Source organism: Sorex fumeus, unplaced genomic scaffold (genome assembly GCF_029834395.1).
Source record: "Sorex fumeus unplaced genomic scaffold, SorFum_2.1 ptg000018l, whole genome shotgun sequence".
Taxonomy (NCBI): domain Eukaryota; kingdom Metazoa; phylum Chordata; class Mammalia; order Eulipotyphla; family Soricidae; genus Sorex; species Sorex fumeus.
The window spans coordinates 5951508-6095686 of record NW_026606075.1 but is presented as its reverse complement, the minus strand read 5'-3'; the positions used below and the strand labels follow the sequence as shown (position 1 = coordinate 6095686).

General features: G+C 45.8%; 2 protein-coding genes and 1 non-coding gene across 3 annotated transcripts in view; 2 read left to right on the top strand and 1 right to left on the bottom strand.

Annotated features, from left to right (window-relative positions):
* LOC130021641 (ribosomal biogenesis factor-like) overlaps positions 1–323 on the top strand; it is a 348-nt gene extending 25 nt beyond the window's left edge. The window contains exon 1 of the mRNA XM_056112408.1: positions 1–323. This exon is cut by the window's left edge and continues 25 nt beyond it. Coding sequence (XP_055968383.1) covers positions 1–323 — 323 coding nt within the window.
* A 41288-nt stretch (positions 324–41611) lies between these two features.
* ELL2 (elongation factor for RNA polymerase II 2) lies at positions 41612–129463 on the bottom strand. Its single transcript, XM_056112505.1, has 12 exons — positions 129173–129463; positions 106237–106284; positions 78558–78679; positions 72713–72876; positions 63782–64041; positions 59182–59306; positions 58927–59014; positions 55630–56188; positions 52270–52336; positions 47773–47944; positions 44637–44681; positions 41612–44502 (listed from the first exon to the last, which is right to left on the bottom strand). Exons 1-12 carry the CDS (start codon positions 129443–129445, stop codon positions 44386–44388), a joined length of 2040 nt encoding a protein of 679 aa, XP_055968480.1. The 5' UTR covers positions 129446–129463; the 3' UTR covers positions 41612–44385.
* Positions 111697–111832, top strand: LOC130021857 (small nucleolar RNA SNORA72). Its single transcript, XR_008792209.1, has one exon. It is a non-coding gene; the product is annotated as a small nucleolar RNA SNORA72 (small nucleolar RNA).
* Positions 129464–144179: the final 14716 nt, after the last annotated feature.

Here is a 144179-nt window from a genome sequence, read left to right as displayed (position 1 = left end):
AGAAGCCCAGGAATGTGCTCCACATAGCCACCCAAAACACTCTGAAGTGGAAAACAGAGCAAAAACCAGTCCCCACTCATCTCAACAAGATAAATATCGTGAACGATGGAGAGGTGAACAGAATGAATAAAGCTTTTGGAGACATACAGAAGGAGCTTGCCCATTTCCCAAAAGGCCTTTCCCTGGAGCCTCTGCAGAAACCACTGATTGCTCAGCAGTGTCATGAAAATGAACCAGTTACTGTTGATGAAGCTGCAAAAGTAACGGCCAGTTGTAAAACAGCACGGACGATGCAGCAAATTCCCCCCAGGACCAATACGTGAAATGTCTCATACACATAAAAGGAGTAAAACTTGGGATCTGGCGATGTGGCTTGGGGGTATCCTAACATGGGTGAGTCCCCAGCTGGGTTCCATGGGGTTGCCACAATTGCCAAATGTGACCCTCGGAACCGCATGTGTGACCTCTGGACCCACGGTAACAGCAATAACAACCGCCAGTGAGACTTTATTCCTCAACATTCCAAAGACTCTGAGTCCTTCGCCGAGGTGGCAGCCGGCTGGACCCTCTCTGGAGGCTCTAGGGAAGGACCTAGCCCAGGCCCCTTGGCCTTTGGCTTCACTTTTTGGTTGTGTTTTGTGGCCACTCCCAGCAGTGCTACCCTGGGTGTCCTGTGCTTGGGGCTTGCTCCCGGATGCTCCACGAACCATGTGGTGCCGGGGCCCCCATGTGGCCTTCCCAGTCGAAGCACATTCCCTACTCCCCCCGCCCCCCCCCCCCCCGAGTTCTTTCCCTAGCCCCTGATTATTCTGGGGTTCCCAAGAGGTGCTCAGGAGCCCTGGGGCCACTCCAGGTTATTGAGGCTTCACTGCAAGGGCCCCAGTCCTGGGGCTGCTTGGGCCAGCAAGTGTTGGATGTCCAGTGGTGCTGGGAAACTCAGGGCTGCACCCCACAAGGCTGGGGTGCACGTGTGATGCTTGTGCTGCATGTGTCTGACCCCTGAACGGTCCTCAGTGACTGACCCGAGCTCAGCTTCTTGCTTAACTTTCTTTTTTTCCCTTTTTGGGTCACACCTGTCAATGCACAGTGACTCCTGGCTCTGCCCTCAGGAATTACTCCTGGCCATGCCGGGGACCATATGGGATGCTGGGAATAGAACCCGGGTCGGCCACGTGCAAGGCAAACGCCCTACCCACTTGTGCTATCGCTCCAGCCCCTCCTTGCTTAACTTTTTATTTTTAAACTTTAAATTTTTCATTAAAAAAATTACATGGCCACACCCAGCAGCATTCAGAGCTTAGTCCTGGCTCTGTGCTCAGGGGTCACTCCCGGCGGGACGCAGGGCAGCTCTGAGGTGCCTGGGATGGAACTCGACCAGCCGCGTGCAAGGCTGTGTCTTGCCCCGTTCTCTCTCTGGGCCCTAGACTTTTAATTTTCCCTGTCCTTTCCTTCATTGTCCATCCAGCTTTTCATTTATTCTTTATTAGCTCTTGCATTCTTTGCTTTCTCTGTTACCAGGCAAGAATCAATTAGTATGTGCCCCGCACAGGCAAGGGAGAGCTACTATTATCCCCCGGCATCTTGTGTGTACGATAAGGACAGCAGGTCCCTGAACTATTGTAATTATCACCTCAGACACTAGCCCGGGTCCACCATGGGCCTGTAAGTCAGGTGTGTGGGTTTACAAACTCCCACCCGGCAGGCTGGAGGCATCTCTAAAGGAAAGAGCTCCGTTTTCAGGTTCGGATCAGGGATAGACACCTGAAGTTTACAGAAGCAGCCACTTGGATTTGCTGTGACTTACAGACTTCGGAGAACTAGACCTGCACTTTGTTCTGCATTTGGGCCACACCCAGCCATGCTCAGGGCTTACTCCTGGCTCTTCGCTCAGGGGTCACCCCTGAGGGGACCATATGGGATGCGGGGAATCGAACCTGGGTCACTGTGATGTAGGCAGGTAGGCAGGTAGACAGGGAAAGGGCCTCGGCAACAAAACTTAGGTCAACAAAACTTGTTTCCTCCCTTCTTGGGAGGAAAATTCTAAGGCTGATCCACCCTGTGGATATGGAAAACAGAGGTCTGTTAAGACCTTCAGCAGTGGGCCCTGAGTAGGTTGGACCCTTCCCCATGAAGTTCCTCAAACCCTCAGACCTCTCCCTTAATTTGATTAAAATGTGATCCGGCCCTGAAAAAACGCCAGAACTTCCGGATCAAGAACCTATAAAAGCCACCTTGAAGAAAGGAAGGGCATGCTGCCCGAGCCCATGTACTGCTTTTGCCTACGTGGTCGAACATACGTGTCGGCCGCCGCATCTCCCCTCTTGAGGAGGTGTTTACTTTCATGCTTTCACGTCTAATGCTGGGATGTGGGATGTGTTTAGGGGATCTTTCTGTCCTTGGAGAAGTCTGTGTTCTCTCTTGAGTCTCTCTCTCTCTCTCTCTCTCTCTCTCTCTCTCTCTCTCTCTCTCTCTCTCATTTTCTTCCCCTCCACACTTTCAAAAACCCTCCAAATAAAATCTGCTTTACTTCACTGCTTGTTTACTCCTGAAATTCCTTTCTGCCCTGGGTCCTAGGTGGCAGAGGCAGATCGAGAGACAATGATCTTCTTTCTCTCCTCCCGACTCATGTGAGCCACCCGTGGGGACATCAGCTGCATGTAAGACAAGCACCTGGCCTGCTGTGAGGACACAGCTCAGTGAGTGACACAGGCATGACCCTGTGCTCCCCGTGCTCTGGGCCCTGCCCCAGCTTTCTGGGTGAGGTGCAGCTCCCAACCCTCCTGCACCCGTTCCCTCTGTGGCTGCAGATGCTCAACTGGACAGGACTCTGAGCTGGCGGCCTCTGGGCCTGAGGGCTGGTGCTTCTGCAAGTGGGCCAGGGGCCCTAGGACCGGCAGGACCAAGACGCAGGTCCCTGGAGAGCTTCGCCTGGGAGTTGGTCTTCTACTTACTGTCCTTTTTAGTTGGAATCAATCATTCCCGCCATCGACCAGGCACATCTCTTTGATTCCACTGTTCTTCCTGCATTAACATATGCCTCAGAGACCTGGGCCCTACGCAAACAGGAGGAGAACGCTATTCGGGTCTCCCAAAGAGGAATTGAAAGAGCTATGCTTGGAATATCACGTTTCACTCAAATGAGAGAACGAATCCGGAGTTCCGACATCCGTCGACGATCAAGAATCAGGGATGCTGTCTCATTTGCCAAGGTGTCGAAAATCAGATGGGCTGGTCACGTAATGAGATTTAAAGACGACCGCTGGACTAGAGCTGTTACTGATTGGATTCCACGGGATGTCAAGAGACCGCGTGGCCGCCCACCTACCAGATGGTCAGACTTCTTCCTGAAGATCATGAACGATCGGTTTGAGGCCCTTCATGTTCCCGGAGCGAACAGATGCCATTGGGCTACACTAGCACACGACAGGGACAAATGGAGACGTTACTGGCGCCCGCTCGAGCAAATCGACGACTAACGGGAAGTTAAGTGATTAAGTGATTAAGTGACCGACCAGGAAGTTTGCCACAATTCCATGGCTAAGCATGGAAGGTATGGGAAACAGAAACTGTGGACGATGTGGAAAACGCGGCCGTTTCCTCCAAACCAGCTGGGAAGCAGCTGTGGAAGGCAGAAGGAAATGTGGATTCTCAAGTGAGCAAGAAATCACCCAGGCTCGAGGAGCCTCTCCCTAAGGTTGAAAGCGAATCCTGATCCCGGAGTAACTGATGGGGAATGTTGGCCCTGGAGAAAGGAGCGGGCTGGGAATCCCCTTTCCCCTCACAGCACAGGAAGGCAGCTGCTTTGCTCAGGCAACAGGAGCTCAAAGCTGCAACAACACTCAGGAGGGAAAGAACAAGAAAGAAAGCCCCAAATGGAAAGCATGACTTTTTGTTTGTTTTGTTTTGGGACCACGCCCTGCGTTGCTCAGGACTTACCCCTGGCTCTGACCTCAGGGATCACTCCTGGCAGGTTCAGGGAACCATATGGGATGTCAGGGATCGAACCTGGGCGAACTGTGTGCAGGGCAGGCACCCCACCTGCTTCCCTATTGCTCTGCCCCCCCCACCCCCAAAGGGATACCCTTGTAAAGTGCAAGTGTTGGAGCTAACAGCTTTAGGATTTAAAATCCACGCCATAGTGAGATCCAGAGGGAGGTAAGGAAACACCTTGGCAATTAAAAGAGGATTAAGAGTAGCCAGAGGGAGAGTACAGGGGTGAATTGTATTCAAAATAAGTTGTATTCAAAATTGTAGCCTTGCTCCTGATCAACCTGGGGTTGGATCCCCAACACTGCATGTGAGTGATCCCCGTGCACATCTGAGTATGCCCTCCCACCACAGAAACAAGAACAAGAAACCATACAAAGAACCATGCCAAAATATTAGTATTAAAATAAAATAATTGAAATAAAATTGAAGACCTCCAGGACCAGCCACCACCATGCTGAGACCACTCTCCGCACACATGAAGGTACTGGCAGAGGGACAAAGCCATGCGGGTTCCGGGGCCGAGACCTCCAAGCCTACTCGGATTGGAGTCGAGCATCTTCCACCCAGATCCTCCAAATTCCAGTAGGCGGGGGGGGGGGGGGGGGGGGGGTGTCACACCCACCACCTGGCCCCCTGGCGCCGTGTAATCCCATCAGCAGCCAAGACTCAGAGACTATAAAATCCAGATCCCGCGGCCGCTCGCCATCTTATCAGAACTTGTTTTTTATGACATCTTATTATCTCATTCCTACTTTGGACAAACTTGCAGGCTATCGAATGTAGCCTGCCCACAGGGCAGAGTCTGGCAAACTCCCCGTGGCGTACCCAATATGCCAAATACCAGTAACAATGATGGGTCTCATTCTCCTAAAGAGCCGTGAATATAATCTCAGGGCTAGGATGAAAGAGACGTTACTGGGGCCTGCTCGAGGCAATTGACGAATAACAGGATGATGAAATTAAAAAAAAAATGAAATAACACACAGTGTTAGAGAAATGGAAGTTCCCATTGAAGGGTGGCTCAGACAAGCTTCAGGGAAGCTACCCAGAAAGGGGCAGGAATGGATAGATCGGTTTGAAAAACAAATGAGGGGCCGGAGCAATAATACAGTGGTTAGGGCGTTTGCCTTGCACGCGGCCAACCGGGTTCGATTCCCAGCATCCCATATGGTCCCCTGAGCACCGCCAGGAGGAATTCCTGAGTGCAGAGCCAGGAGTAACCCCTGAGCGTCACTGGGTGTGACCCAAAAACCAAAAAGAAACAAAAAAAAGCTCAGCTGTAAGGAGAAGTTGAAATCCTAATGTCTTGATTGTGAGAGTTGCTCCTATAAAGAGGAAAACCGGGAAACGAGAAGAGGAAAACTTGAGGAAATGATGGAGAGAACTTTGGAAATTCTCAGGCTGAGGGACCTGGGGAGTATGACTCTGGGAAATGAGGAAAGCCCTCACGGTGGACAGTATTAGAGCAAGTGAGTCATAGCAAAGGGGAAAATCGCGGAGATCCAGAGACAGATGCCGCCTGGGGCAGGGAGCACTCGGAGGTAGCAGGCAGGGAGCACCACACGCCCTACTTGTTCCTCCCTACATCAGGGTTAGGCCCGGGCGTGAGAAACTGGTGAGGGATGCATGGAAGAACAGCGCCCTAGAGAGCCCAAACTCTTTGCCCGGTGCTCATCAGCGCTGTCCTGTGCTTGATGGTTCAGTGGCGGGGAGCTCCCGCTGGGGTCAGATTAGGAGTAGGCCATCCGCACCCACGCTGACACAGGTGACTGCATCTCTGGAGTCACTGAGTTTCGTGCAAAGAACGTCTCTCGGGCCTCCCCTGGCTCTCAGACACACCCACCCCTTCTCCGAAAAGCGGGCGAGGCTGCTTGGTTCAAAGCTGTTCCTTGCCCAGAGCGGCCCGGGTTTGACTTCTCCAGATGCAGCCCCAGCTCCCAGCCAGGCGTGCCTGCTGCGGGGGACAGCGGGACTGTCCCACCGTGCTCCCCAGCGCTAGCTGTATCCCGCACGAAGGCCCCTGGACCAGCAGGTGGTACTGCACCCCCCACTCGCTGCATCCCGCACTAGCGCCCCTGGACCAGCAGGTGATACTGCACCCCCCACTCGCTGCATCCCGCACGAGCGCCCCTGGACCAGCAGGTGGTACTGCACCCCCCACTCGCTGCATCCCGCACGAGCGCCCCTGGACCAGCAGGTGGTTCTGCACCCCCCACTCGCTGCATCCCGCACGAGCGCCCCTGGACCAGCAGGTGATACTGCACCCCCCACTCGCTGCATCCCGCACGAGGGCCCCTGGACCAGCAGGTGGTACTGCACCCCCCACTCGCTGCATCCCGCACGAGCGCCCCTGGACCAGCAGGTGATACTGCACCCCCCACTCGCTGCATCCCGCACGAGCGCCCCTGGACCAGCAGGTGGTACTGCACCCCCCACTCGCTGCATCCCGCACGAGCGCCCCTGGACCAGCAGGTGGTACTGCACCCCCCACTCGCTGCATCCCGCACGAGCGCCCCTGGACCAGCAGGTGATACTGCACCCCCCACTCGCTGCATCCCGCACGAGCGCCCCTGGACCAGCAGGTGGTACTGCACCCCCCACTCGCTGCATCCCGCACTAGCGCCCCGGGGTCAGCAGGTGGCGCTGCAACCGCGCGGACGAAGCACACCTGTCCTCGCGCCGCAGAGACCCAAGTCTGGTTGCAGGCACCGGGGAAGCGGGTCTTTGCAGCTGGGGCCCTGCACAAGCAAGCGATGACACAATGGTGTGACGAGGGTCTTTGTCTCGGAAGTGAGCCACGGCTGGCGTCAGCAGGCGATCCGGGTTGCTCACCACCGGTTCTGGGCATTCACAGGCAGAAGTTCCTTGGGAAATCACCCAGGGCTCCGTGACTCAGAGTCTGAACCTGGAGTCTGTCACACACGGCCCCCAACTTTGATCAAGGCTTTGGGGTCATCGGTTGTGTTTGGACTCGTGGACGTTGGTTTCAGAGGCTTTGAGTTTGTTTAAAGTCGGTCTGGGGTGGATCTGAAGCTGGAGCTGGGTCGCCCTGAGCTGCCAGAGGAGGACAGCTTGGGGACACTTGGCAAAGTCTGTCGGATGCCAAGCCCCGGAGGGGGAGAAGGTGAGGCAGGACCAGGTGTGGCTGTGGACAGCAGCCCCCAGGAGGTGGCCCCGGAGCTCTGGGTCCCATCCCAGAGTGGAGACTTGATGGTTCCACTTGATGTTTCCACCACTCTCCAAGGGGGAGAAGGTAAGGCAGGACCAGGTGTGGCTGGGGACAGCAGCCCCCAGGAGGTGGCCCCGGAGCTCTGGGTCCCATCCCAGAGTGGAGACAACTGGAATTGATCTTTTTGGAGGATCAGAGTGTTAACACAAAAGGTGGGGTTAGAAGAGCAGAGAGTTGCAAAGGGTTTGAGCCAGTCCACAAGAGAGCGTTGAGTAATACCCTGGATTTGCATCATTCTAAAGCAGCTGCAGAGAAGAATTAACTTGCGGGAGGGGCCGGGGGGTGGGCCGGAATCCTTTTCATCTGCAGAAGGCAAGGCCCAGACTGCCTGGGCTTGAGCCACTTCCGGGAGTTTCCCAGATCTGGCCGAGGAGACCCTGCCACATGCCCCTCTTCACTGTCGCATCTCTGCCCGCTAACAGAAGGGATGCGGAATCCCTGGATAGTTTTCCTACTGACACTCAATCCCCTTTTTTACCTTGTGAACCCAAATTCTCATTGTCCCCTAAAGCTGTTTCTGCAGAAAAAGTTTTCAGAAGATACACCAGGTTAATTTCTTTTTCTTTTTGAGTCACACCCGGTGATGCACAGGGTTTACTCCTGGCTTTGCACTCAAGAATTACTCCTGGAGGTGCTCGGGGGACCACATGGGATGCTGAAAGTCAAACCTGGGTCGGCCGCATGCAAGTCAAACACCCTACCCGCTGTGCTATGGCTCCAGCCCCCCACCAGGTTAATTTTTGATCTGTTTTGTTTTTAAGCCACACCCTACAATTCTCAGGGCTTACTGTGGACCCTGTGCTCAGGGACCATATGGGGTGCTGGGGTTTGAACCTGGGTTGGCAGCATGCAAGGCAAATGCCTTATCTGCTGTACTATCTCTGGGCCCCCAGGTTGAAATGTTTTTATATTTAAATTTATGAAATGTATATAAATATATGAAATGAATATATGAAATGGGCTGGAGTGATAGCACAGCGGTAGGGCGTTTGCCTTGCACGCAGCCAACATGGCCGACCCGAGTTCGAATCCTCCGCCCCTCTCGGAGAGCCCAGCAAGCTACCGAGAGTATCTTGCCCGCACGGCAGAGCCTGGTAAGCTCCCCGTGATGTATTCGATATGCCAAACACAGTAACAACAAAGTCTCCAATGGAGACGTTACTGGGCCCGCTCGAGCAAATCGATGATCAACAGGAGGGCCTTTACTTACTTTACTTTATATGAAATGTATTTATATTATATATGTTGAGAGTGTGGTGATAATGTGTGCCTGTGTTTATGTGTGTGTGTGTGTGTGTGTGTGTATGTGAGTGTCTGTGTGTGTTTTAAAGAGGAGTCCCAGGGGGCTGGAGGGATAGCACAGCAGGTAGGGCATTTGCCTTGCACAAGGCTGACCCGGGTTCAATTCACAGCGTCCCGTATGGTCTCCTGAGCACCACCAGGAATAATTCCTGAGTGCATGAGCCAGGAGTAATCCTTGTGCAATGTCAGGTATGACCCAAAAAGAAAAAAAAAAAGAGGGAGAGGAGAGAGAGACAGAGAGAGAGAGAGAGAGAGAGAGAGAGAGAGAGAGAGAGAGAGAGAGAGTCTCGGGACCAAAGACATTAGGGACATTAGGAGACAAAGGCCTTTTTGTTTGTTTTAGGTTTTGGACCACACCCGATGATGCTCAGAACTTACTCCTGGCTCTGCTGCAGGAATCACTCCTGGTGGTGCTCAGGGGACATATGGAATGACCAGGATTGAATCTGAGTCGTTGGCACGCAAGGCAAGCGCCCTACCCGCTGTACGATGACTCCAGCCAGAGGAAGGCCTTCCCTGAGCTCCCTTTTCCTTCCAGGCCTCCGCAGGGAATGGCAGAGGGGCAGGTCTCTGGGGAGGGGGCTGTGAGCTCTCCTCCCCTCTGGTGATTCTTGCTTTAATGGTGGGACTTCAGGGGAGGAATGGAACATGCAAGCCTGAACTCCGTTCAGAGGAATGGATATGGAAATTTCAGAAGACAGCAAACAAAACTCCGCCCCCGTGCCCAGACACTGAGAACTAAGCCCAGCAGAGCTTGGTCCTACTAAGGCCGCTCCGCCCTTCCCTCAGGCACCCCATGATGCTTGTCTGCGCAATAGGTTCCTGTAGGTGGATGCAATGCTGTGTGTGACTCTGGGATGTGTGTTCTGTTCTTCCTCATCTAGAGGAACACCGTGGGTGAGGAGATGGAAAGGCCTCGGCTGACCCAGATTAGCTCGTGAGTGTCCGGTGAGAGAAGGGCCCCATGCCGACACTCGCTTTGTCCAGGAGAAGAACCATGCTGGGGTCTGCGTGTTCAACCCCAGCCGTTGGTGGGCTAGGAAAGGTGAAGATACAATTCTGAGGACTGCAGAGGGTTAGAAATGAATCTTCTAGGGCTGGAGAGATGATTCAGAGGGTAGAGCACTTGCCTTGCATGCAACTGACCCAGGTTCAATCCCCAGCACCCCATCTGGACCATGGAGTCCCACCAGGAGTGACCCTTGAGCACAGAGCCAGGAGGAAGCCCTGAGTACAGCCAGGTGTGGCCTAAAAAAATGCCAAAACAAAAGAAAAAACAAACAAAAATGAATCTTTGGGGGGTTTTGGATGGTAGTGGCTGGGGGTGGGGCGGGGGTGGGTTGTGCCATCCTTGGCAGTGCTCCGGGGTTACTCCTGGCTTTGCACTCAGGAATCCCTCCTGTTGGTGCTCAGGATGCTAGGAATCAAACCCAGGTCAGCCGTGCGCACGGCCAACTTCCTATCACTCGGGCCCCTCAAACGAAATGCACCTTCTGAGGCTGTACCGGGTCTGAGTTGCCTCTTGGTCTGTCAGCTTCCAATTCGGGCCTGGTGGTGTCTGCCCATCAGCTTTGTGAGGGAAGCAAAAAAAAAAAACCAGGCTGGCATCTGACTCATTCAATGGTCAAAGCTGAGGTGGGACCAAGGGCCACCCAATTGTCAGCGGAGCGTCCTTTCCGGGAGACCATGTCTGAGGACTCTGGGCCCAAGGAACGTGCAGGCACAGCCAAGAGACAGGCCAGAGAGTTGCTCAATGTTTTCAGTTAGCAGCGTGGGTTCTGTGTCATCTGAGAGGCGCTAGCTGTGCCAGCCAGCCGGGCTCTGCTCACGCACCCCCTTCCCTTCCTGATGATTGTTTGCATTGTGGAGATTTCCTGTCTGTATTTTCAGTGTCTAATTTTCCGTGGTTGCTCAAGTCTCTTGTGTCCGTGTTCTACTGACTCACCCAGATGCCCCGCAGAACGGACGGGGGACGCTGAGCGGAAAGCCAGCCACGTGGAAAGGCCAGGCTGGTCCCAGAGCTTGCTTGGGGTTTCTGCTGATGGTTCAGGACGAGTTCTGCAGAGAGTGTAACTTCCAGGACTGCCGTGTCATTAGTTACCTGCCTTCATGCTGAGTCAGAGAAAATGGAGCTATTCCGGGGAGGCTGGGGTGGGGGGCGGGGGCAGACGGCCCTCCCCTCGGCCCCCGCCCTGCGGCCAGCCAGCTGCAGTTCCCAACCCTGAGCCACCCGCCAGGGCTTGGTGGCAAAACAGCTGACTCATGGTTCTGCTTCTTCCCTGTAATTACCCATTTTATCACCTCATCTGACATCGAAAGGGTGTTGGTTGGAAATGAAATACAATTAGGAATAAGCTCTTAGAAACAGAAGAAATATGTATGTGTGCTAAAAACAACCTTTTTTACACCTGAAGACTTTGGAATATAATATTAAGACTTCCTTAATCTCAGCTTTGGAGCTGAGATTAAGGAAGAGCCGGAGGGCTGTGTCCCCGGCCCTGTGAGCCCAGCAGGGAGATGTCCCAAGGCCTGGACACCCTGCCAGCAGCCCCAGGCTCGGGTCACGGCTCTCTCACGCCTCCCACTGGCCTCTCCAATGTCACCTTCCCTGAGGGCTCATGTGTGTGTCTCAGGGCTGTCTTCTCAAGCTGAGGAGAGGCACAAAATGCCTGGTCCTCATCATCCCAGGTCTGTGATTGGGTCTGTCCTGGGCTCTGCTGTCTGTCCATTTGTCCTGGGCTCTGCTGTCTGTTCATCTGTCCTGGACTCTGCTGTCTGTCCATTTGTCCTGGGATCTGCTGTCTGTTCATCTGTCCTGGACTCTGCTGTCTGTCTGTCCTGGGCTCTGCTCTCTGTCCATCTGTCCTGGGTTCTGTGATTGGGTCTGTCCTGGGCTCTGCTGTCTGTCCGTCTGTCCTGGGCTCTGTTGTCTGTCTGTCTGTCCTGGACTCTGCTGTCTGTCCATCTGTCCTGTTCTCTGCTGTCTGTCCATCTGTCCTGTTCTCTGCTGTCTGTCTATCTCTCCTGGGCTCTGTGATTGGGTCTGTCCTGAGCTCTGTTATCTGTCTGTCTGTCCTGGCTCTGCTGTCTGTCTGTCTGTCCTGGGCTCTGCTGTCTGTCCATCTGTCCTATTCTCTGCTGTCTGTCCATCACTCCTGGGCTCTGTGATTGGGTCTGTCCTGAGCTCTGTTGTCTGTCTGTCTGTCCTGGCTCTGCTGTCTGTCTGTCTGTCTGTCTGTCCTGGACTCTGCTGTCTGTCCATCTGTCCTGTTCTCTGCTGTCTGTCTATCTCTCCTGGGCTCTGTGATTGGGTCTGTCCTGAGCTCTGTTATCTGTCTGTCTGTCCTGGCTCTGCTGTCTGTCTGTCTGTCCTGGGCTCTGCTGTCTGTCCATCTGTCTTGTTCTCTGCTGTCTGTCCATCACTCCTGGGCTCTGTGATTGGGTCTGTCCTGAGCTCTGTTGTCTGTCTGTCTGTCCTGGCTCTGCTGTCTGTCTGTCTGTCTGTCTGCCTGTCACTCCTGCTCCAGCCTGCTGGTGATTCTAGAGCCCCCTCCCTCCCGGGGCTGCCTCTCCCCTGGCTGGCGCTGTTCAGTCTGAGCCCCGCTCTCTCCTGCAGAGTCTGAGCAAAGACCAAGGCCCGCAGTCTGAGCCCGCGCCCGCTGTGCCCGCCGTGCCCACCCCAGAAGGCGCCCCTGCAGGCTGACCTGCTCTGTATTCCCTGGCAGAGCTCGCACCCGGGAGTGCACTGGGAACAGTTGCAGCCTGGCCCAGCTGGGTGCGCAGCCTTGCTTGCTGGGGACAGAGTGGATGCAGGGGTCCCCAGCAGACCCATGGTCCTCCTGCCTGTGCGCCAACAGCCGTAGGCTTGGTTCTGACGGGGCCACCCCAGTCACAGCCCGCTCCTCTGCCAGACCCTGAGTTCCCTCTTGGAGCACTGGAGAAGCGCTCAGCTCACTGGCCTCTCTGGGTCCTGCCCAGCTTGGGGCGGCACTGTGCCAGCAGCCCACAGCCGCTCGTGTGCTTTGTCCGGCTTAAACCATCTCACCGTGGGCTGGAGTCACAGCACAGCAGGCAGGACTCTTGCTTTGCAAGTGGTGGGTCCGGGTTCAACCCCCAGCATCCCATCGGGTCCCCAGAACCCAAAACTAAAAACAACAGCAACAAAAAATTCTCACTGCAAATCAAACCCTGAAGTCTGCATATATGTTCTTTCTCTCAACCCCAATGCTTCACTTAATATAAATTAACAATCTTTTATTTTGGAGGGGTTCACCCAGTGGTTTTCAAGGGTTACTCCTGTCTTTGTGCTTAAGCGTTACTCCTGGTGGTGCTGGTGGGGATCATATGGGGTACCGAGAACTAAACCTGGGTCCACCATGCACAAGGCAGGTGCCCTGCCCACTGGTCTCTCTCTCCTACAGTGTTGGGGGCTCCTCACAAGTAGTGCTCAGGACTCACTCTTGGCTCTGCACTCAGGGATCACTCTGGTGGGCTCAGAGGACCCTATGGGCTGCTGGGGATTGAAACAAAGGCAGCTGCAAGCCTGGCAATTTCCTTATCCACTATCTTTTTGCTTGGGGGTGATGACTGGACGTGCCCATAGCTTCTTTCTGGCTCTGTTCTCATAAGGAAACTCTGGCAGGTTCTGAAACAACCTATGTAGTACCAGGAATCAAACCTGGTGCCGGCAGGTGCAAGGCAAGTGACTTAACCCCAAACACCCAAGGTCTTAACTAGAAAACTCATCATTTTCTACTTTGCATCTTGGATCATTGGGGTCATGAACATGTTATTTGGAAGACGTGAGAGATGGGAATCCTGGTGCTGTTTTAAACCATCTGCATTTTACTGCTTACCCATTCTGAGGGCCGAGAGAAGATTCACCACTGAAGTGAGGAATCAGCCTCTGTCACTGACCTGTAGAGGTGGCACATCCCTGTAGGTGACTGGGTTCACTCATGGTGGGATGGTTCTGTCCAGCCAGAGGTGTCATCACAAGACTCAGTTTCCCAGCACAAGTGAGCTCTCAAGTCTAGCCATTCAGATGGGGTAAAAACCCATCGTAGGGCAGCAGGAGGCAGGAACAAGGACCACGGGGTCCCCACAAACTGGGCGCATTGGAGGTTCTCCCCCTTTCCCCACTGATCGGGACTCAAAATAAAGACGAGGGGGCTAGACCCACAGAACCACAGAAATGTAAGTGCATTTGCCTTCCCGGTTGGATTCCCGACATCCCATATGGTCCCTGATCCCACCAGGAGTGATCCCTGGGCACAGAGACAGGAGGAAGGTGGGTCTGGCCTAAAAACAACAACAACAAAACCAAAAATAAATAAATAAATAAAAAGACAAGCCAGAGCCACAATGCGAACTGCCCCTCAGCTGACAGCCGAGGGAACTGGAAGGATTCCCGCGGTCCTCCCTCCTTGGATGGCTACCGTCCTAAATAGGGTCCAACTGCTTGCCAGTGGCCTTGGCAACCCTCTCTGGGCAGGGCAGCAAGGGTGGGGTCCCTGGCCAGAAGGTAGGACCCAGGCTGGGGTCCGCTCGGGCGTGGGGGTAGCATTCCTGCCTAAGCAGGCGCAGAGAGGGAAGAGAGCATCCCAGGAGAACTCGAGTGGGGAGACTGCAGCATATAGTGCAGCCCCTTGTCGCTCAGAGAGCCGGGAAGTTGGTGTCGGACCCACACACATTCATTTTCTGGCTGGCAGGCTGGAGGCAAACAGACAGCTCATTAGGAAAATAACCGAAGAGCTAAATATAATGGAGGAAGCGGGCAGCCGAGCCCAGACAGATGAGCATGGCAGTGCCCGGCCCGGGAGATCAGAGGCCAAGTCAAACCCAGGCGTCTGCCTCTCAAAGGTCAGCCGTGCGGGCTTTGTGGAGCAGGAAGGGAAGGGAGTTTCAAAGGGCCTTTGTGGAGCATACACAGCTCTCGCCCCTGAGATTCAGATCAGGAAAGCCACGGAAAAGCGGGGGTCTGAACGCCCAGAGCTGGGCAGCCCGTCCCGTCCCCACCCTTCCAGAACAGTCCGTCCTGCCCCCGAGAGCTCCCTTCATAACACAGAAAACAAAGCAGCTGGGACTGGGTGACTTGGTTTTTTTTTTTTTTTTTTTTTTAATAAAACCCAAGACTACAACCTAGTGGTTTTTTTTTTTTTTTTGGCTTTTTATTTGTTTATTTGTTTTTGGATCATTGGATCACACCCAGCGGATGCGCAGGGGTTACTCCTGGCTCTGCACTCATGAGTTACTCCTGGCGGTGCTTGGGGGACCATATGGGATGCTGGGAATCAAACCCGGGTTGGCTGTGTGCAAGGCAAATGCCCTACCTGCTCCAGCCACACCCCACCCCCCTTCCCCTCACCGTAGTGTTTTTTGATTATCTGTAATTCAAGAGATGACCTAGGACCCAGATGACAAAAATAATCAAAACACCATTATTTGTATCATAGGCCATTCTGCTTAGTGGTTAATGTAACACGCTATCACACAGATAATATGCACAAGGCATGTATATTATGTCAATATGTTTACAATAGGTTGGGAAGAAGCTTGTCACCAGGTGAAATACAGGGGTTGGGGGAATTGCTCAGAGATCAGAGGCTTATAAAAGTCACATACAGGAACCTGGATTTGAAGCTGGACCAACATCATTGGCAGATTTGGGGTGGGGGGTGGAGGTGGACGTCCCCCACCATCACCCAGCTTGACCCTGCACTGTCGTCTTGGGTCACCGGTGCTGCAGCGACAGCCCTGGGTCCCTGGCTGTGTTGGGAGACCCTTCCTCTAAAAGCGTTGCGGAAATTCTCACTGAGAGCTGGCAGAAACCAGATGGCACAGTCTGAAGAGTGCCAGGTCTCCGTTTTATTACAAAGGCAGAGCCAGCGAGCTCCCGCTCCAAGCACTGGGCCCGGGACAAAGGGGAGAGCTGTTTTCTAGACTGACTGATGGAGGATGGGCCTTTGCAGGCAGCTGGAGGGAGAGCGCAGAGAGTTTCAAGCATGTCATCTGCAAAAGAAAGGGCGAGACCACGTCAAGGACAGGAGCTCACAGAGCACATTCCCAGGTTAGCAAGGTTATGAGGCAAGATTATGACCAGCTTGAGGACATCCCAACGCACGGCATGCTAATGGACTGTGGGCACGCGCAGTGGCTGCCCCCTTTCTCTGGAAACAGGGGCAGGGGTCTGTTTCCTCATCCAGAGATGGAGACATAGCTGAGATTCCCATTGGTTTCTGGCCTCCAATATCCTCTGCTGGGTCTTCCTTCTCAATCTCTATTTCCATTTCTTTCTTTTGCTTACAATGACCAATGCTGCATGCTGGTCCTTTACTATCCTCATTGAGTGCTAGAAAGAGGCCTGAGGAAATTCTCCCTCATGTAGAAGTTTTAGGAATTGTGCCCATCTTTCTTTAACTCTCTCTTTAAATATATATATATATATATTTAAAACTGAGTCACCATGAGACACACTGTTACAAAGCTGTTCATAATCGGGTTTCAGTCATACAATGATCCAACTCTCATCCTTCCACTAGTGTCCATTTCCCACCACCAATGACCCCAGTTTCCTTCCCACCACCCCCCTTTTTTCCAGCCTGCCTCTATGGCTCTATCGCTTCCTCTGTCTGTCTGTCTGTCTCTCCTTCAAGGCACCATGGTCTGAAACACAGATACTGAGAGGTTACCGTCTTTGTTCCTTTACCCGTTTTCATCATGCAGTTCCTGTCCAGAGTGATGCTTTCCAACAAAGATATCCAATATCTTTTGTCATACTAGTTCCTTCTCTATGCCAATGTGTCAGTCTTTTTTAAGCGTTCAATCAGCACAGTTCTTATTTGGTTTTGCTAACTTCCATTTTTGTGTTTGGTCTTGTTTGGTTTTGGTTCTCTTTTTGTTTTTGTGTTGTAGGTGGGCGACTCTGAGCCTCCCTCAGGGGTGCTGGGGTCTATTCTTGGCTCTGTGCTCAGGTGTGATCACTGGAGGTGTTGGGGAGAACATATGTGATGTGATTCGGGGGCTGCAAACCAAAGTTGGTGGGAAGTGAGAGCAGCCCCTCCAGCCCTGTTCTTCCTCTCTGGCCTGCCTAATGCAGCATCTCCTAACGCCCTGGAAACAGAACGCTGTGTGAGATGAACATAGATTTCCTCAGAGAGCTCAGCCTAGATCCCTCCTCTGGCCAAGGCCCCATTCTCCCCTGAAGCTCATGAACTGGGCCTTAGCGTGCTCTGAGATTCGGCTTCTCTAAGTGCGGACTGATGTGTTATGGACCTGGAATAAAATAAGGACTATAAAAGTACTACTGGAATGTAAATCGTCTGTCATTATTCGTCAACTTTCCATTTATTACAAGGCAAAAGACGGTGGCAGTCATTCCCTTGGTATGCTTCCCTTTTTATTCCTCATTCATTTTTACATGTTTTCCTTCTATTTTGGTCCATGATTCCCTTCATATTGTGCAAGTTTAAAATGATGTCACAATTGAGTCACAATTCTGAGTCAGTCACTGAGAATATGAATCAGCTGAAATGAAAGGAAGAAGCATCTCAAATCCAGTAGAGACAGGCCCAAGGGAGTCATCCTCTGTCGAAGACAAAGAACCTCAGTTTACTGTCAAGTTTGAAATGAAACCCTAAAGTCAGAGTAATAAGCCAGGCTTCTAGGGCAAAGAACTGGGGGACTCAATAGGCAATAAAGTCAGAGGAATTTCAAATAGCTGCAGAGGGCAATTTTGAACCTGCAGGCCTAGTAACCTATAATCATCCTTGAAGACAAGAATATCATAATTTCAGCAAGCTGGATAAAGGAGGCCAACCAGTGAATCAAGCCTATAGTTACGCAGTGGCTAGCCTTGCAGTTCCAACAGCCTGCTGACAATGAGTTCTCTTTCTCTCCGCCCTTTCATTGACGGTTCTTGACCCAGGAGTGTTGAGTTGTGCTAAATCAAATTCCTTAAGCGTTGGTCATCATCACCTGCATGCCTCCTTTATGATTGATGTTACAAACCAGCAGTTCAGGTTCATCTTGAAAACCCCAAGGGCAGGGAGTCTTAATCTTGGATTTTGAGCCATCATCTGCTTTGGAAGTTGGGGCTGTCAGGACACCACCTCTCAAAATGATGCTCTTTGAAGTCTGAGACAGGAGATGTGGGGTGCTCAGAAAAGCAGTGATATATAAAAGCAGAGTTATCAAACACATTTCTTTCTTGGTTTTGGGTCCACACCCAACAGTGCTCAGGGCTCACTCCTGTCTCTTCTCAGAGATCACTCCTGGTGGGACTTGGGGACCCAATGTGGTCCTGGGGTCGGCTGCGTGTAAGGCAAATGCCTTAACCCTGGTTCTCGCTCTGGTTTCTTGAACACACTCTGAGATGAACATAAGCACAGATGCTTCTAGATGATTGAGTTATTGAGACCTGGACCTCGTTTAATGAGTGGTGGAGTTAGTCAATATTATAGTTTCCAAATAGGTCATAGTGGGTGAAGACTAATAATATTTTAAGTGGTTGATGATAACAGTGGCCAGTGATAGTCCAGGCAGTGTGTGGCCTTTCTTCATAATTGAAGGAAATTATTCAGTGAAAGTGAAGAAGTATGTCTTCATCCAATGTAGAGACCCCCAGAATTCTGTTCTGGGGTGTCTGTAGGCCCAGGCTAAGTTCCCCATGCTCAGAAGATCATGTGTGGGCCCCCGGCTGAAGCCCAGCTTTCCCGGCTTCTGGCCTCGAAGACTTCTGATCGTGGCAAGAGTGGTGAATCTCTTTGGGAACGGGAGTCTCCCTAAACTTGTTTTCACATTTCCCAAGGGCCCCCAATATTCCCTCCAGCAGGCAGTCATTGGATTTTAGATACTTGTCACATTAAACTTGGACTCATTCACCTGGATTGATGCCTTCCAGTCCCCTGAGTGGTCTGTGTGCAAGGGGGACTTTAGGCTGTGATGAGAGAGAGAGAGAGATGAGGGGGAGAGAGAGGGAGAGAGAGAGAGAGAGAGAGAGAGGGAGAGAGAGAATGAGACAGAGACAGAGACAGAGACAGAGAGACAGACTGAGACAGAGAGGTGAGGGGAAGAGAGAATGAGAGAGACAGAGAGACTGAGACAGAGGTGAGGGAGAGAAAGAGAGAGAGAGGGAGAGAGAGAGACAGAGACAGAGACAGAGAGACAGAGACTGGGACAGAGAGGTGAGGGGGGAGAGAGAGAGAGAGAGGAGAGAGAGACGTGAGGGGGAGGAACTGCAAGATATTGGAGCTCAGGCGTGAAAGTAGGTTCAGTCCGGCATTTCTCAACTTCCTGTGTAGCCCCAGGCAGTCTGGACATTGCCACAGGGTCCTGCCACTGACTTCAGAAGGGAGCACACTTGCAACCCCTTTTCTAGCGCGAGTCATGACGTCTTTGAGGAGAAATGAAAACAAGAGCTGCCATTTCCTCATGTGGGGAACCGGTTGGACTTCAGGAGCTTTAGACGAAGGATGTGCTGCTGCTCCCAGTTTGGCAACATTCATGTAGAATGGGCACTCATGATGCAAAGGGCTCACTAGACTGTCCAAATCCTGTTCATCTTTTCTGTCAACAGATTTGATTTTTGATTAAATTTTGTGTTTCTGGCATCGTGATTCACAGGACCATTAATTTCATGCACGCAGTGTTCCCACCCCACGCCCTCACCGGAACATCCACTCTCTCCACCCTTGTCTCAGAGCCGATCTTCCAGCCCTCGTTATCCCATCCCCCCACCCCACCTTGGTAAGGCTCAGTTCTGTAGACCAGTTTTAAGGTTGGGGCTAGTTTTGTTTGTTTGAGCATCATTTTTACAGATGGTGTTGCAATATTTTCTTTGAAAGTGTTAAACTTTTGGGGCCAGAGTGGAAGTACAGTGGGCAGAGTGTTTACCTTGTGCTCATCCGACCCAGGTTCAATCCCCAGCATCCCATATGGTCCCCTGAGCACCATCAGGAGTAATTCCTGAGTGCAAAGCCAGGAGTAACCCATGAGAATCAGCAGGTGTGACCCAAAAGGCCAAAAATATAGTGTTAAACTTTGGCAGTAAATGATATTGGCATCAGCTGCATTTTATATACTTAATCACTTAACTTCCCGTTAGTTGTTGATTTGCTCGAGCGGGCGCCAGTAACGTCTCCGTTTGTCCCTGCCGCGTGCTAGTGTAGCCCAATGGCATCTGTTCGCTCTGGGATCATGAAGAGCCTCAAACCGATCGTTCATGATCTTCACGAAGAAGTCTGACCATCTGGTAGGTGGGCAGCCACGTGGTCTTTTGACATCCCGTGGAATCCAGTCAGTAACAGCTCTAGTTCAGCGGTCGTCTTTAAATCTCATTACGTGACCAGCCCATCTGATTTTTGACACCTTGGCAAATGAGACAGCGTCCCTGATTCTTGATCGTCGACGGATGTCAGAACTCCGGATTCCTTCTCTCATTTGAGTGAAACGTGATATTCCAAGCATAGCTCTTTCTATTCTTCTTTGGGAGACCTGAATAGTGTTCTCATCTTGTTTGCGTAGGGCCCAGGTCTCTGAGGCATATGTTAATGCAGGAAGAACAGTGGAATCAAAGAGATGTGCCCGGAGCTGGAGGTTCTTCGTCCTCTTAGCTATTTCTTCGACTTTCTTGAAGGCGTTCCAAGTCGCTCTCTTCCTCCTGCGCAGCTCGGGTGCCAGGTCATTTGTCATGTTGACCTCTCGACCTAGGTACACATAGCTGTTGCATTCGGAGATGGTCGTTCTGTTGAGAGCGAATGGGGCATCAGGAACGAGGCTGTTTCTCATAAACATTGTCTTCGTAAGATTCAGCTGTAGTCCTACCTTTCCACACTCACGGTCAAAGTCGGCCAGCATTTGTGCCGCTTGGCTGATGTTTGGTGTTATTAAAACAATGTCATCAGCAAAGCAGATGTGGTGTAATTTTATATACATGTATTCTTATATATGTATATTTATACATTTGTTGCATATGTATGATTATGTATCTATATGGAGTTGCATAGGCTGGTATTATAACTTAATATGTAGTAAAGAGACATCATTTTTAGAAAGAAAAGGATAGAACCAGAGGGATAGTAGAAAGTAGGGCACTTGCCTTGCAAGCAGCATGCAGGTTTGACCCACGACGTACCCTATGGTTCTCCATGCACTGTGCTCTGCACAGACTCCTGAGTGCAGAGCCAGAGTGAGCCCTGAGCACTCCTGAGTGTGACCCCCAACCCCCCTCAAATGTTTTAAATTTCTATGAAGTGAAGCATTGGGGAGTGCACTGAGAGAGAGAGAGAGAGAGAGAGAGAGAGCGAGAGAGAGAGTATTTATAGACCTAAGAATTTGGTTTGCACTGAGAATTTGTTGTTGTTGTTTTGTTTTAGTTTGGGGGCCAAAAACAAAAAATAAAATAAAACAAAATAAAATTAAATTAAGACAAAACATAAAACAAAATAAAATAAATTAGTAAAGGATATTATTAAAGGATAACATCTAAGTTCTCAGGTTTCTCTCAGCTACACACACTGGATTTCCATATGCTTTAATAAGAGCTGTTAGAAACCGAATGAGGAAACTTCTCTGAATACAGAAGGGGAAATTCAAATTGCATGAGAGGTTTAGGCTGTGTGGAAATGTGGTCACATCCAGAGAACAATGCATCTACCTTTGCTTTAGAAAAGAACCATGTTTCTGAAATGCTCTGCCTGGGTTTAGGCAGAAAGGGTGAGGGCGGGGCTTTGGGGTCTGGGAAATGGGCTGGTGGGCTGTGCAGGGGCCCTGTTGGGGAGCATCTGCACCCCAGAGCTAGGGGAAACTGTCCTGGTCGATCTTTCTGTTACTTACATGCTTTGTTCCATGTGAATCTTCCAGAACAGTCTGTGCCCCATAAAATTTCTTTAAAGAAAAGTGAAGCACTTAGTGTAAGACATTCTATGTATGTCAGATTATAAGTCAGTCTCTGTGTGTAGTATGGGATGCTGGTCCCAGAGTCTGCGCACTCCTCACAGTGCCACAGCAACTTTTGCCCAATTTCCCCTTACCTTTCGATAAACTTGATCACTTGATATCCCGTTACTCATTGATTTGCTTGAGTGGGCACCAGTAACGTCTCCGTTCATCCCTGTCACGTGCTAGTGTAGCCCAATGGCGTCTGCTTGCTCCAGGAACTTGAAGAGCCTCAAACTGATCATTCAGGGTCTTGACAGAGAAGTCTGACCATCTGTAGGTAGGGGGCCACACGATCTTTTGACGTCCAGTGGAATCCAGTCAGTAATGGCTCTAGTCCAGTGGTCATCTCCAAATAGATTTTGATAAACACTATTTTTAAAAGTCATTTTAAAAATTTTCACTTTGTTTGCTCATTAGGTTTTTTTTTTTTAAACCTTCTTATTGGGGCATAGAGATATACAATGGGTAGGGTGCTTACCCTGAAGCTAACCCTAGTTTTATCCCTGGTGGGCTGGAGCGATAGCACAGCGGTAGGGCGTTCGCCTTGCACGCGGCCAACATGGCCGACCCGAGTTCGATTCCTCCGCCCCTCTCGGAGAGCCCGGCAAGCTACCGAGAGTATCTCGCCCGCACAGCAGAGCCTGGCAAGCTCCCTGTGACGTATTTGATATGCCAGACACAGTAACAACAAAGTCTCCAATGGAGACGTTACTGGGCCCGCTCGAGCAAATCGACGATCAACGGGAGGGCCTTTACCTTTACCTTTTACCCGTTATATCTATCCTCAGTACCACCAGGAGTGATCCCTGAGCACAGAGTCAGGAGTAAGACCTGAGCACTACCAGTATTTCCCCCCAAATCAAAGACACCAAACCAAAACAAAACCAATTTCTGGATATGAATGAAATCATAATGTTTGTCTTTAATTCCTCTGACTTATTTTATGAAGCATGCTTCTAGGTCCAGTCATCTTGTTAAAAAGGGCAGGGCTTTATCTCCTTTAATAGCTGAACAGCGTTCCATTGTACATAGATCTGTCACATCTTTATCTAGGCATCAAATTAAAAAACAAAGACGTCTGCTGCGAAATATGAATCCATTTCCATCCTGTTTTTCCAGCACCTTTGGTTGAAGACGCTTCCCTTTCTCAACTTTATGTTCCCAGCTTATTCGTCAAAACCTAACTGTCCATTAATCTAAAGGTTTTTCTCTGGGTCCTCAGTTTACTTAAGTCCTTAGTTTCATTGGCGAGTCTTTCTTTATTTCAGTGCCACACTATTTTGATTACTATACCTTTACAGTGTAATTTAAAGTCAGAAAATGCAATATCTCCCGACTTATTTTTTTCGGATAGCTTTGGGTATTTGGGGAGTTTTATGATTGCATACAAATTTTAGTAATGTTTATTCTAAGTCCTTGAATAATGTAATTGGAATTTTGATGAGAGTTGCATTCAACTTGTGTAATATTCAAGGTCATAAGGTCATTTTGACAATGTTGATTCTTCTAATCCACGATTGTGGAATATTTTCCATTTCCTGTCTGCTTCTATTTTTATAAGTGACATAATTTTCACAGTAGTGGTATTTAACATCTTTTGTTAAATTGATTACTAGGCACTTGATGTTTGACACTATTTTGAATGCAATAGTCATTTTTATCTTTTTCTCTTCTAGTTCGTTGTTTGCTAATGTTAACAACCAATCTTTGTCTATTGATTTTGAAGTCTGCTACTTTGCTGTATTGATTAATTGTTCCTAGGAGTTTTTTAGTGGAATCTTTAGTGTCTTTATGTAAATTAGAATGTTATCTGCAAATAGTGATAATTTTATTTCTTCATTAATTTACTATTTTTGCTTAATTGGTAGGGGGAAGACTTCTAAAACTGTATTGAGTAATAGTGTAGAAAGTGGATATCCTCACCTTGTGCCTGAAATCAGGGTTAAGACTCAAGTGTTCCACCACCGAGTCTGAGTTCGCTGTAAATGGCCACGACAGTCTTGACAAAGATTGTTCGCGGGCTTTTTTTCCTTATCATGAATAGATGTTGAATTTCATCAATTTTTTTCTCTGTATTTATTGATATGATGTTTTTTTCCTTTTTGTCTTTTGAACCCTACCCTCCAGAATTTAGGGATTACTTCTGGCTCTGTGTTCAGGGATTACTTCTGGTGGTGCTTGGAGTACCATATATAGTACTGGGGATCAAACCTGGGTTGGTGGCATGAAGGTAAGTGTTCTATCCACTGTACTATCTCTTGGATCTGATCATGTAATTTCTAGCTTTCCTTTTGTTGATATGTCATATTACCTTAATTTATCTGCATATATCAAACCATCTTTATATCACTGGAATAAATTACATTGGATTTAGGTGGATGATTCTTTTTATATATTTCTGGATTGGTTTGCTAAGATTTTGTTGAAGATTTTTGTGTCAATGTTTATCAGGGGTATTATATGTAACTCTAAATTACAGAGGAGCTAAAAATTCAAAATTTTAACTAGAGCGTCAGTACTGTAGTTTGGAGGTGTCACATGGTTGCAAATGTGGCTATGTACTCTAGAAACTTCAGAATATTTAACTGGGGGCTGGAGTGATAGGACAGCGGGTAGGGCGTTTGCTTTGAATGTGGCTGACCAGGGTTTGATTCCCAGCATCCCATCTGGTCCCCCAAGCACCGCCAGGAGTAATTCCTGATGCATGAGCCAGGAGTAACCCCTGTCCATTTTCGGGTGTGACCCAAAAAGCAAAAAGAAAAAAAAGAGAATGAATATTTAACTGGGCAGCGAACTTACGTGGTGGCGTCGTCGTGGCAGTAGGAGCACACCAAATCAGATGGAGAGATGGAGAAGTCACATAGAAGCCAACTAAGCTCAGTCAACAGCAACATTAACACAGAAGGTTCAACTTGCAACGACAGCTTTGTAAATTTACAGACAAGTACTCGATGTCCCCGTAGTGAGATCAAACAATTTTCACAAATTTTTTTTTACTGAAGTATTTTTTTTGATAATTGTATTAGCCAATTTAGTTGGAACAAGCTATATAAAATAAATTATTGTGGGCCTGCTAAGGGGGAAGGCTTGAGGCGGGGGTAGTTGGTACAAGGGGGACCATAGTGGCGGGAAGGTCACACTGATGGTGGATTGATGTTGGAATATTGAAGGCCTATAACAGATACATCGTAAGCCAGTTTGTAAACCACAGCGCTAAAATAAAGAAAGGAAATGTTAGCTTGAGGAAGAGTCGCAGCATGCAGTTTTCCTGGAACTCATGTCCAGCGTGACCGTAGTGGGGTCCCTATTCCCTGGGGGATTTGTTCTGGGCTTTTCTCTGGAGAAGCAGCCTCCTTCCTGGGGCCTGGGCGTTGGCACTGCAGGGCTGCAGGAGGATCAACCGTGACCTTTAACAGAAGGCCTGGCCTCACTCTCCAGGAGACTCTGACCTATTTTCTCTTCCCGTGTCTAATGTGGCACCTCCAGGGAAAACACGGGCAAGTTCCCAAGCCAGCCAGCAGCTGACCTGAGCAGTTCAGGGGGAAATGGCCTTGTTGGGTGGAGGCAGTCAGGACACACTGGCCCGCCCAGGCTCCCGTCCACCAGGGCAGTGCGGCCAAAGGTGTGGGGGGCGGGGGGCGGGCTCAACTGTCTGAGGGAAGGGGAAGGGATGAAGAAGCCATGCTCCGGGGAAGGCCGTTTCAAATACCGAATGCTCGAATGCTGCGCTTAACTTGCAGCATGATCTCATTTGAATCTTTCTAATTTATTATTTTTTTTCTGGAGCGATAGCACAGCGGGTAGGGCGTTCGCCTTACAAGCGGCCAACGTGGCCGACCCGAGTTCGATTCCTCCGCCCCTCTCGGAGAGCCCGGCAAGCTACCGAGAGTATTCGATATGCCAGACACAGTAACAACAAAGTCTCCAATGGAGACGTTACTGGGCCCGCTCGAGCAAATCGACGATCAACGGGAGGGCCTTTACCTTTACCTTACCTATTTTTTTTCTGGTTTGGGGACCACACCTGGCCTTGCTCAGGAGTTCTTCTTGGCTCTGTATTCAGGACTTACTCCTGGCGGTGCTTGAGGAACAATATGGATGCTGGGGTTCCAACCCGATTGAGGCTGCAAGGCAAGTGTCCTCTCCACTGTACTATCTCTCCTGCCCTACATTTGATTCTTTTTAAGAGATACGTCTGTTCAGTTGAGCAATGATACAGGGCTGATTCAACTGCTGGAGTAACCTCAGCACTTCCACAGTACTGGACAGTTAGAGAACTGAAGAAACCATCTACAATTTTATTTGCACCACCGTATAAATGCAGTCTCTGTTTTTATAGTCATTCGCGGCCGCGCGACATCTTATTATGACATCTTATTATCTCATTCCTACTTTGGACAACCTGGCAGGCTACCGAATGTAGCCTGCCCACACGGCAGAGTCTGGCAAACTCCCCGTGGCGTACCCAATATGCCAAATACCAGTAACAATGATGGGCCTCATTCTCCTAAAGAGCCTTGAATATAATCTCCGGGCTAGGATGAAGGAGACGTTACTGGGGCCTGCTCGAGGCAATCGACGATTAACAGGATGATTTGTGATTTGTGATTTGTGATAAATGCATAGTGCTCATTTCTGTGGCCCAAATGTTAAGGCTGGCTGTCCCTCCCGTGATCTGTGTGGCTGGGACAATCTGTCTCTGCTTCATGTGGCTCCGTGTTCAAGGCAGGAGCGGCCAGAGCCCTAGTCCCTGCAGGGAAGCTCAGGCTCAGGGGTCAGGTATGGACACTGCCTGCCCTCGACAGATGAGCTGCTCGTCTGCAGCAGGGTGGGCACAAGGAGAGGCTGGGGGCTTAGACTGGATGTCCAGGGCTCTCAGTACCTCTAGAGTTCCCAGTGGGTCTTTCCCAGGAGGGTGGAGGGGAGATAGGGGAGAGCATTTTTTTAAAGATTAAGCACTGTAGCACTGTCCTCCCATTGTTCATTGATTTGTTCAAGCAGGCCTAGTAACATCTCCATTGTGGTTACTGTGTTTGGCATATCGAATATGTCATGGGTAGCTTGCCAGGCTTTGCCGTGTGGACAAGATACTCTTGGTAATTTGCTGGGCTCTCTGAGGGGGCGGAGGAATCGAACCCGGGTCACCCGGGTTGATTGCATGTAAAGCAAACGCACTACCCACTGTGCTATCACTCCAGCCCCCCCAAATTAAAATAATTTAAATTATATAATTACAATTAAATTAAAATAATTGTATAAATAACATCCCCTCTCGGAGAGCTCGGCAAGCCACCGAGAGTATCTCGCCTGCACGGCAGAGCCTGGCAAGCTCCCCGTGACATATTCGATATGCCAAACACAGTAACAACAAAGTCTCCAATGGAGACGTTACTGGGCCTGCTTGAGCAAATCGATGATCAACGGGAGGGCCTTTTAATTAATTTAATTTAATAAATAACATGAGGCACATTAAGCCAGGATTAGCTGCATACAAGGCAAATAAATGCCTTATCCTCTGTGTTGTATCTTCAGCTTTTATTTTTGTATCTTTAACAGCATCTATTCAAGAAACTATCTGAATGAACCTGAGAAGCAAAATGCTCATCATCCTGAAACCTATTAACTCAAGTTAGAAGAAACAAATTGCGACTATCATCGAACCAAAAGGTGGTCATGTAAACTTGTCTCCTGCCATGAAGCCTACAAAGTGGACACGTTAATTGCATGGATTTGAAGGGGGCTCCCTAGTGGAGCTCAGGGTCTTGGGGTCAAGCTCAGCTCTGGGAGCCTGAGGGTGCGGTGCTCAGCCAGGGAGTCTGCTCTGGGCCACAGTGATGGGGCCACCATGATCCACTTGGGGTGCAGTGCCAGGGTCACATACATCCAAGGCACTGCAGCCTCAGAGCTGTCTCTGCCCACTGCCCTCCAAACGTAGATGCTTTGACATGAAAAATCCACCTACAGTGAAACTGGGAAATAGCCCAAATTTCAAATTGTATTTTCTGCTAAACGTGGTGAAATCAGCCTGAGTCAAGGGAGGCGGTAGAGTGGTAAGCCACACCTTCCGGGTTCTGGTTAGATTCAGATTCTCTAAGAAACGACAGGCTTGAGAGAGAGCGGGGTGGGGACACGGTGCCTGCTGGGCAGGTAAGCCTAGACACCACACACAGCCCCAGCACTGCGAGGGGTCACTCCTGAACAGAGAGCTGGGGACAGTCTCTGAGCACTGCTGGTTGTGGTCCAAAAGCCAAAGTCATGTAATATATTATATGTGTGTATGTATATATTTATGTTGAACAATGTAATAGTCTATAAAATGAAAGGGGAATAAACTTTTCCTTTTGTCCATTCAAAACATGGAGCCACGGTTACCATCAAAAGCTGCAGAATGTGTGTGTGTGTGTGTGTGTGTGTGTGTATACACACACACTGGAGACCTGCTGTGGATAGCGATAGCACAGCAGGTAGGGTATTTGCCTTGCATGCAACTGACCCGGGTTCAGTACCTCCGGCCCTCTTGGAGAGCCCAGCAAGCTACTGAGAGTATCGCGCCTGCACGGCAAAGCCTGGCAAGCTCCCCGTGGCATATTCGATATGCCAAAAACAGTAACAAGTCTCACAATGGAGACGTTACTGGTGCCCACTTGAGCAAATCGATAAACAATGGGAGGACGGTGCTACAGTGCTACACACACACACACACACACACACACACACACACATATATATATATATAGCTATATATAATTATATGTAATTTTAAAATAGCCCAGGCATGCTCTTTTTCTCAGAGCAATGACAGAGGGTAGATGGGGTCCAGAATAAGCCAGAAGGAGAAATCCTTCGGAGGTCTGAGCTACAATGGAGAAGAGAGATGGAAGGAAAGTACTGGGTTTGAGATGAGAGGAGCGCCGTGTGACTACTCGATCTCCCATTTGACCCAGCTATAGCACTCCTGGGAATATATCCCAGAGAGGCCAAAAAGTATAGTCGAAGAGACATCTGCAATTGTTTGTTCATTGCAGCACTCTTTACAATAGCCAGAATCTAGAAAAAACCTGAGTGCCCGAGAACAGATGACTGGTTAAAGAAACTTTGGTACATCTACACAATGGAGTACTATGCAGCTGTTAGAAAAGATGAAGTCATGAAATTTACATACAAGTGGTACTACATGGAAAGTATCATGTTAAGCGAAATGAGTCAGAAAGAGCGGGATAGACACAGAAAGATTGCATTCATCTGGGGAACATAAAGCAACAAAACGGGAGACTAACACCCAGGAAGGGCTCAGATTAGTACCAGGAATTTTGCTCCATGACTTGAAGACCAGCCACACGTGCTAGGTGAGAAGGAAGCTCAGATAGAGAAGAGAGCACCAAATAAAGGGTGTTGTGAGGACCCTCCCAGGGTGGGAGAAGCATGCTAAAAGTAGTCTATAGACCAAACATGATTGCCACTCAATGCCTCTCTGGCAAAACACAGTACCCAAAAGAAGAGAGAGAGAACAGGGGGGAATGCCCTGCCACAGCGGCAGGGTGGGACGGGGGGGGGGGGGGATGGGGGGTGGGAGGGATGCTAGGACCCGTGGTGGGGGAGGATGGGCACTGGTGGAGGGATGGGTACTTGATCATTGTATAACTGAAATCCAAGCACAAAAATTTATAAGTCTATAAGTGTACTTCATGGTGTTTCACTAATAAAAAAAATGATAAAAAATAAATAATAAAAACAAAAAAAATAAATATGTACAAATATGTAAATACTTTTATTAAAAAAAGAAGCTGAAGATGAAGATAAAGAAGCAAACAAGAGATTGGAGAAAGGGAGTATCCGCATAATCTTTGGGTGATGATTCACTCCGAAGGTCAGTGCTTATAGTAAATATGGGTTAGAAGGCCAGTGGTTAATCAGAGCTGATTCATTCTAAGGCCCTAGCTGCTCACGCCAAGGTCTCACCATCATCATGTGTGAGCAGGCCAGGTGAGAGCTCCATGGCTTCAGGGCAAAGTCTATGTTTTGATATCGACTCTGGCGTAGCAATAACATCAAAATCAAATTTAAAAAAAGAGTAGAAAAGAAACTAGAACTCAACAGCAGAAAAAAATAATACCCTCACCAAGAATTATTCCAGTAGCACTGTAGCACTGTCCTCCCGTTGTTCATCAATTTGCTCGAGTGGGCACCAGTAGCGTCTCCATTGTGAGACTTGTTTTAACTGTTTTTGGCATATTGAATATGCCATAGGGAGCTTGCCAGGCTCTGCCATGCGGGCGGGATACTCTCGGTAGTTTGCTGGGCTCTCTGAGAGGGACAGAGAAATCGAACCCAGGTCAGCCTTTTGCAAGGCAGATGCCCTACCCGCTGTGCTATAGCTCCAGCCCAATTATTCCAGTAAATTAAAGAATTTCATATACATATTTTTATACTCTGAAAGAAAAATTAGGTAAAGGTAAAGGTAAAGGCCCTCCCGTTGATCGTCGATTTGCTCGAGCGGGCCCAGTAACGTCTCCATTGGAGACTTTGTTGTTACTGTGTCTGGCATATCGAATACTCTCGGTAGCTTGCCGGGCTCTCCGAGAGGGGCGGAGGAATCGAACTCGGGTCGGCCATGTTGGCCGCGTGCAAGGCGAACGTCCTACCCGCTGTGCTATAGCTCCAGCCCAATTATTCCAGTAAATTAAAGAATTTCATATACATATTTTTATACTCTGAAAGAAAAATTAAGGAACACACAAAGAGTTGGTTAAAATCATTTTAAAATGAAACAAAAAATATTAAAAATAAAAAAATGAAATAAAAAATATCAGAGAAGGATAACCATAAGAAGACAAAACTAAGATGAAATAGGCTGAAGACATTAAAAACCATCTAGAAACAAAAATCACCTTGGAACAGATGTTACTGAAAACATATTGAGTGAGGTAGAGGTAGACTCAAGAAATGAAATCATATTCACCCCGCCAGTGCTCAGGGGTTACTCCTGGCCCTGAACTCAGGAATTACTCCTGGCTGGGGATGGAGGTCCATGGTGCAAGGCAGATACTCTATCTGTTGTACGACTGCTCCAGCCCCCAGTACTCACAGAATTAAAAAACACACACACACACAAATAAATGAAACAAAGCAGAGAGACGATAACAGCTTTAAATAGCCAGAGTTAGTCAGTACATGAGGGTGTTGTTCATGACACAAAGAACAAAATAATTAGCATAGGAATAAAGTTGCAGAAAACACAAAGAAAACTCCACTGGCATTTTCCTTACCATCCAAAGCTGCACACACACACACACACACACACACACACACACACACATATGCATATATACATGCATATACTATTCTGCAGATGGAGAAAGTTTGCAGAGAAGAAAAAAAAATTTGCTAATAGAATAATCAACACAAAGATACCGTAGTAAGTCAAGGACAGGGTCTGGGGGTCTGCAGGCAGCTAAGGCACATTTTTGGCAGGAGGAGAGAACAGGACAGGTGAAACTCAGGTTCCCTGGCAGGTATTCAGTATTCAGAGAGAAGTGGACAAGAAAATCTGTTTAACTACCAGATGCATCAAAATAAAATCCCAGGAAAGAGGAAAGTTAAATGTCAAAGGATTAAATAGGTAGGGTCTTGGGTCCATTTAAATATGGAATTAAACAAAATGCACACAAAAGTCTTAAGAGCAGAAAGTAACACTTGTATCATCTTAACGTTCCACAATGCAATGGTTCCTTATTGTCAGTAGGGACACGTTCATAACCTGGTGCCACAGTTGCCACCAAAAACTGCTGAATTCAAGCAAGATTTCCTTGCTCACTTTTCAAACTGATATTTGATACAAAATCCCTTTTCAGTTTTGTTTTGATTGTTTTTTTGGGTCACACCAGCATTGCTCAGGGGTTACTACTGGTTCTGCACTCAGGAATTACTCCTGGCTGTGCTTGGGGGACCATACGGGATGCTGGGGGATTGAACACCCGTTGGCCATGTGCAAGGCAAACGCCCTACCCACTATTCTATAGCTCCGACCCCTACAAAATTCTTTCGACTTGTCCATGATCCCTGAACCTCTTCTGAATTAGTCTTCATATTTTATGCTTTTCTCATGCTTCAAGATTTGGTGAGGCGGGCCGGGAGGATTGTACAGAGGGGAGGGTGTTTGCCTCGCACGCGGCAGACCTGAGTTCAGTTTCCAGCATCATCCCCCCATCCTTCCCCCACCAACACCACCAGGAGTCATTCCTGAGCGCAGAGCCGGGAGTAATCCCTGAGCATTGCCTGGTGTGACCTCTGCACCCCACTGCCACAAAAAGCAAACAAACAAAAAAACAATAAAACAATTTGGTGAGGCAAGGTGAAGTGTAGGTTGACAGCAGAAGAGGATTAAATTATTATACTATTCAGTACTTTTTCCTTTAAAAATAATTTTAAAATTAAAAAAAAAAGGTTGGGCCACACTTAGCTGTGCTCAGGGCTTACTCCTGGTAATCTCAGGGCACTATATGGGCTGGCAGAGATTAAACCCAGGTTGGCCACAAGCAAGGCAAGCTACCTTACCAGCTGTTTACAAGCACCTTACCGGCTGGTCCCTACTATTTAGTTTTTATCAAAGGATTCATGTGGCTTTTGTTGGTAATTTTAGTTCTTCACTATCAGCCATCATGCACATTTCAGTCAGGACGGGTTCTGTTACGACACTGTGATGGAACTGAGAGAATACCATGCAGTTGGTCACTGTCACTGTCACTATCCTCCCGTTGTTCATCGAGTTTGCTCGAGCGGGCGCCAGTAACGTCTCACAACAAATTGTGAGACTTGTTGTTACTGCTTTTGGCACATTCAATACGTCACGGGTAGCTTGCCAGGCTTTGCCGTGCAGACGAGATACTCTTGGTAGCTTGCCGGGCTCTCCGAGAGGGGCGCATTGGTAAAAAGGATAAGGTAAGTCATAGGGACTGAGTTGGAATGGGGTTCATGCAATGTGTTTTTGTAAAAGTTTAAGTTCACTTGTATAGTTTGATGGGATTTTAACAAAAGAATAAACTGTGCAAATACATAGTAGGTAAGTAAAAACAGGGCCATCTTTTTATTCGACTATTGCTTTATTGTTTATTTTACTTTATACTACTTTAAAACATGACAGAGACTTTTGTTTTTACAACAGACTCAGAAAATCAAGCTTTCCTTTGTCGTCAGACGCCAGAACCGAAGGGAAGGCAGTGAGGAACCTTGGGTCCAGGGCTTGGGGAGAGGGACGGGAATTTTATCTTCTGTGTAGAGTCAAACTTGGGGCCCAAGAGGTGGTACAGAGGGCAGGGCGTTTGCCTCACAGGTGGTCATCTCAGTCTAATCACCGTACTCCTAGTACCATGCGTGATCCCCCAGCCCCACCAGGAGTGATCTCTGAGCGCAGGACCAGGTGTGGCCCCTGAGCACAGAGCCAGGAGTAACCTTTGAGCATTGCCTGGTGTGCCCCACCCCCCCCAAAAAAGAAATGCTCAGCCTGGGCAAAGCAGCAATTGAGACGGTAAGCGCCACCAAAGGACAGAAGTGGTTTTTTTTTTCTTTTTGGGTCACACCCGGCAATGCACAGGGTTTATTCCTTGCTTGGTACTCCTGGCAGTGCTCGGGGGACCATATGGGATGGTGGGAATTGAACCTGGGTCGACCGAGTGTAAGGCAAATGCCCTATCTGCTGTGCTATCACCCCAGCCCTTGGAATTGATTTTTGTTCATGAGAGACTGTTTGGGAGGTCAAAGGGCACTGAGCAGCACCGAAGTTTCTCTTACCTTGGGCCTTCCCAGCATCCTCTTCCAGAACATTCTCCTATTGACCCTTCCAGCCTCAGCCTCAGCCTCAGTGGCACAGCCACGCCTCTTGCCACCACATCATTCATTCTTGTCGCTGTCCTTTTGCTCCGCAACATTGAATCAACTGGATTTGTGTCACCGCCTGTGCTTTTCCTCTTTCCTCCGAGCTGTGTCCAGTCTCTGAGCTCAAAGGACAGTCGCTCTCTCATCCTGGCTTGTCGGGTGACTGCACCGACAGACCTAACGGGGTCTGACACAGGGCTGGCCCCGCTGGGTCGAAGTCGGGAGAAAACAGATGCTCTCTGCCTCGGAAAGCAGATGCCAGCCCCCAAGGCAGGGTTGCGGAGCAGATACCCAGAAACCCAGGTGTGCTCCCTGTGGGTTTGGCTCCCCTCCAGGGCTTGAAGTCCAAGAGTGAGCTGAAGGGGAACATCCAAAGGTTTGTCATAGAGCTGGGTCTGTGTTTCCCCCATCACTGGTCAGGGCGAGTGGCTTCAAAATGACCATTTCATTCAGAGGCGTTTCAGTTTTTAAATTATTATTATTGTTGTTGTTGTCGTTGTTGTTTTGGGGTGACAATGGATTGTGTTCAGGGTTTACTCCTGGCTCTGTGCTCAGGGATCACTCCTGGCAGTGCTCTGGAGACCATCTGGAGTGCTGGGGGTTGAACCCCAAGTGGCCACGTGCAAGGTAAGTGCCCACTGCCTAGCACTACTCTCACTCTCTCTCTCTCTCTCTCTGTCTCTTCTTTTTGGGTCTCACCCGGTGATGCACAGGGTTTACTCCTGGCTTTGCACTCAGGAATTACCCCTGGCGATGCTCAGGGGACCATATGGGATTCTGGGAATCACCAGTCAGCCGCATGCAAGGCGAAAGTCCTAGCCTCAGTGCTATTGCTCCAGTCCCTTCTCTTATCTTTTTTTCTTTGTTATTATTCTTTTAATTCTGGGGCCATAGACCAATATCCATTTACCTCAGCTGCTGTGATGGTAAACAAAGTGATTTTCCAAGTTTGAAGAACAGGAGGGCTGGGATCCGACGGGGTTGCAACAACCTCCTCCCCTCCCCGCGCCCTGGTGCAGAACTGAGGCTGGGCTCAGGGTGACGATCTGGGATCTGGCTGTGCTCACAGGCAGCGGCCCCAAGGCCTCCTCATGCTGGCAGGGCTGGGTGTGGGCTTCTTGGCAGGTCTTTTAGTTAGGTGCTTCTAAGTTGCTAATTCCTGCCCAGGAGGTGTGGGGAGTCAGTCCTATGGGAAGGCCAAAGGAGGGACCACCCTGTCCTGCCACCCTCAGAGATGGAACAGCTCCCCAAGTTCCAAACAGACCGCCCTTGGCTGGAGGAAGCTGCCCGGGATTTCAGAGGTGCTGGCAAAGACTTGCCTCCCTGCCCCCCACTCCACCCTCGCCTGCTGCGCCAACCCTGTGGGGGGCTAAATGTTGGGAGGAGGGGCGGGTGGCGAGAAGCTCTCCTTGGTTCCAGCCTGAAGCAAGTCTCTGCTGGAACTGTGGAGACACTTGATATTCAGCACGTCTCCGGGCTTTTGGCTCTTACACAAGACAGGACTTTGTGACTGAAATGAGACCTGTGTTAAAGTGACCCAGTGGTCACCTCCCCTCACAGGGCCTGTGCCAGAGGAATGCAGAGGCACGGCAGGGCAGGGATGACCTCCTCAAGGGCAGAGAGATGGCCCCCAAAGTGGGTGTGCAGGAGCCCCGAGGACAAAGGCCCCCACCCAAGACCTTGGGTCCCACTGGACCATTTCTAGTAAATCCTCCTATTGGGCCTTTAGAGATAGGACAGCGGTGACAGCAGTGACAGCGGTACGCTCCTGGCATGCAGCTGGGAGCCAGTGACCCAGGTACCACATACAGTGTGGTGAGTCTCACCAGGGGTCAGTCCAGAGCTAGGAGAAGACTCTGGACATCTCTGCTGTGACCTAAGTCCCCAAATTAAAAAATCCTCCTGTAACCCTCTTATGTAGGTATTGTCCTAATTTATCACAGAGGAGAGAAGGAAGTTACACAGATTCAGGCAATTGCCCTGGGTCGTGAGTTGGTTCACCCCAGCTCTGGAGGTGGGAAGCTTCCGTGTTCTGGTCTTAGCTCTCTGTACCACAAGGCAGCTTTGATTTTCACTCCTGAAATTTCACGTCCTGCTTGTAGAGACCTACTTTAGAAGCACCTGCAAGCCAAGTGCTCTTTAACCGTGGCCAGATAAAGTGTTAAGAGGGAGGAGATATGTTCATTGCAACACTATTCATAATAGCCCCAATCTGGAAACAACCCAAGCATCCAAGATCCAGGACTAGATCAAGAAACTTTGGTGGACTACACACACAGCGGAATACTTCCCTGCTGGAAAAAATGGAGTTGCACAATTTGGTATCCTGTGGATGGATCTGGAGAGTGTCAAGCTGACAGAAGTCAGCCTGGGGGAGAGGGACCGAATAATCTCTCTCATGGATGGGATATAAGGAAGCAGAGCAGGGCAATAGAAGACCAAGAGCAATAGAATACAAAACTGGTCTACAGAATTGGGATTGCTGCAGCGGGGACGGGGTGGGGGGGGGGGAGGGCAGGAGGGGGTGGGGGGAGGGGGGAGGTAGAGATGTTGAGGCTGGCGGAAGTGAGGGAGACAGTGGGTTAGTGGTGGAAGGAAATGAACACTGGTGACAGGAATGGGGCTGGAACATCATACTCAGGAAACCCTACCATTGGCAGTATTGTGAAACTGGAAATCATGGTGACTAAAAGAATTTAAAAATACACACACATGGGCCGGAGTGATAGGACAGTTGGGAGGGCGTTTGCCTTGCATGCGGCCAGGTTCAATTCCCAGCATCCCATCTGGTCTGCCAAGCACCACCGGGAGTAATTCCTGAGTGCTAGGTGTGACCTTTTTAGGTGTGACCTAAAAAGAAAAAAAATACACACACATGTGCATACACGTACACACACAAACACACACACACATCCAAGAGAAGGTAGGAACGACAGTACTTGTCGAGTCCAGAGTATGAATTGAGAGATGAGAGAAGCAGGTGTTGGAGGAATTTGGCAGTGTGGCCCATCTGCGGGGGCAAGAGAGAAGCCAGGACGCGGAAGGGGTTGGAGGTGTCTTTGCGGCTGGTCCCCAGGGTCCCCTTATATCTTCTCTCAGCTGTAGCATTCAATAGCTCAGGTGGCTGTGAGAGCCCCAAGACCCTCTTGGTAATCCTCCGGCAAGTCTGACTTAAAGGTACTCTTGTGCTTGAGAAGGAAAAGGCCACAGGGGTGAGGGATAGTTAAATCCATGACAGCAGAGTCTCCCCCACCTGCCACCACCCGCCCAAAGCAGCTTAGCTGAGGTGATTGTCTACCCCTTCCAGTGACTAGACGGCAGGACACACTTAGGGCTGAGACCAGAAGACTTTAAAAACAAAGCAAGCAAACTTTCCCTACGAAGATAACTGGAAACAGGCGTTAGTCGAGCAGTCAAAGGCGAGACTGGAGTCTGAAACCAAGCCCTCAGCACTCGGTCTAACACACTCAGAGCTGCGCGTCGCACTCTGTCTAACGCACTGCTAGCCAAGAGGACACAGATGCTGAGGTGGCACTTGGAAAGACTCAGAGGAGACTTATTGCACGGAGCAACCAAGAGCAGAGCCTTTAAGATGATCTGAGTTGTGAATCTATTGTTCAATCAATCAGTTTCTGTGCAAAAATCCATAGGAACCAGGTCAGCTGCAAGCTCTGACTGACAGCTTCCTCGTTAGGTCCATGGAGAAGTCTGAAGGAAAGAATAGGACAGGAGCAGGAGCACACTCTGAGGAAGTGTTGCAGGGCTCATCAGCTCCCTCTGAGTTGGCACTGTCATTCAAGGTGGGCCACTGAACTGTAGAGCTTTCTCTGCTCAGCTTATACGAGACAGACCGGGACCCCCAGCGGGATTTCTTGGGGGACACTGAGGCCTGACACAGGGCTAGGGATGTGGGAGAAGTGAGGCACTGGTTTGGCACTTGTTTGGCACTTGACTACTTCCTGTTCCTGGTGTCATTTTTCAGTCGTGAGTGCTGGGGTCTCTGCCCCAGGAAGAGTGTGCAAGTGCCCACGAGCTGGCCCTGAGACCCCTTCACTTTCTCAGCTCTGGAAGGTGGGTGGCAGCTGCTAAGCTCAGTTATTACTGGTGCCCCGAAGTCCTTCACTGACTCACCCAATGCCTACCTAGAAGTGCCAACATACAATAAATGTCAGGACAAGCACACTTTGAATTTAAAGACATGTCAAGTCGAAGATGCTTTAAGATGGGACAGGAAATGCAGCTTTATCTTCTAGAATCCTGTTCTCCATGCTTGAGAAGCAGAAGAGAAGCGATTGAAGACTCAGGTAGGAGAGGAAATGAGAATCACTTCTAAAATGAAACCAGAACCTGTCAGTTACGAGAAGTAATAGAAGGAACTTTGAAAACCATTTCATTTGACATTCCAAACCCATTAGGGGCCATTTAGATGTTTGCATCCCAGGTGACTAGAGCCCCTGAGTGCCGGGGTTGCAGGAGATGCTTCTTACTGAAGATGCCCTGTTAGCTCATCGTGGCAAATGGGACAGTCAAGTCAGTCTGCCACTGGCCACTTGTTCCTGAATCACAAGTTTGGGAAGACAAAGTGGCCCCATGCAGCGACCTGACCGGGCCAGCAGCCTCCATCTGGAACGCAAAGCTCCCTCATAGGTTAAATCCGAGAGCCTGTCACGTTCAGTCTGCTGATAAATGCATTTTGAGCCCCTGTGGCATAGCAGGCACAAGGCTAAGTACTGGGGATCCCGTACTCTCCTGGAGCCTATTTATCAACCAATGGGCTGTCATTATAACTGAGATACGTTACCCAGGAAAATTGGAAGATGGAGAACATGTGCCCGGTTGCCCCACGGTTATCTGGACTCGGGGGAGCTTTCGGAAAAACAGTTTAAGTGGTGGAGGAGCTAAGTGAGGGACAGTGTGAAGGTGCAGCTGTGGGGGCGGGGGTGGGGTGGGGGGTAGGGCTGTGACTCTGATCAAGACCCAGGGACTGGGGCTGGAGTGATAGCACAGTGGGTAGGGCATTTGCCTTGCACACAGCCAACCCAGGTTCAATTCCCAGCGTTTCATACGGTCCCTCCAGCACTGCCAGGAGTAATTCCTGAGTGCATGAGCCAGGAGTAACCCCTGTGCATCGGCTGGGTGTGACACAAAAAGAGGAAAAAAAAAAGACTCAGGGACAGGAGAAGCAGGGGTAGACCTGTGTGAACGGAGGAGGGAACGGGAGCATAGGAGGTAGCCTGAGCAGGCAAACCACGCTACCTCCCACATCCGAGGCACTCTGTGAGCCTGCTGAAACCCAGCGATAAAGAAGCAGCCTGCCACTTCTCTAGCTCTAGGTATTGTTCTTGATGTTTGTGACGGGGTCGAACCTGGATCCTCACACTTGTGTCCTAACCACTGAGCCGCATCCCTGGTCCCTAGAGGCCCCCAACTATAAAACTCAAACATGGTGGCCAGTGTTGTGGGTTCTACGTTTCACAGCCCTGCTCGTGGAGTTTTCGCCATCCATGTGGCACGAGTGGGCATAGCGTGCCCTGTATTTGTTACAGTAGGACAAACCAACCTGGCCGGCCAGTCAAAAATGACGCATCTCTACTGTCATACCCAGTCAAGCCATCTGACTCCAAATGAAGCAATCATAAAATATCAGAGCCACCCACTGCCCCTGCTGGCCTCCAGGTCCAACTCCAGAAAGGTAAAACCAGTGAGACAGGTTAAGTGCAGGTCTAGTATTCAATGACACAAACCCAAACACCCCACCTTGAAACCCTAAACCTCTGTCTGCCTTTGCTCCGTTTTCAATCAGTCCAGATAGACTCACTGTCACTTGGAAAACAAGGTTTCAACCAGTTCTCACTGCATTCAACAAATCCTCTGTAGCTGAGAAGAGAGCTATTTCCATGGCACCTCTAAGTGCTCTACAAACAAGAACTGAAACCTCCCCATGACCCTACTTCTTATTTTTCACTTTAGAGCAGATGGAAGAAGTTAAAAAACGAGGACAAGGGCAGACGTCGGGTGGGGGAAAGGTACAAAGATAACGCAGGGACCTCATTTGTCCCTGAGGCTCCTTGTAACCCTGACCAGTCACTGCTGTGTCTGAAAGTTTAGCACCAAAGCTGAATGCACGTGTTTCTTCCCTCCTTTATTGGTCCTTCAGAAAATCTACAGATACAGAGGTCAAGGACCCGGCTAAAAGACAGCCCTTGTGTCAAATTCCAACATGGGGCTCTCTGGAGCCAGTGTTTGTTTCCATGTTAGCCTTGTACTATGAGAAAGGGAGTCGAAGACTGTCTCCTGCTCTTTTTCTGCCTGCACAATTTCAATAACCCTCAAATAGCCCTCTATTGACAGCACATTCAAGGGGCTGGAGCGATAGCGATAGTGGGTAGGGCGTTTGCCTTGAATGCAGCCAACCCGGGTTCAATTCCTGGCATCCCATATGGTCCCCTGAGCACCACCAGGAGTGATTCCTGAGTTCAAAGCCAGGAGTAACCCCTATGCATTGCCAGGTGTGACCCCAAAAAGCTAATAAAAAGACAGCACATTCAAAAATAGACACACGATGGCCTTTCATTGAAAAGTTTCTTTGGGCAGGGGCAGGGGGGCACAGTACTGTGGGTAAGGTGCTTGCCTTGCATGTATGCGCCCTGGGTTTGATCCTTGGCACCCCATATGTTCCTGATCCCTGAGTGCAGGGCCAGAAGTAAGTCAGAGCACTGTCAGGTACGACACCAAAACCAAAAGAAGAGACAGTTGGTTCCCCCTCAAGTTGATTCCTTTTGACAGAATAACTCACTGAAAATCGTGCATCAGCTCTTAACCAGCCTCTACCTGCTAGCCTCCTTTGGATCAAAAGGGCTTGTTTAGTCTCTCTGTGCTGTGCGGTTTCTGGAATGATGACTCTGCAGACATTGGTTCTGGCTCCTTAGGGACACCACAGACAAGGGCAGTGCAGACATGGATGCTGACAGAGGCTGCCCGGCTGCTCTGGGGCCACCATGGTTGGCCATGTGACAGACAAATCTCAGTTTACTCGCCTATAAAATGGGGATAAAGTGACTGTGGGGAAGAAAAATGAGACCATGGAGCCACAAAGAAACCCTTAATACCTGTGATGGCAACCACTGCATGTAATCAGACGGGGTCCTGCAGCCGGGACCCTGTTCCTCCGGTCCCCCCATTCCCCACAGGGCCCCCTACCTCCCCACTTCTGCAGAGCTATCTGGATCCCAGGTGAACACATAACACCGGGACATCGGGAGCCCTTTTATTATGAAATGAGAGAAAGGGAAAAAAAAGCACCAGAACTGCAAAGTTAACATTTTTATTGAACTGAAATTGGGGTAGAACAGGGGTTACCACAGCTTCTGAGCTCAGTAACAAGTGACAAATCCCTGTGACATTTTACTTTCAAGAGTCCTGACATGGTTTGGGCAAACAACTAGGAAACAGTGTACGTGTATATATTTTTCCTTTTTTTTTTTAACACTTAAAAATATTTTGAAATGAGCCTCACCGCTTCACTCAGTTTTCAGGTTACAAAGAACATTGATAACGTCTTCTGTTGTCTTCATTTAGTAGTGTCAGTTAATATTCTTTCCCAAAAGGTTCCTCGCAAAGTGCTGGCTATAATTTCCCCCCATCCGATCCACATTAAGAGAAGGATTTAGTAACAATTAGGCAAGTAATAAACTGTAAGAACTTGAAAGGTAGTAAAGGCATACACCAAGCATCCGTGACTCATCACTCACGCTGCTAGAAAGACAATGAACTGGTTCAAGAGTCTTAGCTAAGCTCCAGAAGTACTGGGGGCACGAGTGGAAGGGGTGAGGCAGGGGAGGGGCATCAGAGCTGAGAGTGTGTAGCAGCTAAGCCTCACCTGGACATCTTGCTTCCGACATGCAAGCATGGAGCGGTCTTAAAAAATCAGGCGAAATACTTTAAGGGAAAAGAAGACACCTAGGAAGGGTAAAAATCAATCCGAGATGAAGGAAAATTAATACTGAATTTCTGTAAGGCAGGAAAGCAATGGTACAGACAGTACATGTCAATTGCCTTGTGAAAGAGCAAACATCTAATGATACAGAGAGATGAAAGTTAACCCCTCTAAAGAATTCCAAGGGAAATAAATGTATGACAAGAGGTGAGATCCCCACACTGGAAAACAAACACATCAAGTTAAGGTTTTAAATCCGCCGCTTATTCAACCTGGAGCTAACTGAAGGGAATCAGTAAAAATCTTCAGAGTGCTTCAAACCATTTGATGAAATAGTTTTCTTAAAAGGACACAGCTCATGATTTCATCTTGACAATACTATTTTCCACTCTCAAAAACAAAACAAAGAACTAAACTAAATTATCCACAAGAGTAAACGAAACTTATGTGGCTGTTCATTCCTGAAGCAAACATTTCAGAGAATCTAAAAATCTTCCAGTAGGAGATAAAGAATAATTATAAATATTTAAGAGACTCATGCCCATCTTCAAAAGGGATATAGCCTTGGGTAATAGCAGATTCAGAGATCAGGAATTTCATACGTGTAACTGATCGGTAGTGTTTGCAAGGCTCTGTTTGATACACACAGCAAACAGCTAAGTTAAGGCTTTTCTAGGTAGGTGCTCATGTCCATGGGCGTGCAACGCTGAATTCTCATAAGCATCTCCGGCTTCCATTATTACCCGATTTGTAAACAAGAAGATGTGCTGATGCATGTGGGTAGGACCCCCAAAGACTAATGGTCAACTGGAAGGTTTGCTTGTAAATAAGTTTTGAAAGAAGAGTTGGCAGTGTGCTGAGTGGGAGGGAGCCTCATGTCACATAGTGGGGACAGATAAATTGTATGTGCTGGCAGAGATGGGTTTAACAAGAAGAGAAAAGAAGAGGAAAGAAAAGGCCTATAGCTGAACTTCAGTTTGATTTTGAGGTTTAGAAAATTCAAGATTTAGTACTTGTACTTGTTCTTGCACTTAGCTGCGCTGCAAGTCACCTAGAGGATATTCCAGAAAATGAAGAGATATAGGAACAGACCCTGTGTGTCTAATCTGTATGAAGCAACGTCCAAGCACCATGCTTTGGAGAAACAATGCTCACAGCAAAGAGCAGTGCGGAATCTTTGACAAGAAGGCCAAGACAGACAGAGAAATCCTTTGGGAGATTGTATCATGGTAAAGGTGCTCCCTAACCTATCCCAAATGAAGTTTCCTTTCTGAAGTGTATTTTTTTCAACTGCAAGTACGAAATCAATGAAGATTTAGCAATGATTGTACCAATTTAGAGGTAAAGGAAGAGTACCAGGGATCTCAAAATGCTGTTAAGAAATAAAATTCCCTCGGAGGGCCAAGCTACAAAGAAATTAAATTTCCACAGTAATGTTAGAGCATTATAGTACACAGGGTTTAGTTTCTGTCTTTGTGCAGCTTATATACTTCCGTATATTTTTACCATGATTTTATCTTTCCAGTCATTATTTTAGAACTCCAAATTTAAAAAGGTTCATCTATGTGTTCTTTCTGTTCTCTACATACCCACGTTTTCTGGTTTATAGTGATACACAATAAAGGTATTTATTTATTTTTGGATGCTGGAGACAAACATCTTTATTAAAGATACTACCAAAATTTTGGCAAACATTTCAGAACAGATTTGTAAACATAATGCTTCCCTTTTTAGTTGGCAGCACTTTGGGAAAAAACAACACGGTGAGACAACACAACTTGAATCAACATCAGCTCAAAATCTGCACAATTGTGACCACATAACTTATGTTCCCACATGATAAAACAAGTGATAGTTGAAATCAACATCAACAGATAAACTCCAGGAAATGAAAAGTTTGTGCTGTTTGATGAATCACAGTATGTTATTGTTAAATATATCCGTTCTTTTCTTACAGTCCTGGCACCCAGGATGAAAAAAAAAAATCTTTAAATATACATTTAATGTAGGTAATAGCTTCTTTGCATATCTCTCTTCAAAAAATACTTTATAGCAGTATATAAATAGGTTAACCTACACGTTTAATTTTATAATTTTGCCCCAAAACTATAGATCTGTTTCATTTTTCAGAACATCAGTTTCACCCAACATGAATAAAGTTGACAAACTGTTGAAATGGAAATGCTTTTTGTCTTCCACAATAGAAGTAGCGATTGGACAGAGACAATTGACAACAACAACAACACAACCTACAGTAACACTCGTCAGTTGTTTAACCTGAGCGTTTGGCCTACTGAGAGTAGCAGCTTGTTTTCCGTCACACACACTCACACCAACACCGCCTCCACACACACACAGGTCGGGGCCACGGTGTGTGCCCACTGCCAGAATCGAGTGGGAAGCAGTGTCACTAATGATCAACCACACTATGTACATGACTAGCAAACACCTTAAGGCAACCATTGCAGTGGGGGGTTAACCTGCAGGCTGGACTCACCATCCGAGATCAAGTCAGGCTGTAGAGATTCTGGTGCGTGGCCTCCACACACAAGCACACACACATTTCTATTTTTTAACCCTCCAAAACAATGTTTTCATTTTTTTTTTGTATTTTGTGCAAATTTCTAAATATTCTACCATTTAAGGCAAAGAGTTCGCATTAAGAAAGGTCAGAAAAAGGCTTATGTTTATCCAAAAGCATTTCACCTTGCACGTTACTGGTTTTTTTTTGTTTTGTTTTTTTTTTAAACACACATTGACTTTGAAGTGTGGACATTGGATCCCCAACATCTTAAAAAAAATCACTTTATGACAAACACAGTTTTTAAAGAAAAAAAGGTGATCTGAACTCTAGACACTGGATCCCCAATATCTAAAGAGAAATGATTTCTATAGACAAACACAAGTTGGGTGTGGGGAGGAGAGGATGGGAAGGACCAGAAAAAGCAGCTTCAAAAATACAAGGAAGCAAAGTAAAATGGAAAAAAGAAAAAGAAAGTAACTCAAGTTCACTAATACTGAAACTTTTAACAGGCAAAGTTTCACTTTTTAGAATCTTAGAGCAACTCATTTGGAATTCTAAATAAATAAGCATAAGTTCATTCACATCTTCTGGGCTCTAGTGTCGAGTCTCCGCTTGCTGCTGGTCAAATTCTCCTATGAGTCTCTTGATGTGAGCCAGCTTGTTATGAAGATACTCGCATCTGTATTTTTCTTCATGGTAATTGGGACTCGACTGCAGATTGAAAGCAAAAAATGAAGTAACAAGGAATTAGATGACAGTATTTATAACACTTCCCGGTTGCAGTCTAAAAAAAAAAAAAAGTCAAAAACAACCCCCACAAAACCACGAGAACTGAAGCCACTGACCTGCCTGATCTTCTGATACTCCTGTAAAACTTCTTCATGGATGTTCTGTAACATAAAAAGCAGAGGTCAGGGTTACTTTTATTCTGGCAATATAAACCACCGACACCAGCAGCAACGGAATGGGAAATACTGACTGCAGGAAGGTTAATTGGTCGAGTCTTTAAGGAAGGCGATTTGGCAGCTGCTATCAAAATAGAAACTGTCAAACAGACTCCGCTTTTAGACATTTCTTGTGGATTTGTCATGCCCGAGGGAGATGAACAGGTTACTCACTGCAGCACTGCTGTTTGCTTTCAATGGAGGCTCTTTACTGAGCGTCAGGTTTGCTCCCAACCCCTAACCCCCGCCCCAACCCAGTGGTTAGTAGATTAAAACAGCATCCTCCCCCCACCCCCCACCCTTTAATGTTATAGCAAAGTTGAATGGTTTGCATGGGCTAAGGAGGTTATTCATGGCCGAGCATGTGCTTTACCTAGGGGTAAAACCCTAGGTTGGGTCCTGGCCCAACCACTTCCCACCACAAGGTATATGAAAAGTGAATGAAAGCAAAATATCAATAAATCTAAACAAAGGAGCACTATGGGTCCATTAGAAAGGCAGGAGCTAGGTGGAGTATTTTATGAATGACATAAAAATTCTCTGAGATGCCTAATATTGTTTAGTCTTTAAAAAAGCAAAGTATATAGCAAACGGTAACAATAATGGGTCTCATTCCCCTGACCCTGGAAGAGCCTCCAATACGGCAGCATTGGGAAAGACAAGTAAGGAGAGGCTGCTAAAATCTCAAGGCTGGGACGAATGCAGACATTACTGGCACCTGCTTGAGTAAATCAATGAACAATGGGATGCCAGTGATACAGTGATAGTGATTTATATAACCTGTTGTCATTTGTTTAAAAGGGGAAAATACAATGCTACTATATTTTAATAATTCATACTTCTAAGATACACATCTCTTATTTTAGTGAAATCAGACAATAACTTAACTTACTAAAATAGGCTGTCATGTCAATTGATGATGTCTTAGACTCAAACATGAAATACATTTATGTTAATTTGGCTGTGTCTACATATCTCACACAAACAGCTGCATGCACACAGAACCTTTCATTTATTTTAATTTGTTTATTCATTTATTATTGAATCACCATGAGATACAGTTACAAAGCTGTGTCATAAATGGGTTTCAGCCATACAATGTCCAACACCCTTCTCTTTACCAATGTACACTTTTTCCATCACTAATGTCCCCAGAATCCCTCCTAACACCCACTCTACCCACCCCCAGCCTGTCTCTGTGGCAAGCACTTTTCTTTCTCTCTCTTGCTTTCTTTCTTTCCTTTTGGGCATTATGGTTCGCATACAGGTACTGAAAATTTATCAGCACACAAACCTTTAAAGGAATATACTGGAAATCAGTGCTGAGTGTCTCCAGGAAGGGAAACTGGGTGGTTGCAGGAGACAACAAGTCCCTTCACGCCCTCCTGCAACCCAATACACTTTGAACTTAAATGCACAACTCCAAAGCACCTCATTTTCTGGAATGGAATCTTGAGACCAATTATATAACTCTGCCCAAGGTGGCACTGGCACTGAATGGCAGAGCTGGGAATCAAACCCAGGCAATCTGGACCCTGGGCCTCCTCTTAGCCACTAAGCAATCCTTGGCATTATAGTTCAGGCATTATAGTTTGTTTGTGGTAGCGAGGTGGCCACTCCTGGTGGTGCTTGAGGGCTATTCCTGGCAGTGCTCTGGGGACCACGCAGTGACGAGGGTTTGAACCTGGGGCTCATGCATGCAAAGCATGTGCTCCAGCCCTTTGGGCCATCTGTAGGCCCTGGAATTACATTTAATTTAAACAGAAGCATGGAACACCAGTCAATTACTTAGCACTGTAGCACTGTCTTCCCGTTGTTCATCGATTTGTTCGAGCAGGCCCAGTAACGTTTCCATCGTGAGACTTGTTGTTACTGTGTTTGGCATATCGAATACTTCACAGGTAGCTTGCCAGGCATGCTGTGTGGGCAAGATACTCTCGGTAGCTTGCCAGGCTCTCCGAGAGGGGCGGAGGAATCGAACCTGGCTCGGCCAGGCCGGCTGTGTGCAAGGCAAATGCCCTACCGCTGTGCTATCTCTCCAGCCCTTCAATTACTATGTAGAAAAAAACTAAACCCAAATCACAAGCTCACTGACTTTCTATACGACCAACATCAACTTTTTCTAGTCATCTTCCACATCTCTGGGCAACTCATTTAAATGATGAAGATCCACAAATAGAGGAGAAAGTGACCCGACGGCCAGAGCTCTGGGCTGTCTACCCTACTGTGGGGAAACCTATCCATTTTCAACGAGGTTCCTATCAGATGGAACAAGAGTGGCGGGCCGAGAAGGTGCCTACCAGTGAGGCCATGAAGGATCAATGCTAACAACTCAAGTCCAGTGAGGCAGCCAGTGACATTTCTCAATTACATCAGCATCCCCATTTAAAGCAGAAAAGCAAGAAAGTTATGAGTGTCAGTCTCTGGAATAGCTGGAATTACTTTCCTCATATATCTGACAGATGCAGGAGAGGTCCCTTTCTATTTAAGATAACCTACAGTTTCCTTATCCTATTCCTAACTGAGCTGTTAAAAATAACTTTCAAGTCTATACCATGAATTGCATTCTCTACACATAGTGTGCTAAGTAAAAACAGTCATTTTCTTCTATTGGCAGAAATATGTTCATTGTGCCATGGTGTTTACTTATGCTAAGATCTGTTTCAAGAATTTTTCTGGTTTTACTTTCCCAGTTACCATTTTTGTTCATTCGGGGGCCACACCTGGCAGTGCTCAGGGCTAACTTCTGGCTCTGCACTCGGGGATCACTCCTAGTAGGGTTCGGGGGAACATACAGGATACTGGGGATGGAGCTCTGGTTGGCCGTGTGCAAGGCAAGTGCCCTAACCATTGTGCCTGTCTCTCTGCTACCCCTACTCCGCCCACCGCTCATTCCTCTTTACTGAAGTGCAGAAGCAGCTGCAGAAGCTGCCAAAGGACAGGCTGCAGAGTCCACTGAGATGTCCGAGGACAGCTGGGGGTGGAGACAGACAGGAGTGCAAGCTAGAGGCAGAGTCCTTGCTGCAGGATCGCTCACCTGATACTCTTTGGAACCAGGAGACAGGCGCTTCCGCTGCGCGTCCAGCTTGATGAATCTCCTGGCCACCGTCTCCATTCTGGCGTGCAGCGCCCGGTACTCATCGTACTCTGCGTTGAAGTCATCCTTGTAATTCTGCCTTTGCTCATAGGAGACGATGGCGATGTATTTTCTGGTAAGAAAGAAAAAGAGGAGAGAGGTAAATGAGTGAGAGTGACAGAAAAGAAGCTGAGCGGAAAGGCTGGGAGGTTTCCCCCAGGTGCTGGGGATATTCTCCGGGTGGGACAGGTGCTGCTCTGCACCCTCCAGCGAAGACCCTGAAGGAGAGTGGCGAGGCCCAGCATGGAAAGTGTGACTCTGTGCCAAGGAAATGGCGCAGACGGGCCCCTGGGGCTGCTCTCTGGCCCAACGAACCACTACCCGGTGGAGGCAGGGGCTGATCCCCTTGTCACTGGGATGGCACCAAACAGGTAGCATCTAGGGACAGGTGCGGCCTTTGTGCCACTTGTGCCCACTGCCAGTCAAGAGCCCGGCTCGTCTGTCAGCTTCTCCTCCACATTCCCAACTGACAAATGTAGAAAGTAACATGGGGCACATTTCTCAGGACACCAGGGAGGAGAGGAGCAAGGGGTGTGCTCCTCAGCTTCAGTCAAAGGCTTCAGCATCATAGAAAGCCAGTGCTGGGGTTGGGCGGGCCTTCCCCCTCCCCTCCCCTCCCCTCCCCTTCCCTTCCCTTCCCTTTGCTGGGGTTGGCTTTGCCATCACTTGCCTTTCCTTTCTTTCCCTTCCCTCCCTCTCCCCCCCTTTCTCCTTCCCTTCTTCCCTCCCCCCACCTCCCTCCCTCCCTCCCTCCCTCCGTCTTAGGCCAGGTACCATGTGTCTTGTACTTTCTATCTGTGACAGTTACTGCCTCTCCACAAGGACCCTGTGCCACTTCTAGACTCTCTGGCCTTCCGCCCCCCACCTGGAATCACTTTCTTTTCTCCAGGGTGCGAACCCCTCCATATAAGGACTTTTCTCTGGTCCTTAAACAGAAACAGCATTGTTTTTAATGTTAAAGCAAAGTCACTATTGTTTGGCTGTGACTCAGGGAGCAGGAGTCGCACTAGTCTGTCCTGAATCTCTGTACTCGGAGTTCCCACTCTGGAACACCAGGTTCTTGGAATGAACATGGAGACTTCAAAGCGTTTCTAGCAGGTGGAAGGAGATTTCAGGGGAAGCTTGGGGAAAACTTGAGTTTGTTCTTCTCCAAAGTGGTAGGGAGTAAGGAGGGGAAGAGAAAGCTCGAAAGATCTTTAGAGAATCTTAGCGTTAAAATGGAACAGGGTAGGTGCCTGGCGTTAGAAATGGGAGGAAAGTCATGCAGCAAACCACTGTCCTGTCCTTATTAGCATTCTGTTTCAGGCTGAGCATGACTGTGGAGGTTTCGTAGCCCAAGTGACACGGATAGCTAGGAACTGACTGTCATCCTAGTCATGAACCCTCCCCCAGACAGTCACCCCTAACAGGGACCCACAGGCAGAAGGTTCCTGGGGATCAGTACAGAAAAGCAAATCTCAGGTTCAATTTGTTATAGAGATACTGATCCCATTTTCTCCACACCAGAGGCCACATCTTGATACTTTACTACTCCTTAATTTCCTTAGGGGAAAACACCAAACTGGCCTGTAATTCTGTGGCTAATATAGAGGATTAGTTACATAGGCATTTTTGTTATTATTGTTTTTTGTTTTTTTTTTGGGGGGGGCACACCCAGTAGTGCTAAGTGCTTATTCCTGGCTCTCTGCTCAGGATCACTCCTGGTGGGGCTCATGGGCTCCTAGGGATAGGACCAGTTTGGCCATGTGCAAGACAAGTGTCTGACCCACTATACTATCGCTTGGGCCTCTACACTGGCATTTTAATTAAGGGGCATTTCTCTATTTGAAACAAAAAATTTGGACACAAACAAGAATCTCAGAACCGAGCAGCTTGCTGCAGAGATGCCTCCGGACTTTAAGCCAGGCCTACTTCACCTGGGTGCCTCAGACGGGGGTAGGTGCCATCCCTCCACCTGACCCCTAAGAATCCTGGCGGTCTCCAACTTCCAGAACCCAATGAGAAGTACAGGTACCTGGGCTCAGCGATGGCAAACTCCAGGCCTCAAGGGATAAGGAATGGGCTGGTCCTTCTCATCCCCCCTCTCCCCATGGGACCCTGGGGGTCATGCTTACAAACTGTCTCTGGCTGCTAGTTAAGTTCCTTAATGGCCATGAACCAGAGACACACAAAAGAACCTCGGAACCGAGCAGCTCGCTGCAGAGATTTCTCCAGACCCTAATTATCTAAAATTTTAGAATTCCAGGCACGCGCAGCTGCTCCTGAGGAGACGTGACATCTTATGCTATTCATAACAAGCAATACAGAAGAGTATGGGGGAGACTGTCTGCCAGAGAGGCAGGGGGAGGGGTGGGATGAGGTGAGGGGGATACTGAGGACACTGATGGTGGAAGATGTGCATGGGTGGAGGGATGGGTATATCACTGAATGTCTATCAGCGTATCACTGAAACTCAAACATGGAAGCTTTATAACCGCATCTCATGGTGATTCAATAAAAAAATTAAAAAAAATTTTCTGGTCCTACAGTTGGTTCCTCATGTAGTTATGGAATAAAATTTTAAAGCTTGGACAATTCACAACCACAAATAGCATGAGTATTCTTATATAGAAATTAGGTGAAGTATAAATTATTCAGAGGCTGATGATTAAGGTCTTGCAGTGTATCTTGTTTTTCATCTGGAGGCTGGGAAAAAAAGTTTAAGGTCTGCATTTTGAGAAGGTGAGTGTTCTGTTTGCTGTTTCTCACCATTGTTTAGGAAAGAGCTGCACTTAGACTTCATTCTTGGTACAAATAAATTGCCTTTACTTAAACTAATCACACAGGCTATGTACTTTTGTGACTTTTTTTTTAAGGCAGAAAAACAAAAGCAAACACAATATAAAGTGTACCCACAGAAATTCACCTAGGGAGAATCAACACTTAGATCAGTTAAGTTGTCGAACAGCTGTGGCTGGAGCGACAGTACAGTGGATAAGGCATTTGTGGCTGACCGGGTTTCGATTCCCAGCATCCCATATGGTCCTCCGAGCACCACCAGCAGTAATTCCTGAGTGCAGAGTCAGGAGTAACCCCTGAGCATCACCAGGTGTGACCCAAAAAGCAAAAAAATAAAAAAATTTAAAAAAAAATTTAAAAAAATTGTCAAAAAGCTTTGAAATGTAGAATCAGCTGATTAAGCAGACAGAAGCTGGCACTGCCCAAATGCCTTGGGGGGTGGTGAGCAGGGCAAGATCCTGTCCTGCATTTGAGTCACAGCTCTGTCACAGAATGAGGATGTCACCATCGGCGTAGGAGGGCTCAGCTCCCAGAACTGCTCTAGCGAAGGGGTTTCCTGCTGGTGGGTGGTCCCGTCCTAAGGGGGATGCAGGCGCCCTCTGACCTCTGCCTTGCCATTCCTGGGGAGAGCGGCTGGCCTTGTGAAGCTCCCTCAGCGCCAGAACCCCAGTTTTGTATGCCCCTTGAATTATGGGAGGTGGGTAACCAGGCCGCCCCCCAGCCAGTAGTTGCCACGGTGCCACTCTGCCAAAGGAACACACGTTTAGGACACCAAGTTCTCTACTTGGGAAGGGACCGCTTTCTGGGACAGGGATGCCTCAACAGTCTGGTTGAACTTCGTCCCATCAGTGCTGCCAGGAAGGGAAGGAGGTTCACACCTGACCCTGACCCCACTTTCCCCCCTGCATGCACCCCATTTCCTGGTATCCGCTCAAGTCCGAAGTCAGACCTGTCTGCTCTTTCACTCTCCATTTTTCTAGGCACTTCCAACTTAATTCTTTTCTTCTTATGGAAGCCCTGGAGTCTGTCAAAAAGCTAGAATTATGTGTCCACGTTATAATTTTTGTGATCACCAGTTACAAAAATGTCCCCAGCTCAGCATTTAGCAGTGCATTGCCCTAACAAGAAAACCATTGCAACTGGTTCTACCAAGGTTAGAAGATCAGATTTCACCGTGCTTTCCTCTTGAAAGTTCACTGGACCATGGGCTGCGCTTACATATAAAGCAATCTATCTTATCGCTCCTCTGTCCCGTATTAACTGCGGAGGAGGAAGCTCTGCCATATACTGTCCTCTTAAGGGGGACAGAGAAGGGCACTAAAGTCAGACCCCCGAAGTCTTCCCTCATCAAGGCAAGCCTAGGAAAAAGGACAGGCTTCTCTATACTTAGAGGCCGAGTTGCAGAACCCAGAGCAGGCTGCCGCTAGCTAGGCAGACGCCGGCGGGCGTGGGAGCAGCAGGCTTAATGGCAGCCTTTCGATTGCAGGGGTGGCTAGAGGGCGCTATTTTGGGAACGGCTTAGTTTTCTGATTTGCAAATGACGGGAACAGAATCTGCGGCCGCTCTCGAACTCATCAAACTCAACGAGACCCTCTCCCACTGGGAGACGTGGAAACTTACATCAAGTAATCTGGGAGTTCAATGGTTGAAGAAGCTTCTGTGGCGGCAGTGAGGTCGTCTTTAACTCCTACCAAGGAAAAGAGAAAAATGCAGCATTCACCAAACCGTCTGGTTCCAAAATGCCCGATTCTAAAATAGATCAGAAACAGCTGGAACACTTGCCCTCGAATGCTATTCTTCCATCTCAGCAAGCAACAGTGGGTAAAGAATGCAATTGAGCACAGACAATAGGGGCCAGTGACCAGCGCCAGCAGAACCAAAGCTGGCCACTGAAAACGCCCGCAGTGGCAGCGTCTGCACCAGAAAGGAATTCCATCTCAACGCGAGGTCACTCTTCTATTCTTTCCATGGTCCTGGCATCTGCCCAGTCATTCAGAGACCGTGGTGGCAGATGTCGCCAGACAATGGGAGATACAAATTTTACATCAACATCACTTTTCATGGGAGTCTAACAAGGCAGAAGAGACATCAAGTCAGGTAGCAGATTGCTTCAGGCACTAGTTTTCCTGTTGTCCTTTTTGTCCATGGGCAGTGGGTCTGGGAAAGAGGTTTGCCCACCAGTTTAAAGCAGTTTCAGATAAGTTATCCTCAAATGTCCACTTCTACGCCTCTAATTTCTAGCCCTCAGGATATCATGCACATTGATTTCTAAAAGGGGGACAGAGAAGGGCACTAAAGTCAGACCCCCGAAGTCTTCCCTCATCAAGGCAAGCCTAGGAAAAAGGACAGGCTTCTCTATACTTAGAGGCCGAGTTGCAGAACCCAGAGCAGGCTGCCGCTAGCTAGTGAATACGCTGTGTGAAAGTGGAAAACCCCTCCAAGGTCCAATTTTTGGAATATAACATTTCCAGAGAAGATAGGTCAATTTAGACTTTGCATTGGCGTGATTTGAAAAAAAAAATCACTTAACAACAACTTAAACTAATTACTGAAACTGTGATTCTGTCTACTGGCAAAACATATAAATGGTTCAAGCTGAAACCAATGTGAATTTAGATCATTTCCTGGTTTAATGGTTTAAAAAGTAAAGTTTACTGAACAAAATCACGCAGACAATGTGACCTGATTGTTCATGGATGTGTGTGTGTGTGTGTGTGTGCATACACACATTTGAATGTGCCAGAAATAAAATAATTATTTTTACCACAGCTTATATGTTAAAGGAAAAGGTATTAGTTGTATCTCCTGGTTTCACCTTTGCCACAAAGTTCCCATTGCTGCCGTGTATGAATATCTCTCTTGTCATAATCCCAGTTGATTCTGAGAGCTACTGCACCCTCTGTGGAGAACTCAGACACTAAGTCTGCTAATGGTTGGTCTGCCTCTATTATTGGGGTCTGGTCCTCCCCACACCAGCTCCGATTCAGGATGGCCCTCCGCAGCTGGGAAGGATTGCAAGCACATCCAGGAAACTGGTTTACAAGCTCTCAGAGTGGGGTTTCACCACCTCAAAGAAGAGGCCAGACCCATACCTTTGGGCCACTATGCTGATCTGAATATTCTAAGACGTGTATTTTGACACGGGAGAGACTCAATCCAGGTCAATAAGTGCATTACAACATACTGCTTTATAATCAAAGCTTCTCCCATATAGTAAAATGGTTCATTAAACCTAAGGATCATAGACTTTCAGTGTTATAGCCTGTGACAAATTGAGCCATTTTAAATGAAGCCAAGGTAAGGCACATCAGAAGCATGTTTTTATATGGACTGGCCTCCACTGCCAACATTCCAAGAAGTCAGCAAGAAGGGTGACTTCCTCTCTGAAGAGCTGATGAAAGTGAACCTTTGCTGCTTTTACTTGGTGCCCCCCTCCCAGTCCCCCAGACCTTTTCTGACTCTGTGACTCCTTCACCTGACCATCGCCTCACTCATGACCTCATCTGTTACCTCAGCTATGATCTCATGATCCATTACCGCATCCTTAATTTTCCCTTCATAAAAATGTCCTATTTTTTAATGGGTTGTGTTTTAGGTTCTACCTACATCTGTGTGCTCTGAACTGCAATTCTCAGCTAGTCTAAGCCAGTGCATTTTTGCCTTTCTGCTAGTCTTGCCGTTATCATATTGAAGGCTGACAACAGAAGACCCACAAAGGGTGCACTGCTTAAACGAGTGGTTCACAGCCTCTGGTCCTTAGCCAGGCGCAACCTGATGCTGGCCTGCAGGCCAACAGGGCTGGAAACCACTGCTTTAAACTCCATTCATTAAAGTAACTTTTCTAAAGTTGTGTTTTCAAGGAGAATTTTGCCTTCGTTATTCTGGGTTTTGAATGGAAATGTTAAATTGATGGACTTCTGTTTGCTAGCATGCAAGGCAGCAAGTTTTGGAGTTTTAAAAAATAAGAAAAATCTAATTTATTGCTGGCTTTTAAAGGTGACTACACCACCGGGTCAGCAGTCTTCCTACTGATTAGCTTTTCCTTAGAGGTGAAATCTTAGCTTAAGCATTTTAGACTTGCTGGACATTCAGCTTTTATTTATTTTAATTATTTGTTTTTGGGATCCATACCCGGCAGTGCTTCGGGTTACTCCTGGCTCTACACTGAGGAATTACTCTTCCTGGTGCTCAGGGGACCATAGAGGACGCTGGGGATGGAAGCTGGCTTGGCGGTGTGCAAGGCAAACACCCAACTGCTGTAGTCTTGCTCTATCCCATGGTATTTGGCTTTTAAAGCTGCCAAAGCTTGAACAATTTAATTTTACTAACGGGAATCGATACCAATTGATTAAAACAAGGTTCTCAAAATTCAGGGGGAAAAAGTCTTAAGAGAGAGCAAACTAATAGGACAGCTATAGCACTGCTAAAGTCAAGCTGTCTCCACTCTGACGGAAGATAACGCTATGGCCTTGCTGATGTAATTTCACCTTGCCTGTTTTTATTAAAAACGGCATTTCCCCTGCGCTAATATCCATTAAATCAAAGGTGACCCTGTTTTCTTTGGCAAAGAAGGAAATGATTCTTTTTATTGCTGTGTGCCGGGTTAAATCAGCTTGAGGATCATCAACCACAGGCCGTTCTTTTGTCATCACTTTAACTGATTTTGAGAATCGAAGCTGGGCTCCTGTTGGGAAAAGAGCCGCAAGCCTACCTCTGGGGGGACGGGACATCCTCAAAGAACAGCAGACCATTAACAGGCAAATGCCAAGTTCAAGGGCTGGCTAAAAAAAAGACTACTTCAAAATGCAAGGGGAAGAAACCTGCTCCAGAGCACAGTTCTGACATGCTGACTACCCTGGAGGTCAAAGGACAGAAAAAAGATGAGAAGACGCCAGGAATCCTGAAAGCATACCCGCTCACTCCTAAGCCCACCTTCCCGCTCGCTAAGGGAGTCTGTGGACTTGAACCGGGACCAGATACCTTCACTGGAGTCTGGACTGGCATCGCTGAGCTTGGCAACTTCCTCTTCTCTTTCGGGATCCTCTTCCGTTTCCTCCATCATCTCAATGCCGTGCTTTTTGATTTGGTCCTTCTCCTTGTGTTTTTTAGACTTCTTTTTGGACTTTTTGTGAGACGACGAATGGTTTTCTTCCGTAGGCTTTGGACACTTGAGGAGATCCGAGCTGGGGGCTGAGGTGTCCAGAGAAGTCCTAGAGGTATATTTGTCTTGCTGGTCCTCATAGATGCTACCATTTTGACTGAAACTGTCAACGGGCAGGTCTTGAGTCCCCCGGCCTTCTGGAGTGCTGGGGGAATTGGAGTTGGAGTCGACAGTCTGGGGAGGGTTGGAGACGGGCAGGTGGGTACAAGGCAGCGGCGGGGGGCTGGGGATAGCAGCGGCTACTGGGGGCGGCGGCAGACCCGCACCCAGCTTCTCACTGGTGGGATTCAGAGTTGGCGGCACTCTATTTGTCAGGTGAGATATCCGAGCTTTTTTACTCATCAAAGGATCGATGAAATCTGAATCTACGGGCCGTTTCTGGGGGGGGGGGGGGGGGGGTGGGGGGGGAGAGGGAAGAGAAACAAAAACCAAGCCAGTGTCACCAAACTTGAGCATACGCTTGACCGTGACCATATGAACAATGGTGTCACTGAGACTTCAATCTCCCTTCTGGTTTGTCTTCCCTCCCCTCCAAGTTAAAGCAAAAACAAATGCACCACAAACCGTCACATGGAAATTGATTTTCTCATGTAGAAAGATAATCTGGCAAAACATACATTTCTTTTTTGAAAAAAAAAAAAAAGGCGAATTTATGCTTTCTGATCATTCAGCCTCACCCCAAATTCGTGGCAAGTGGTTATGCCAGTTTATAATGGCTCCCACCACTCCGAGGAAGTGTCACAGTGGGGTTCTCCTCCCCTTGTTGGCACAGCTGGCCAGGTGGAACGGGTGAGAGGAGAATGTGGCTTGCTATACTTCACTCTGTAAACACTAACACGAGTGGGTAAGGGACAAGAAGCATGTGTGTATTTAATGCTCCAGACAGGGATACTGCACTGTCAGTTGTTTTGGCCCGTATCTTCAGAAGGGAATAGCAGTGCCTTCAGAGGGATTTCTCTAAGTCCCACAATCACTGCTGAAATGTGATCAAGTACAACCCCTGAATTACTGGACTAAAAAATAAGTCTTTATAATTGGTCCGTAGAGCCATAGAAATGATGTAGAATTAGTTTTAAAAACTTAAAAAATATATTTCCATGCTAATATTACCTCAGCTGGCAACAATTACAGTATTTGAATTAAAAAGAAAATTCACAACTGAGAAGAAGCACAGAATGTACATGGCAATGTCATAACTGTGACTTCTAATTTTGCCCGGAAGTCAGAGTTAACCGTCCCATGAATTTATTCTGTCTTCAGTTCAGCAGCTAGTGTACAATTAGATCTGAGCATTAACGGTGCTGGCATTAAAGCCAGGTGTCTACAATGTGTGTGCAAGGGCCAGGGCAGAACTACTTATATGTTGCTGCTGTGGCTGCTTCCCCAAAGACAGGGAGAGATGGCTGAGAGATGTCGAACATTTTCAGACATGCGCACAGCCTTTAGCCCAGGGCATGCTGACTTCTCTTGCTTCGTGTCTGTCCCTTCTTCCTAAGCCTTGGGAAGCAAGTCCAGAGAAAACACACTTCCTATTCTTAACAGGGTCGTAAAAAATGATGTAGAATTAATGCAGTGCTAAGGTGGAAAAATGTGCTGTACTCTAAGTGCCAGAGACCCAGGATATCTAGAGTTGAAATCTGGCTGTGTCCTCGGAGAACCATGTGACCTGGAACTCAGGGTCTCTCTACTACTCAGGGTTGTTCTGCTTTTCCTCAGGATGGGCTGAGTCTCTAGGGGAGGCCCCAAACTGTAATGGAAATTGACTGGAGTTGTCTGGTTAGAATCTAATTGAAAGCACTTTAAGGAAACATGTGAGAATGGAAGGATTTGCTTATCTGCTTATTATAAAAATATTTTCCTCAAGAATTTATTTGTGCAGAATATGTTTGGATAAAGGTAATTATCTTCTCACCTCACACCAGTCAGATTGGCACACACAGAAAAAAGAACAGGGGAAAAAAAAATCAGTGCTGCTGAGGAATTGGGGAAAAGACCCTCGTTCACTGCTGGTGAGAATGTTTCCGCCTCTTAGGAAAACAGTCTGGATACTCTTCTCCAGACTAAGACAGGAGCTTCAACAAGAGACAGCAATTCCACTTTTCTGCATCTAACCCAGGGACCCAAAACACTATTTCGAAAAGACATGTACACCCCTATGTTCATTGCAGCAGTTTTCACAACAGCTAAGTTCTGGGAACAACCCAAGTGCCCAAGAACAGATGACCGGATAAAGCAACTATGGCACATTTATACAACAGACAATTACTCAGCTATACGCCATGATGAAACCATGCAATTTGCTGTCACATGGATGGAACTAGAAGGTAAAAGGCTGAGTAAAGTCATCCAGAAGAAAAGGGACAGACAGAATAATCTCTTTCATGTATGGGATAATGAGAAACATAGTAAGGAAGCAATAAATAACACAGGTAACAGAATTGGAGTCTTGGTTCCAGAACTGAGCTCACCTGGGGGCAGGGTGGGAGGGGGGAGAGGTCCTGTGGCATTAGTTTAGGGAAGGGACAGGCTGGTAGTGGGTGTGGTGTTGGAACAATGCATGCATGAAATTATCATTCACAGTACTATATATCATGATTCATCATAAAAACAGGAAAAAATAATAACAAACACCTTCAATACTGAAACAAAGAACCCAGTCCTGAGACTTTTTTTTTTTAAAGTAGATAGTCCTCCAACAAAATTTAAAGTTTGTTTTAGTTTTGGGGCTACACCTGGCAGTGTTCAAGACTTACTCCTGGCTCTGTGCGCAGGGATCACTCCTACCTGGCCAAGCTATGGGGTGCCAGGGGTTAGCCCAGATTAACCATGTGCAAGAAAAGTGCCCAACTCACTGTGTACTGTCACCCTAGCACCCCATAATAAAATTCAAAGATGAAAAAGCAAGCAGACACTTGATCAGCAGTGTTCCGTGGTGGGAAAGATTCTGGGCTGGAAGCAGAGACCTGAATTCTCCATCAATCTTGGCCATGAACTAGCTTTGTGGCTTGAGGCGGGCAAGCTCTACACGTCTTTCCCTGGCCACAGATCAGAGGGCCTGACCTAGAAGTCCCGGAACAGCTATTTCCGGCCTATGACTAGACAATTTCATGAAATACCTGAGGAGAAGACGCAGTGTCTCTACTGGAACATACAGGAGACTCGGAGCGGCTGGTGCTGGCAGCATTCTGAGATGGATTTAGTTTTCTGTGAATGACATACGGGATCCAGTTAGGGACGGCTTTTCTCAGCGCTCATGATGGAATGCTGACCCATGCTTCCTTTTTTGAGTCTTAGTACCAAGAGCACAGAGAGCGCAACAATGACCTTCTTGCATCATTGTTGAAGGGGAAACAAGGACGCAGAGAATTTACCTAGAGAGAGCTGACTCTAATGCACGTCTGTCCAAGTCACTGTATCCTGGCCAGTCTCTCTGAAGCTCTTTGAACACATAATCCTTTAACGTATAGGAGAGGTCCTTAGGGTTCAGATTGGCTACCTAATACACAGAGTGAAAACAGAGCATTAGATTTCCCCTCCTGCTATTTCTGAGTCTATAACAGGTAGCTTCTGATTTGAATTTCCAGTGAAACACACCAACAGGCCCAAGGAACTGCTATCAGACAGAGCTCAACAATTGCTATCCCACTTCATTGGAGGCGTCAGAACTTTGTATGTGTGGTTAAGTAGTCCACCCCTGAACGGCTACTGCATGTGTGTCAGATTATCTAATCAAGCATTAAGCCACAGTAGGGGAAATAAAAGGGACAGAAATTCTGTTTTTCTTTCTTTTTTTTAATAATTTTTTTTTTATAGTCAAAGAGACCTCAGTTATGTGAATACTTTTACTGTTTATTTCTGGTCATTAACTCCATTACTTTGGAATGAGAATAAAAATCTTTAGTCTCAGAAAAGAAAGAGTAGAGGAACAACAAATGGTCTAAGTCATCAGAACTGAAGATTTTATCTATAGAACTGAGTTTACATTGGGTGAGTGGGTGTGGCAAGAGTCCTTGGGATATTGAATGAGGGAACTGGATTTTCTGTTGCTGGCCAAGGTGTTGGAATGATGTGTGCATGAAAAGTGTGATTAACAGTATTGTAAATCCCAGTATCTCAATAAAAAATTTTTTTCAAAAAAAATCTTTAGTCTCTTATATGAAGAAAAATCCAAATAATGCCCAAATATGGCAGACACTTTCCCTTCGGTCGTCAACAGAAATGATCTCCACACTGAGTATCAATTCAGATAACTGTGCCTGTCATTTTCTCAGATAGGTAAGTTTGTTCCTCGTACCTGCCATTTCTCCTGAAAAAACACTTACTCAAAGCCTTTATAGCTTCCCTAAATCTGTAAATTAGAACATAGACCAAAATAACCCTCAAATAACTATTATTAGACAGTTGATTTCCAAGTATAATCTTATCCTTTAATTATAATATCTACTGTCCAAACGTAGATACCATGCCAACACAAAATGTATAGATTTCAGAGCAATTTCTAAAGCCTGTAGGTAGATACTCCTTGTGTTAATTCCTACCAAGAGTATTTTTAAAGATGAAAGTCTGTTTATTTTAAAAGTACTATTTCACATACTATGGTTGTTGTTTTTTTTTCCATAAACTGCATGCTAATCTACTGTTATTGTTCTCAAAGAGAAAAATGGAAGGCTCACCTGAAAATTTAATTTTATAAATAAAGATACAACCAAATTCTTGAAGGCATAAATACAATGATCCTGAGATTACCTGTTGCCGTTTTCCTAGGATCTGGCACTCCACATACTAATAGCACCAGGCTTTTCTCTGCTTTTCTAATCAGGCCCTGTGCTGACTTCCCCCTCAGGATGGATTGGGAGGGGGTGGGGGTTAGGCGGGGGTGGTCTGGACCGTGCCTGGCTGTGCTCAAGGGCTAATGCCTGGTTCTGTACCAGGGGTCACTCATAGTGGTATTTAGGGGGCCAGATCCTAGCAAGGTCGGTCACATGCAAGGCAAAGACCACCCTGTACTATCTCTATGTTCCCCAGGATGACTTTTTCTTGTCTCTTTTGCATATTCCTCTTTGCTAGAGTGCTCAATATCTATCTTCTCTCTTGTTTTCATTATCCTATTCCCCTCCTAAGGTTATTTCTCCAACCTCTCACTGGGAGTGAGTTTTACTATTTTACTAGCTAGGTCTTCAATATCCAATCTACATATAAAAAAAAAAAAAGGTAAAGGCCCTCCCGTTGATCGTCGATTTGCTCGAGCGGGCCCAGTAACGTCTCCATTGGAGACTTTGTTGTTACTGTGTCTGGCACATCGAATACTCTCGGTAGCTTGCCGGGCTCTCCGAGAGGGGCAGAGGAATCGAACTTGGGTCGGCCATGTTGGCCACGTGTAAGGCGAATGCCCTACCCGCTGTGCTATCGCTCCAGCCCATCCAATCTACATGCCACTCCTTAATGTAGATCTTCAGCTCCAACTGTCTTCTAAACATCAAATTCGTGTGCGCGCGTGCGTGTGCGCGTGTGTCTCTTGAACATCTCTTCCGTTTGAATCTAACAGGCAGTTTTTAAACAGAATCTATGATGGAAGATAGAATTTCTGATTCTCTCTTGCCCAAATACTTGCTCACTTTCCATCTCTCCCCTTTTCCTGTCAATGGCTCAGTGTCCACTCCATTGCCCTGTGTCATCTGGTTATGGGTTAGTGCAGTTTCCAACCTTTTTCCGACTACGGACACTTTCCAACCGTGTTTCTTCCTTGTGCTCCTCCCCTTCCACCATCCTACCAAGTTGCTTTCTCTCCCCCTCCCCTGGCTCCCCATTTATGTTATTCTCACTTGTGACCCATTTGGAATAAGTTGGGGCCTGGTTGAGACACACTCTCTGGGTGATTCTAATAGCAGGCAGGGTGAGATTATTCTGATCATACCAAATGGAGAATCTAATTACATTCATGTCAGAATTTCAGTCCACACACATTAAAAAATATTTGTGCCTAGGCGTATATAATCACATAACTACAGACACAAATCAGTAGCAGCTTCTATGCATTCCCTCTGCCATCATTTTGCAGTCTCATCCTTTAACCTAGGAAGTACTTTACAACCTTCTGAAGATTCAGCCACCACATATTTTGTGATTCATAACCTGAACTTCCCCTTTGATCAAACAAATGGTTGAACACACACCCTCATTCTTTCTTTCATCTTGTCTCTAAGCTCTTAAAACTGCCATGTGACATAGAGTTTTAAATTGTTTCCTAGGAACCCTCATCTACTGTTGGTGAGTATGTCACCTGGTTCACCTTCTAAAGAAAACAGTATAGACACTTCTCAGAAACTTATAAAGTGTTGATCATCTATATGACCCAGCAATTCCACTTTTTGGCACCTATCCCAAGGGCACAAAAGACATTTGAAAAGACATTTGTTCTATGTTCACTGGCAGCACTATCCACCATAGCCAAGATCTGGAGTCAAACCAAGTGCCCTAAGAAAGATGACTGGATAGAAAACAAAACCGAGACCCCCCTCCCCCCATGGTATATATACATAATGAAATACTACTCAGCTATAAGAAACGATGAAATCAAGCAATTTGCTGCTATGTGGATGGAATTCCTTCTCCTCAGTCAGGAGGAGAAGGCCCAATACAGAATGATCTTTCTTAGGTGTAGATTATAAAGAAACTCAATTAAGGGAATAAAAAGGTCCTTGAGAGTCAGTCTATAAAAGTGAGTTTATCAAGAAGCTGTGGGGTGGGTGAGAGGGAACTTGGAGACTCGGTTGAGGGATGCTGACACTCTGGTGGTGATGGTGAGTGCGTTGTGGAACGTTGTATGCCTTAAATTTTATTATAAACAGTATTGCACATGGCAGTGCCTAAATTAAAAAAAATTGTTTTCTAAAGATCCTTAAGATTGACTGTGATAACTTGGGGATTAATCCAGAATTTATGTCTTGAATGTGAGAGAAAACATGAAAAAAAAAAAAAGCAAAACTTTGAAGCATCATTCCTGGTGTTTAGGTAAAAATCAGCAATTTTTACGTTTTAAGAGATGAATTTAAGAACAACTTTGGAAGTGTGATGTTTTGAAGGAATGAGAGAAAAAAATAGGGGCCCGGAGAGACAGTGCAGTGGGCAAGAGCCTGGCCTGTAGCTGATCCAGGTTCAACCCCTGAGCATCACCAGGCATGATCCCTGAGCTCAGAGTCAGGATAAACCCTGAGCACAGCTATGTCTGACCCCCAAAATCAACAAATCAAAGAATAAAAGCAAAACAGCTAGATTGTCATTTAGGAATACACTGAATACTCATCAACTTGTATGACCCAAAGTCAGAATAAACGTGGGCAGTTACAGCAGGACAAACTACTGACTTTCACAAAATGAATGACCTACTTTTTGTACGTAGGTTTGTGATTATAAGGTAATTAATCAGCGCACAAATTTTATATATTCATATGTAAAGGGGAAAAGTGACTGATCTCAACATACTCAATGATAGTAAAAGGCAGAGTAGTATAGGCAGCAAAGAGTATGCAGGGCAAGACACAACCTAAAACTATTTATTGGATAAAAATTTTTCTAGCTTATACCAATAAAATACATTGCACAACTTCACCCCTATAAACCAATAAAAAAAGCAGCAGTGGCTTAGGTGAGTCATTATTAAAAGCAGACAATAAAAATGTCTCGCTTACTTTTCTAATGGGATTTCAGGGCAAAATTTGTTTAATCCAAATATAGACAGTGTCTTGAAACTTGAGATTTGTGCTGAGCCATTCGGGAGCCTCTAACTTCTAAAACCCAATATAAGTCACCCATATTTTGATTAATTCCTATGAATGAATAAATCAATATTCAGTATTATAGCCCCTATTCCGTGGATGGAAATAATCCAGAAATGTCTTTGCCTTAACAAGAGCAGCAGTTCTGAGCTTTCTCAGATGAACTTTTCAACTTGAGCAGGCAGGCAGTCCTCACCTGTTGCAGGATTGCTCCTAGGGAGTTCTTGTCTTTTTGATTGACACCATCTTTCTGCAGTCGTGCCAGTAACTCCGGTTTCTTGTAGGCCTTCAGTGCCAGTAAGTGGATCACCCTGTCCCTGTAGGGCCTCTGGGAAACACTATTGCTGCTGTGTGTCTTTCGAATAGTATTTGCAGGGTTCATGGGGGTCGACCTCTTCCTCTCAGGAACCGCATCCGAAACAGCTTGCGGTGCCTTGCGAATCTGCACTCTCTTCCCTAAAGGCACAATGGAAACGATATTACTGCCACTTGCAGAGAATGAAGACCTCAGTGTCCACAACTCTGAGTCAGGTGCTTCATTTCTGGAGAGAATAGAGGCAACTTACTTTAGTGTCCCCCTGATTTATTTTAAAATAATTATTGGGCCTCCCAAGCAGTGTTCAAGAGGTTGAGGGGGCACCAGCATTCACAGCCAACTGGCCACTGGTTTGGTGCAAGGGCCAGAGGGTGCAATACTGCTCTGGCCAAGCAGTGCTGGGGACACCTGGTCACCCTGTCGGTCAGTGCTGGTGGGCTCCAGGGCATGTGGCAGTGCCAGGGGGAAACCATGCATCAAGGGGAATCGAACCTTGCTAATGGCGCACACCCTAACTGCTGCACTAGCTCCTGACCCCAGTTTTTACGTAAAAAAGAGATCAAATGCCAGTCTTCTAAATCAATGGCTAAAATTTCACTGTTTTCCATGGACTCATCTGTTGGCTTGGTAAGTGTTATGGAAGTATTTCAGTCACCTATGTGCAATATAATCAGAGACAATAGCAGAGCAACAGACCAGAAAACCTGAGGTTCTAGGTATTTGATGTTAAGGGGAAATAATTATTTCTATGCTCACCTGTGTTTTGTACTAAACTTAAATATACATACCCTACATCATTTATTTGGCAGATATAAAGAGAGTAAACATGGGAAATGGCAGAAGTACCTATCCTACTTCACTAAGACCATATGCTTTGTTGCATAAAGGCATCATGTAATAATTTCACAGACTCAGGAACTACAAAAAGAGTCAGGTATAATTTGAGGTTAACTTTCAGAAGAAAATCTACTAGCAATATTCCCTTTCAATAGGTCAAAGCATATTACAGCATAACATCAACAACAACAAAAACAACAATAACAATAAAACCAACCAAACAGGGCCAGAGCAATAGTACACCAGGAGGGCGTTTGCCTTGCATTAGGCCAACCGGTTCAATCCCAGCATTCCATATGGTCCCTTGAGCACTTCCAGGAGTCCTTCCTGAATGCAGAGCCAGGAGTAACCCCTGAGCATCACCAGGTGTGGCCCAAAGCCAACATCCCCACCACCAATCTCTGTCAACCAAACCAACCTAACTCCAAACCAAAATGCAAAACCCACTAAGCCATCAGACACTCTCTGTGGAGCAGATTAGTGGATCTCTGCAGTGCTGAGAGTTTGGAATAGCCAGAGGTGTGGAAAGTAGTGTAAAGGCCTTCACACCATTTCCGCACGGGCTGATGTCCTTCATACCACTAACCCACCTTTTTTTTTGCTTACACTTAACAGGGACAAGTGTTCGGCAAGTGGCAACTTTTAGAAAAGATTGTAAATTGGAGTAACCCAGATACTGTGTAGATATTTAAAGTTATGAGGACAGGGCTGGCCACTGGCACTGGGTAATCATTCCGTATTGTGGAAACAGAAGCTAGAATGGAACCGAATGGATTTTTTGTTCCTGAAACAGAACCTTACAATTCATTTAATATAGTCAAAGACCCCCAGTCTTACTTTCTAGTTAATGAGGAGAAAGAAAAGACGGGATCCGGTGCAAGGCAGATGGTTTCAGGACAAGAACCAGTTGCCAAGGAGACTTGGATAAGTCTGAACAGCTTTAGGTATTGAGGTAAATAACCTAAAAGGGCAGGAGTTTTACTAAATGGATGTTCTGTCTGTTCAGGTGCTCCCACAGCCAGGCCAACTGGGTTGCTTGTCTGACACCATTCTTCCTGGCACAGATGCGAAGAGACAAATGATTTCATTGGCTCCTGAACTTCTGGACACTCTGCACTTAACCAATGGCAAATATCAGATCAAAGTATTGCACAACAAAGGAACTTAACATTACAGGGACATTGCCTGATGATAAGAAGAGCGATTAGATCAAGGGGCAATTAGAGGTTGAGAGACAGATGGAGGTTTTAGACTTATAGATAGCTTTCGGTAGTTTTCTTCATTCAGAGATAGCTTGGCTGTACCAGATGGGCAGGGCATGACTATTTATTCTGGAACAATTACGTGGAGAACAGTACTCGCGCTTAGAGCCGGGCACTGGGAATCTCTCAGGTGAAACTGGGCAAACCTGATGGGGCGGGCATCGGTTCCCTCCCAGGACTGGAAAGTGGAGGCGTGCAGTGATGGGATGAGCTCAAATGCAAAGTGCTCCCTGAGTCTGTGCATGTTTCTATGACCAACAGCCATGCTTTCCTCTTTGGACTTCTTTGTGGGACGTTTGTTACTGCCATTTTAAATAAAGGTTTTCAGGCCGGACTTGAGGTTCCATTGTGAGCAGGGCAAGGTGACTTTGAGTCAGCGTATGCTGGCTGGCAAAGTGAAGTGACCAGCAAAGTGTCAAAGTGAGGAACAGCAAGAGGAGAGAAGACCAAGCAAGCCAGCAGGCAGCAGAGGGGCCAGGATCAACATATATTTTTCCACACTGCCCAGCAAGCTGCCTTAAAGACACAGCGACGTTTCTGCCACAGCCAATGCGACCTTGCCAAACCGCCGCTTCAGAAGCGGAACAGAGTTAAGAAATACCACCAGTTTTTAGGGTCTCGATAGGAATCTTTGAACCAAACATTAGGGCCAAGGTCACACCACTTGGCGAAATGCTATCAATTCCATATTTCTGTTCTCTTCAAACTTGTTTCATTTCTGTTTTCCCCCAAGTGGAGTCCTTCCCTCTCATCCCTCTGGGGAGGGGGTGGGCAGGAAATGTCTTTTTTAAGCTCCAACACACCGCAAATGGCCATTTAGAATGACTTGAGGTGGGCAGAGGAAAACCCCAGACAGAAGGGGCAGTGCAGCCCCATGTTTCAGAAGACACTCGTGCAGCGACACTGCCTCCCGCCTCAGCCCTGTCTCGGGGGAGTGCCAGTCTCCTGGGCTCCCCTCTCCCTTCCCCCAAGTAGCTAGAAGGCAGATGCATCTTGGGGCTCCCCCTGCCTTGAGAGAGGTGGCCATGATGGGTGGGACTCTCACCCGGGCCTGAAACGGCTGCATGTCACCATGCTAACCCCTCTCCTGCCACCAACATGCACACTTCACCTTCACCTGTGTTTTTCTTTCAAAGAGTTAGTCATGGGGCAACTCATTTCTTTCCAACGCTGCAAAAGTCATCTTGGTACACGGTGTGACTTGAGTTAAGACTCAGAGGTCACTTGCCTGTTGCCTCCCTGGCTTCGGGTCAGACAGACCACAGGTGAAGAAAACAACACGTTGCCAGCAGCGACAGGCCTGAGAGGTGAAAGAAAAACATGGAGGAAAAGGAAGCAAAGCAGGAACAGAGTCGGTTCCAAGAGGGCAGAAGAAAGGCCTTCTTCTCTTTTTTCCCTTCCCCCTTTCACATTTGCCTCAGAAAAGCCTTTTTAATAAAGCCTCTGGGAGAACCTAATTCTCTTTCCAGACCCAACTGCTAATCAATTCCCTGGGCTCCTTATATAAACAGCAGCGGCGGATCTGACAGGGCTGGGTATTCTGGGACTATCTCTGAATCGTTTCATAACAAGGAGCCCACGTCTAGCATTCCCACTGTGAACCGTGCAAGGCGTCTGCCCCTCTGTCTAAGGCCCTGGTGAACCGATGGAAGGGACGGTGGGGAAGGAACGTGGAAGGGGGCTGGGGGAGAAAGGGGGGGAAAGGGACAGAAGGGACCCCAGAGTCTTCTGCATTTGTTTTTCTGCTTTGTGGAACCTGCCCCAAACCCTGGCAACACGCACCCAAGGCTTCAAAACACAGGCGGGGCCTTTCATGAGGACATACATGACCCACGGCAGTGAAACCCACCTCTACCGCCTGGGTTGGGGAGCACATTTCCTAAGGCTTTACTACCAGCACACACACGCTCCCCAACTGCACAGGACCCGGAATATCAGCTCTTGAAAATGCCTCCTTCTTCCAATGGAGAAAGAAATGAAGTCGCATTCAAGGTCACTCAGACCCAAACTGACCCATGAGATGGACGGTGCAGGGGCTGCAAAGGTAGACAATGAACCCTAAAATTAGACTGGTCTCTTCATATGCCTAAGACCGTCTAACCTGAATAAAAATACGCGTGGCTGGGAGGGAAGCTGGAGACCTCAGAGGGAACAAGACAGTGGTGGTTTGGGATTGAGACGGGAACAGAGTTAAGTCTAGAATCCAACTATGAATAACTTCGTAAATCAAGCTTCTTTAATAAAATTTAAAAAAATAAAATAAAAATATTAAAAATAAAGTCAGTAATAAAAAATATATATATTTTTTCTTTTTGGGTGATGCTCAGGGGTTCCTCCTGGCTCTGTACTTAGGAATTACTCCTGGCGGTGCTTGGGGCGACCATATGGGATACCGGGGATCAAACCCTGGTTGGCCAAATGCCTTCCCCGCTGTGCTATCGCTCTGGGCCCAATAAAAATATTTTTTTTTAAGAAAAAAATATGCAATTCAAGTAAAAACCCAAAATTCAGGTAGAATCTGAGAAGTTTTAAGATACCAATGGATTCAGTTAGTGGTTTTCTCTAAAAAAAGGAAAGCGTTCTAACAGAGTTTGCTCCCAAAATACATGCCCCGACTAGGGCCAGAACTGCTGCTGAGGAAAGTATTTTCTAGGTAAAACCCTTTCCTGCAGTCTTGGGGGCAAAGCTGCTTTGTTTCTTCCAATCCACAGTTCGGGAGAAGCAGGCATTGTCCCAGGAGCTAAGGCCAGGTGGCCTTGGGAGCTCTCTTTAGCCCCTCTGCTGGGCTGTGCCCTGATTCAGCTGTCAGCGGCCTGGCCTGGCACTGGGCCACCGCCAGCATTCGTCTCAGCTGTCCTTTGCTGAGGCTGACGCTGCTGAATGGAACCCTGTTCGACAGGTACTTCTAAGCCAGCACAGCTGAGCTTTTGGTATCATTTTGATCTATTATGAATTCAAGAGGCATCTTCTATTGTCTTAACAAAAGGACACAGTTTTTTTTTTTTAAATGAGGCCCAGCATGTCATTCGCTGTTTGCTGATACCAACAAACCCATCATGTGAAATAGAGCAGTAATCAGAGCCTACCCCAAAAGGTGAGGGCACAATTTAGACGAGTGTCCACTAGTGAAACAGCAAGGGAGCCTTGTGCATCCAAACAGTAAGTGCTGGGTTTTGAAAGGTGACTGATGAGGTGATCAAGAATTGACCGAATGAACCAGATAATGTCTTTTTTCTTTCTGGGTCACACCCAGCAATGCTTAGAGGTTACTCCTGGCTGCGCACTCAGGAGTTACTCCTGGCGGTGCTTGGGGGACGATATGGGGATTGAAACCGGGTTGGCTGCATGCAAGGCAAACACCCTCCCTGCTGTACTATCACTCCAGCTACTGAATCAGATACTTTTGATAAACTGAAAAAAGCAGAAAGATGCATGCTGAACTACCTGGAAGAAGCACTGGAATGGATTGGAAATGGATGAGGTTCAAAGGAAAAGGATCTAAAAAAGCCATTGCAAGGAACAGTAAAATGAATGAACGAACAGAAGAGCCACCTGGAGTATTGGACTTCTGTGATTCATTTTGGCCTGACTGGACATTTTAAAAGAGTGGCGTGTCTGGAGCCAGAGAGCATACAGTGGGTAGGGCATTTGCCCTGCACATGGCTGACCTGGGTTTGATCCCCAGCATCCTCTGTGGTACACTGAGCACTGTCAGGAGTAAACCCTAAGTACAGGAGTAAGCCCTAAGCACCCTGGAAGTGACCCAAATCCAAACACACAAACAGAGGGTGATTCGCCTAAATGTCTAGGTTTGAATTCTAAGGTGAAGAACTGAAGATAAAGATGAGAGCAACAAAAATTATTCTAGGGATAGATACAGGCACCACTAAGAGACATAAAAGGAGTTGGATGTCATCTGAGTTTGAGCATAAAAGGCAGAGGCGGTTCATAGCAGCTTTTGGACTGTGCAGCTCAGCAGCCAGGCACAGCAGAAGGAGATTGGGGAATCAGCTGTGCTTGGAACAGCAGAGATGAAATTCTACTCAAGCTTCGATTACCTCAGAGTTTATGAGGTCACTTCATAATGAGCGACTCCCTGTCAAATCAGTAAGAAACGCTGCAAGCTTTATTTTTAAAATGTATTAATTTTTTGTTTGGGGGGCACAGCTGTCAGTGCTCAGGGGTTACTCCTGACCCTGCACTCAGGGATCACTTCTAGGGCACTTGAGTGTGCCGGGGGTCGAACTTGGGTTGGCCATGTGCAAAGCAAGGGCCCTATTTCTCCAGCCCCAAAACTCTGCAAGTTTTAAACTTCCCTAGTAAGACCAGGGAGTGGCTGGACAGTGGGGCTGTGGGCACTGAACTGTCTGTTTCGTAATTCTGCCCAGGAATTGTGCTTGACAAGACAGAGAACAGCACATGAGCGCAGGGGCTGCCCAAGGAACATTCATGGAAAAGTACAGGAACTGCGGACTTGGACACTCTCTAACAGATCAAGTTAAAGGTTTTCGGCTAGTTAGATTGGGAAGAAAAACCCCATGTGAATGGCCTTAGTCTTCTAATTCCTTCAGACATACCAAGTTGTCTAGCTGTTTATAAATAAATGGGTGGTTTTGGAAAGAGTAAAAAAGGTAGTTCGTAACAGGGAAAGGGAATTTTATACATATAAGTGTGCATCTTAGAAACAGTAAGATTAAGATTCTCAAGTGCAGAAGTTTTGAAGAGAAGTGAGAAAAAAAGGAAGGCTGAAAAGCCGTTACCTCACTCTGCAGGAAAGGGGTGGTGAAAATCTTATTGCTGGGAATTTACTGGGCAGGGAACCAGGCCCCAGGGGTACAGATACCCAGGGAAGCCATGAATTGTTGTTAAACCAAACTAAATGTATCTAAGCTAAGCACCAAGTCCCAGGAGCACTGGCTTTGTTCCAAAGAAATACTTATTAGCAGCACTAGCAGAGTTTCTGAGAGCTGAATTTGCAGCTGGGTCAGCAATGGGAAAACAGGAGCAGGATTAGACCACACCATGGAAAGATGCTGATTAGGGATGTGGTGCATCAGGAGACTTTTTAAATATTATTATTATTATTTTTTAGATCATTTCTCGGTGAGCATTTCAAATATCCTTTCAATATTTACCACTGAGTGATTTGTGTTATTAAACTTCTCCAGTGCCTCAAAGAACTCGTCCTCATTCTTTCTAATTCTATTTTTTTTTAACCAGAATTACTTTTATTTTGTAGGGTTGCATATATTCTTTTGGTTAAACCTGATAGGAATATAGAAACTACTTGTATCTGTTTTACAAATAAAGAAATGGATAGAAATTAAGTTATTGGCCACTTAGCTTGCAAGTAACTCAATGGATTTTTAAGCCTTACTTTGTAATCACCAACAAACACTCAACTGAAATACTGAACAATCTCCTTCAGATGCAATTTCTTTACATATTCTCATATTGTTAAACTGGACTGTTTATTTTTTGCTATTGTAGTTTGTTGGCTCTTTATATCGCCATTGGATAGGTAGTTTGGAAGTATTTTTAATTAAACCTACAGACAATTATTTTATTCTCCTATCAGGGTCTATAGCAGAAAAGAAGTTTCATTTTAATGAGATAAGATTTACTATTTTTAAATTTTACGCATTTTAGTATCACTTAAGAACATTTTCCCGTTCTAAGAAGCAAAATATCTTTATTTTTCTAAAAGTCTTTCTGATTCTTCCTACCGTGGTTAACGGTTAATATAATATCAACTCTTTAAACCACTAAAACTGGAGCCCCAGACACCGTTCAGCAATGCTTTGTATGCTGGAGGCCCAGATTAGCAGCCACCACACACGAGTCCCCAGAGCACTCATGAGCACCAACCCAGGTGTAGAACCAGAGCACGGCCACACCGGGTGGCCTCAGACCAAAACCCACACAAAGAAATTAAGGTCAAGGCCAGTGTTATTTCCCTATTCAGTCTGATTTTTTTGTATATTTGAAAGGGCTGATGATAAGTATGGGGCTGAGGAAAAAAGGTCTACAAACCACCTTACAGTTGAGGTATAAACGAATGCTTTGCTAGCAGCACATCTGAATACTTCTGTAGAAAAAATTTCTTATTTATAGAGATCCTCTGAAAATGTAATACAGCCTGTGACAATGAGGTCATGAACTCAAAAATTCTACTCATATGTTTTGGCTATAAAAATCACCCAAGTCACAGTGCAAAACCAAAGCGATACTGCATCACTGAAGGGACACCAGCCCGTGACAAAGGAAATACAACAGGTCTCCTATTATAATCCCTCGCAATAAAGTTACTAGACCAGATTCTAGTATTGTGAAGTAGCAATAAAGGGCCAACAGAAAATTCAGGATTTATGAAAGAGAGAAAATTTCAATCTATTCAGCGGGCCAGCGATATAAAGAGAACAGACTGCGGGTGCTGCTCAGTGGAACAGCATCACCCTTGTGCAAAGGACTCGGGTTCAATCCTTGGCCCAGAAAAAGAACAAAACACAAACGAAGCAAAATAAAATAAGAACGAGAACAAAGGACTTCTGGCCATGTCATTTGTTCCTTAAAACCTTGTCATCTGCTCATTAACCAAAACTTTATGAAAACTAAGTTCTGTGTTTGCAGTGAGTTAACATTACTGGTATTTTCCTATAATGATCTCGGATTATTCCAATCAGCAAGAAGAAAAAAACAAATCTATACCAACCTACATACGGTCCACCATGTTTGATAACTTTTGCGCTTCGGTTTCGGGATTCCTCTTCTGCCTGGGTCATTCTTTCTCGTGTCACCTGATATGAGTCATTTGTTGCACATACTGTAATTTTATCTTGTATAAATCCCAGGCAATTAAGCTGAGATGCTCCAGAGCTGGCAAGTAAGACAGTGGTTGTTTGGTTAGAGATGTCCCTTGGTTGGCATAGTCAAGGCAAAATGGGTAAATCTTGACCTCAGCAGCCCGAGTCACTCTGAAGTCCCCAAAGAAACCATACACCGCTCATTTTAGATCAAGCAGCTGCCAAAGTCCCTCTTCATTTCAGAGTATTTCTCGAGGAGAGACGTAAAATGAGCTCTTAAGGACTTTGATCCATGACATTCTGAATAAGAATCCATTTATGGAATGAAAATCAGAGTCATGACAAGCACTTGAAGTTCTACCTGTTTGCTAGCCACTACGTTTAAGAATTGTCACCACTGATGTGAAGAATATAAAGAACTTTCTTTCAGTGGAACAATGACAAGCAAGAGTTTAGAACTGAGTGGATAAAAAGACTCACCATAACAAAATGTCCTTTTTTTTTCCCCTTTTTTTGACTTGTTTTGTTTTTGGACCATACCTGGCAGTGTTCGGGGCTTATTCCTGGCTCTGTGCTCAGAGATCACTCCTGGCAGTGTCTTAGGGGATTGCATATGGTGACAGGGACTGAACCCAGGTGAGCCAGGCTGTAAGGTTAAGTACACCACCCAAGGCAAGTACTATCCCCCCAGCCCTGATTTGATTTTTAATAAGATGTTAATTTTAAGGCAAAAGAATCGCTAGGCATTAAAAATTACTTTGTTATCAGCCTAAATATTTGAAAAAATATAGATTTGTAATTTACCACCTGGTGAAATTTCGATATAAGATAGCTAAATTTCTATCTGCAAACTATTATAATAATTTTTAAATTATTTTATTTAGAAAGTTTCTTTAAATAAAATAATTTTACTTCTTCAAAGCAACTTTTTCTAGATACAATGGCCTAACTATAAAGCAAACATTAAATTTTGTCTGAAAAATGCTAATAAAATAGTCCTGTCATTCACTTCATAACGATTTAGGCAGGGTTTGCCTGGTAAGCAATGTGTGAGGTACATAGATACAGGGTTTACCAAGGACTGTGACCAAGATGGTTCCTCTTTGTATAAGCGCTGTGTCTAATGGCACAAGGACACAAGGATCAGTGAATGGAACATTTTTTCCCCCCTTTTTGGGGAGGGTCTCACCCAGAGATGCTCAGGGTTACTCCTGGTTCTGTACTCAGGATTTACTCCTGGAAGTGCTCAGGAGACCCACATGGGATGCCAGGGATCGAACCCAGACTGGCCATGTGCAAGGCAAACGCTCTCCCTGCTGTAGTATTGCTCCAGCCCCCACTAGACATTCTGACAGTGTGATCATGTGATCATCAGTGTGATGCTGGAGAGCAGGGTGGGGTGGGGAGTCCTACAGATGCACTTCAACCACTTCACCTAGTCCTGTAAGCGAGACAAAGTCTTCCTGAAGCAGTGATGCCTGGGCTGATCTAGAGGGATGACTACACAAGTGGGGTGTTGGTAGGGGGAATAACAGAAGTGTTCTTGGAGGAGAAAAAAAAGTTTTCCGTTTGGTCAGAGAGTTGGAAAGGAAAACCAGAGAAAGGAAGAAGAAAACCCACATGGGAACATCACCCAGGGTGTGCCGGAGGATTTGGGGCTTTATACCAGGAATAAAAAAAAAAAAATGTTGGACATCGCAACTTCGAAGGAATGAGGAAGTATCTCAAAGGAATCAACTGTGGGAAAGACCAAGATTTAAAAGAAACAAGAGACAAAAAGGAAGATCATAGGAGAATGGAAAGACACCAACAAAGGTAAAGAGAAAGAAATCGGAAGAGAGATGTGTCATGGAAACTGCTGTAAAGAATGCCAAGAGAATGCTTCAAGCATGGATGCTGAGGCTGGAGAGACAGGAGCAGGTGAGCTGGTCGTCTTGCATGCAGCTAACCTGGGTTCAATCCCAATCACCAGAAATCATCCCCAGAGCACAAATGGAAGTGACCCCCGAGCATAGTTAGGTATGGCCCCAAAACCAACCAAGCAAAAAAGATTTAGTGCAAAATACAGACAACAAGTCCAGAATAGTAAGAAGTTAAAATCCCCACTAGATTCTGGGGGAAAGGAGAAGGTCAAGTGCTTGCTTTGGCAGCACATATACTAAAATAGGAGACGGCCAAATACCCTTTTGGGGAGAAGCTTCAGTGAAGTCGATCATTTACACTGAAGACGGATTTGGGGTCCAGAAGTGAATGCAAAGGTAGCTGCTTTTAATTGTCACACTGAATGAGACAGACAGGAGTGTGTATGCTGGGGGAAAATATGAAAGGAGAATGAAGTTCCAATATTTGGCAAAAGCTGGGTGGAGAAGCATGAAAGAAGGAAGACAGGCAGCAGGGCTGAGATCTGGTGGCTGTAAGTCTCCATTAAAGAACCCCCCCCCCCACCCAAAATTTTTATCAAATAATAAAAATAAACTGAACCTAGTTTAAATCACTAAGACGTTAATAGCCTTTTCCTGGTAAAGCCAAGAAACAAACCTTTACCTGAGAGATAAAAGAGCTCAAACCTAAAAGGTTGCCTAGAATCCTCCTACAATGGAGTTACCTTCTGGGCTGGAGAAATAATACAGTCAATTGGGCACTTGCCCTGCATGAGGCTGACCCAGGTTCAATCCCTCGTACCCCATATGGATGGGGCTGCAAACCCCACCAGAGGTGTGCAGAGCAACTGAAGTTAAGATCTGAGCACTGCCAGCCCTTGCTTCTTCACCCTTCACAAAAAATAAAGAGTTAAAATACTAGGCCAAAGACATATCCCAATAGACTGGAGGGCATGCTTTGCATGCAACAGCTCCGACTATCCCTGCCACTAAACACTGTCATGTGAGGCCTAATGCCACCATACCACCTCCCAGGTTAAAAATAAAGTTCAAACACTTTGACATACACATATAAACATTTCTGTAGACTTTGTCTACTCTAGTTCACTGTCACCCATGCTTTAATGTGCATTACTCTGTGGGGCTTATGCCCCAAACTATGTATTTTCACTAGGCCAAGGAGTGGATAGATTAAAGAATTTCTGAAAGGTAATTCTGACTTTGGAACTTCTTCCATTACACCTATCAGAGTAGTAAGGTTCAAGGAGATTAAAAGAGGAGAAAAGAAGAGTCATTAATATTTTTTGAACTATTTATTGAGCATCAATTTTGAGTTGTCAGCTTTGTGAGACTAGAAAAAGGACATCATTTTGTTTCTGTTTTATTTTTTTTTTTAACCACACCCAGCAGTGCTCAGGGCTTAACCCTGGTTCTCTGCTCAGGGGTCATGTCAGGAAGGACTCAAGGGCTATTATGTAGTGCTGGGAACTGAACCCAGATCAGCTGCATGCCAGGCAAGTCTTCCTATCTTTCTGGAGAAAAAGGACCTTATCCCTAGGAAAGGGACACTGTTAAGAAAGTTTTTGCTGTGATGGTAGTATGGTGATGGGGGGAATTGGAAAGAAAATGGGGACACTGGTGCTGAAAAATATACACTGATGGAGGGATGGGTGTTGGAACATTGTATGACTGAAAATCAATCACAAACAGCTTTGTAATGCTCCGTCTCATAGGGAGTCAATTAAAGAAAAAATTGAAAAAAAAAAAGAAAGAAAACTTTTGGTCTTGACAACATTTCTCAGGAGAGATGAGATCAATAGGAAAAAGTTAAAATTTAAATAGAAAGGGAAGAACCAGTTCTGAAACAATATACTTGCCAGGTTGAAAACCGAAAGTTTGAGTGCGCTTGTGTAAAACTGCTACTTTTAATTCAGGCCTATAAAAGAACGTTACACAGAGCAAGTTGGATGATACTATTATGAAGCGGAGCTGGTTCATTCGAATGCATCTGCCCTAGTTTTCCTCCCACAACTGTTCCTTTTCTCTCTCTGTATCATGTAGAGTTTGTAAGTGACCTTAGGTCTCTCCAAATATCAAAGTAGGCATCACCATGGAGACCGTTCGTGATGTAAGAGGAGGAGTCCCTGAATACAGTTCCCATGAGGTGCCAGGGTACACATGGGGTGCTGGCACCACAACCAGGAGTCAGTGTGCCCTGTGGTGTATAGAGATCAGTACCTGGGAGTTTGGGGGCGGGGATCTCACTAAGTGATCGGGCACATCATTCTGGGTGAGCCACCTGTGAAGTGAAAGAGTTGAACTATATACAATCACCAAGATCGCCTACCTACTGACTCTATAACTGTTTTGCAATATTGTCCCAAGAGAACTTTCTGAATGGTGAGAATGCTTTGCCTTTGCTCTCCACCATGACAGACACCAGCCAGGTGGCTACAGAGCCCATAAGAAGGGGTGAAGAACTGAAAGTGTCATTTTATTCTGTTGGGGGCCACACTGTCAGCTACTCAGGGACGACTCCCAGCCTGGTGCAAGGGGCTGTCCCCGCGGCCAGTGATCTGGGGGCCCACATGATGCTGGGCAATGAACCTGGGCTCCCTGAGTGTAAAGACTCAGTCCACTGACTCAGCTCTCCAGTCCTGAGAACCAACATTTTACATATTATTTTACTTCATCTATTGAAGTGTAAGCAGCACCCTGATGTCAGTGATTAGCCTGGTAAACTGTGAAAAGGTGTGTATGATCTATAACATGATCTACAACTGACACCAAGAAGTCTGCGTGGGGTGAGCAGTGTTTAGAAAGCAAAATGAACATTCACACGGGGGAAAAGCAGAGTGGGCTAAAACAGAGCGGGCTATGCCTCCTTACGTAGGAGAAATTCAGAAGTTTTTCAGTGAAGTGCTGATAGGCCATATCTCTGCCTCCAATACCCCCTTGAAACACAATTTTCCTTTCTTCTCTCCCTGCACCGGGCAAGTGCCTGCAGAGCTTCAAGTTCAGTGTGGATGGCAGAGAGAAATGGCCAGGCGTTGGGCACTCTAGAGTCCAAGGTCCAGGTCAGTGATCTCTCTCCTTGGGGAGCCAGCGTATGTGTATGTGTGTGGGGGGGAGATTTTGAGGGGGACACCTCCAAGGCCTTGTCTTTATCCAAAGACAGAGCAGACACTCTTACTTGTGGGTCCATTCCTGAATCAGAAATCATCACAGCAAAGAAGACAAACAATAAGTATATTCTTCAAAAAGGACCTAAGTAGATAAGGGCTCCAAGGTAAACCAGGGTGGTAGGGCGGAGAGGTGTGTATTCTTGCTTCTCCTATTCCCTGCCCTTCTCATTTTTTTTTTTTTTTGGGCTAAATATAGAAGTGACTACCAGACTGGGGTTAATATTCAGTTTTGTTTCTGCTACAAAATAAAAGATGTGGAGGGGGAAAATTGATCTTAAAACTTGCACAGCAGAGATGGGTGGATACAGATAAGACACGAATCCCCCCCCCCCCCACCACTTTAACTTGAATATACTATAAAAATATTATTTGGATGCAGTGCGTAAAAATTTTTTTAAAGGCCTCCAAATTGCTTTTTAATCCAAAAGAATTATATTTCATAGGTAGCAAATCTATACCTTAAAAGTTCCTTGGGGGGTAGAAACCTTTAAAATGGGTGGCTGTACCCTACAGTGACTAACATCATTTCTAGCAATTACAAGTATTGCTAGAAACGTAAATCTCAGCATTTCTCAGATGCATAGGCTTGGCAATTCAACAAATAGTTGTCAAATGACTATTATATATTTAATTGTTTGCAATACTCTTAGATAACGATGCCCCTTCCGTGTACCTTGAGATGTACTTACCTAGAGAACGTTTGCTGGATACAGTCAAAGCTGCCTTGAGGGTTGTCTTTACCCACATTTGACAAGTAGAAATTAAAGGTGTGCACTTCATTGGAGGGATCATTTTTGGGTATCTTGACAAGCTAGAGTGAAGGAAAATGAGAGAAATATCTCAGATTGTAAACCTGCATGGAATGATGAGAAATGAGAAATGAGAAATTCTGTGATCTACATTTCAGGTGAAAATTACTTCGTATTCAGGCTCTCTTTGGTACAGCTTTAGATAATTTAGGTGACTAAATCATTCCCCAGGGCAACGGCCATTAAAAAGCATGATCTTAAACAGAAGAGGATGTGACCAAATTACAAAAAAAGAATTACAAAAATTACACAGAGCCCATAGTTTGTACCTGCCGATGTGTTTAGAGGTACATGTCATGTGTGATTTCAATAGCAGTTCTCAACAAAAGGTAATATTGCACCCCAGGGGACACTCAGTGTGGGAGGGTGCTCATGGTATCAACTGAAAGTCAAATACAACCTCAACTCCCCCCACCAATGCCAAGAATAGTGACTGGGAAACTGGATCAGAAGCAGCTTGGTCCCTTAAGACAAGTATGAGAATTATAACCTCATTGACTTCTGAAAATTAAAAACATAGGGGGGAAAGGAGTATCTTTAATGCAAGGAAAGTCCCATTGTAGTTGGAATGAAGTCACTTAAAACTACTCATTCCAGATTTATACATACCAATCAGAAGACACTGAAAGCGAGTAGGTATATAGAGGCTACGTTTAAAGTATATTTGGTCAGACAGAGAACTGGAAATTAATTTCAACAATTTCTTCTAGAAATCATAAAGTTAGCAAATACACAATCAGACTTAGTAGGAGTTATTGTAATACTTTTGGGGGTGCCTACTCCGGTTAGCAATTTAAGCGCATTTGGGTTTGGGGAGATGGTTCAAAGGGTTGGAGTTAGATCCCTAGCACCTCAGGGAGCAACCCTAAACCATGAGTGGTCTCCAACACACTGGTTGTGGCCTCAAAGCCAAAATACACACACACACACACACACACACACACAAGCGCATGCACAGGTAAAAGTCTCATCTCAGGCTCTTCCTATAAAAGGTCTGAGGGCAAGATATCATCAAGCAACTTTTGTATCTCTGAACTTAAGGTTTAGTGTATCTAATTTTTTTGAAGATGGTGCCTATCAAGAAATTTATTTTTAATCAATATCAAAATAAATTCTTAAGAAGCAAATATATGAACAAAAGTATAGTTGTGTGTCTAGTGGGACCCCAGACAGGCTCTGAGCCCCCGGGAACAGGTGAAGAGCACAGCCCATCTAATTGAAAGCCATCTCAGAGCTAGGGTTTCTGAGGCATTGGCGGAGAGTCTCCATTCTCTCTCTGACACAGAGCCGAATCAATTTGTCCAGAGAGTGAAATCGGAGTCTGTCCTTGTTTCCAGAACTGTTAAGCATTTTCTTCAGCTGGCCTTTGCGTCTCTGGAACACACTAGAGAGCTGAAAATGAGATGACAGTGTCAGTGGCTCTCAGGCAGCTTCTGGCTCTGGGCTTCCCACCAAGGAAAAGAAATTCTGTCACCTTATTTGGAAACAATTTTGAATAGGCATACCTTTATGTGATAGGAACGCCCCAAGCTTAATGGTACCCCTTCAAGCTCTCTCTTTTTCTTTTTGGTTTTGGGCCACACCTGGGGATGCTCAGAACTTATTCCTGGCACCATGACCACTCCTGGCAGGAGTCAGGGGACCATATGGGGTGCCTGGGATAGAATTCGGGTCGGACGTGTGCAAAGCAAGTGCCCTACCCACTGAACTATCGCTCCAGCTTCTCTTTCAAGCTTTATCCTGTGGGGTTATTCCTAAGGGGGGGGGGGTATCTGTTTTCTTAGGAACTCCTGGTATATAAGAACAATTGAGCTAATGTCTCAGGAATGAGCTATTAATTTTAAACTATTAAGAGACTATGATTCAAAATAGTTTCTTATTTAAGATGAAGACTATAAAACTCTACCACCATGTTCTGGGCAACCGACAATGTAGATTTGTAGATTTTCATTTTCATTCCAAAACTGAGAGACCTTAAATCAAAGGCTTAAGGATCACAATCCACAACCCTCCTCCCCAACCTCCAGTCTGTCTTCGATAAAAAGCTCTGGAGAAAAAGTTTCAGAAACTTTCAGACATTTATAATTAACATAAATACTGTAGAGCAAGACGTGTAAGTCAAAGCTTCTAATTACTCTCAGATACAAGCTTGGGCATGTGGAATACCGTCGGAAAGGTCATTTCCACATCAAGTCACAGCCCTCTATTTACATAGGGATGTAGGGCTGCAGCTATCTCGAACGGACAGGCCAGCATCTGCTCAGGAACTCTCATGCCTCTGTGGCAGAAGGGTCTGAGTCTCAAACTGGACCAAGGATACTCGAGCTCGAGGCCCTTCCGTTGATCATTGATTTGCTCGAGCGGGCCCAGTAACGTCTCCATTGGAGACTTTGTTGTTACTGTGTTTGGCATATCGAATACTCTCGGTAGCTTGCCGGGCTCTCCGAGAGGGGCGGAGGAATCGAACTCGGGTCGGCCATGTTGGCTGCGTGCAAGGCAAACGCCCTACCCGCTGTGCTATCGCTCCAGCCCCACTAAGGATACTAGATGAAAGAAATATAGGGCCAAGAAGGGTTTCGTGCATGTGTTATTCATTTAAAATAAGTGTTATGTTCTTTTCTAGGCATTACAGCGGATTTAAACTTGTTTTAGAGCATCATCCACTCATTTAATTAATTTTTAAAAAAAAATTGGCCACACTCAGCAGAAGAGTTTAATCCTGGCTCTGCACTCAGAAATTACTCCTGATGGTGCTCAGGGGACCATACAGGATGCCAGTGACTGAACCCGGACTGGCTGAATGCAAGGCAAGCATGCTATCTGCTGTACTATTTTTCCAGCCCCCCTTATCCACACATTCCTGCCAAGGTACTTATAAAAGCTCAGTGAGACGCTTATATCCCAGTAGTATCACCGTTTGATAGAACACTTGCTTCTTAAACGGTGGCAAGGCCTCTAACACCTTTCCATTCAAATTCTTCATTTTTCAGACTGGAGAGAGGTTCTGTGTCTTGATCAGGGTTAGAGTCCATTTCCAATTGCAAATCAACGTTAGAAGCCCTGGTCCTATTCCATGTCTGTCTGGGACGTCTGAGCTAGCCTACTTGCAGATTGAGTTTATTCTCTGACTAGATCATACGTCTGGGAAGCAGAGGCATTTGTCTGGATTGTTCCTTGAACGTATCACCAGCATCTCTAATAGTGGATGCCACAAGGTAGTTATTTCACAGATGTTTGCTGAATGAATAGACTACATTAATGCCTGAACCAGGACTAGAAATGAAGTGTCTACTTTCTTTCCACTGGCATTTCCAAAAGCATGTTACAACATTCCTTTATATGAAAAAGGGTTTCTATGCTCAAATTAACGTGGGAAATGCCAGGTTAAACAGAATGACATTCCTTACTCCATATTCTTGCAACTGAAGAGAAGTTTCCATGTATGAACTCAAAATCCATCTCTTCCAACTCACTAGCGTCTCTGAAGGTCCGCTGTGTCTTTTTACCAATGACCTGGTACAACTGCTATTTTACTGTAAATCTTAACTTGAATTGGCTAAAAATTAATACAAATATGTAAACAGTTTAAGTCTTTGCTGTTCTTAAACCATTTCCAGACTCAAAAGGAATCTGTGATCTCCTAATGACCTAAAAATTTCAGCATAGCTAGAGAAAAGTATTTGCATATACTGTTCAGGTTACAGAGTTGAGGGGCAGAATAAATAATCTAGAATCAGAACAGAAAATAGAAACTTCAACCTGAAAGCCACAAACCTTATTTTTCAAACGAGAACTGCAGTTTTTACTCTAAGTCTAGCATTAGGGGTTCAGGGAAGGGGGGAAAGGTTCTCAGCTCAGCCCAGATGCAAAGGCCAACGCGAGCGCGGGCGCAGAGAGGAGGCAGGCGACCGTGCCTTCACTGACTATGGATAAAGAATCAAAGAAGTCAGTAAGAGCGAAATATTGCTGAGGACCAGGAATGCCAGGGGCTGGAAAGGGTCCTACATATGCGTGAAAACACCTGAAATATCTACAGGACAGATACTTTCTGAGAATAGTGGAAAACGGCAGCTCTATCCAAAAGAAATGTCAAAATATCTTTCGGTCGCATATAAGAGTGAAGAGAAGTGATGAAGGGCCAGGGCAACAGTATAGCAGGTGAGGTGTTTGCCTTGCATGTGCCTAAACCAGATTTGAATCCCGGCATCTTCGTATGGCCTCCAAGAGTAATTCCTGAGTATCGAGCCAGGAGTAATCCCTGAACATTGCCAGGCGTGGCCCAAAAGAATTCCAAAAAACCAAAACCAAACAACCAAACAAAAACCCCCAGGAATAATGAATGAAAAAGTGAGCCCAATTCTTTCTTGTTAACAAGACAAATATCAAGGGGGAAAAGCAAAGTGGAATAGCTTTCTCTTATTCTTATATAGCTCTTGAAGATGCAGTATTAGAATTTTTAAAAGTTCTTGGTGAAAGGGTAGAGAAGACCAGGTTGACCTTTTTAGGAGTCTGTGACTTCTGTGGGGGGTGATGTTAGAAAAGACATTCCCGAGAACTGCAATATCATCCCAACTTTATAATTTTAAACATTTTAAATGTTTATTTGGGAGGGGAAAACCTTCACCGGTGGCAACATTTCAAAACTAATTTTACTTGTTATAAGTAAACAACAATATTTATGGAATTAAAGTGCTAATTTATAAGTCAGGTTTGGCTACGCAGTAACAATAAGGAAAAAAACTGCCTTGAGTAATCTTTTGCTTTCTTAATGTGGTTTCTCTTAATATGAAACCAACCTCCTAAATGCTGGTATGAGACTGACTGATTTGTTCCTTCAGTTCTTTTCTTCCATAAATATTCACTCAGTGCCCAATCTGCCAGCACTGTCCTAGTTCCCTATAAAACATCAGTGAATAGAACCAACAAAGATTCTTATGGTTGTGGCACATGTACACAGAATTCTAACAGCCATAGAAGAGTCATTTTTAGCATACCAGATAAGGTGGGGACATGGGGTGCATTGGGATATGCTTAGTAGCAATTTCTTACACATTTTTGTTTGGGGGCCAGACCCAGCAGTGCTCAGGGCTTACTCCTCACTCTGTGCTCAGCGATCATTCCTAGTAGTACTTGAGGGACCATATGTGGTGCAAGAGAGAAGACCTGGGTTGGCGGCATGTGAGGTGAGTGTCTTGCCTAATATACATCTCTTCAGCCCCTCTTAGACATTTTGAATGTGAACAAAGAAATAGAGAAAAAGGAAAATCAGGTATGATGTCAAGGTGTTTTCCCCCAGAACTGAGCTTTCTAAACTTATCTGGCCTATTTCCCCCCTTTCTTTAATAACTAACCCCTCTGGAGAAGCCCATGTTCTCTCTTGAATACTCTCCCCTCATATTTCTCTAAGTAAATTTCTCTAATAAAACTATTTTACTTCACTGAAAAAAAAAAACTTAGCACCCTCTCAGAAATCTACCTTTCCAAGAGAAAGAACAGAAAGTGTCCTACATTCCACTTACCCCCTTCAACTGTACCAGGCAGAGTGGTTTTGCCCACTTTGGGAAATGCGTCCCGAGAAGAAAGGACTTTGTGTGTGTTTGTGTATATATACAACTGTGGGTATGATGCTAAGGGCCTCAATGAAGAGAAAACATTCTAGCCAGGCACACGACAATAAAATCATCTGATTTGGTTTGACTAGCTGAAGCTTCAAGCTGAGTTTTGTTATGACTTGTCTCAGAGCTTCAGAACTAAAAACTATTTAGAAGAGAACAGGTGGTTGGCAGTTGGGTATTTCCAGGAAAAGGGGAGACCAGAGTCACTGGCAGGGGAAAGATGCAAATACGGACACTAGAGATGCTGTATGAAGGTGAAGGGACTGGAAGCAAGAGCATTGCTAAACAGAAAATCCATATCTAGAAATGAATGCACACTGGGGCAAAGGCCAAAGTAGTTTTGGAAAGCAGAGAGAGTCTCCGAGCGAATCTGAGAAGCTGGTTCAAAGCATAGTAATGCTGTGCTAATCCAAAGGAAGTCCTTCTTTGGGGGCCAAAACGAGAACCTCACACTGGGCTCCAGAAATTGCCAAAAATACTTTTTCATTTTAGTAACCAATTCCTTCCAAGAGGTAAATATATTCTACAGAACTGATGCATATATAGAAAAGAGTGGGCCTGGTCATCTCCCTGAATCTGTGTCTCTTCCCACTCGGTCTCACCCATCCCTATCACCTAGTGACCGACATGCTGGAGCATTAACCATGACTCTGCGCTCCCTCATGGAACCTACCCTGCAACCCTGCCACAGCCATAAATCCTCTAGACTTTAATGCCGGTAGGATAACATTGGTTTGTTCTTTCTCCCCTGCCACAGGGAGCTTAGGTTTATTGGGATATACCCATTACAGTGCTCCGAGTCACTCATATTCCTCTGTGTTTATCTGTAAACTCTTCTCTGTGCTCTCCTCCCCAACCAGTTAATCACCTTTTTCCCTAATCAGATTTTGTTAACTTACAAGATCAGATCCTTCTAGGACATTGAACTTGTACTGTAAGTTAAATATTGCTTTTCTCTGTCTTTTATAAAGTTTCCCTTAAAGTAATATCCTTTTTGTATGGACACAGCAAGACAGTTAATATTATGCTTTTGTAACTTGGGAGTTAACTGACTCCAAATAAGATTCACTCCAAGATATCGGCTTTCTTGACATAAGCCTCAGTTGCCCTTAGTTCCTAGCACCCCAAACACAGGGTCCCGATGAGGGACTGAATGGACCCAGGGCAAGCTGTGAGCTATCCTGGTATTGAAATGGGCCAGGCCAAAGTGCCAAGATACTCAACTATAAGTTGAGAGCATGGTCATGGACAAATGCTGTCATGATCCAAGGGTAATGACGAGATTAGGACCCTGTTGGGGTTAGGAAGACTAACCTGGCCTGAGGACTGTGGTCTGGAATATACAGTGAGATATCCCCAGGAAGAACCAAACTTTAACCTTGATGTATCTCTTACTGTGCTCATACAAAATGACATTGCTAGAAATATCAGAAGTAAATTTACGACAACTATTTAAGAGGATTACTAGCTGGGGAAAAAAGAAAGCAACACACCCTGAATGGAATCCCATCCTTGAGCAGATCTCCTAGTAATCTGGAGTCATCTCTTTAGATGAGATTTTGTCCTTGAGTTAATCTCCTGGAGGAGTGGTTTTACCTCTCTTTGTTGATTTGTTAATGTTCAACCCCACCTTTGTATCCCCACCCTACCTGATTTCTATATAAACCAGGCTGTAAGAGTGGGTTGCGAGGCCGGAAGGAGAATGAGGGGGAGCAAGAAGGAGAACGAAGGGGGCTCCAGAGAGAGAAGCAGAAGGGGAATCAGAGGAGAATGAAGAGGAGACTGGAATGAACTGCAACTGATACCGACCAGCCTGGCCCTATTCCCTTCCTTCGCCTATCCATCGCCATCGACCTTCCTGGGGTGAGGGGAAGTGGCGTAAGATTACCGAACACAGGCAGTGGAGAGAGAGTCGCTATGCGAGGCCCCTTCGTAATTTTATTTTTTGTAATTATACAACCGCCTACAATGTTTCACCATTTTCATTTCTCTCCTCTGATTCGGGTCCCTATCAAAACAGAGGGTAGAGACAGACAAGCTTCGGCTTGGGCATTATTTTTCAGTCTCCAACTTCTACCTCCTCCAGTTATTTAACTACCCAAACTAGTCTCCTAGAATGCCAGTCTGACGTGTCAGGCCCAAGTGTCACCGATTCCTGCACAGCTCCTGATATTTCTTGACCCTACATCCTGAGCTCCTCAGTAGAATGTGAGGACAGTTGGGTTTCGCTCTCTGCTCAGAGGTGAAGCTCAAGCAATAATCAGGTGCTGTAAGATACCAGAATGCACTACGGGTGTCTTGTATTTTGTCTTAGACTCGGCTAATTTATCCTTCATTTCACCCTTGCCCGGGAAACCCCTCCTCCAAGAAGCTTTTCTCCCCTCAGTGTGGTGGGTTCAGAAGCACTTTTCTGGGTGCTCCTGGGGTTATCTCTACAGCTGACTTTCTTCACCCTGACAGTAAGTCCTTATTTTTTTGCCTCCTTCTCCCTCCAGAGTGGATGGTCCATGGGGGCCTGGCTGTACTCTCCTCTGTATCTGTGAACTGCAGAGACCTAATCAAGTACCACTAGATTCATCTGAAGAAACTTGGGACTAGATTAAACGCAGTCTGAATAAGCCTTATATGCAAGAGGAGTAAAAAAAAAATAATGGAAATGGGAATGGGTCTAAAAATAGATCATGCAAGAATCTGTGAAAAACCAGGATTCCCCAGAGTAGGCAAAATAAATATCAAAATGAAAGGAGTGGGCTGCAGAGTTGCATACCGTATGGAATAAGTGTTATGATGAAAAATGTTTCTGACCTCTCTCAGAGTATGCTTAGCCCCCAAACCTAAGGTAAGCGGCCTCTGGGTTTGTGAGACTTAGATTTATATTAAACTTAGAGCTTACTCCTGGAGGTGCTCAGGCGACCATGTGATGCCAGGGATTGAACCAGGGCTGTCCATGTGCAAGGCAAGTGTCCTCCCTGCTACACCATCTCTTTGTGCTCTATATTAAGCTTTTAAAGTGATACATTTTTATCATTCTCTTTATTAAAATACTCAAGAAAACTTGGATGTCACCAAATTCCACTTGAAAATGTGATGCTAAAAACTTCAATCTGCATTTTAAAGAATTCAGAGCAACCTCAGTAAATAATCCTAAACTCAGTAATGACACTGATGAAGTACACAGGGAGTGTATTTTTGTTGTTGTTGTTTAAATAAATTGTTAGTTTCTTGGAGACAAAGTCCAAACCTGAACTCTAAAAGAAGTACAAGTTAAATAAATGCCAACTTCCAATTCACTGACAATCTTCTCTGTTTCTTGCTCAGCTAAAGTCTTGAGGGGCATGTCTTTTTGTGTGAGACCTGGAGGAACAATTCATGAACCATGGATGGAAACAGAATCCACACGTGTCAGTTAGCAACAGCTGTGTAAATCTAGAGGTGAGACTGCTTAACAGATGTTGAATCCTCAAGATGAATCGAAGTTGCTAAAAGCAGCCCGGGGCCCAGTTTTTGTAAAACATGTGGTTTCACCCTAGCCCAGCCTGTTACTGTGAAATCTTGAAAGTTGAAGAGAATAAATAATACATAAGTGTGGAGAATTTTTCTGTACCAATTTGGAAGTCTAATTCTTAATTCTCTTTTCCATACCAATAATATTCAAAACAATTTTTAACAGCAGTCTCTTTTCAAAATGCATCTTATGGAGAACCCCCACCAATATTGCAAATACACGGTCAGAGCTGCTTTGCTTGAGGAAAAGGAGAGAGGAAAAGGTACAGGGACTTAGCAGCAAAATGAGGACAAAGACACAAAGCCACAGCTCTGTACTAAGGACAGAGGAGCTGCAGCAAAATGTCCAATATTGAGGGTCAAAATTCAACAAGTAAAAATTTAGATCTGTCTTAAATAGTCACTGAACAATAGATGCAAAGTACGAGCTCTTACGTGTCATTAAAAATTTTTATTATTTATTTGGAGGTGGGTGGTTGGGCCACACTGAGGGTGCTCAGGGCTTATTCCTGGCTCTGTACTCAGGAATTATTCCCCATGGGCTTGGAAGATCATATGAGGTGCTGGAGATCCAACCATGGTCGGCTGCCTGACGGGCAAGCGCACTCCCGCTGTACTACCATTCCACTCCCTTACATGTTATTTTAATAGAGGCTAGGGCAGTGCTCGGTCCAAGATCCACTCTCAGGAGACACGGCCCAGGGGCACAGGACTAACATTTCAGTTCTTGGGGGCTCCCCGGCTGAACCCCGCAGTGCTGAGGACATGAGGTGCTGGGGGTAATCGGATTCAGGGTCTCCCCCAGTGATACATGTCTCCTAGACACGAAATATGTCCTGTTTTATTCTCTTCCTTTATACTTATTTTACTTTACGTTTTTTTGGGAGGATCTGTGAAGTCGGTTGTCAGGAGGTCTGGGCTTTGTGGAGGGGGCCAGCGGTTCACTGTAAGGCCCAAGGATGCAGCAGCTCCGGACCCTGGGGGCAGCCCGTACCCAGGTCACTCCCGCAGTGTGTGGGGCCTCCAGGTCATGGTGTGCTGAAGGGTGAAGTGGGTCTGCCACATGCCGTGCACACACCTGAGCCTATGGGCCTGCCTGGCCCGCCCTTCCTGTTATTTAAGATGCTTTCCTTGACTATTGCATTCCTTCATATTCCCAGTTCTACGTGGGGTCTCCTCCAGTGTTTGAGAGAAAAAACAATTGTCACTTATACACAGATGAAAAGGGCGCAGAGCGAACTAGACACATGCAGGGCAGGGCTTGGGAGCGAAACTCTGTTTCCAGTTCTGGCCCTGGAATCTGCCATATGTGCTGCTTGTTACCTTGGATAAATGACTTACCCTCATTGCGTCTCGGGTTCCTTGTCAGAAAAATGTGGACAATGACTCTGCAATCTCAAGGCAGTTGTAAAGTTTAAAAAAGATAACCCGCTTAAGGTGCTTGATATGAGGTCTGGCACATACCATGTGCTCCCAAAGGTGCTGATAAGGACCAAAGTGGGCCCTCCCACACCCTTTCCAGTCCACCTGATTCTCACACTTCCCCGAGCACAGTTTTGTTCTGGATTTTTCACGTGACGCTCACACGGTAAAGGCAGCATCCCGTGGATCGTCAAATGCGGATTCTACTTGTCTGGAATCCTCGATCATCACGAAAGGAAGGAGCTAGAAGGAAATCTCCAAGGTCAAAGCGTAAGCGTGAACTAAAACAGAAGCCAAAAGAGCCAGATGGAAAAAACACACAACCTAAGAGACTAGCAAAATTTTCAAGTGTTCCAACCTCCAAGCACAGAGAGAGATAAGGGATAAGAACAAATCAGCCACAACAGGTGTCCGCAGAAAGCTGAAAACACTCCAGCTGCCGCGGCTGCACAGAGGGTAGCAAGCACGGCTTCCCCAGCGTCCTGTCCATAAACAGAAAGGCCTTCTGCGGGGCCCCAGAGAGCGCCCTACTAGCTACAGCACAACAAAGAAACGGGGAAAATAGAATTAAGGGTTCTCATGGGAACCACGACTTTGTGGCTTGAAGGCATTCAATCTTCGTAGATGCAAACAACATTTTAAAATTTGTGTTTTTTTTCTATGCCAAGGCAATCTGCAGCCTTGAAATAAATAAAAGCACAGTTTTACACATTTCTCGAGGTTTCTTTCTAAATGTGACCCCGAAAAATACATTCCTAAGGCAGCGGCTACTCAAATCTATTTCTTTTCAGATTTCAATGCTGATTTCCTTCAAATCTATCATGGAAGTAAAGTTATTTTTGATTTTATATGTATAAAGCTATTGATACGCACAGTGCACCCAGAGCTAAATTAAAAACTACAGTTCCGATTTCTAAGATAAGCTTTTGAAAATAAAAGGGCCCGCAAATTTCTTAGATCTCCTGATTTATGGTTGTAAGAAATACAGGACTAAAAAAGTATTTTTAAGGAGATGTGCAGAGGCTGCTGGCAAAGTCGGAGTTAAGTCTTTGAATATGGAAGGAGACAAGTTGGCAAAGTGAGGCGAAGTTTTACATATGGCTGTGATAATTACTGTGTTTGGAAAATTTCTATCGCAAACAGTTAAGTGCGCAAAAAGTTAGAGAATGAATACATTTTCTTTTCTTTTTAAAATGATGAGTTTCGGTTTGGGGGCCATACACAGTGATGCTCGGGAATCACTCCTGAAAGATCTTGGGGGACCTTATGTGATGCCAGGGAGTGAAGCTGGGTCAGCTCTCTGAATCTAAGAACAAATAATTTTTTTTAAGTCCAAAGTTACAACAAAATTCACACTGTATAATATATGTATAGAAATGAAAAAACCAATGGGTAAGGTGCTGCCTTGCCAGCCGTCAATCAGGTTCAATCCCTGGCAGTATGGTCCCCCAAGGCCTGGCAGAGGTGAGCCCTGAGCACAGCCAGATATGCCCCATCCAAAAAACAAAACCAAGGGCTGGAGTGACAGCACAGTGGGTAGGGCGTTTGCCTTGCAGGCGGCCGACCTGGGTTCGATTCCCAGCATCCCATATGGTCCCCGGAGCACCGCCAGGAGTAATTCCTGAGTGCATGAGCCAGGAGTAACCCCTGTGCATCATCGGGTGTAACCCCAAAACAAAACAAAACAAACAAACAAACAAACAAACAAAAACAGAAAAACCTTCAGCAGCGACAAAAATAATGATAAAAAAAACAAAATAAAAAAATGAAATTTTTTTCTATTCAGGTCTGGAGTAATGAAACATTGGAAAAGTCAGTGTCTTAAAATACTGGAATATTTTTCCATGCCAGATAGCAGCAAATGATTAATTCTAAAATTGAAAGCCCATGAAACTGCTCTGGCCCAGGGAGTGCCTGGTGAAAGGGTTTCTGTGAGAGCAGTGGGAGTGGCAGAATAACAGAGGCAGGGGGCTACACACAGCTTACAGCCTCTGAGCCCTCTGGCTCAGTGACCCCACATCTGGAAACCTAGCCTGAGGAAGGATTAGGAATGGAAATCTGAATACTTACACACAAGAATGTCCATCACATGTCAGTGTTGTCTAGGTAGAGAGAGAGAGAATGTGTAGACATGCTAGTGTGTTTTTTTGTTTGGTTTTGTTTTATCGCTCCACACCCACCATACTTGTGTGTTCCTTGATGAAATGCTAGGTAGCTATTTAAATGTAACTTTTACTATTCAGCAGTATAGGAAAATGCTTGTGAGTTAAGTTAAATGCAAAGAATAGGATTAAAAACAAAATCAAACAGCTAATATACTGTGATTGCGATGTTTTAAATGCATGCGAGAATATTTTTAAAAACCTAGTAGAAATTGAATAACAGTGTTACGGAGACATGTTCGTCTTCATCCCTGTATGCACTTTGGACAATTTTAAAATGTGCATTTACTGATTTTTATTTTTGGTTTTGAGGGCCACACTCGGTGGTATCCTGGGTTAACTCCTGGCTCTATGCTCAGGGGTTACTTTTGGCAGTGCTTGGGGGACCATGCAGTCCTGGGAATGAAACTGGGTTAGCTATATGCAAGGCAAGTACCTTAACCCCTGTACTCTCTCTCGCTCCAGAAAACAACAGGAGCAATTTAAATGTTTTAGGGTAATTGTAAGACATATATTTGGCATAGAAATAGGACTTAAAGAGGTGATGGTTGGAGGGAATATTTCTAATAGTTAAAATAATAGAAGTAATTTAAGTGCCCCTAAGTGCTCATCAGCAAAGGATTGGACAAAGAAAACGTGATACATTTACAAAGTGGAATATTTTCAGTTTTAAAAAATGATGCCTTCCAAAAAAGTATAGTCGAAGTGATATCTGCAATTGTTTGTTCATTGCAGCACTCTTTACAATAGCCAGAATCTGGAAAAAACCTGAGTGCCGAGAACAGATGACTGGTTAAAGAAACTTTGGTACATCTACACAATGGAGTACTATGTAGCTGTTAGAAAAGATGAAGTCATGACATTTACATACAAGTGGTACTACATGGAAAGTATCATGCTAAGCAAAATGACTCAGAAAGAAAGGAATAGACATAGAAAGACTGCATTCATCTGGGGAACATAATAACAAAATAGGAGACTAACACCCAAGAATGGCCGAGATTAGTACCAGGAATTTTACTCCATGGCTTGGAGGCCAGCCACACATGGTAGGGGAAAAGGGAGCTCAGATAGAGAAGGGAGCACCAAATAAAGGGTGTTGGGAGGATCCTCCCAGGATGGGAGAAGCATGCCGAAAGTAGACGATGGACCAAACATGATTGTCACCCATTGCCTCTTTTACAAACCACAACACCCAATAAGAGAGAGAGAACAAAAGGGAATGCCCTGCCACAGAGGCAGGTTGGGATGGGGGGGATGGGGAGTGGGAGGGATACTGGGATCCGTGGTGGTGGGAAATGGGCACTGGTGGAGGGATGGGTATTTGATCATTGTATAACTGAAACCCAAGCACAAAAATTTGTAAGTCTACAACTGTACCTCATGATGTCTCATAATAAAAATTTTTTAAAAAATGATGCCTTATATATCACGTCAAAATATTTCTAACATAATTTGAGGGGCACTTTTTTTTTTGGTATCATCAAAGGTCTAAGGCTGACCTTCTGCTATGATCACTTGGGCACAACTCATTACTATCATTATTAAAAGTAACATATTTTTAAAATGAAGTGAAAGAGTTGTCATTTGGGGAATATGAGGAGAGGGAGGGTGAAAATGAAAACAGGAGAGGGAGGAAGAGGACAAGAAGGGAGAGACTGGGAAGAGAGAGAGAAGACAGAAAGGGGGAGGGCGAGGGAGACAGGGAGATGGAAGGAGAGGAGAGAGGGAAAGAGAAAGGAAGAGGGAGGGGCAGTGACACACGTTCATGTGTTCAAGAACCAACATGGGCTTCCGGCGGGGAGAGAGCTGAAGTAGAGATGCTGTTGAACCCTGAACACTCCCCAACTCTGGATTACTGTGGCCTCTCTCGGGTCTCCGTAATCCATTTTCTGCTACATTCTGAGTTTTATTACTATAAACACTAATAATAGTAATTTGTTACTGAAAATTCGACTCCTACTTTTCATTCCCTAATCTGTCCTGTCTAGGCCAGACCCATTTCCTGGACATTTCACAAAGCTGTTCCACAATGTCTGTCAACTGGCAACTCAGAAAGGAAAGCGGTCTCCCTGCCTTTCACGCCTTTGCCAACACCAGCAAAACTGCTTGCACTTTCCTTTCTTTCTGCTGGGGAAAGCGATCACAGAGGGAAGAAAACTCCTTCTCCACTGATAGATGACAAAGCAGCTCTATCAAGTAGGTGACAGAAGATATAAAACTGGTGTTGTGCCCTAGATAAAAAGTTCAAGACAGACTTGTCTATTTTCTTTTCTCTCTTTTTCACATCTATTTTATCAGCCCGGTTTTGAAAGCCTTGAGCACTCAGCTGTTTCTCCTAGATTCTCATTTAAACTTGGCATCTCAAAAAATGTGATTATTGAGCAACTATAAACTGGAAACTCTCTAAATACTCATACACATGTAATTACGAAATCACCAGCAAGGAGCGTTGGTACATAGCAATAATATCCTATTTTTCTATGTAGGTTTATATTTGTGCCTGTATATTTTATTAATTTTTATAATGGCACATGCCCATTAATCAGGAAAAGAGGTAACAAGTTTCTATGCTAAATTAAATACACGGATAATCCTGACATTTACCGATTGCTTATTTTTCTGTTTCTGTTAGGAAATTATCGTAGCTCTTTAGATAGTTTTCAAATAACATGACTTTTTTGATGCTTACAATTTTTGGGGGTTACTATTACAAATGAGATCATTTTTACACTGAAATTCCTATTTGCTAGTGCTTAGGGATGTCAGTGGTATTTAAATTTTACATTTACCATTTATTGGGTATTTTTGTGCCAAATATTTGCTAAACTCTCATAATATCAGACTTTGACTTTTGAAAACATGGCTGAAGAAATGGCCTAAGCACAGTCATTAGGGACTCTCTGCCCCATATAAGCCTTTCCACCATTACCACCCAGGAAATTTCTGAGAAATGTCTGTCTAAAGCAAATCTCCACTCTGAGATAGCAGAGTTCAGCACTCTAAGACTAACAACAAAACAACAAAAACAAACTTTAAACAGAACTCCGTAATACAACTCTGTGAGCACACCTTTCCCCCTTTTCACGACTAGATTTCCAAGTATAATTAATACTTATAAAACATCCTTTGGAGCTGCTACTTGAAAATTCCTTTTCAAAGAGGGGCAAAGTGTTAAGTGTGCACCTTGGTAAAGTAGGAACAGAGTTTGCTGCTTCAAGTTGCTCTTCCATCTGCTTCTTTGAATGATGGTCTCATCCTCCTGCCAGATTCATCCTCCTTAGCATGGGACCATCCATCCTCCTCCCTTACCTTTATTCCCATACAGAAGAAATAATAAAGTCAATGGAGCTGTTGGGCTAGCATGTTAAGATACGAACCTGATCATATGACGACTTTGTTTAGAAGCTTTTTTGGTTGGCTTTTTTTTTTTTTTTGTCCCCGCCACACCTGGCAGTGCTCAGAGTTTGCTTCTGGCTCTGCATTCAGGGATCACTTGTGGCCAGGAGCTCAGGGGAAAAGTAAGTGGTGCAAGAGTTCGAACCTGGGTAGGCCACAAGTAAGTGTCCTGCCCACTGTGCTATCGCTTTGGCCTTGATTAAAGCTTTTAAATGATAATCTCTTGCAATAGTTTTTGAATCGTAGGACTATGTGCCACTGCAAGTCATGGCACAGTGGATCGTGGCCAGGCCTCATTTCAAATGAAATAGAACAGAAAATACCAGAGTATGTCTATGAAGGAGAAATGCTCTGCTGTGGAACCTTCTTCGGCTGTGGGAATGTGTGTGAGCAGAAAGATAAAGGGCCACAAGGGGAAATGTGTCCACTTCAGAGGAATTGTGTCTAAACGTGTCTGAGATGAAGTGACTGCAGTCGTGTTGCTACCATGAGGGAGATTAGATGCCCCATTCAGAACACATGAACGTCAGGAACCCTTCTCTCGAGACTGCATCTACCTACACATAGGTACATTTCCTAAATTCATCAAGACAGTGAACCTTCCTATCCCGAGTGAGTCCGCTGGGCGGGGGCTCAGTGAAGCCACTTGGCTTGTGTGTGTGTGATCTGGAGTCTCTAGCAGAGTCAAAAAACCTGGACGGGAGGGGGGGGGGTGCGAGGAGATTTCTGAAAGCCCAAATTTCTAAAGCTGCCATAGAAGTCCCATGGAGATCTTCAAGAAAAGAAGTCAGACTCAAAATTCCTTCCCAGGGAAGAACTACTGGCCACACCTGTTGGTTTACCACTTTGCTCATGCTGACCTGGTCAGAAAAGCATTTCCCTCCAAGTGATCCTTCAGACCACAGCGGGAATAGCACCTCTTCCTCCTAGCTACCCCCTGCCCCCCACCCATGCTGGTGGCAAAAGTGATGAGCCAATCAATGTGTGGGAGAACAGGAGATTGAATAAAATACTCCCCAGCACTGATGACAGCGGATGAGGAGACAGCCTTTGCAGTCCAATGCCGAGATTTGAGTGCAGGCTCTTTTATTCAGTAATTTTTGTGAGCTTCAACGAGTAATTTAACTTTAGAGTCATGGTTTACACATCAACAAAATGGGAGTTAATTTGCTTCATAGCATTCCTGTGAGGATCAAAGGAGAATAATATATGTAAAGTGCTTAGTATAGGGCGCTCAGCCTGTATTAAATAGTCACTGACTTTTAGCTGTCATCCTGAGAAATACTTGGGATCATAGGTAAAATAACAGAACAGTAATTGTGCATCTAGGCTCGAGCAAAAATCAGATGATTATAGATATTTGAAAAATTCTTTGCCTGATAAAGATAAATCCATTAGACTCAAAGTTGGGCTTTATGTTTTTAAATCTGTAAAAAAAAAAATCACTGAAGCAGGTCTTCAAAGTAACTTACTTTCATAAAGATTTTTCAAAATTTAAACTGGAGACATTTTTATTTTGTACCCTTTCTCCTTCCTGTTTAAGTTGATTCAAGAATGTGTCTCTTCCCTAACACCCATTCCTACCCCACCTCTCCCCGGATTATTTAGCATATGGAGTTAACAAGCAAGAGAATCGAGAGTAGGTTCAAAAAGAAAACCTCTGAAAACAATCTGTGCAGATAAAATCTTAATATAGAACACCAGAGCATACTATTATTTCCACTGCCTTGTTATATTTCAATGATTCTAAGCTGCCTGCCAATTGCAAGGCAATTTATGATCTAAAGTACCATTGCATAATATAAGATACTGACAAGTAAAGTAAAGTAAAGTAAAGTAAAGGCCCTCCCGTTGATCATCGATTTGCTCGAGCGGGCCCAGTAACGTCTCCATTGGAGACTTTGTTGTTACTGTGTCTGGCATATCGAATACTCTCGGTAGCTTGCCGGGCTCTCCGAGAGGGGCGGAGGAATCGAACTCGAGTCGGCCATGTTGGCCGCGTGTAAGGCGAACGCCCTACCCGCTGTGCTATCGCTCCAGCCCGAAGATACTGACAAAGGACACAATAATAAGATGCCACTGATAATGAAACATATTCCAATTTCAAAGATGCTAAAAGTTGAGAAGAAAAAGCACCTTTAAATCCACGGTACTGTATTTTTTTGCTGCTTGGTATTATGTGATGAGATCTGGAGTATGTATACTTATGCTAAATTGTTTTTCCTCTTTGACTTTTTAAAAAATGAAGCAAAATAGTTTTAGTTAAAGAAATTTATTTAGAGAAGCATGAGAGGAGAGGTAGAGAAAGAGAAAGCAAGGTGTGCTTCAGGAAAGAACACTGGCTTCTCCTGAGGGTTTTGCCAAGAGTACACATCTCAGGTGGAGACGCAGGCCAGTCTCGGGGGTGGAGAATGAGACGGCCTCTACTTTTCAACAGAGGTCTTAGAAGTGCATCTGCCCTGTGTAGGATAGGACCCTGCCCGTAGTAAGAAGATACTTAAGCAATGCTCTCGATTCCAGTTTGGGTCCAGTTTAGTGCTAAGAACCACCAGGGGTTATAGGATAATGAAAAACAGTGACTGTTTCCTAGGCTTAAATACGTGAGGGCTACGAAGGAGACAGTATCTGCAACACAAACAATTCAATTCCATTACGCTTTAGTTTTTGGTGGGAAACCAACCAGGGAAGCCACAAGTGGCAGATTTCATGGACAACAGATGATGTCAGGAATGAAAGTTGGCATTTCAAGCTCCTATTTGCTTCGATCTACACAGTGTCTGCCCTGGTGCCTGGGACAAGCACGTATTCATAAACGCTTGTTGAATGAAGACACTGAGCTTCAGTCAGTGCTAAGAAAGCTGTACAGGGGCTGCAGGAGACTAGAGTTAGAGCACATGGTCCATAGGAGGAGGACCCCAGGCCCAGAACCCAAGAAGGCCTCACTCTGGGGGGGATCTGTAAGATCTGTGGCATGTTCAGTTTTCTGTCTCATTCCAGGCACGGCTTTCCAAAGTGACTGCAGTCTGAGATGATAGATGTCTTTAACCCTTATTTAGGATCATATTCAGGAAATCCTGTCCTCACATAGGAGCCACATGGGAGCCATTTGAGGTTGTGGTCAGTGAGGACTGGGACAGTTTCTTCTTCTTCTTCCTCTTCCTCTTCCTCCTTCTCCTCCTCCTCCTCCTCTCTCTCTCTCTCTCTCTCTCTCTCTCTCTCATCTCCTTCCCTCCCCCTCAGTCTATGCCATCCCCCTTCCCACCCCTACACTATTCTGCACTATTCCAGGGCACGGCCTTATGTCTGTGGTGGCACATGGAAGGTCAAGGGATGAAGATACAAACTGAAATCACTGATCATCGATCAGAAACCCTCAAATTGGCTCTTATCCAAAAAGAAAAGGGGCCTGGGGGAAAGGGTGTTGTCCCTCCACCTACTCCCCCTTGGCGGCTCGGTGGCCATCATCCTCCAGAGGCCATTGGACAGTCAGGTCTGGGTCCGCAGTGACAAAACTTGTTGGGCCTCACAGGATGGGGGTGGAACCAGTCCTGGTCTCCCCGTCCCAATGAGACCCCAAGTTATTGCCCACGAACGGCCTCTCTGGCTCCTGATCAAGCTGCTCAACGGCCATGATCCCAGAGACTCAGGAGCAAATCTCGAAACCCAGGGGCTCTTGGCAGAAATCCCTCCAGAATTAAGTGCTAAAATTTCAGAATTTCAAAATCATATGGCCCAACTGCAGCCACGCAACATCATAGTATTCATAACCAGCAACAGAAAACAAATTGTCTACTGTTGCCTTTTCAGCAGATCTGAGTGTTGGGGTAAAACCCCAAATAGTAATGGTGGGTCTGGTGTCGAAATAGTGAATGTGATCAAAGTAGAGAGAGAGGAATGTGGAAATCATCTACCCCACAGGTAGGGGGAGGGTGTGGGATGGGGGGATACTGGGGTTGTTGGGGGTGGAGAATGGGCACTGGTGAAGGTACAGGTGTTTCACTGTATGACCGAGACTTAGACCCGAAAGCTTTGTAACTGCTCTCACGGTGATTCAATAAATAAAATTATAAAAAATGAAAAAAAAAAGTAAGGTGGAGTTCATGCCCAATTCAATCAGCTAATCAGTGGCTGAATAAATAGCAGTACTCCTGCATAAAAGAAAAGAAAAGAAAAGAAAAAGAAAAGGGGGTGGGGGGTCGGGAAGCAGTAACATACATTAGAGAAATGGATCAATACAAGAACTTCTGACTATGTGTTTTGAGAAAGTCTATCTACGTTCAACCCTGGTCAAACACAAAATTATGTATGTTCTAGTAGAATTATAGGTCATCTTTGCCATGTGTCCAAGTCAATTTTTTTTTCAAAGTAGATAATTTATCATTGTGCTAATATCTCAGTAATGAACACAAGGCTAAGAGCTCTGTGCAACTTTCAAATATTAAAAATTAATATTAACTTTGCAAATATTAAAAATGTTATCGAGTCACGTCAACTCCTGGAATATTAAAAAATTAAAACAATTGCCATTACAAAAGGAAACACTTTTAACATCCTGCTAATGTTAATTAGTTCAGAGCTGAGTGTTTAAAGGTAGCTCTTAACTGCCTTTGAACAGACTCACTAAAAGTAACCGCTGGCAAAACCAGTGGGCTAGTCAAACCAAGTACACGGGGTGGGGCAGGACAGAGGCAGACCTATTATCTTGGAAGGAATGGCAGTGCCCAGGGTTTATTTTTGTCTCGGTGCTGTTTCAAGCCCATAGTTTCTTTACTTCCTAGGTACCAAGCTGGTTAGCCGGGCGGCTCCACTCACGAACGCTTTTCACCAGAGAAATTTTATGTGACTCCAGATATACATCCAGAAGAGGCATTTACAAATGAAACAATTACTGATCACAAATCATGATTGATTTTGAAAGGACTCCCTCATTTTAGTTCTACAACTCCATATGGGATCAGGACTCATCAATTCAAAAGCCAGGAGCTAGAAAAAGGCAGTCTGAAGGAAGTATCTGCAGGTGGCCTGAAACTGCTGGCTAATTTCACATTGTAGTTTTTGTTTTGTTGACCACACCTGGCTGTACTCAGGACTTACTCCTGGCTCTGTGTGCAGGGTTTAGGGAACCATATATGGTGCTGGGGATGGAACCCGGGTTGAGCACCTGCAAGACAAGCGCTTGAACCCCTGCCCTGTGCTATCTCTCTGAACCTATTATCTTTAAATACTGTGAAGTTTACTTCTTCGAACAGGACATTCTCTCCAGACTCACAGTTAAAAAAAAAAAAGTGAAATATTTCTGGATGCTTTACTAATTTGGAAGTTTAAAAAAAGTTAGCAACACCACTGTAGGGTTTTATAGCACTATTTATGCCTTTAGAGTTAGCAGTTAAATGCTGATTCAGTCCTCAGAAGGTCACTGTGTCTTTTTGGAAGGCATACATTTAAAACTTGTTTGACTGGCTGTTCCTTGTTCATTCTTGGAAAAGTGTGTGTGACTCAGTATTTCATGGCAGGCACCTACCCGTAACAGACAAATGTGTGGTATTTTCAATTCTCTTCTTAAATATTATTCCTAAATTTTCATGCAAAACTAACTTCTATTTTCTAAGGCTCCGGGATTGCTGAATCTGAAAGTTAGCAATTAAATTAGAAAGACTTTCAGAATAACATTGTCATAAGACACAGTGAGTTAATGCTGTGGGATTCCTGGAACCCTAATAATGGTGACAAAGTTAACATTGTTCCTCACTGTCCTGGGCCACTCAGTACTCTAACTTAGTCTAGAGTACCTGTTGAAAACTCTCCCCTTTTCAAATTTTGTAAGAAAGCAGGGGGGCCAGAGTGATAGCACAGAGGGTAGGGTGCTTGCCTTGCATGTGGCCGATGTGGACTGGATGCCTGGCATCCCGTATAGTCCTGTGAGCACTGCCAGAAGTGATTTCTGAGTACAAGGCCAGGAGCAAGCCTGGAGCTGATATAACCATGTATGGCCCAAAACACACACACACAAACAAACAAAAAAGTATATATGCTACAGATGACGTGTGTGTGTGTGTGTGTGTGTGTGTGTGTGTATGTGTTTTCATGGATTTTATAGTCCATCTAGAATTTTACATACCTCTTGCCAGGATGTAATATTCTACATCTACTAAAACTCTTGCCTAAAATGCAAATTCAGGCCAGTTAGAACTATACACATAGGACTTGATCCGTAGAAGCCTCTAGTAGCAGGTTTTGGATAACTAACTCTTCTAAATGTATTCTTATATATTTCTTCTATTTTTCAAACTTAGTTTCCTGCCGCCAGAGGCTAAGTTGGATCCATTTCTGTGTCACTGGGACATTGTGCACTTAACAAAGTACCCAGCACTTGTGAGGACTGAAAATTAGTTTGTGTCCGAAGAAGCAAAGGGGACAATAAGTCATCCGCACATCTGTGGTGGAGGCAACTGCTGGTGGCTGGAAACTGCCGAGTTCATGGCTCCATCCAGCACTTGCCCTTTGAACACTCCAATGCAGTGGAGAGCACCTTCCTCTGGCGTGGGAAGACCCGAACTACTTGATGTGCTGGCTCTGCCTCCATCGGCAGTGTGGCTTTATAAGAGAAACTTTCAACAAGCAGGAAAATGAGTGTAGTTCATAAAACTGCGCTTGTACACGCACTTCTGGAAAAATCTTCATCCGCCCTATTTTCAGTACCCAGTGAAAATCCGAGACAGCCTCTCTTAGTTTGTACAACAATAGAGATGTTTGGAAACTTAGTAGAGAAAACTAATACCTCTCTCTAAATATTTTAACTTGAACCTCAGTAACAACCTGGGTGAATCCTAAGCAGCTATCATTCTGTCCAATTTATATTAGTGCACAAAAATATAGAATCCTACTCAATCTTTCATTGGAACCAACCTAGAGATAGGTAGAACTGTGAGGTTTTTTGGATTAACCCTGATGCTTCAGAATCAATTGGGCATTTTGGTTTATTTATGCAGCTACTGATATTCATGGGTTTAGAAACCAGAATTAACAGTCCTATAGATAGTTTCTCCTCTTGCTGTTGTTCGTGCTAAATTGTCAATGATGCTTTTAATGACTATTCCGCTTCTAATACACCCTGTTCCATGACAGGAAAGAGATGAACTGTCAGACACAACTTATACTTTTTATCCTGTAAGAGTTGTTGTTCAATGACCATGATAAAAATCCAGGTCACTGGGGCCAAGAAAGATAGTACAGTGGGTAGGGCACTTGTCTTACACATAGCTGACCTAGGTTCGATCTCCAACACCCCATAAAGTCCCCGAGCCCCTCCAGGAGTGATCCCTGACAACAGGGTCTATAGTATGCCCTGAGCACTGTTATGGCCTCCCCACCTCCAAATCTGGGTAATCCATAATTCTCTGACTTTTTTACTCTTCAACAGCACACTGCTTTACTTTGCTTAATGTTCCAGTTTACATTTATTTAGAAGAAAACTTCAACCTAAGAGAACATGTTCAGGCACAAAAGTAAATATGCTTAAAAGCAAACCTGCCAGGATCCAGATTTTGACCTTCTAAAGATACTGGGGGGGGGGGGGGGGGTCGGGGGGGGATTCTATAAATAGTAACAAGGAACAGTATAACCATGCAGGCACAACCCAATCAGGGGAAGAGGAAAAACCATTAACGTGAAATGTTCGCTTATGGAAGGGTATCTTAGCAGCAGTAATGCTTCGAATGTGTCTAAGACATTATCAAGATGCCACACGTTTATTTCCAATCACATCTGATGTAAAAAAGATTGTACCTTTCTGAGCTCTGCCTCATTCCAGCACAACTCTCCATTTTTAAGCACTAGTAAACCATGACTGAAATGTCTCATTAAGGAAACGCGTCGTCTGTGGGAAATCTAAAGTCAAATCTCCAACTGAATGTGCTAAACCCCTTTCCAAATGGGAAAACCCAGCAAGAATGCTCCTTCCGAATTCTGAAAGCCATCAGCAAGGCATAGCTTGAAAGGATCGTGGTTCTTGTGCAAACACAGAGGAGCACTGTGCGAGGACCCTCACATTTGCTGCTCTGTGGATTCCCTGTGGGCTGTGCCAACCCACTCTCTCCCCAGTAATGACTCTTTGTTTTCACTCAGTCCCCCAGGGCTGGGGAGAGCGCGGCGGCCAGGAGGGGGAGGGGCGGATGGCATGCAGCTGCAGGCGCTCAAACAATGCTGAGTCCATATATTTTGTTCCCAGTTCAAATAATAAAAAGGAGCCGGAGTGAGGCGTTGAGGAGACAGAACTGGAATTAGCAAGGTAGGGCCAGCTTTCACCCCACAGCCCTGCCAGGCTCCCACTGGCTCGACCGCATCCAGTCACCATTCATTTCCCTTTAAACGCCAAAGACCCCCTTCAGATCGATCTCTAGGAGTGATATACATCTGAAATGCTCTAGAAGAAAAAAAGACAAGTGGAGTCCTTTTATTTAGGAAATATGAGAGAAGCAAGAGAGAAAAAGGTACTGGAAATTTTTAAAAATTAGAATCCCCCCCCCCCCCGCCCCCAAGCCCCTATGCATTGGCCTCTGTTTGTTGAGTCACCCGAGGCCCACCAATACTACCTCCAGGACATTCTGAAAGCAGTGTGTCTGTAGGCAGTCCCATAACTTTATCACAGGGTCTATTACCTGGTCTATTTGGCTACTGGGGATCACAGGCAGGGCCACAAGCAGGTGTTCTACTGCTCAGCCATCTCCCTGGCCCAGCAACCATTCTCTTTTACTCATCACTCGCTGGGTCAAACTTACAAAATTAACCATCACAGCACGGAGGTATACAGGAAGGAGCAGAGTATATACAGGACTGCGACTCTGACTCTGCGTGGCTTCAAGCATCAACTGGCATTCTGGAAACTGTCTCTTCTAGGAGTAATGAAGAGCTACTTGTGTACTTAAATTCAGGCAACAGGCAGAGAAGAGAGACTCGAACCGGCAAAGACAAACTGGGGCAACTGGACTCATGAGACAGAAGAGCTGGCACACCAAAGCAGAGAATGCAGTGAAAGAGGAGGTTTAAGGTCTCCAACATATACTGCCTACTTGGCAATGCTTCCTGGAGCCTAGGGGCAAGTGGCATGCTGGCAAAAGTCATATTTCCTCTAATTACCATAATCTGCACATCTCAAATCAAGACTTTGGAAGACAGCGCACAGCCCAGATTACAGTTGGTAGTGGGGTAAAAGCCGTTCAAACCTCGCTATGTGCTTCTAGCTATGATCCTCTTTTCTCCGACAACACTTTACAGAAAATCAATGGAACCCTGTAGGGTTCATAGACTCAGTCAATGAACGCAGGAAACCTCAAATAATCAACCGAAATGAATTCCTTAAATGAAATCAGGCACGGGCAAGACTATCTTACAAAGCCATACAACAGAACTCAGAACATTTCTCCCAATTAGGACCCTATTCATGAAAACTCAGTTACTGGGGGAAGAAGGAAAACATTTTTCACTGCAAAGCTATCACACAGAAGCAAAGCTCTGCCTTCACGTGCAAAGGTCTCCTCAAGTCAGTGTCATGCCAGACTTAAAAGCACCACTTTCAGCTTCGATGAAATTAACCTCTAACTCTCGGAAAGCTTTCAAGTCAGAACATCCAGAAAGCCTGTTTCTTTACCCTGCACTTTTGCATTTTTGCAATATAACAAAAACTCACGAGTATACAGATTCCTGTAAAAGCAGACGTGAGGCTTTCTCCTTGCAGCCTGCCTTTTTCTGCTCAAGCCAGCTCAAAGGGCTGGAGTGAACGTCAGGCATGCTCAAGGCCCTGAGTTCGACTCCTGGCACTGCACGCCCCTGTCTCCAGCATGGCTGTTGTTTCTGTGGTCCCGGCACAGAACAGACCCTTCTGTGAAACAGCACTGAAGCAGCAAGCTGACAGAGCTTGGGTGACACTGCCAGGAATGGCCCTCCGGCCCCCCAGCACTGCTTGAGAGGCCAATAAATAAATAAAACTCAATCACAGATTGTCCAGATCTCCATACCATCACCAATATGCAGAGACAAATTCAGAAGTGCATATTAATTTAGCTGAAGGGATAACTGAGTCTATTGTGTATTCATAGAAAATAAGCATTGTCATCATTAAAATTACTGATAAAACTGCTATAACTTCTCATCTATTATAAATACAAAATTCATAGGTCTACTTTATTAGGAATTTTAATTTACTGTGCTTTAAAATACAGCAGTAAAATAATCATAATACTTTGCTCATTCTCTGTACTGAAGAAAACCCAATTTTCTCTTTGCATGTTTCATTTCCTAGAATATACGATCAAAGAAATTAAGGCTATAGATTCAAATCACATAAGCATAATTCGCTGATAATAAGTAGTGCATTAAGGGTGCTTAATTGAAGTAAATTAAAAACATTCTCTTAGAACTTCGGGCCAGAGAGATAGCATAGCAGGTAGGGCGTTCGCCTTGCACGCGGTGGTCCTGGGTTCGATTCCTCCGCCCCTCTCAAAGAGCCCAGCAAGCTACCAAAAGTATTCCGTCCGCACAGCAAAGCCTGGCAAGCTACCCGTGACATATTCGATATGCCAAAAACAGTAACAAGCCTCATAATGGAGACATTATTGGTGCCCGCTCGAGAAAATCAATGAACAATGGGAGGACAGTGCTACAGTGCTCTTAGAACTTTGGTGTATGTTAAAAAATTAGGGGACATCCAGAATGACAGTACAGAGTAGAACATTCGTGTTGCATGCTGTTGACCCAGACTTGATCCCCAGCACCACATATGGTCTTCTGAGCATGTCCAGGAGTAATTCCTGAGTGCAGTGCCAGGAGTAATCCCTGAGCATCGCTGAGTGTGGCCCCCAAACCAAGAAATAAATGAATGAATAGTAGTACATAAATGCAATTACCTGGGATAATTATCTGGGGCAGGTGGAACTGAGTGGTTGGGGGTTTGAATCCTGGTACCACATTTGTCCCCCAAACACTGCCAGGGGTAGCCCTAAGGGCTCCCAAGCACTTCTGGGATAGAGCAAGTCTGCACCCTCAGCTCAAGCAATGAGCTGCCAGGAGAGTAGTCAAGACTCTCAGGACGCCCCCAGAGCAATTATCTATGATCTGGAAAAAGTCTCTCAGTAAGTGCATATTAATTATTTTAAAGATAAATGAAGAAAAGAACATAAGTTGAGTCTATTTGTGTGACTGTGTGTGTGTGTGTGTGTGCGCGCGCGCACGCGGTGCATGCTAGGAATCAACCTGAGGGCTTCATACACACAAGACTTACCCTGTACCACTGAGCTATACCCCCAATCTCCCAAGCACAAGGGTCTGAAGGTATCAGAAATTTGTCCACAAGATAGGGGTGACATTGATCAAGAGGCAGAGGTAAAAACAGAGCTTAAGAGTTAAAAAAATAAGAGCGTAAAGGAGATTTGGCTTTCTTGCCCACTCAAGGTGAGTACTTACCCCTTGGAGCCCTTGGAACTGAATCGAAGGTCGAAAAGGAGTTAAATTCTAGGAAAAGAGAGAAAAGAAACATTAAGAAACATGTAGGCTAATTGGATTCTGTGATACAGAACTAAGATCTGAAACTCTTGGTTCATGCATTTACTCAGCAGCCTTGAAGATCACCTTTCACCATACACACGTTGGCACAATGAGCCATCTGGGTGAACAATATGGCACTTTTGGAATTTATTTATCTGAATCACACACACCAGAAAAGGTATTGCTGGCAATGCAGTAGACATGATTTGGCAAAAATCACAGGAAGCTAATTAAATATTTTTGTTAAAAATATTTCTTTTTCAGATATATTTAAAAATACTTTTAAACATACATATTTAAAACATATAAATATTTAAAAAATATATATTTTTTAAAGGAGGGAAGAGAGGGAAGAAATAATTGAAGGAACTTGGGAAAGTTCTAATAAGAGGCTAGAAATGTTTTTAAAGATTTTGTGGGTGCAAGAGCGATAGCACAGTGGTAGGGCGTTTGCCTTGTGCGCAGCCAGCCCGGCTGAGCCAGGTTCGGTTCCTCCGCCCCTCTCAGAGAGCCCAGCAAGCTACCGAGAGTATCTCGCCCTCACGGCAAAGCCTGGCAAGCTACCCATGGCGTATTCAATATGCCAAACACAGTAACAACAAGTCTCAAAATGAAGACGTTACTGGGTCCGCTCGAGCAAATCGATGAACCACAGGAGGAAAGTGTTTGTTTGTTTGTGGGTGCAAGACAATCCCTCCAGGATACTCATGGCCAATGAGGTCTGTAGTTCAGTGTAACGACAAGGTGCTCTGTGGGTCCTTGTGTGTTCGGGGTGACCCAGACACTCCATTGGTACTGGGGACCTTTAGATCACACTGGCCTGCACCTAGAGTTGCTCAGGGGACAATGTGGTATTGGAGATCAAACGAGGGTTAGCCACAGGCAAGGGCATAGCCCCTCTCTATCAGGCCCCTTGACATTGAAAATTTTGAAGATGAATTGTGGCTTTCAGTTTCTCACATTTTACCGGATTACTTTTTGCTGAGTCGAACAGGTAACTGACAAGAGTCTTAGGAAGAGATTAAAATCCCTAGAACAGTATTTTGTTTTATTATGCTTTATCCATTACTTTAGTACTTCATCATTCTTATGTATTCCAAAGAAAATCAATCATTGTAAAAATCTACCATAGATTTAGGCATGATTTCTTGCAAAGTCACCAGTATATTTTTCCAAGGAAATGCTTTCTCAAATAAATTTACAGGGAAAACAAATTTGGGTAATTCTTAAAGGTGATTTATCAGCATTTGAACTATTCTTCAAATAGCCAAACGCAATGCAGCAAAACAGACACTGGGGCTCTGGTCTCATTTATCCCAAATGAAAAAATACAGAAGCACCCATGTGCCCCTAAATTTCGCCTTGGCACATCACACCATCTACTATTTCCAGTTACTTCTCCAACTGCTAAAGACCTCAATGATGACTGGTTGGGGTTACACTACAGAGAAATAAGAGACTAGGAACTGCTTTAATAGACATTTCGGAATCTAAACCAAGTAATAGCAATAATCTTTCTGAAAGCATAAAAATGATCAAAAAAGGTCTATTATTGTTATGTCACCATAAAAAAAAAGCACTTATCTTTACTCTTATCAAAGTCTAAGGCAGTGTTTCTCGACCACTTGTTTGCTTTTTGTTTGGGGGTCACAGTTGGCTGTACTCAGGGCTTCCTCCTGGCCCTGCACTCAGGGATCACAACTGGTGCTGCTCAGGGAACCATATGGGGTGCCAGAGATTTTACTTGGGTCTGTCACATGCGAAACAAGTGCCTTCCCCACTGTACTTTTGCTCCAAGCCCCTCTCAACCTTTTCTGATCATGGGCACCCTGAAGGTACTGGCAGAGGGACAAAGTCACGAGGGTTCCGGGGCCGAGATCTCCAAGCCTACTTGGATTGGGGCCGGGCATCCTCCACCCAGATCCTCCAAACTCCAGTAGGCGGGGGTCACACCCACCAACTGGCCCCCTGGCGCCGTGTAATCCCATCAACGGCCAAGACCCAGAGACTATAAAAACCAGCTTCCGGAACCGCGCGGCCGCATTTGCGACATCTTATTATCACATCTTATTATCTCATTCCTACTTTGGACAAACTGGCAGGCTACCGAATGTAGCCTGCCCACACGGCAGAGTCTGGCAAACTCCCTGTGGCGTACCCAATATGCCAAATACCAGTAACAATGATGGGTCTCATTCTCCTAAAGAGCCTTGAATATAATCTCAGGGCCAGGATGAAGGAGACGTTACTGGGGCCTGCTCGAGGCAATCGACGATTAACAGGATGATTTGTGATTATGATTTGGGCACCCTGTTGAATCAGTTGGCATGTGCTTCATGCCCTGGGGCCCCCAAAACCTGGTTGAGAGTCATTCTCAAGAACTCCTGGGGGTCTGGGGATAGATGGACTGAAGGCTGCATTCACAGTCCCTGTTTGGCCATATACTAGGGACCTGATTCTGGCAGTTGAATGGTCTGTTTCAAGGAAAGGGCATGACCCCCAGCGGGCCTCATGAAGAGGTGCGTCAGCACCACATCCGGGCACGGAGCGGGTCCTGACACCGCAACGACGATGCAAGGAGGACGGGCCAAGGAAAAGCAGCACCGAGAATAAAGTGCGGCGGCTGGGTAACAACTTAGGTTAGGGTGTGGGAAGATGGATTTTTCTTTACTTGGCTTGGCTGTTTTTGGCTTTGGAGCCACTCCTGGTGGTGCTTCGGGACCCTGTGCAGTGCAATGGATAGAAAAGGGGCCAGCTACATGCAAGGCAAACACCTTACCCCCTGAACTAGCTCTCCAGTCCAGCTTTTTATTTTTTAATTATTTAAAAACATAAATTTATTTTACAATAGACCAATACTATTATTTTGTATGTGCGTGCTTACACCCAGCGTACCAGGATCCCACCACATTATCACAATCCCCCCCCCCCCCCAATACCCTTCCAGACCCCAGCTCTATCCACTCATCTCAGGGGTGCTTCCTTTGGGGATGTCTGATCCCAGCTGGAGGAGTGAGAGCAGGCGGCACTTGCTCAACAGGGCTTCTTGAAAGGGAAGATAAAGAGCTCTGAAGACCAGAACCCTGGCTTAGACCAAGCTGGGCTGCTTTAACTTCCTCCACTTTTCACTCCCTTTAGTGCTCCAGAAATCTTAACATAACCCTAGATAACTGAAATAGGTCTACAGATATTTATGGATACTAAATCAGAAAGAAATTGCCTTTGTAATTTGGGGCCACACCCGGCAGTGCTCAGGGCTTACTTCTGGCTCTGCACTCAGGAATCGCTCCTGGCGGTGCTCTGGGGAGCAGGTGAGATGCCCAAGATCAAACCTGGGTTGGCCACATGTGAGGCAAGCCCTTCACCACTGGACTCTCTCTCTGGCCTCTCAAACACTTTTAAAGTCACGTGACCCCAAAGCTAGGCCTTTGGACGTGTGCCTTGCAAGTGTCTAATGAGGAGTTGGGGTCCCCGTTATTCCACACCCACCAAGGCGGACTTGGTAGTTCCGCTGTCCTTTTGGACATGTCCCAGCCCACAGCAAGCAGAGCCCAGAGAACTGTATTACTAATGAGACGTGCCTGCACACAGCCACACGTGGCCCTTCCAGGCACAAATGTGGGCTCAGCCAGCCCCAGCGAGCGCAAGCATCACTTGGGGACCTCTATAGAGCATGTGCTTAGGCCTTGCACACCTGTTGAGCTGCACAACTGCAAATGTGTGAGCGCCACAGCCAGACAGCATCCCCAACAAGGCAGCAGGAGAGACAGTGCAGGGGGAAGGTGCTGGCTGTTCCCACAACCAAGCCCAGCTCCATCCCCAGCACTGCCAGGCAAGATCTCTGAGCACAGGACCGGGAGTGAGTCCTGAGCACTGCACTGCCCCACAACCCCCCCAAAAAAATTTGAAACAAAAAAATAAAGACTACGTAACAATGGAGAGAGGTGGGAAACAGGGAGTTTTCAAAGCAAGACAACTTTTAAAGCTAAAGGGAATGGAAGGAAAGATGAAAGGTGAAAGATGGTGCTTGAACTTCTAAATAGTATTTAGTCATTTAAATCATGTTCTCTTGTAAAGTACAAAATAGAGGGCCAGAGAGATGGCTGGGTAGGCCGAGAGCCTGATACGTCAACAGGTGCTATCCCTGGCACCACTCGCCAGGCAAGAGCCTGAACTGCTGTACTACTACTGCTCAGGCCCTCCTCCTGGTTCTTGAGTCACACCTTTGGTTTCAAAATCTGGTGTCCTTCCCTTTCCTCTTTCTACATCTACTTCTTCCTCTTTGCTCTAATCGCCTTTGGTAGTTCTTTGTTATTCAACACAAATTTCTCCACCACCAGCTAGTCTATCAGTACCCAGGATATTTCGTTTTAGAAACCACAGTGATGGTGAACTACAAAAACACTAAAGCAAAAAAAAAAAAAAAAAAGCCCACTAAAGCAATATCCTCGCACCTCCCATCACACCAGTAGGCTCTCCGAGTGGGTCTCCCCAGCAGTGCTCAGGAGGCCTACAGGCCCTTCCTGTGACTATCAGCCAATCAGGCTCCTGATTCAGGGACTGCCCAAGCCACACCTTCGGTGCTCCAAAGCTGTGCTCATCCATGCCTGGGCCCTCCAGGGCTACACAGTAATGTTCAGGGGTGCTAGTGGCGTACGCCTGAGCACTTTCACTATCTCCCCCCTCCCCCCACTATAACCCCTCCAGTATCTCTTCCTACTTGTCTGGCAGGTAACTTCTGTGTTTTTTTCCTCCCAGCTAATGACCTCACATTTACTATCTCCTCCTCCTTCTCTTGCCAGACTCAACTAGTCAATCACATGGCACTGGGATCACAGAAACCCAAACCCATAGATAATACAGTTGATGCGCCATGGCCCCTGTGCCCCGCTCTCCATCATAGACCATGCACCCCATTAATTATTAAGCTGGGACCAGAACTTGGACTCGATCCTCTTATTTTGCCCTGCTGCTTTTCTTCTTTACTTTGTACTCCACAGCTCTCAGTTACGGTGATTTACAAGTCTGGCACTTAATTCTTTATGCTAGAGAACATCCGAAAATGATTAAATATTACACTAAATACTGCCTTGCTACACTTAGTGCAGCAAGAATTCTCAGAAAGGATGATGCTGGGGAGTAGTTCGACAGGCCAGAGCACACGCTCTGTCTGCATACAGGAGTCCTGGGTGCATTCTGGCACCACATGTTCTCCTGAGCACTGCTGGAAGCACTCTCAGAGCACTGTGCTGGGAGTAGGCCCTGAGTGCTGCCGGATGTGAGCCCAAGCCCCAAACCCCAACCCCAGCTACTAGAAACATCAAAGGGCTTACAGAAAAGGCAGATCTTGAAGTAGCAACTAAAGAAAGGGCAAACTTCTTGAGAATATTTTTGCTGTTCTGATTTTGTAATAATCAGGACAGGTCAAACATTCGCTATAATAATACTATGCATGTGTCCCCAGACCTAGTTTTGTACCTGCCTAAGTCTGGTCTTAGAAATGCTGGTGATAAATGAAAGAGAGAAAGAAAGAAAGAAAGAAAGAAAGAAAGAAAGAGAGAGAGAGAGAGAGAGAGAGAGAGAAGGAGGGAGGGAGAGAAGGAAGAAAAAGAAAACAGAAAAGAAAAGCGAAGGAAAGAAAAGGCAAAGTCCAAGGAGAAGAGTGCGAGGTGTCCAGGCTCTAGACTTTTCTGAAGAGCTGAGAGAGGAATGGGCACTGTGAGCAGGGGTCAGAGGTTGTCCCCGCGGAAACATGGGCAAAGGATGAGAACTGGCAATCTCTGCTTAATCTTCCCTTGACCTCAAAATCTACTCCCATTTCTGGCTTCTATCTTGCGACAGAAGTTAATAGGACAACTCAGTTCAGTTCAATACCCAGCCCTCAGGATTTCCACAGGCTTATTACCCTGTGAGAAGAGCTCTCCTCTCCTCCCCCCATAGTCTACTCGGGGGGGATGGCCTTTCTGTCTTGCTGCTGACATGATACACAAATTAGAGGCTCTCATTTCTGGAATAAGAAAGCGAGTTGCTAACAGAAGTACTGCAGGGAAATCACAGCGTCAGTGCGCTAGGGGAGAGAATTAGAGGCCACGTGTGATGGGGCTGGAATAATAGTACAGCTGGTAAGGCACTTGCCTTGCACATGGCTGACCTGGGTTTGATCCCCAGCACCTCAGATGGTGCCCAAGCACATCAGGAATGGAGTCAGGAATAAGCAATGGGCACTGCTGGGTGCCCCCCTCCAAAAACAAACAAACAAAAGTGGGGGACACTATTTAGGCATACACTGGTGACAAAGTAAGACAATGACTTGAGCACACGGGAGACAGAGGACTGAGAGGAAGCTCCCATGGAAGGATGACAGATAACTCCCAGGTTTCTATCAGGCCCGACAACCATGACTCTGGCCCTCTCAATCATCCCTCACCACTCGGCTGGCCCCTGGCTTCCTCGAATCAAGCTCCTTATCTGCTCCGAAAACCGCGCACCTGTCTCAAGCCCAGTCACTACCCGGTGTGTACAACCTCTCCCCCCTGCAATTCCTTCCAAATGTTGGTCATCAATCAAACAGCTGGCATCGTTCCCACATACAATTTTCGGCACGGCACGAAACCTGGGCGGGCTCCTGTCTAGTGAGCTCAGGAAAGCCAGCTTCCGGGAGAGTGCACACAGCCTTCTTTCACGGGAGCACCCAGTTTCCCTTCCACACCTCTAACTCACGGCCTCAGCCAGGCTCACTTTTCTGGTTTGCTAGCTTGAAAAACATTCTCCTCTCTATTTAAACCTTCTTCCTGTTTCTCCCACCTGGCTGGCCTTCCCCAATGCCAGTCCACTTTTTTTTTTGCTTTCTGGGTCACACCAGGCGATGTACAGGGGTTACTCCTGGCTCTTCACTCAGGACCATATGGGATGCTGGGAATCAAACCTGGGTCGGCCGCGTGCAAGGCAAACGCCCCACCCACTGTGCTATGGCTCCAGCCCCTGCCAGTCCACTTTAATTGCTCACTTCACACTCTTACTTCACTGAAGACGAATTTCCTCAGGTCTTCTTTTTGGATAAATCCGGAATCAAGACCACACATTGAAGGCATCAATGTGGGGAAATGAGCAATGAGACTGGATGGAAAGTAACTTGGAGGGTTAAGTGCCAGACAATAAATACCTAGCTGAGAACAAGTTCATCTTAAAAAAAAAGTTCATCATTTTTCTAACTGAACACAAAGCTACTGCTATCATTTTCCTAATTGAACTATGCCACTATGCTGCTCCCACTAGCAGTCTGCAGCTCAACAGGGCAGGCATATATATCTATTCCCGCCCCCCCCCCCCCCCCATGGGCTGTCTTAATTACTAGGCTACAGAAATTATTCAGCTACAAACATTTATTGCCATTATATTCAGCTAAAAACAGGCACCGTAAAAGCGTATTTCTATTTAGATATGTGAATATTACCTAGATGTCTATAATATACCTTTCAGGGCTAGACAAAACAATTTGAAAAATCTTACCCTCAACTTAGGAACCTTCAAGAGTCATTTGACTCGAAATGATTTGGGTGGGCAGGGAGAGTCATATAATCCAAACGAAAAAACCTTATCTGTTCTTCTATCTGTGCTTCTTCATTTGGCAAAAATTCTAATTTTTTTTATTGACATAATTTAGTACTCTACAAAGAGAACTTTTAAATCCGTTGTCTCCAATGAGGCTGCTAACACGAATCCTGGGAAGATATCCCCACAGACAGAGGAAGTGTATGAGTGTGTGTATTGCAAGTTGGTCAATTGTCCTGTGAAGGTCACTGAGTTTGTGGTGTGCAGCAGATCTTACACCTCACGCTCCGAGAGCCAACCACGGAGGCACCTTTTGCCATTCTAGTCTCCAAAATAAACTGCCTCCTAAGAAAAAACATTTGAGAGCCCCAAAGGTCTCTAAGATCAGACTTTATTGTTTCCATGGAAACTTTCATAAAATAAAAGCAATTTCCAAAGCTCAGTTTCTTATTCTATTTTATAAGCGTCCTATGTCATAAACAATTATGAATATTTGTATTGTCAGCTTTCATTTAAAAATGAATAATACTGTCTTCAAGGAATAGTTGCGGGTGCTTCCTCAGACAAGGACAAATTAAGAATTAAGATCTTCATCTCTGAAAAGCTCCTTTCAGATATCTGACAACTTATAAGGGAAATCTGCAAAAGAATCTCACTCACTTTATTTTTAATCCCAATTTGAGACATGTCACTGTGCCTTCTCTCTTAAACGTTTTTAGAAAGTCAACAGGAAGAGACAATTGCGCCCTCATACCACTTAGGGACCTGAGCGCTGAGTTCATAGTATTATGAGCAGGAACAAGTTCTAAAAGTCAATACCATTAAAAGCAAATGTCTCAAGCATGTTAGTTTTTCAGCCTAAGTTAAATGCTCAAACATGACTCCCCAACTGACTGTGTACATTTTGCAGAATAAAATTCAACTTTAAAAGCTGATATTACTGGCCCAGGAAGAGAATTCCCAAGGACTGGCTGCGGCCTGTTGTTAGTATGCTGGAATCTCGGGTTCGATCCCCAGCACCACATGGTCCTTAAGCAGGTTATGGCACAACCCCCCCGCCAAGAAATAAAATAAAAATAAAAGATATTGCAATTTGAAGTGGCCAAAATAAGATATGTCATGCTTTAAAATAATATTTAACTTGCTAAGTATATTCCCCTTACAAGTGAGTTTCAATGGGGCTTCAAATTTTTACCTTTAAATATTTGCACCACGTTAACTCTTGAAAATCAAGTAACTTTAGGGTTTAACTAAGTCGTTATAAGTATAAAGGTCACCCAGTATCTCTATTCAGCCGAGAAAAAAGACACATGGGGCCTCATGAGGGAAACTCCTGTTGGCAAAGGCTTCAGCAGCTTCACAAAGGTGCTAGTTTGCAGTCAAAGGTTCAGTTAAACTCGAGACATTTCACCGCTTTTAGAGCTCCCTGGATTAAACTTCTGTATAGTTTAGGGGGCCCAGGGCATTATTAAACACAGGATAAAATTACAGGCAATACTGCAGTGCTCAATGGTGTGGTTTAACTTTTGTGAGGTGTGGTGTGGGGCATCCTGGCAGTGCTCCGGATCCTGAAGGATACCCAGGCAACGTGCCACCAGGTGCTTAGGCCCAGAAACTGTGGTACTGTTCAAGCCAGGCAGGGAGGGCTCTGCCAGGTGATGCCAGGGGTAGAAGGGCATGTGGTGGCAGGGATCTGACTCAGAGCCTCGCATTCCAAGCTTCTGAGCTAGCTCCTCAGCCCCTAGCAGAAGGGAGCGGGGGTACTCCAAACAAGTGTCAGGGGTCCGAAAGTCACAAACTTGATGCCTTTTGTCCTGGTTGTGGGGGTCTGCAGATTTTGGTATTGGGTCCAGCAGTTCTGAGGGCATCCAGGGCCACCCCAAAGTGCTCAGGGAACCATGTGGTATCAGGGATCATACATGGGGGTCTCTGCATTCAAGGCTTGTGCTTCAGCCCTTGATGGGATTTCCGCCCAGCAGGTAGGGCGTTTGCCTTGCGCATGGCCAACCCAGAAGACCCGGTTCAATTCCTCCGCCCCTCTTGGAGAGCCTGGCAGGCTACCGAGAGTATTTCGCCCGCAGGGTAAAGCCTGGCAAGCTCCCCGTGACATATTCCATATGCCAAACACAGTAAAAACAAGTCTCACAATGGAGACGTTACTGGGCCCGCTCGAGCAAATAAATGAACAATGGGAGGACAGTACAGTCCAGTGGTAATACTTTTTTTTTTTTTCATTTTGGGTCACACCCAGCGATACTCAGGGGTTCCTCCTGGCTCTGTGGTCAGGAATTACACCTGGTGGTGCTCGGGGGACCATATGGGATGCCGGGGATCGAACCCGGGTTGGCTGCGTGCAAGGCAAATGCCCTATCTACCGTATTATCGCTCTGGCCCCGGCAATACTTTTGATAGCTGCCATCACACACCAACCACCCTCTGACCAAAGAAATCTACACACACCTATTTCCATGAACTTACACTAGCAAAGCTGCTAAAGTAAGATATAATTTAACATTATATAACAATCTTGTAAAAGTAGAAATTTTGTTTTGGGGTCACACCTGTGCTGGGGGATTGTGGGGTGCCAGGTTTTGTACCCCATACTTCCCACACGCAAAGCCTGCACGCCAGCCCCTTGAATTATCTTCTTAGCTGTAGTATCATTTTTGCCACATCAAATTACTTTAGGGTAGGAGAGGAGGACCAAAGTTCAGGTTTCTTTGGAGATAAGCAAAAGTAGTCCTATGAAAATTCTTATAAAAATCTCTTGCTTACTTAAATACTGCTTGTTTATGTAGCTAAATCAATGGTTACTTTTACTTTAACAATTACTGTGGGTTTTGCGAACATAGAAACATAAAAAAATAGTTTCCTGCATCTATAGAATACTGGTTTCTTCAGGCTGGAGCTATAGCACAGCTTTTAGGGCACTGCCCTTGCACGGAACCAATTCAGGTTTAATCCCCGGCATCCCATAAGGTCCCCGGAGCAATGCCAGGAGTAATTCCTGAGTGCAGAGCCAGGAGGAACCCCTGAGCATCGTTGGTGTGACCCAAAAAGAAAAAAAAAATCTGATTTCTAAGAAACATTACAGATATCTTTCTAACCTTTCCTCTAAGATTAGGAATGTTCTTGGAAACCTTCAGCTTCCCTTCTGAACCCATCATGGAAACTTTGAGTTATCTCAACATTAACTCTTGACGTACTCCTGATATGATCTAATCCAAGAATTTCTGAATTATTTAGAAATAAGCAGCCATTTATTAAATATCTGATATTTATCTGAATCAGCTGCGTTATAAAAATCATGATAATGAGAAAAAATTCCAAAGTCAAATGTAATTTTGGAATTTTGCCCAAACCAGAAGATTGTCTATAAAAGGTAATGAATGGTTCAAAGGACTGCTTTGGTGGGATTGTTTTAAGGAAACAATTACAGGGACCCAGTTACTATCTGTTTAGTGAGTAAAAGAGATCAGGCACAATAACCATTTTTACCTTTACCTCTGTAACTTCTCAGGATCGCCTTTGAGGGGTCAATACTATGTAGACATATTCCAGGTTAGCCTTATGAGTTACCTAAAGCTACACAAGTAAGTGGCCTAGAACTCAAACCTGTGTCGCTGTTAGAACTGTACTCTTGGGTTGGAGACAGCTCAAAAGGTGGGCATTTATAATCACATGCTGGAACCCCAGGTTCAGTCCCTGGCACCACATGATTTCACAAGCACCAAGCTAGAAGCAGATTCTGTGAACTGCCAAGTGCGACCTCAATCTCCCTTCCTGATGTAACCCTGAACATAATAATAAGATTAATACCCCCAAACCAATGGGTGTGGCAAAACAAAACAAAACAAGGTGAAAAGAGTAATTTTTCTTGGGAGACAAGCTGTGTGGGATCATCTTTCTTTGTTAATAGAAGTGCTGCGCCAGTTTCAGAACCTGAACTCTTATAACTCTTACTTAGCGAGTCATTTAATTATACTTTGAAAAATATCATCTGATACAGAAAGCAAATTATAATTTTATCTGAGAATTATATTTTAACCACTATAATAGAAACACTAGGCACAGAGAGAAGGAGAAAGAAAACTGGAATTAGAGCAGAAAATTGCATAGGAAAGCAGACAGATGATCCCAAAGAAATCAAGTGTAGCAAACTCTCATTAGAAGTTGACAGCATGTTTAGAACAATATTATGAATGTAAAATGTAGAGGTAATCTAAAGTTATCTTTAATAAAATAGAATCTCCTTTTGTCTATAGAAATGAGCTTACATAGGGAGTAGAGGGAGGGTCCTTGGGATACTGGTGGAGGGAGGTGAGCTCCTGAGATGGGTGTGGTGTAGGAATGTACGTGGCCGCAAAGTATAATTAACAGTGTTGTAAATCCCGGTGCCTCGATGAAAATGGTAAACACATATCAACAGCGTTTCCATCTTTGTCTCCCATCCTTCATTAGATGCTAAGGCTATCTACAAGGCTTTACCAAAAAAACTCAAGTCATGTTTCCATCAACTCACACACAACATTGGTGAACATTCTCTGCAAATTTCAATGAGCCATCTTAGAAACTGTATGAAATAAAGACCAACGTATGGAGTACTATGTAGCTCTTAGAAAAGATGAAGTCATGAACTTTACATACAAGTGGTACAATATGGAAAGTATCATGCTAAGCGAAATGAGTCAGAAAGAGAGGGATAGACATAGAAAGATTGCATTCATCTGGGGGATTTAAAGTAACAAAGTATGAGATTAATACCCAAGAATAGCTGAGATCAGCACCAGGAGGATTACTCCATAGCTTAGAGGCCAGCCGGGCATCCTAGAGGAAAGGGCAGCTCAGATAGAGAAGGGAGCACCAAATAAAGGGTGTTTGGAGGATCCTCCCAGGAGGGGAGATGCATGTCGAAAGTGGACTATGGACTGAACATGTTTGCCACTCAATGCCTCTTTTGCAGACCACAACACCCAAACGGAGAGAGAGAACACAGGGGATTGTCCTGCCACAGAGGCAGGGGGGGATGGGGGGATGGGGGTGGGAGGGATAGTATCCATGGTGGTGGAAAATGGGCACTGGTGGAGGGATGGGTATCTGATCATTGTATAATTGAAACCCAAGCACAAAAAAATTGTAAATCTACAACTGTAAAAAAATAAATAAATAAAAATAAAAAATTAAAAAAAAAAAAATAAAGACCAACGTGTGGGCCCTGGACAGCTCCTGGCAGAGTCCTGAGCTGAGGCATGGGGTTGACACTAGTTAAGATCCTGCTCTGGGCATGACTAGGAGGTCCTGGGACATCATTAGGGGTACAGAACCAAGGTGCACGGGGACCAAGGGCATGCGACTATAACACAGAAAGGAGTCTAACAGAAGAGGAATTACTGAAGCAGAGAGAGGCAAAGTAGAAAAACAAGCACAAAAGCCCTGAGCTATTATCTACTGAAGATAATCTTTAGCTTGAAAGGTTAACTCTGGCTGTAGCAGGTCAGAGATGCAGTTCAGTGGCGAGGAAAGTCATCTTACTTGTACAAGGTCTCTGCTTGCAAAAATATAAGAAAACAAAACAAAACAAAACCAAAAAAACAGTGCCGCTCCTCCAAGCTGCCAAATCCAAAACTACAGCTATTGGCCACGGGCCAAATGAGGAAAAACGAAGTATATTATTGTCATAACAGCAGTTCAAATAGATCTTAAAGAAATGGAAAAACCTAAAGTGTATAACCAACTGAAATGTTAGTTACTGGGAAGCAACCTTTAATTCAGGGGTGGGGAACGTCCGTCCGGCAGCTTCTCATCGGCTACCCGTCTGCCCGCCGCCCGTCTGCCCGCATTGTGTGGCCCACGAAAGATGTTATAAATATCCAAATGGCCCTTGGCAGGAAAAAGCTTTCCCACCCCTGCTAAACCAACAATGCTTGAGGCATAATATCCTATCAATCTTTAACAAGCAGGAGCTTAATGGAGGTTTTTAAACTGTATAATAAGTTTACAAGTCAAATCTGCCTATAAACTCAAATGAAGATTTGTTCTTTAGGATCCTGACCCCAAGAAAAGAAGTACAGAAGAGGTAAAAGAATCTGGACTGGAAGGCAAGATTTTCTTTAAAGTATCTAAAACACTCCTTAGAAATGGGACCACTGAAAGTCTTGAAGCCAGGAAACTGCGTGATCATATTTGATGTTTTTAAGATATATTTCTCGGGCTGGAGGCAGGTTTTGCGTACCACAGGCCCGGGTTCGATCCCCAACACCATGAGTCCCCCAAACTCTAGTGAGGGACCCTAAGCACAGAGCCAAGAGCAGCCCCTGAGCACTGCCTAGTGTATCCCAAACACCAAAAATAAAATTAAAAAAACTCTCACCAGTGTGTGGAGAAAAGATCACAGAAGGGGGGAAAGGGGAACCAGCTGATCACTGTGCTGATGGTCCTCAAGAAAGCAGACAGATGGTAGCAAGGCTGAAGGTGATGATGAGGGCTGGGTGAAAGCGTGTACTCGAAGGCTGAGAGAACAGTAAGATCGAAGGTGTCAAGAGAACAGACAAATCAAGGAGGATCAGCCGAGTGGAGGCAAGGGCTGCTCCTCACTGAGATAAGGAACATGCAGGAAGCTGAAGGTTCTGAGGAATGAAATCAAGTGCTAAGCTAATCTTGATTCAGTTTGAGGTTCTTGTTAACATCGGATGAGAAGGTAGCAAGACGTGAGCGAACTAGGGGGAAGCCAGGGTTATAGGTAGAGATTTATAAATCACTGACACACAGATGCCATTGAAAGCCAGAGAATTTGATGGACTTACCGAGGAAAAGTAAAGAGATAAGGAGGAAGAAGGTGGGCTCTCCAGCCAGAAAGGAAGAACAGAGGGAGGGAAGAAAATCAGGAAGAGTGCCTCTGACAGAAGAGTTCAAGGTCAGTGAGATCAAACATCGAGATAACACTAACTTGGCAACAAATTGGGTACCATCTCAGGGGTGTAGCAGGGACAACCCACCTGGCCTGGGAAAGCAGAGGACGGGTGTGGGGGGGGGCAGTTGCTGCTTTTCAGACACGTTTTCATATATGACCTTCACTTTTGAGATGCAATCCAACCCAATGTACTTCATCAATTTCTTCACAAGTCTGCCAATTTTCTACTAAACCACATTTTTCTCAATGGTTAGAATATCCATGACTTATTAGCTTTGTGTCTCTGGTATAGCTCTATACCTAGTCCATGTGAGATGAACGCATGTTTGAAAAAATATACTATAGTTATAATTTGAAAAAATTAGAGTTTGAAATAAAATTATAGTTTGAAATAGTTTGAAAAAATATACTATAGTTATAATTCTGACTCCTACTTCTTTTTTACTATGTGGATATTTTATGATCCTCTAAAGAATCAGATTTCTAAGAAAGGGAAATTAAAAGCAATAGTATATTTCATTTAAAAATATGCCAACATTTGAGTGTCCATGTAAGCATATTTAGACCCTAAAGTATCTTAGTGAATCGTATTTATTAGAAATTCGAATCTTATTTAGGCCTGGCTTCAACCTTGAATAAATTCACTGTTCAGGGGAATTCTTCCAGGCAAAGTAATTTCTATGGACCATAAACCCATAACTAGTCCATAGTGATGTAAATGTTTAAGAAAATCTGTTTGGACTTTTGGTTACCTATCGTTTTACACATAAGTTTATCAAAAAGTAAGAATCAAAGCACCTTCATAAAAATAATGGCAATCTAGAAGAAGTGAAAACATGGGGGTTCATCAAAGGCCTTTAGGAATCATTTCAAAATAACTATTGAAATGTAAAGTCAGAGATATATTATGAAGGATTCATTACATTTCAATAAGCTCTAGGAACAGAAATCATAGGCGGTCTGATTGTCATGTTAAAGTCACACTAGACGCTCATGTTCCTGTGCTCTTTGATAGTTTTCAGCATTATTTATAAATTCTATTGGATAAAGGAAATCTGTAGATGGATTTTAAAACTCCCTGCTAAAAACTTAAAAATAAAATAAAAAAATAAAACCCAAAATATTTTATGCCTGATAATTTTGTTTCTCAATTTCCATTCACATGGAAGAATTTGTAGCAGACAGGCAAACAAGGGGGCCAGAGGCAGAGTAGAGCAGGCAGGTCTCTTGCCTGACATGCTGCTCACCTGGGTTGATTCCAAGCACCCCATATGGTGCTCCCAAGCCCTCCAGGTGTGATTTCTGAACCCTGGCGGGTACGGAACCAAAACAAAGGAACACAACGAAAGATAGGTAAACGATATAATATTGCATTAGTCTAGCCTCACAGCCCCAGATTCACTTCTAGAACTTAACACACAGCCACTGGGTTCAATCCCCTGACCACAAGTTGTCCAGAAAATGCTGGAAGTTATCTACATTCCCACACCTCACCCCACACACCCCAGCACAGAGCTGGATTCATTCCCGAGCACTGCTGGATGTCGCCCCCAGACCAAAACCAAACAACACACACACGCATAAAACACACATTCAAAACTCAGTCCCTTGGTCATCAAACCAAGTGGATGTGTTCATTAAAAGGGTAGATACTCCATCTTCTTTATCTCCCTCTCCTGCTTTTTGCCAAGTGCTGAGTGTCAATTTGTTCTTCAGAACAAAACCTGGTCTTAAATTCTCAAGTTTCTATTCATCTGTAAAGTCTCCCTCCCAGAAGCGTTCGAGGGCTGAGTAAGCATCTCTGGCCTCTCCTTTCCCTAACTTGTCTTTCTCCTTGCAGCTTCACCTGACATTTATCACACACTGTGGCCAGGTTCTAAATAATCCCAAAGCAAAGTTCAAGTGATTTTAGACTCTATTGAGTGTGTTTCTGGTGTTGACAGAACATAAGCCAACCTCCTCCATTCTGCCTTTCCCCTCATAATCCCAAAAGTATTTTCTCCTGCATTTTGGAGTATATTAAGCGGGGCTTTCCTTATGAGTCCGCATTTGCTAGCTTCTCTACTGCTGTCCTTAAGTTTCCTGTGCTTTTTTCCCTTATATGGAGATCTAGCCTCTGTCTGCTAAAACCCTGGTAACATGCTAAGATTGAAGGTGTTTTTTGGGACCGGTAACAAATAGGACTCCCAATACAATAACTCATCCAGCCATCCAGTTGCTATTAAATTAATGAGTAGTTCAGACTATAGAGTTCAATTTAAGGTGCTAATTTGATCTTGCATCTTGAAGGAGCATGTAACCAAATTAATAAGATTCACTCTGAATTCTAGGTGTGGCCTTTTCTGGCAAAGTTTTGGCAGACAGAGGCCCTTTAACCAGTTCTTCCTAAACATTTAACATGGCTGAGGGCCATGATGTCCCAACAGAAATAAGAGATAAGGAGAAAAATTAGGAAGGAAAGGAGAGAGAAAAGGAAAGACAAGACAGAGAGGCAATTCTCCCTGGTAAATCTGACCTGAATTATGTCATGTTTTTCAGTTTCAACTTGACTGTGGAGACATAATCATAAATTTCTTGTATTCAATTACAGACCTACTTTTTTGGGGGGGGGAATGGTTTAAGTCACAGAAAATGCCACAGAGCTAAAGAATGTAGGAGAGTTAAATGTGAAGTTCTGTATGGCTTTCTATGTTCTAAAGCTTAATTCATTTTAAAATGCAGAATACCCATTATCACATTTTGGGGACCTCTTTTCAAAAATCCCAATACTGGACTCTGGTACTAGTCTCCTGAGTTTCTCTGTTGTCACTGCAAATTGCTAAAAACAACCCAGCGTTGATTTCGCTGAAATTTTCATTTTCCTCCCTCGATTGGCTTTATCACAACTTACCCAATAAGCACTATGCATACAGCTTTCAGGTTTTTTTTTTTTTTTAAATAAGTGCAAACAGAGCAAATGGAAATGCTGGACCTGGTGATAGTCCTCAGTAAGCTTTCCTGTAAATCATTCCAAGAATTCTACGCCCCTTTCCTTTTAAATTCTTTTCTTGAACATGTTCCAGTCCGTCACATATGTTCTTTCTTTCTCCTCCCAGCTCTGCTGCCAAGGTTCCCTGCCTATCTTTTTAGGCAATCTGGCTACTGTTTTTCACTGGGAGGAGCGTAAGCTGAACACCTGATCGCTTGAATAAATGTTCATGCCACATACTTAACTTCACCTGATAGAAGTATTTTAAGATCTAGGTCAGCCTACAATGGATTTAAATTAAAAGAGTGCGAAGTCATTTGGGGTACTTTTGTTTTGTTTTGGAGTGTGTGTGTGTGTGGGGGGGGGAGGTGTACCTCCAGCAGTGCTCAAGGGTTACTCCTGGCTCTTCACTCAGGGATTACGAACGGTGGTGTTTGAGGGACCCTACGGCATGCCAGGGACTGAACCCAGGTTAGCTGCATGCAAGGCAACTGCCCAACAAACTTCAGTTTTATCCAGTCAAACATGACCCATGGTCAGTGGCAGATCTTGAAGGCTGGGGAGTCAGTGTCTTTAGAACAGCTCATTTGCATTTGGAAAGCAGATTACTGCCACACACACAGTCAGGACTGTCAGAGGGCAGGCAGAAAGAGGAAGAGATAAAGAAATAATAAGATCTGAGTCTTTTTTGTGCCCCCAGGTTTAAACCACAACCAATCAAATGCTAAACATTCATCTGGAAGTAAGACCAAGTTGAGGAAATCACCTGCCTCATGATCTGTTGGATCAGCAACTTTAGAAGATCAAGCAAAGCGTAGAAGACAGTTATTCGTAAAGACCAGCCTAGGAGATGTCAATAAGTCTCTATGCTTTGACTGGAAATAACAGCATCTTCCTCATACAAAATGAAACATAATAATATTTTCAGGCACTTTTGAAATGCTAACATTTTCCTAGAAGGAACTAATTAAGGCAGGAAAAGTATTTAGAATTGGCAAGACTGTTAATACAATACCTCCTAAAGGTATCTGTTTTCTGAACCCAGGCATAGAAAATGTACAGTCCGTCCCCTCAAAACAAATCTATAAGCAACTCTTCATGGACAGTTGAGTAAAAGTGGTAATATTATTTGAGCCATCACTGTCATAACTTTGAGGAAACATTTTTTCTGTTTATCTGGCCACACCCGGCGGTATTCAGGGCTTATCCTGGCGCTGTGCTCAGGGATCATTCCTCACTGGGCTTGGGAACCATATGGCGTGTCAGGGATTGAACTCAGAACTCAGGTAGGCTGCTAGCAAGACAAGTGCCCTCCCTCCCTGCTGAGGAAATATTTTTATACAATTTATTGAGGCCAGGGATATGGTTCAAAGGTTGCATTGCATGCCATGCCTGCAGAAGCCTGAGTTCAATTCCTGGCACTGCATGGAGCCCCAAGTACCACCAGGATTACTCTACATGGTGTTTGGCCCCAAAGCACTGTGCTAGACGCCCCTAAGTACTGCTAAGTGTGCCTCCTTCATCCTCTCCCCAAGGAAAAAATCCCTGGATTTACAGACTCAGAAGTGACAGAATCTAAATACATTATTTTACTAAAATTTTTATTACTACAAATGTTCTCACATGTCAACATAAATAAACTGCATTACTGAAAAATTAGCTAAAACAGATTTTTGTAAGCTTTGGCTTTAATTCTAAGTAGTCTTATTAACAGAAAGATATAATTGCAATGACACTGGTTCATTTAGAAAAAAAAAATAAAGATCATACAGGTCACACAATCCCAGACACAGTTTAGGATGATTATAAAGTTCCGATTTGTGATTTTATTTTTTTCTAAACCTGTCTCTACACCCACAATTATCTACAGTTTTTTAAAAAAGTAACCCTGCTACTTATCCTAAATATCCAGTATTAGTACGTCTGATTTTACTCTGCAAACCACAAAAATAACTTCCTAGTTAATCTCTTATCTATAACCAATTTTGAACTAAATAGCAAACAACTTTTAGGAGCTCTCTCTCTTCTGCAGCTGTAACTACCATCCTGGGATTCACAGTATCTCCGGCCCTTACCCACCTCCCCCACACCCGGGTCCACATTTAGAAAGGCTCCCAAGTTAGCATTCTTCAATTCTTCTCTAAAAATAGAAAGCTTGAATAATGAAGGTCAATTAGACTTGTTTGTCTTTGAAACAGTGTAAAACTGTTTCCAATTAAGGATTTTGTTTCCATGAAACCGAATAATTCCTGATACCTGCTCAATTATATCTAAAGAACTTCTGTATTCAGACAAAATTAAACTTTCTAACATTCCTACGTGTACCTCCTAAGGATCGATCTGAAGGAGTAAGTCCAATGGACAAGATACTCTGGTGAAAATTAATTGAGGAAATCAACTTAATTGAGGAAATCAACTTGTTAAAATGCCTGGTCCTTAGAAAGCCATCAGAAGGTAAAAGTCATAACCTTGTACAGAACAAGGTCACTTAGAGGCTTGTCAAGCACCAAGCATCTCCCTTATTGGAGCAAGGAAAGGTCGTGGGGGCAGTTTCATGTGAGAAATTAAAACCATCTGATCTCAGAGAGAATAGGCTTCTTCCCCGGAGCTCCATTTAAAGTCAGGAGCCCTGCTTCTATGGGTGGAAGGTATGAAAGGCCAAATAACATCTTCCCCTGGGAGAGACAAGTCCTGTCATACGCACGATCCTGGCAGCTGCTGCTTTGCTTCCTTCTGGGGGTGCCCAATCTGGTTTGAGCTAGAAGCACAAAAGGATGTGTTTGTAGCAGGCTCAGCTGAACGTGCCAGAGGACACTGCAGTAAGAACTGACAGTGTACAGTCACCTCGAGTCCCCTCCAGTCTCTCCCCACTTTTCAGCTATGAAGGGTTAAAGTCTCATTTCGAGTGCTGCTCTCCAGGTCCCTTTAGAAGAGTTCTCCTGGCTGGAGTGAAAGTCAGAGCCAGTTAAGTCAGAAACTAGGCAGGAGTATCTTAGTTCAGTGGCAATCAGCCTAACCCCCCTCACCCTCTCCTCTGCCTGCCACTGTTTTTATCACCAGCTTTCCAGGAGAAACAGAATCCTAGGATTTTTATTCAATTTACCTGGTCCATATTCAGAAAAAAATGGAGGCACATTTATAAAAAAAAATAATAATAAGGCTTTTTCCCTTTCTTTCCATCTAGGGACTGATGAGTGCATTGATACATATGGAAAATGAGAATGATCTTACAGGCAATAGAGGTAGCAGCAAAGATAGCTATTGGCTTTAAATATATAAAAAAAAAAACATAAAATAAGTTCAATGGTGGCTTAGGAAAGAAAAAGGTTTTGGTCCGAGGTGCAGAAGACACTGCTATATAAATGTAGGGGCTTTGGGAGGTCAGAGTTCCAATTTGAACCCCAGCACAGAGACACTTTTTTAAAAGGAGGTAGAAATGGCAACCAGAGACACAGGGAAGTGAAACCCCCTTCCTGGGCCCCCGTGGGCGCGCAGATCAGTGAGCACTGACCCTCCCTTTTTCTGTCACCTCCCTGAGCCTGGGACTCACCCCTACCTGAAAGGTCCCCTCTACCCACCAATTTTCTGCCAAGCCGTTAATGCCTGTCAGTTGCTGCTGCTATCAGCTACAGAATAGGCTTGGCCTTCCCCGGAGGAGGCTGGCTGACCCACATCCAGCGATGCCTCCTTCTGCATTTCAGTCTCTCTCTGCTCCCCCGGTTCCTCACTGGAAACTGGCCTCCGGCTGCCAGCTGCTTCCTCTGCAGTGTTTTTCCTCTTTCCATTCCCTGACCTACCTCCTTCCCACTGTCATTCCTTCCCATGCCCTCCCTTGAAACAGGCAAGCTTATCTCTGCATCTCAGGGGGCCCAGTTCTCCTCCAGTGTCTGCCTCTGTCCCTCTCTGGCCCCTGCCCGGCTTCCCAGATGGGCCTTCCACTCCCCCCGGCTGCTCCTCTTCTCTGCAGGCGCCTGTCCCAGCACAGCTTGTGTTTCCTCCATCTCCTCCTGTCTGGATTGCTCCGTGGACACTGACCTCCTGGCCATGCGTGGGTTGCTTTGCTTTCTCCCTGGAATTTTATGGTTTCTAGAAAGATCTCTCTCTCTCTCTCTCTCTCTCTCTCTCTCTCTCTCTCTCTCTCTCTCTCTCTCTCTCTCTCTCCCCTCTCCCTCTCTTCTGTCCCTCACTGTTCATCATCTCTTCTCTCCTCTCCCAGAAACGTGAGAATTTCTCCGGGGTCACATCTATCTACCTGTATGTCCATGCATCTGTCCCACATGCCTCTCTGGCAGTGTGTTCATCCATGTACCTGCGTGTTCATGAACCTGTTCCACCTGGCTCTCCTGGTGTGCACACACATGACTGCGTGTTCATACAGCTGCTTCCTATGTGTCCCTCGGGTGGCGCAGTCACAGACTTGTCGGTCGACTCCTGAGCACCCTCCCGCCAGCATGCTCAACGCCACTCTTGCGCACCCACGGGCCACAGTCTCTCGGGGGTCCTATAGTGTTCCCAAGCCAGTGCGCAGCGAGAGCTCCCCCGCGCGCACCTGCCCCGCTCCGCACTCCCACCCGGTGCAGGCTCACACCTCGCCTGCGACACAGTGCCCCGACTCGGTCTCGCCCGATGTACTTAGCCGGTTTGGCACTAGTGGGAGCTCAACAGATGTCAATTCGCTCCCTACTTTTTGCAGCCCAATGACGATGGGAGTCGGTTGCTCCGGGGTCCCTCCGGCCCTGGGAGCCCGGTCCGTGAGATCGGCCGCGGCGCGGAGCAAGCTGCAAATCAGCATCCCCGGTGGGGCTGGGCTGGAACTCGGCGGGTGGGGGGGACCCTTCGGTCCGTCCCCGGCCCCCGTGGCGTCGTGGCCCCAACCCGTCCCCGGTGCGCTCCCGCCGCCACCTCCCACGCACTTGCTGCCCCCACGGACGAATTCTGGCCCACCGGGGCCGCGAGTCCCCGCGGGGCGACCCCCTCCCCGCCCACCGGTGGGGACCGACCCGCCCCACCCTCTCCGATCACCGCAGCAGCCGGTGCGCGACCCCCGGGGGCCTCCGGCTGGACGGCGGTCGCCACCGTCCCGGGCTGCCCGCGGGTGGCGGATGCGCGCGGCGGGCGCCGGGCATCCGTGGGCGAGCTGCGCCCTCCCCGCGGGGCGGTCTGGGTGCCCGGCGCCCGGCCGCGGTCCGAGCTCGGGGCCCCTGCGGGTGCCCCCCTCCGCGACCCCCGCCCCCACGGGGCGTCCCGCGGCCGCCCTGCCCGCTCCCCCCGCGCGCGCGCGCGCGTCTCCCCCGGCGCGACCCCGGCCCGCGCCTCGCCCGCGGGCGCCGTCGGAGCCCCGCCGCCAGGGGCCGCCCGCCCGCCCGGCCCGGGTGCCCGGCCCGCCCCGGCGCCCCCAGCCCGCGACCCGCCGCCCGGCCGCTCACCTGGTGCCGCTGGTAGGTCTCGAGCGCCCGGATCGCCGTCTCGGTCAGCTTCACGTGCAGCACCGTGACGCGGTCCTGGCCCGGGCGCCCGCACGACAGCCCGTAGCGCTGCTCCTCCCGCAGGCCCGCCGGCCCCCCCCGCCGCCATCTTACGCGCCCCGGGGTGCCGCCGCCGCCGCCGATCGGGCTCCGGCCTCCTCTGCGGCCGCGGCTGCTCGGGCTCCTGCCGCCGCCGCCGCCGCTACGGCCATCCCGCGGCGGACGCGCTGTCATATACTGCGCGCAGCCAGACGGCCGCCGCCGCCGCCGCCGCGCCCCCGCCCCGCCCGGCCCGGGCCCCGCCCCGCCGCGCCCCATTGGCCGGCCGCCGCCGCCGCGCCCCGCCCCGCCCGGCCCGGGCCCCGCCCCGCCGCGCCCCATTGGCCGGCCGCCGCCGCCGCGCCCCGCCCCGCCCGGCCCGGGCCCCGCCCCGCCGCGCCCCATTGGCCGGCCGCCGCCGCCGCGCCCCGCCCCGCCCGGCCCGGGCCCCGCCCCGCCGCGCCCCATTGGCCGGCCGCCGCCGCCGCGCCCCGCCCCGCCCGGCCCGGGCCCCGCCCCGCCGCGCCCCATTGGCCCGCCGCCCGCCGCGCCCGCCCCCATTGGCTGCCGGCCCGCTCCCGGGGGCGGGGCCCGGAGCCGCCGGCGCTCGGCTCCCCGGACGGGGCGGCCGCGAGGCGGGCGGGCGGGCGGCTGACGTCGGGGTGACGCGCTGCCGGCCGGCTCCCCCTCCGACGACGTCACGTCGGGTCGTCTCCGGCCGCGGTGGGCCAGGCTCCAGCTGGGGGATCCCCCCACGCACCCCCACACACGCCCCTCCCCCGTGGAGCGGCTGCCCGGGGTCGGCTCGCGCGCCGACCTGCTGCCCCGACGGCGGGGGGCGCGCCGGGGCGGGGGGCGGGGCGCAGTCCCGCTTCCGCGCCGCGGCCCGACCGCCTTTCAGCCGCCCCAGCTCGAGCGTTGGGGCGGGGGGCGGCTGGTGTCCCCGCGCGCCCTGGCCCCGGGGATCCCCCCCCCCCCCCCCCCCGGGCTCCCGCACGTCGGGCCGGGCTGCGGCTCGCACCTGCCCGGGGCGCCGCCTGGGCGTGGCCCCCGGGTGGGGGAGCCGGGTGGGCGCCCGCCCCTGCGCGAGCTGCTCCTGCCCCGAGCCTTCTCGGGCTCCGGGGCTGACCCCGGCCCGCTCCTGCCGCCCCTGCCCCTGCCCCTGCCCCTGCCCCTGCCCCTGCCCCTGCCCCTGCCCCTGCGAGTCCAGGTCCGGTCCCGAGTTTGCACACGACCTGCGGGTTTACCCGCTCCCAGCGCAGGGATTAACTGGGCGGTCGGACACCTGATGATGATGAAAACAGACCTTGGACAGGCTTGAAAACGTGGAAAGGCATTCCCCCCTCCCACCCACCCACCCACCCACCCCGCCTTTAAATAGAAAAATAAATAAATAAATAAATAAATCTCCAAGCTTGTGGCTTCGCGCGGGTTGTGCAGTCACGTTGCGTATTACAGGGAATCCCCCGAAAAAAATTTATAAGCATCTAATTACCATTTCTCATCCTTTCAAGTTGCAGAGACTACGATTCCTCCTCCCCCCAACCCCCCAACCCCCCGGCCCGGAAAAATCCAAGAGGGAGTTTTTAATGATTCATCCCCACCCCCCCCCACCCCCCTGCCTGTCTGCCCCGTTGGATAAATCCCTTCCCCGACTACCCCCTTGACTCCCACCCTCAAGCATTGTTATGTGTTGGATTGTGTGTGAATTACAAAGCTCCTTCTGGGTCTTTGGGACACGGATTAAATGGAAATACCTGCATGGAGCGTTGGCTATATGGCAGGATTCATTTATTTATTTATTTATTTTAAATTGACTTAATTTCGACCCACTAGGATCGTCTAGCTGTTAGGATATGATTAACACTTGTTAATCTACTTTACTAGAGTGTTAATTACCTCGGATGCGTTGAATAGGGGAATTAATGCAATCACCAAAAAAAAAAAAAAAGAAAAGCTCTAAAAATAATTCCATCCTGGAATCATCGTTCTTCGCTCGTGTTTGCTGTGCTTGGACGGGGAAGGTCTGACCACACACCCAACGCGTTAATTATTGGGGGGTGGGGGGAGGAGGGGTGGACCAGAACGAGTAAAACCTGTATCCCGCTGCGTTTCCGGCCAAGGTGGGTAAATCCCCGCCCACAGGACACCGGACTTGGCCTTGGCTTACTCAGAGCCCAGGACACCCGAGCGCGGGGGAGGGGCAGGACTCTTCCCTGCAGTTTTCTTCTCTTGCTTGACCTGCAGCATCTTCTGGTCTTCGATTGTCTTGTCTTCATCTCAGTGAGGGAAAAATAAAAAATTTTTAAATGCCAAGTTTCAGTAGGTGGTTTAAGTATTGAAGTGAGTGACTGATTGTGCTTTTCACCTTTTGAACTTGGCCACCCTGGGAAGGAAGTAGGCATGCAATGGTAATCTGCTAGTAGTGCATTCTCCCCTTCATCCACGCACAACTTGATGAGCGGCTGAATCACCGGGGGAAGTCGCAGTGCTGCTAAGGGTAATTCATTCTGGGGGACTGATGGAAACTGCAGTTTGGGGAGATTTGCCATCTTCACGCGTATTTTCTGTGTCGTGATTCAGCTTTTTAATGGACAAATATCCATCTCATGCTGATGATCAAGTGTAAAAAAAGGCTTCAACATAAAACAGCCTTGTCTCTGATTTCAGGCAACTTTGTTAAAAAACCTGGCCTGCCAAATGAATTGAGGTACTCAAGGAGAGGCAGTCAGAGGATTAGTGAATGCTAATTTGGGTGGATGTTAGTGAAAAGTTCAAAAATTCAAAGGAAGGGGGGCAAGTCTGGAGAGGTTTTTAGGGAGGAACTTGACCTCTTCAGGGCTGAGTGGATTCTAGGTAGAGTTGTTAAGATGGGGAGAGGTCAATTAAAAATTGTCTTGGGGATCATGCTGTCGGAACCCATTTATAAATGAAGGAACGAAGACATGAGATACCTTTGGTTTAAAAACCACTACCGAACTGACCAAGAGCGATCCCTGAGCACAGAGCCAGGAGTAAGCCCTGAACATCACTGGGGTGTGTGTAGAGAGGGTACCCTTTCTCCCTTTCTCCCCTGAAAAGAAACCAGCTGCTTATCTAACCTCTTACATATAGGAGAGGTAGCATCTGAATCCACCCTTAGGGTCCTACCTCTCTCTGTGCAGCACTCAGCAGTTATCATTTGGATTTAACAACTGAGAATAAATCTATGTTACACAATAATTCAGTGCAGAAAAGGGCTAAAAGGAAGTGACCCGAGGAGGGCTGACTCATCCGGATGCCAAGTGTTCACAGCAGGTAGAGGATGGAGCCTTGATTGGCCTTCAAATGCCAAGTCACACCTCCTTCCTGGTGGCCGCATATTTAATAACCATCTCCCATTTCTCCTTGGGCACTGAAGTCACCCATTCAGGGCCCCAGAACAAGTGAAACAGGTCAGACACAGGCAAGAGGGAGAAAAGGCGTGGCCCATGGGGGAGCCAGTGAGCGAGCGAGCAGGTGTTAAAGGCCTCAGTGCTTTCTGGGTCCAGCTGAGTGTTGCCAAGTAAACACCCAAATCAGATTAAAGAAAAAAAAAAACTAAAACAAAACCAGTTTTGTACGAACTTTCTGATTCTTTTTTGTTGTTGTTGTTGGTATATCTCATCAAATTAATAAGCCCTTTGTGGGATTAAAATAGTCTTTGGGCCTCCATTAGCCTAGTTTTCAACATCTTTGGTGAATTCCAATAAGAAAGTCATTTTGGCTTCTACCTGTTATCATAGTCTTGTGAGCAATTTCTCAAGAGTCAGGAAAAGGTCTAATAATGTCAGAATACAAATGACGAGAGAGAGAGAGAGAGAGAGAGAGAGAGAGAGAGAGAGAGAGAGAGAGAACACAGAACCTTATGTAATTATAGCAGAGAACCTCCCTGGAAGAAAACTCCCTGTCTCGGTAGAAATTCTTTCTTAGCTTTCTTTCTCCAGACTATCTCCTGCTTGTTCCACCCCACACCATTCATTATACCGCTTCCCTTTCAGAACTCCCAGTTCTGAGCAAAATACCTTCTTTACTTAGGAGCAACTAAACTAGAAGCTTGATGGTTTTTAAAGAATGTCACTACATATAGAGTATAAAAGTGACATGCCTACACATTTAGGGAAATAAATATTTGTTATTTAATCAATAACACTATTTGCATTATTAATCACCATCATCATTGCTAAATTGAGCTCTGATGCCCATCTTATTACTTGGAAGAATAATAAATCTACAGCTATTACTATATATAATACAGGGTTGGTTCTCTGATCTATGTCCATCACTGCTGTTACACTTGCTTGGAAGCTCAACAATTTCCCTTTTTAGGAAAAGTTTGGGATGGGCTGCAAGTGTATCTTCACAGAAGGGCGCAGAATTCCTTAATTCAACTCTTCCCTGAATTGAGACCAGGTTTGCATAACAAGCACATTGGTTTTATTTAACTATGCAATTATATGGGGATAAGATTGCGGGTAAAGTTGAGGGCAATGCCAGTGAGGCTTATAAGAAGGGAGGCTGAATCTCTCTAGCCACAACTTGACACCATGCAACGTATGTGAGGGGCCAAGCCTCCACGATTTCCTGGAATGTATGGCTCATCTGGGAATTTAGCTGAGATTAGCAGGATTAGTACCCTCGGTCTAGGCTCCCTCTCCAGATATATACTTTCTTAAGGAGTTGAAAGGACTATAACTTGGACTGCATCCTTCTTGGGTTGGGATACTTTCCCCTTTCCAATTTAGGGGAAGTTCTCCCAGCTCTTGATACCCACCTCTACGAGTTCTTTTCTCCTCCTAAGGCAAAAACAAGGTAAAGGTAAAGGTAAAGGTAAAGGCCCTCCCGTTGATCGTCGATTTGCTCGAGCGGGCCCAGTAACGTCTCCATTGGAGACTTTGTTGTTACTGTGTCTGGCATATCAAATACGTCACGGGGAGCTTGCCAGGCTCTACCGTGAAGGCAAAAACAAAAACAAAGAAAACAAAAACAAAGAACCAATGACATATCACTGGTTGAGAGGGAATAGAGAATGGCACAGGGACAAGAACAGGCCGTTGTACACAGTAAGCAAGCACCTGGCGAGAGACAGGATTAGAAAGTTGTATACCGGACCAGGCACCGAGGGACAGGATGGGTAACTGCAGACGGGCAGAAAGGAGAAGCCTGGAAATTGAGGAGGGATCTGAACCCATCTACTTGAACTGGTCAATAACTCTCACCTCTAAATCCTCTGAGTTTTGAATGCAAATCTCTCGTACAATTTTCAAGAGCCCACTATTGCAGGAAAATTCACTTTCACATTAACAAAATTACTTCAATAAAAATTAGAAAGGAGATCCAGAGTGATAGTAGTGAGTTAGGGAGTTAGGTATTTGCCTTGCATGCAGCTGACCCTGATCCGATTCTGAGTACTGCCAGAAGTGAACCCTGAGCATCACCAGGCGTGGTCTCAGAACTCGAAACAAAGATTTTTTTTAATTGCAACTTGAGACTAAGGAACAGACCCCTACATCCTGATGTCTTCCACATCAGATCAAATTCCTGCTTTATTCTGGGTAGGACTGAGGAGAGGCTATGACAAGCAGGGTTGTCTCTCATCTTTTCAGATATATAGAAAAGAGAACTCTTCCTAAAACAGGTGATACTTGACCTTCTTGAACACCTTTCCTGCACCTCCCTATCCCCTTCTCTCTTAAAGAGCATTTTTAGGACAGTGAAATAAAAATGACAGCTTAATTTCCCTGCACATCAAGAATACTCTTCCCTGTGCTTTTTGAGAAAAATAAGTTTTCCAGAAAATTGCACAATGTAGTAGCCGAAGTGTTCCTTTTTCCCACACGATAATTGCTTTTATGGTTTTTTAGCATCATGCAGAGTGCCCTTCAATGGGTGATGCAAGTTGTGAGACTGAAAAGAGTGGAAAAAGCCAATGTGCTTTTACTTTTATCTGTCCATGCTCATTCATACTTGAAAGAAATGTGTGATTTCTGAACAAAATAAGAAGGTAGGAAGACCAGAAGGGGTGAAATGCCTATACAGCTCTTTCCTCACTTTAAAATGTACAGCACCTAAACCACTTGCCTTGCATCCACTGACTTGGATTCAATCCCTGGCACCAAATGTGGTTCCCGGATCCCTGAACACAGAGTCAGGAGTAAGCCCTGAGCACCTCCAGGTGTGACTCCAACCCCTCCCTCTCATCCTCTCCTCTCAAGCCCACAAAATCTTGGGTTGTTGTATATGCGGTGCATATGAGAGCCTGGGTTCTCTCCCTAGCACCAGTATGGTCTTCCTGAGCACTGTGCTTGAGTATCCTCTGTTGAGACCTCCAAATCAAAACAAAAAGCACAATGCCCAGTCATATTGTATTCCACTGTTCCCTTCAAGGATGAGCATTAGAACACATTAGGGTAAAAGTAGAGGATAAGTGTATACATATATGTTAAGTAGACACAAATGTATGTGTGTGATTAATATATCATATAAACATGGAATATTTTTCTGTTTTGATTTAAAGAAAGAATTGGTACTCCTTTGATCACATTTTGGTTTCCATTTAGTCATATATTCTTTTTGCCATATTTCATCTTTTTTGGACTGCCATGGTCTATCATTTTGGATTTCAGGACAAATGTAATCCTTACAGGTCAGGCTATGATTTGGAAGCATGTTATTTTCCCTATTATCACTGGAGAGGTGGGAATAAGGAATGTAGATGAGAAACACTCCACAGGCACCATCTCAGTGGTTCTTAAGAGACCCTGAATTTCTAAAATTCTAAATTATTTGAACATATTTAACTCAAGATATTGGGAAAAGCTTCTTGGAATATTTATCCATGGAACAGCAAAGGTTTGTAGCTGCGATATGGGAATATTAAAACCTGCTAAGATAAGGACTTATATGAACAGTGAGTCCCTGTCAAAATGCATATTAAGGAAAATACAGCCATTTAACCTCACTTGGTTATGCAGCACGGAAAAGGTGATCGACACAGGGAGAGTCTGAAAAGCTGCGGCTGGGACGAATGTGAACGGACCTTTCTCTGCTAGCTCTGGGGCCACTGGTGGCTGCTGTACCAGGCAGTGACAGGGCCTGATTCCTCTAACTCTGTGGTTCTATCGGTTATCCAGGTGAGAGCAGTATGCTTGATGGGCTGGGATGGGGAGATGCTGGGGAAAGGACACACTGAGGAAGAAGAAGGTAATGGATAAAATGCTGGATGTGTGCAAGGGAGGAGAGTAGAAAAAGCTCTGAGAAAGTAGAGCAGATTGATTTGGCAGCTTCACTGGGTGTGAATGGTTAGTGAGTATGAGGACCCCAATTCACTTCTAGTTTCAGGTTTGGTTTGATAGACCACTGTTTATCATCAATCTTTTCCTGTACCTTAACCTCCTTTTGGCTCTAGCTCCTGTGGCCTTCTCTGTTCTACTGATTGACCCCCTGGTTCCATGTGGTGATCCATCATTTACATGACTTTCACAGTGGCCCCCTTAGAATATCCTGGGTGCTAATATAAAGCCATATAATACCTGATTGAGAAATGACCTTCTAGTTGATGGTATTTATGTGAAAGGGATTAAGGAAAAGCAGGAGAGGAAGCAGATCAAATTAAATAAATAATATATCAAGATATTTGGTGGGATGGAGAAATGTGTCTCAGAAATAATCCCATTGAGATAGTAGGAGACATGGAATTAACCTTTTTTTTTTTTTGAGGGAAATTATGAGGAAAGAGGAGGAAAAGAAAAGAACTACAGAGTTTTTTTCAAGTCATGCTCCCCACAATATCTGTCACCTTTTTCACAAAAGAATATGGATGTGATAGGCCCCTACTATTGACAGAGGTATATGGAGGCCAAGGGGTATGTGTGTTCTTGTTTTCAAGATTTCCCTAACAGTAAGCTCCTCATGCATGATCACTTGCGTTCTGAAATAGGAGAAAAGGGGGTAGAGTTAGAGTTGGTCCTTTGAAGTCATGTGCTCATTCAGAGCCTTGCCAAGGTGATGTGCTAACCAAGAACACCTCATCCACTGGGCATCCATTATAGAGAGTAGGAAATTGTAAGAAATGATAGGGGAGACTCAAGAAACACTGACTCGAAGTGGACAGGCATCGTGAGGGTATTGGGGACAGCAGAAGCACAAGCAGGGAGATCAATAATAAGTGGGAACTTTCTATCATTTGGAAATCTAGAATGGTTTACAATTAGAAATTCTGAATAGCATGAAATGTAAGGACACTTTAGAAAATGATTATTTTCTAAATACAACAAACCTTTAGAAAATGATTATTGCTATTGGCATGCCTACCGAATAAAGTTTGATGGTTATATGCTGAATCTTGTCTATCGTAAGCAAATCAAAATTTCAACGGAATCCTGGGAATAGTACACAACTGGAGAAGGACATTTGTCTCCAAAGGCTGGGATTATTACATAGTACTCTGAGTAATAATACTCCCATCCTACTGTCAGAGCATGTTTAACAATGATGAATTAATGCAAATGTGTTTGAAACTCTGTAATCTGATTTTGAAAGCAAGGGCATTCATTGAGAATAAGAACTGCTCTCTGTGTCTATTTCTGACTTAATTCTTTCCTTGAATAAATCACTTCTTATGTGAAAAATGGTTTAATGACTTGAATACTTATAGTATTGGAATTGTGGCATTTATTTTTAACTTTCTCAACTCCATCAGAATAGAAAGTATAAAATATGATTAGATGTACGTGTAAAAATGTCTTAGTCTCAAAATTTTACTTTTTAGGGGGCAAGGGTTTTTTCTACACCCAGTGATGCTCAGGGCTCTGCTCTCAAAGATCATTCCTGGCAGGCTCAGCGAGGATTAAATCGGAGTTGGATCCATGCAAGGCAAGCACCTTACCTGCTATACTGTCTCTCTGACCTTGATTTTACATTTCCTTAAAAAACAAAACGAAACAAAAAGCACCTGAGCAGAGTGTTAATGGTCAATTATGACTCTGACCCCTGGTGAAAATATTGCTACTGGAGTCAGCAGATTACTTTAAATTTGAACAGTACAGAAAACCAAAGCAGCGTAACTCTGCCAAATGTTGGCAAATCTTGTCTTTTGCAGAGAGGAAGAGGTCTCTTTGATGTAGACTTTGACTTGATCAGTATCTTTGCCTCAGTTTTGGGTTTCTGAATCTTTTTTTTGTGGATAGAGTTTTGGAGCTCACCTGGGGGTTCTCAGGGCTTACTCTTATTCTCCTGGTTCTGTGTTCAGTGATCAATCTAGACAATTCTTCGGGGAGCATATGTGCTCTAACCAGGGTCATAGTTAAACGTGGGACTACACAGGGACTGTGTAGTTTGGGAATTTTAACTAGCACGTTCCCAGCACCACAGTCAGTATGCAAAAATTTGCAAAAGATCCATCAATTAGGCTTGGTGTGGGTGGCAGAAATCCCAGGGAGCCCCCACCCCAGCCCAAGCTGCTGGAAGCAAGATGGTCTGGGCGCTGCCATCCTTTGACAGCCAGCTTCCTGCCCAGGAGAGTGGCAGTTGGTGGGAGCCAGCTGTTTGATGATTCATTCCATTGAAGATTTCTGCCTTTTGAGAAGTGACGTGAATGGAGCCTGGCTGAATGGTGTCTGATTGGGGTAATTTTCTTTTTGAAAGAGGTTTGATTTCTAGAGCCTTAGCAATTGAACTTTTTATTTTTTAACAGGTAAACGTTCCAATTTCTAGTTTCTGTGTGAGCTCAGTTAGATAGATAAATGTTGTTTTCATGAAGTGTTTGTGCCAGTTGTTATTTCTGCCTGAAAAACAAACAAGCATGAAACTTGGATTTGGAAAAGGCTTTGCATTACTGATTCCTAATAATTTTAGCAGCATTCAAGCTTCCAAGACACTATAAAGGAGTAAAAGTAAATAAATAGGTAAGATAAAAATTCCTCCCCTAAGATACATTCCATTTGGATTAGGTGAGTATTTCTTGAGTGCCTAGAAAATATAGTGTCACATAACTTTTTTTCTTGGACTACTGACTTTATTTTAGGATTTAGTGTTATCACTGCTTCATTAGAATTAGGAATATTATTAAAAAACAGAGTATTCGTTAAGAAACTGAAGAAAACTGTGGCCTTTGCAAGTTTATGTGGCACAGCTATAGAAACATTAGCTGTACTGTATCCCCTGTCCCTAAATATAAGGAAAGTCAATTTGCAGCTGAAATTGTTTTAAATACTCAAAAGTGCTGATTCCCTATAGCCAATTAAGGTTGTGCTAGACGTTTACATTTTACAATGTTTAGTAGTTACAAGTGATTTTTTTTTTTTTAGGATTGGTTAGTGTATTGTAGGACAGAAATTCTAAAACTTTAATAATGTATTTAAGAACTCCTCGGGGAGCTTGTTAAAATGTAGGTCCCTGGGCTCCAGGCTGGAAAGGTTTAGATTTAGAGGTCTGGGGAGTGGCCGGGAACCTACATTTTTACAACAAAGTCTCTTCATTTACCATCCTGAGTCATATCTCAGGAAGCTGCAAGATTCTCCTTTACGAAAACTATTAGCCTTCAGATGGGACATAGTAGACCTTTTGAAACATGGTGATGATTGAGCTTTAGATTTCCAAAGAGGTCAGCAATAACCAGCTTAGAGTCCCCTAGGTGTGAACTAAGACATCATATGCAACGAGCAGTAGATAGAGTCTTAAGTTAGATTTCTTTCAATTAGAAGTTATTAGTTACACAATTTCCATTTCCAGGTCATCTGTGCATCCACAGATGGTATTAGATAAGGGAGGTAGAGCAGGCATAGATACCTAGGGAATTTCACAAGGTTCTTTATAATCATTTATTGCCTACTGTGCCCTTAATGATGTTACTCAGGATCCCATTAAGTTAGCTGTGAATATAGTAATTGGTCCCTTGGCTGTAGCCAGCGGGGTGTTAAATTCTGTGGCCCCACCCCATTCTAGTCCTGTTGGAGACAAGACAGAAATTGTGTCCTATAATCTTCAAGGGCACTTTACTTTCTGGGAACAAGAGTCTGTTCCAATGGAGATTTCTTAAAACACAGCAGGAGTCCCCAGAGTCTTTCTCTAATTCAGGCAAGCACTTGTGACCTATTTTTTAAAATAATTTTAAAATCCCTTCCAATACCAAAATTAAAATCCAGATTCTCCTCCAAGTATTCTGTAGACACAGCGTTGCATCATTTTCATCTGCCAGATCAACTTTTTAAATTTGGACAGGGGTTTTCTCTTCCTTTGGTTGGTAATTGAATGAATTGGTGAATTTCTAGTTTTTGACAACAGCTGAATAAATGAATCTGATATGAAGTAAAATGAGTTTTCTTGTGTGTTACAAAAAGAATTGGGTCTACTGAACTGCTGTTTCGATGCAATAATAATAACAATAATCATTGTATCACTGTCATCGTATTGTTCATCAATTTACTGAAGCGGGCGCCAGTAACATCTCTATTCCTCCCAGCCCTGAGATTTTTAGCAGCCTCTTCCTACTCATCTTTTCCCAACAATTGAAGGCTCTTTCAGGGTCAGGGGAATGAGACCTGTTGTCGTTACTGTTTTTGGCATATCAGATATGCCACAGGGAGCTTGCCAGCCTCTGCCCATGCGGCTGGGCTCTCCAAGAGGCATAGATTTATATATTTCTCTCTATGATTTGTTGCCTACTGTCTGAACCCCTTCAAATATGTCATTATGGAAAATGGGTAGGAAGTGTCTTATAATGTGTTGCACGGCCACTTCTTCGCCGCGCGGTCTGGAAAGCAGCCTGGAGCATGGCGGCAGTTGGGTGGTGGGGGTCGGCTGCTGGGGTTGGGTCCCTTCGGGCAGGGAGGGCTCTCACCCACCCCACTCAGGGGCACCCTGAGTGAAAACAGCCTGGCGCAGAGTCTGGAACAATAAATTACTAAAGCAACAATAAATAATAATAATAATAATGATAATAATGATATACCAGTTTGTAGAATTAGAACACTCAAATCAGAGGCTATTTCTCCCTCCTTGGAAGTTCTTCCTATATAGAACTTCCTGTCTATGTACCTATTAATTCTTCCGACACTTCAAAGCAAAGCTTTGACAAGGCAAAGAGGCTCATGGAATCGTTCCACTGGAAGAGATTGTAAGGCACATTTAGTGCCATGTCTTACCTAATTTTTGAATCTTACCTTGGTTCTATTTTAACTGTTCCACTTAATTATCTGCTTCTTAAGGGAGAAGTTTCTCTCCTCTTGACATTTGTTTTTAATGACCCAGAGATTATGTTAAAAAGGAAGTTCAGCTTCTTGAGACAGAAGGCTTTATTTTCCACAGTTGGTCTAAGTAAATATTTATGAATTTGAGTCCTAAGTTGGCAACTATCTCTCTTTATTCATCTCCTATTTTCCAGGTGCATGGGTTTGGCTTCCACATTCCCCCAGTTCAGATTCTGTATGACCCTGTACACGTTATTTAACCTCTCTGTGCCTTAGTTTTTTTTTCTATGTGATGGCCCCTAAAAAGTAATAGCATGGCCTTGATCACTAGCCTGACCTTGTTGCCTTAATTTTTTTCATTTCACTGTTTCTTTTCACTAGATTTTTACCATACCTTCTATTTGTACTGGCGCCTAATGGTATGCACGTTTCTCTAATCCACCTTCCTTCCTTCCTTCTTCCTTCCTTCCTTCCTTCCTTCCTTCCTTCCTTCCTTCCTTTCTTCCTTCCTTCCTTCCACACCCAGAAATGCTCAGGGGTTGCTCTTGTCTCTGCACTCATAAACTACTCCTGGTGGTGGTGCTCAGGGGATCATATGGGATGGTGGGGACCAAACTAAACTCTGTTGCCTGCAAGGCAAGCATCCTATCCACTGTACTCTTTCTCCAACCCTATGCCCTAGTTTCTTATCCCCACCAGCAGTTACTCTCGCACACCTTTTCACCGGCACTGGCAGCAGCAGGAGGCATGACCAGAAATCCTGGTCCGATGGAAAGATTCCTCCAAAGGGCAATGGAGAGGCCCAGATACACTCATTACCTCTGGTCGAGACTTCGGGTGTGTGTACCCTGTTTCTGAACCCCAACCTATCTGGGTGCCCTCAAGGGCCCTCAAATATGTAGATCCTGACAATACCCAGGGGTGTGATGACACCCTTGAGGAGGATATTCCTTCTGTTTAATTTCTAGATGGCAGTCCCCTTCTGGATCATGACACTCCTTGCGGTCACTGTGGATGCCTCTGGACACCAGCCGTACAACTTCATCTGGGAACTCAGTTGGTGGGGAGCGATAGATTGGAGGTCTCAATCACAGAACAACATCTGTTTGGGACCTGGTTCCCAATGATCAAATTTGATCTAGAGCATGAGTGGGATATGTCACTATGGACATCAAGGTCCAGGATCTAAAGTGAGGATCCAAAGGCATTATTTTTATGTGTGCCCAGGAACAAGAAACTATGGCAAATGTGGAGATGTATCAGACTACTTTTGTAAGAGCTGGGACTAGACTTATTATTGTTGCAGCAAGGAGGGTTGTATGTCACTTTAGGGGAGGAGTGTTGCTTTTATGCTTACCACACTTGTGTCTGCCTTGGCTGGGTGATTCATTTTACTATTTGCTACTTGTAACACTTGGGCCATGTATTGTAAATCGCCTTGTTCAGATGATAAGAACCCGATTTGGGGCCGTGGTGGTGCTCAGCCATGCAGTGGAAAAACCTGCAGACCCTCGACCAGGAGATGCGACTTGGGCGCATGTGGCCATGGAGGAGTGCGAGAAAGTGTAATATAGCCACCACGTGGGGAGAGACATTGGGTCAGAGAGCCAGAGACAGGTAAGACCTCAGAGGAGGCAACCTATAAGACAGGCCCGACCCCTAAGGCCCCAGTGTGAGGCTGCCGGGTGGCCCTCCGCAGCTGGCTCTTACATCAAACAAAAAGGGGGAGATGTTGGGGTCTTAGTAGCTGGCCTGAGACTTTGACTAAATCCCCTGCCCCTGAAAGGAGTTGGCCCTATTTACAGGGGCCCAGGGGCTTGCTCCACCGCTCCACACACGCAGGCACTCTGGGTGAGAATGAGGGATGTAATAGTTACCATCTGCCTGAGCTAATACACCTGGCCCTGAGAGCGGGAGATGTAAATCATTAACTAGCGTCTGTATTGAGCCTGACAAGGTAAATGTGATACCTGTGGATTGCCCCCTGAAATGTATGCACAAAAACCCCTGTGTGAGAGCTAATAAACGGATTGCTGCTTGACCCCCAGCTTCCCCCCTCCGCATTGTTCTTTCTCAGTGGCGGTGGGAGTTCGCATTGTGCGGAGGGCCAGGATAGAGGCTTCTCCCCTTCCCACTCCCTCTCCTACAGGGAGTAAGTCGGGTGGCCAGGGGGATCATACTCCAGAGTGCCAGGGTCAACTGGCCAGGACCCCAACAGAAATGTTTATAGGAACTAATGTACACTTGTTGCTTAGGTAAATTCGCTTTTAGTTTTGATAGCATCATCAATACCAAGACTAAGACAGGCTGGCCAAGGATAGAATTTTTAAATATAACTCTTTACAGATTAAGATTAAAGACAATGGTTCTCTGCTTGATTCACAAACATTAATTAACTAAATTAATTTCTTAAATTTTAGTTTCCCTATCTTATTATTAGAATGATAATAATAATATATGCATTTTTAATCTCAGAGCTTATTTTAAGGATTGATTAAATGAAGTAATTCAGGTAAGGTGCTGAGCATAGAGGTAGCCCTTTATTGATCTTAGCGTTTATTGTTATTTTTATTGATTCCTGATCTTCCCATATGTGTGGATAGTGCCATGGAGTTCCAGGGGCACTAGGTAGAAGTGACATTAGTCTAGATGTAAGCATCGCTCTAGCCTAGTAACTGGTTGCATGACTTGGCAACAAAGGCATTGGAGTTTCTAACACTGAC

Excerpts from the sequence above, each read along its gene's own strand:
- ELL2 (XM_056112505.1), bottom strand. The coding sequence starts at position 129,445 with ATGACAGCGCGTCCGCCGCGGGATGGCCGTAGCGGCGGCGGCGGCGGC. Across the intron at positions 59,015-59,181 it reads TTAGAGTCAGCTCTCTCTAG|AAAACTAAATCCATCTCAGA; the intron begins GTAAATTCTCTG and ends TGTCATTCACAG. Across the intron at positions 44,503-44,636 it reads AGTATCAGAAGATCAGGCAG|TCGAGTCCCAATTACCATGA; the intron begins GTCAGTGGCTTC and ends TTCAATCTGCAG.